At 39.1% G+C, this 144,179-nt stretch overlaps 1 protein-coding gene across 1 annotated transcript; it reads left to right on the forward strand.

Annotated features, from left to right (window-relative positions):
* The first annotated feature begins 4,457 nt into the window (after window positions 1–4,457).
* LOC149771507 (uncharacterized) lies at window positions 4,458–65,633 on the forward strand. Its single transcript, XM_089948371.1, has 10 exons — window positions 4,458–4,522; window positions 5,863–5,954; window positions 6,790–6,820; window positions 43,935–44,098; window positions 50,318–50,469; window positions 58,836–58,975; window positions 60,547–60,628; window positions 61,806–61,986; window positions 62,483–62,624; window positions 63,497–65,633. Exons 2-10 carry the CDS (start codon window positions 5,889–5,891, stop codon window positions 63,562–63,564), a joined length of 1,026 nt encoding a protein of 341 aa, XP_089804497.1. The 5' UTR covers window positions 4,458–4,522; window positions 5,863–5,888; the 3' UTR covers window positions 63,565–65,633.
* The last annotated feature ends 78,546 nt before the right edge of the window (window positions 65,634–144,179 follow it).

The raw sequence follows: 144,179 nt of genomic DNA on the forward strand, positions 1-144,179 counted from the left end.
TACCACCTTCAAGTTCACCAGGCTCATATAAATATCTGACTGTGACATCACCTAATATTTTTTGTTTTCCAGCATCTTTTCGTTGTGTTGGTATATTTATTTTTGTGACCGCGCTAATGGGTTTCATGTTGGTTGTTCGTGTGATCTCATTATTTAATGCAGCTATCACGCCTGGTAATCTTGCAACCCATTCGCGAGATCTTTTATCCTGAATAAATTCCCTCGCGTATTGATATCCAAATAACCGTTCAGCAAGTGTTCGATTAAATCGCTCAACAATTGCTTGATCACGGTGAATTGCAGTATGACCTCGTCGTATTTTGGTATTATGTTGTTTCATCAGCGATGATACTGGACCAAGAAATTCCTTACCAGGATCAACCTGTAGTAGCTGTGGCCATCGCAGACCACCTCGTGGTCCACCACCTCGTTGATAAATTCGTTCAAACGCATCGGCTACTTCAGATGATGTTTTCGCCGATAGCGGCTCTGCTTCTTTATATCTACTTGCAACATCAACTACGGTTAGCGCGTACTTGTACGTTTTTCCACGCACAGTATCATGCGGTAAAAACAGAATATCAGCTTGATGAACTTCATTAGGAACACTGACATCGAAATACGAGTACTGAATTTGTTTAGGACGTGGTAGATAAATTTGCCATATTGCTTGTTTAGATAACCACGTTTTAGCAGTAGAATGTTTAACCGCCGCTGCATCAGCGAGTTTACCAATTGCTGCTTTGCCTCTCCAGTATCCTCTCGGTGAATAATAAATTGATTCCATTATTAATTACCAGCCCCAATCGCTAATTTACCTTTCATCGAGGATCTTACTAACCAATTAGCTAATGATTCTCTAATATTTTTATTTTTTATAGAATTTAATGAATGAATTAATTTTACATCTGCAATATGCCTATCTTGTAGATTTTGACTTTTATAAGCTACATCATGAGCATGACAAGCTCGATCAATAGCATTTATTGGTTCCTCGCCTGGTTTTGGTTGATCTTGATTATCGAGCCTGATATCGAGTCGAGTACCAGGACCGCAATAATTATATCCTGGTAGATGTTTTTCTCCGCTGTATTTAGCCCATGGAGCACCTGGAAACTTTGACATCAAATTAGCAATATCACCACCGCGCTTATTAGGTAAAAACGAAAATTTCTTTCTACAGCACATAGAACATTTTCCACCGTACGCTATTTTTTATTTTTTGTTGTAACTGTAGCTAAATCAATAGTTGGAGTTTTAACTCTACAGCGTAAACAATATAAATTCATGTTATAACATATATGGATATAATTGATTTCTCAGCAACTCGGCAGCGAGAGCCAGTTAAGCATCATCCTGCGCTACCGAACTCCATCAGAATGATTATCATAGGACCATCTGGATCGGGTAAGACGCAATTATTACTTAATCTGATAATGAGATGGTTGAAATGGGATAAGTTGTATTTAGTAGCACCATCCGTTGATGATCAACGATGTTATGATGTACTTAAAGATTTCAATGAAAACGCGCGATTACTGGATGAAGATAATGATGTTATAGAGTTTATAACCGATATTGATGAAGCACCATCCGTAGATTCCATAGACGGATTTATTAATAATTTAGTTGTATACGACGATGTGATGCTAGATAAACAATCAAATCCAGCCAGAATATTTTCCCGAGGGAGACATAAAAATACAGACGTGATCTATGTTACTCAACGATATACACAAATTCCGAAGGTGATCAGAGACAACTGCAACATTTTAGTTGTGTTTAATGGCGTAGACACACACACGTTGCGAAATATTCATCAAACTTGATGTGGTGGTGACATGGATATAATTAAATTCAAAAATTTCTTCTCACGAGCGCAAGCTACCCCGCATGGATTTATAACAATAAATTTACATGATCCAAGAACAAGATATCGTGTGGGTATTGATAAAATATTTGGGTAACAGGGGGAGCAGCAGAGAGGGTACCTACCAACGTTGGTCGTCAAAAAAATAAACAAGAAATAAATAAACACGTAGAGTACTTTATTTTTTCAGATACTATTTCAAACTGAGGTTTTATTAGTACAATCGGTCATTGCAAAAATAAACATCTCAAGGAAAGTTCATTTGTAAAATCTGGACCTTTCTACGAGATGATTTATTTGTTTGTTTTATTTGTTTTGTCGGAATTCTATGGTCTGTTCACCCTCTCTGCTGCTATTCATGACAGTATCAAACACTGCAGGTGCATCAATCGGTATTGTTTTTGGAGTTATATTGATATTAACTGGTGTCTCTTGTGCTAAGAGCAAATTAATTTCGATGTTTCTGCATTCATAAGCGTGTGTCTATTTTCAATTACTTGAGGCCACACATAGCATTAGAATTATCATCAGTAAATTGTACTTGGTAGCAATCGAGGATGAAAATTTAATACGGCTGAGTTCGAGAGTGTGCTGGTGGAAACGGAAAATCACAGAAAGTTACGAGCACAAATGAAAATACAAAAATATAAATTCAAATTAAAATGAACATTATTCACGCAGTGACTACATTGATCGCTACCATATACTTGGCTGTCTGTGTATACCATTATCTGCAGACATTGTGTCGTCTAAACAATCACTGCAGACTAGAATGTCCAGAAGTACGAAACTGGGGTTTGTTCCCACTGGTCATCGTTGCAAGCATTTCCATACGGAGGAGTCTCTATCTATCATGACTGAATCAAGTGGGTGTTTGCATTTGTACAGTCAAAATAAAAGGTGAACAACATAAATTGCTCTCATACGGGCTAAATGGTTATAATCAGTAGAGAAGAGGACGGGTTAAAAGCCCACATTGTGGGCTATTGGTGCAAATCCCCAAGTTACGTGCTACTGTTTTGGTTTGCGTATTTGAATACCAGGGTCGGTATGTGCCAAATTATTTTCCAAAAGGAACAAAAATAACTACTTACTGTTAATTACAAGAAGAAAATATCATACCCGATTGTCCGGCAATTAGTATTGACTTGTGCAACATAAAGGAACTACTCTGGAATTCATAATCCTTACTGCCTGTACATTTTTGCCTGTAATACGTGTCTCTTCTCTGGAGTATGGTCCATAATCTTTTGTTAGACGTATATTAGATATGACTTTGAAACAATCAGATCCTTTATCTTATTCGTTATGCTTTCATGTTTTCCTCATCAAGTATATCGTTAAATTACACCGCGTAGAATACTGGATAATGATTCTAAGCATGCGATATTATATCTCGATTAAAATATTTATTTTCTCCTAAAATAACATTCATATAATATATCAGTTTTATAAACATGAGATAATTAATAATACATAATTAAACAGTATTTTGTTTCATTCAATAGCAATCTGCCTCTGCTTCTATGGACATGTCTTCGACTTTACAAATACAGGACAAACAATTAAATGAGGATATATTTTATATCTGACTATCCATTAGAGGGACACACTGGGACAATGTAACATATAATTGGTAAAGCGGGGGAACGACCAATCTTCTTTCTTTCACCTCTACTCACTGAAAAGCAGAACAAAATTAACATAGAGTCCGATATTTCCGTGTCCCAGTATAAAACTCTGAATTGCTTATTTGCCCAATATGATGAATTTACAATGTAAACTTAATGTAAATGACTGTGCCTAAACGATTATCTACTTGATATTTTGTAAAAGAGATTCATGTTATTCCAGCAGTGTTAATGTGACAATTAACGCACAACGTTACAATAATAAATATCAATTTAGTATTGCTTACTTCTGTTACCCTAATATACATATGTGCATTTTTAGTTTGGTTTCATGATTTATGGCACATCAACACAACTAGGCTGCCTAGTGCTGAAGCAGTATAAAGAAAGTGCCGTGCCTAAGCCTTGAGTCCGATACTCTAATTAGTTAGCCACTGGAGAGCCCTGTGGAGTAATATGTAGGTAGGTGAGCGGGTGTGAAGGTAGGCGGGGTGGCAAAGTGTATTGGTATGTGTACATTTTTTTACGTATCTGTAGAATTTGATTTTGTTTATTGAAAGCAAGCCTAACTTAAATGCAACTTAATTTTTCTGCGAAATCATTACGAAGAAGCATCTTTATGAAAATGGTTTTGTATTCTACATTTCAGTTATTTAATTAGACTTTAGAAAGGATATCAAACATATGTTATCCGTTGGTCCCAAAATTTTAATGTTGTTCAAAGGAACATAGATAGTATGAAACTGAGTCGAGGAGAAAATACTACTCCTACTTTAAATTTCTTAACCAAAATAGATAAATCTTGTTCTTGGTAGAAAGTCAACATGATGTGTGTGATTTCTGGAAAAGACAACGAAAGATTGTAACATAATCTCATTGTGATTACTGGTCATGTGCGTCTCAATATGGGCGGAGTCCAAATGTTATCAGTCCTATATAAGCCAAGCACACCTTTAGTCCCACATAAGAGTTCCTTGTTTTCGACAGATACATTCTTACCAAGGGCCTTCGGAATACTTTGGTAAGTCGACAGTCTCGTTTCAATTTGTTTCGTAAATTTCAGTTTGAAAGGTGTTTTATGGATTTTATATTTGCGTTGCTGTAATTGACGCAGAAGAGAGTCAATTGACAAATTCACTTTTTATCGTGTTCCATATTCAGCTACAGACAGGAAACATATTATAAGTTTACGCTGAGTTTGAGAGTACATTCTTTCCTTTCTACACTGTAGGAAGTGTTCATGCCAATGCGATGAAATAAAATATAACTGTGTTGCATATTCACGTCATCCTTTCCTAAAAGTAAAAACCTAACAAACCATGAAATCACTCCTTTTAAATGGCAAAAGCAAAATTTATACGAATAGTGTGGATTCGAAACATTTAAATAATACAGAAAAAGGGTATGTCTCACGCAATCATTAGAGATTGTGAACGATATTTTATTCAAACAGGATCTTAGTCGGTCTCCAAAAATAGTCTTTCGTGTAATATTACAATTATCCCTTTTCAGTTTTACAAAACTGATTAATCAAGAGACGATATCTGCGTGAGCTTCAGCAGATGTAGTTTTCAAAAGGATATTCCAGTACAATATTGAAGAAAATGGTGCCTTTGGTTGAATTACTCCAGTCCCTCTATTAACTCTAAATGTATCAATTTCGTGAAAACGAATTTTATTTTGTTGACAGAAGCATCTGAAATATCACCTAATTTTTCTTAAACCTTCAGCACACAAAAATTAACATTATAAGAATTTCGGCCTGTTTATCAGTTTTGCAAGATAACGGTTCATTGCGTGTATATGTCGGTTTCAACCTACACCTTAACTTAATATTCTGTATTGTATTATTTGTGTAAACTCCACAGTGATCTTTAAATGTGTAAGCCATCATTATCTACGTCAAACCTGGAAAGTATTACTTGTTCAGAAATATTGATTTCCTTGAATGTTGAAATTAAAGAGCACTGATTGCTGAAATTACTTTCTTATACTTACAGCTATTTTAAACTTTCTAATCACCAACGATACAAATATAAATCATATTGCCATGCCTTCTTCCTAGTTTTTAATTTATGAACAATTAGTCATTGCCTTCTTTCTCGTTCAATGTAACTGTCATGCTGTGTGAAATTTTAAGTTCTATTTATTTGTTAATTATTTTTTCTTAAATAATATCAACAAATTGTGACTGCGATGGGTTCACATTTCGAGGGTTTCAATAGTTAATCATACAGTACGCTGAAAACACAAATTTAGTCTACATGTAGATAATTGTCACTGTAATGAGGCATGTAAAATTTAATATCGACAATACTGAGATTAAACAGATTTGTTTTGTGTTTTTCATATTCGATTCAGCCTAACAAGTGCCACGCTTAACAGGAATGGAGATGCTTGTATTTCGCATCGTGCTATTATCATCTGCTTTAGCCTGTTTGGTTTCAGGAAAGGTATCTAGACTCAATCAACTATTTAACTATTTTTTTGTAAGCCTTTCATTTCTAAATTTGTGTGCTGGTGGTCATTTATCTTTCGATATTCTACACTTCAAAATCTTATTTACCATATGGTGCGTTAATATATATATATATATATATATATATATATATATATATATATATATATATATATATATATATATATATATATATATATATATATATATATATATATATATATATATATACTTTGCTTTGCTTACATCTTGAAAAAAATAAGTATTGCTCCAAAGCAGATAGATAAATGAAGCTGTGTAATAAACTCGCAAGCGAGAGAAACCCATATATCAATTAATATAACAGTCTGAAAATGTAAATTATGACAAATAAGGTTAATGATGTTATGTAACGGTAAAATAATGGTATTTATGATAATAGGGATACCCACAAATGAACGCTTTTAAATGATTATAAAAAGTCATCATACACTGTATAATTTACTCGTATTGTTTTGCATGTACTAAACCTTGCCGCTTTTGTTTCGTTTATGTTAACCGATAACGAGATAAATTTATCAGCGTTTGCAAAAACTGATCGAGGTATTGCGGTGTCAAAGAAAATTAGAGCCTGTTTGCGTACCATCCTCTACTGTGTTTCATAGAATGTGATGTAACATTAATCAAAACAATTTAGTCCGATGAAATTAATTTTAAGAGCTGAGCAACATGGATCAAATGAACATAAAAATTATATTTCTTACCTTCAACTGATATCTATGAGTCTTTATAAAAACTTATTTTATAATCTGGTGATAGTTCTACAATGCATTTAATATATTTCTTTTCAGATTTTTCTGAAGGAACCGAACTTATACTATGGTATGATATATTCCTGCTAAATCGTTATAAAAATAAATTTTCTATAAAAATGAATATACCAATTGTGTATGCGTGTCTCGTGTTCTTTAGGCAGCTTAATATTATGTATTTCAATCTCACCTCCTTTTGTGTCATTTAACATGTATTTTAAGATCCAAAGTTGATTTTATGTATCATCTGCAATTTGAATGAGATCTTATCAACATATCATATAATTATGCATATTCTAGGGCATTTTTATAGTTCCTGCAGTCCATCGTTCATAATACTCATGTTCTAATTTAACCGGAAAAGACTAATTTTATAATAAAATATTTTTTGTCTTCTTGTGTTATTTTGGAATCCTGGAATGCATTTAAAGCAATAATAACGATAAAAATTAAAACACAACTTAAAAGTTGTTATTCACAAGTTATCTGCTATTATATATCGATTCGATCACACTATTTTTAAAGCAATCATTAAACAGCCACCCATACTTGAAAGCGATATATATAGGTGTGAGTGAATATTTTCATTATTTGCAAGTTTATTTGAGTTAAATGACTGGAAAATGAACAAAAATGACTTACTGTGCAGCTATATCCCTCCTTTTCAATAAAAGAAACCCGGAGTTATATTATATTAGCCAACCAGACGTGAGTAGTGAAGGGGGATATTATAGCGTCAATGGGAATTAGCATTACAGACCCCCTTGGGAACATATAGCGTCAAGGGAAATTTAACATGGAGAAAAATCGTGGGAACATATAGCGTCAAGGGAAATTAACATGGAGAAAAATCGTGGGAACATATAGCGTCAAGGGAAATTAACATGGAGAAAAATCGTGGGACAATATAGGGTCTATGGGAATTAACATGGACAAAAATCGTGGGACAATATAGGGTCTATGGGAATTAACATGGCCTTAAACCCTGGGACAATATAGGGTCTATGTAAATTTAACATGGTCAAAAACCCCTGGGACTATATAGGGTCTATGTAAAATTGAAACAGGGAGGGACTCTATTTTCTTTTTAAAAATAAAAAATAAAATAAAAAAAGGGTAGGCAATGGAAAGGCTATCTCTTTTCGAGAAATATGGCTGGCCCTGAAAAGGGCCTTTGGGTTTCTTCTAACACTTCCACTTCTTCAACCATTTTCTCACTTTTGTCACTATTCCTGTCTTCTTTTTCTCCTTTTCCGGCATCCAGTCCGGGTGACCCATGGCTCGGAACTTGGCCTGTATTTTCATCCAGTTGTTATTCAGTTGGTCGAATTCTAATTTCTTCTTCTTATTCTGTTCTTCCTTTCTTTCTTTAGTCCACCTTTCCTTTATGTTCTCTACTTCTTGGGTCAGCACTCGTTTCATAAGTTCCTCGGCTTTTATAAGTTGGTCAACACCCCATTTCACAAAGGACCACTCACTCCATACTAATATATCTTGTAGGAAGCATCTTACTAATCTTGTATTATCCAGAGCTTCCTTTAAGCTACCCACTCTTACATAGGGAGGGTTAATGAATCCTCTTATTTTCTTCACTTCTTCTTCCAACATACCGTCAAGGAGATCCATAGCTAGTTTCAGACTCCTCACTTGTCTTGTCACAAAATCCCTTGTAACTGGATATTTCCATTCCTTTTCTACTCTTTCCACAACATATACTCCATCAACTATCCAAAAATAACTGTGTCTCAAGTTGTTGAACAGGTCAGATACAGCTACCATTTTCTTTCCGTTATTCCGTAGAATGGTGCGAACGACTAACACTGTGGGTTCTTATAGTGAAAGTGCGGACGTGATGGAAAACATCCCCCTAAAAACATAAAATTGATCTTACCTAGATCATGACCCAACAACGCGCGGACGTGAAGGAAAACATCCCCACTTTTCTCATTTCATATAATATAACCCAAACTATACTCTCCACTTACGCTAAGAAACAATAAAGAAACCCATAATCTACTATTCACACTAACTTACTTTATTAGTTACAAACACAAACACAAACACACAAACACATACACTTCCACTATTAATAAAGAGTTAGTGTTTATTTTCACACTACTCTACTTACACACATTGGCAAATTGATCGTTATTTCTTTTCTAGAGTATTGGGTAGCCCTGAAAAGGGCTGTTTTGTTTGGAACTTCATGGACACCTGGTTAATGGTGGCACCTTCCAGGCCTGGCGCCACATACACATCTTATCCCCCAGTTACTTTTTACCTTTTGGGGGGAGAGAGCAGAGGCAGGATATGTCGCTTCAGAATCCCAATTTTCGCTCTCTGGGATTTTGAAATTTCTTCTCTCCTTTTCGTCCTCCTCCTCTTCTTTGTTTCTTCTTTCCTCTTTATATCTTCTTTCTTCTTCTTCTTCTTTATATCTTCTCTCCTCCTCTTCTTTGTTTCTTCTTTCCTCCTCTCTTATCCTTCCCTCCTCGACAATGGCTTCCGCGGCCAGTTCATTTAATATGCGCCTGGCATATTCCAGATGCACATGAAGCTCCAACAGTTTCTCAAGTCTCGTGTTCATTTTTTGGTGTTGATCAATCAACAAGGGTAGCTGGACTGCCGAACGAGCTTCAATTTATACTGAAAGCGCGGACGTGAAGGAAAACATCCCCCTAATAACATAAAATTCATCTTACCTAGATCATGACCAAAAAAAAAACAACAACGCGCGGACCTAAAAGAAACACTCACTCACTTTTTATGCTACCCATTACTATTTAAAATTTTTTATAAATCACTTCAATAGACTATCCACATACTCAAATCAATCCAATCTAACCCCAAATATACACCTCAAACACTAAGAAAAGATATCATTTTAATCTACTATCCACACCAACTTATTTGAGCTCTTACTAACACAAACACACCAACACATACCCTCACATTTTTAATAGCAAGAGTTAGTGTTTATTTTCACACTACTCTACCTACACACATTGGCAAATCGATCGTTATTTCTTTTCTAGAGTATTGGGGTAGCCATGAAAAGGGCTGTTTTTTTGTTTGCTATGGCATTCTTTTTTAGTTTCTAAGAATGCGATGTCCTCTGAGGATAGATTTTCTGGCGATAGGTCTGCTTCTTCGGAAAGAGAAGAAGAACTCTTTGGTGTCGATACGACAATCGACAAAGCCTCTGTCAGCTTCAGGTTGCTGCTGCTGCTGCTGCTGCTGTTGTTGCTGTTGTTGCTGCTGTTGCTGCTGTTGCTGCTGTCTCTGAAGTCTGTACTTCTCTGTCCATTCTTCTTTCTCCCTGTTCATTTCTTCTCTGAAGAGTTCTTCTATCAGGTCTTCAGTGATTTTTAACATTCTCACATTCTCTATTTCTTCTGGCTTCGGTATCAGACTGTGTCTGACCCTATGCAAATTCACGTAGGCTTCGTTGAGCTTAGCTAGTTTGGAGCACATCTTCGTAAGAGGATGAGTCGACAATGGATGGTTAGACTGGGAACAAACCGGTTCTTAAAGTCAAAGCGCGGACGTGAAGGAAAACATCCCCCACACGGTTTTCGAGCCGCAACGTTTAGTGAGTGTCATTAGAGGGATAGTAAGAAATGAAAGAGCATCAATCCAACATTCTTATAGCTAAACAAACCACAAAGGCATTTTTTTTCAAAACACAACATTTTTTATTCAAAAATCACTTAACACTAAACAACAACAACTCTAACATTTTTAATAATAATCCAACACTATAACATCTAACAATTTTTTCAAATCACTAACATTTTTTTCTCAATAGACAATCTACTTTAAACAAGGCTGACAACGTTGTGAATGAAATCGTGATTTCCACTGTTGGAAATCATTAGGCCATTGATTGACACTACGTTTCCTAGCTTGAGACAAAAGATAAGCATAATGGTCACAAAACCATCGATCTACTTTCACATCATTTCTAGCAGAAGAACGAGGATCAAAATGAGTCACTAAATGTTCTAAGGAATAGCCCAGGCTGCGATGATGCAGAAAATACACACAGTACTGTCCACACACCAAGGAATCTGTGCCTTGTAATTTCACATTATTGAATCGGGTGGTTTGAGCATTTCTTTTCATAAAGTCGATGATATCGTCTTCCAAAGGGGGCAATCCGTACGAATCGAAATATTCCACACATCCTTCTTGAGGAAAGTAGACGGCTACCCAGTGGGTTCCTGGGAGATGACTGTCGTCTGTGTTGATCACGTAAGCTTGATGGTCTTTAGGTTTGCGATGAGGGAGTTCATCTTTAGCACAGACGACAGGATTCCAAGAAGCTGTATACGAACTGTGGTTCAAAAGGTAATAAAGTTCCCAGGTATCCATGTTTTTTTCTTCTTCACAGGTAATAATAAGTCGTCAATTCGATCCTGACTTTTTGCTTGAAAATGTCTGACGAATAAACGGTTATTCGTTCTGTTTCCTCACTCTGATTCAGGAGAGCTTCGATACGATGGATCTCTTGAGTGGTTAATGGTGGACAAGAATGTTCACGCAAGTCTTTATACCACTGGTGCAACACGTCTTTGTCTGAGATGAGACTCCAAGCGTCGTCCAGATACTCGTCCAATTTTTCTTCTTGACTTAACATCAGGCATTTGTCGTGTTGAATTTGACTGGGATGGTCGTTTTGACATCCATAGCAATTTTTCTTGATCAATTCCGTCATTTTTTCGACCAAGTGTTTGGCAAAACAGGAAACTAAATGGGCTTCTTGTTCTGGCCATCTCGACTTCATCATGATCACTTCTTCTTCTTTTTCCAGGGTCTCCTCACATTCCATGTTCAAAGTTTCTCCACTAGGTAAAGAGGGATAACAGTCTTCCATGACTTCTAGTAATCTAGAATGACTTCTCTCAAACTGTTGATTTCTATCGTATTGTCAAATTCTGCATACAGGATGACGTTCAACGTTGGATCAGCAGGGTCTCGGTTTGCAAATAGAATTTCCACACGAATCTGGCCTGATTTTATAGGGTGGAAATGTCCCTCGTCGCTGCCTTGGTCTGGAGTGAAATCGAAAGCCCACAATGCATAGCCTCCTGCATAATCGTCGTACGTAATCCCGTGACTGGTGTTGGTCCCTAACTGTCCCGTGGCTTCGTATAGGGACAAGTACGATCTCAAGTAATTGTTCTGGGCAAAGTTAGGCTCAAAGGGTCGGGTACACAAGGTCTTGCCGTCGCGACTGACTTCGATTTTGGACACGCTAGAGTGTCGAGACTCAAAAGGATTTTCGTTGTGAAGTCCATTGAAAGCTGAATTCCTGACGATACCAACGATCAAACGTTTGGGTAACTGCCCTTGGAACAGATGATCTTCGATCATGGATCGCTGTCCAACAGGAATGGTGAACGTTTTCACTTCTACGCGTCGCATCGGATACTTGGCGGTCGTTCTGCTCAACGTCTGACTGATGTCGTTACCTACTTTAGGTAACACTTCTATGCGACGCACGTAGAGCCTGGCTTCTTGAATGATGGTTTTGTAAGTGGCATCATTAGCCATGAAATGGAAAGCAGCACTACTGCGATTCAGTCTCAGGCGGATATCCACTCCGTTCAGCAAATACTTTTCTTGTAACCACATGTCCAAATGCAAACGATCCATCAGTTCTAAACTTCGCCCTTCCTTAATTTTAGTTCTACGTGTGTTAAACCCCACATTGTGAGGATTGTCATCTTCTGTCAGGGCTGTGTCGCTAAACGTGGTTGCACCGGCCGTGTCAGGTTTCCATACCACGCAAGCATCCAGATGAGTGTTCTTGGCTTCTTTTCCGGACGTCAAGAGATTTTCCAAGTAGGCACGATACGGGTAAGTATCCATGCTGCTGCTGACCAGTTTGTTATTCAAGTACAAGTCCACTTCGCTGAACAAGGAATGCATGAAATTGTTGACGGGCGCTACCCTATCATTGGCTCCAGGATTGGTGTTGTCAGTTTTGATCACTTTGACTTTCAAATACAGGTAACTGCTATTCAGATCGATGTAATCTTCGGGCTGTCCTTTGATTTCGAACTCGATAGGAGCGGAATCCGTCAAAGAGGAGACGGGATGAAATTCCACCCACTGGGATTCTTGCATCGTCATCATGGTGGGGGGCATGGCAAACATATCCAGTTCCGTCTTGGAACAAGCACATGACTCTCGGTGCATCATTTTTTTCTGTGTCTCAATAATCGAAAACGTCTAAGTCTCGAACGGTTCTTCTTTTCTTGGCTTTTCTCGCTTGAAGTCTGGTGAAAGGGTGTTTTCTTCGTCGTCTCTTTCTGCCTTGTCCTTGCTGAATGCCTGACTCGGTAGCGTGCAGGGCATTTATAGGTGTGTCTCGTCGGCCCAAAATGTCTTTGCCCGTTTGCAGCAAGACATTTTTGCCTGCCCTCATGAAGGCTTCTTTAGGGTTTTGTTTGTCGATGATGACATTTTGGAGAAATTCTTTGCCTTGCGTCAGTGCCGCATCTTTCAAGGCGTGCAATCCGCGTGTCACCATCGGTTTCAACACCGGGGCCACCGAACGAAAGGCCGATTTTAACATGTCTCCTAAACCGTGTCCTCGCTGTCGAGCAACCCCTTGGTACACTGGATACATGACTTACTTACGAGTCGTGAGAGAACCGTTTTCGAAAATGGAGTTTCACCGTGACTTTTCCTTTGGTGAATGGAATATTTTGTCCCAAATCTCCTTTTATAGTAATGTTGACCGTGTCCAAATACGACTTGCTGACAGGTAAATAGTGAGGATGGACAAATTCGCGGTGGACGTGATAAGTGTTTCCACCTTCCTCGTCAGCGTTCGCGGCAGAATCCACTTTGAAAGGAATGACACGCAGTAACGGTACGGAGGTGTGTCCCACCACGTTATACTCCACCACATCGGAGTAGACGAACATCAAATTCAGTCCTTGGTTCAGTTCTACTGGGGTACGAAATAACTTGCTAAAAGACTCGTTGTCATAAACGATGGGTAATTCGTTGTTATTGAGTATGGTCGTTCTCATGTTCATGTCTCCGCCCAACATGTCATACAATTCAGGACAAAATAAAATGGACATGATTTTACTCCGCTCAAATTTCATCGAGAAGCGACGAGCTACTTTGTGGTACTCCATGGTGACATTTTTGTTGACATGATCCAAAGCTTTCCCAAACACGCCATTAAACTTGGCAGCTATGGTGTTGACCAAATGTTGACCACTAAAATAATAACCTGGGGGAATGAAAAAGTGGTAGGTCCACTTTTGAGTTTTCTCATTATAGGTTTTATTGTCATATATGACTTTCTTATTCAACTCCTGTTGCAATGGCTCGTCATGAACTTCCACATGAAAAAAATTTTGATTGGGAAGGACATTGAGGACTTGGGTTGGGTGAATGATTTCCACTAAAGCCACTTCCCAATGGGCTTCGTGATCTAAGGGGATGGCTTGAGGTGATTTGGCCGTGTAACAGCACAACGTGTTGTGGGGAAACACCTCCATGGAACTGTCACTGGGTAAGGTTAAGTAAAATTGGTTTTGGTGACTCATAATTCCAGAGTTCTGTGGCTGTCCGAGGGGATATTACTGGACGTCAGAGGCGCGTCTCCGCCCAAAATGGGGTTCTGGTTGTGGTTGGACTGGTGACTGGCACTGGCACTGGACACGAGCTTCCCGTGGTTCCCGTTGGAAGAGAATTTCAGGGAGGGATTAGGAAGCAGGTAACCGATGCAACTGCTCAATAAAATGGTCCACAATTGTTTGTCTCCTTGTTGCAGACTCAAATTGGCAATGGCTGCCCCGATGACATAATACACCACGAAGATTTGGCAGAAAAAGACGATTTGCGTTTTAGGCACACGTTCTCCACACCACACCCACAAGGGTTGTTTTTGTAAATCTTGTACAGAAGAACTGGGTGAAGGAGGAGTGGTCGACGTAGCTGCGTCTGCTGTGTGAAAGGGCATGATGGTCACTTCTTTTTATAGTCGATGACTTGCGAAGCGTCGATCCAAGAATCGAAACTGGGTGGATATCCTTTCCAACGTACTTTGACTTCTTTGACACGTCGTTTGCCCACTTTACGGGTTCTGCGTTCGAGAATGCTTTCGATGTCGTACACGTCGTCTTCTTTTTTGGTGACACGTTGTAACTCGGGCAAATAAAACGTTCCTTTGAGCAGTTCTCCGTTCATGTCTTCCAATTTATAGACGGCAGGATGACGGCCATGCACTCGTCCAGTGACGCGAAACAATTCGGTCGTCCAGTTAGGTAAGTAACCTTTGTCGAAAGTGCGTTTGGTTTTGCCAATGCGCACCCAATCTCCTATGGTCAACTCTCCACTTTTCTTGGGGACAGCCCTCGTCGGGGACGTACCGAACAGACGCTCGAACACCAGCACTTCGTTGTCGGGAGTCACGTCTTGCGGGGCACGTCCGATGCTTCGATGGTAAGATTGGTTGTACGCTTGCACCAGGTGCGGTAAGATGTCGATGTACTTCAGAGTGTGGTGATGCGTAAAATATTTCCACATGCGTTCTTTCAAAGTGCGTTGAAAACGTTCCACGATGCTGGCTTTGGTTTCGGGATTCTCGGTGGTAAAAAAATGAATGTCACGTTTCTTTAATTCTTTTTGGAAAGCTTGGTTCAGAAATTCGGTGCCTTTGTCCGTTTGCCATCGAAGAGGGTGACGACCGCTTTGTTTCAACACCCGTTGCAGGGCTCGCACTAACTCGCTGCTCGATTTGGAAGTCAAGGGCACGACCCAGGCAAATTTGGAAAAGACGTCGATGACACAAAACAAATATTTGTAGCCACGATTGTAGCTGGCCAAATGAGAGACATCGGCTAAATCGGCTTGCCATTGATGATCGATGCCTTCCACTCGGGTGCGACTTCTGGCAAACTTGCGTCGAATGGGTTTGTGTAAAGTGTAGGTAGCTTGTTCTTGTAACCATCGTTGCACTTGAGGTAAACGGAGACTTTTCAGTCGCGTTTTGGCAGCACGATACAATTTTTGAACTCCTGCGTAACCTGCAGGATGGGAGGGATCGTAGTAAATGCTGGCTAAGACTTTTTCCATTTTTTTGTGTTGATTGGTGTCTTAATAAGGCACCCACTCTTGGAGGATGCTACTCTTTTTCTCTTGGGGTATTTTCTTGGATTGCAATGCTTTGCGTGTGCGACCGGCAATAGGTGTCGAAGAGGAGGAGGATGTCTGAGCGGGGGATATCGGTTCTTGTTTCACTTCTGTCTTCACTTTCTTTTTCTCTTGTGATGAAGAAGGGGTGGCCATCATCTTTTTAATCCATCCAATTCTGGAGGTAGGTTGTGTTGTTAACTTGCGTACTTTTTCTGGTGGAGTTTGAAACCCTTCTTCTTCTTCTTTTCTTTTTTCTGTCTTGGTCACTGGTACTGGTACTGGTACTGGTGATGGTGCTGGACTTTTCATCAAGGTCTTAAAATCTTTCAGAGTGGGTAGAGCTGTTTCAGCAGCAGTGGGGGCGAATCCGACATTTTGTCCAATCGTCATTTTGCTTTATTAATACTTTCTGCACTCAGCGGATCCGGTGTCGTCAGCGCCCGGTAAAAAAAAAACGACGTCGTCGTCGGTGGGTCGTCCAATCGTCATTTGGTTTAATACACTTTCTGCGCGCCGATACCAGCGTCGTCAGCGTCCGGTAAAAAAGCGCGACGACCGCGTCGATGTCATTGCCCCCCCTGCTGCTAAGAAGTTATTTACAATGATCTTACAAACAGAGTGATTACTAACTCCTCCTCTTGTAGATCAATTAGGTTATTTGACTGATCGGTAAGTCTAAAATTAATTCTCGTTAAAAACCGATTATGGCATCGCATATAGACCGGATTAATCGGGCTCTCAACGATTAAGAATCCGGGAGGGGCTGTTGGTGAAAATGAATAAAGGATATACCCCTGTTGAGCTTGATTTGATTGCTTGGTATCTACCTGGTAACTCCCTTCGATAACATCACACACTAGATTGATTGCTATCACCGATGCGATATTTACGTTGTATGGGGCAATATGCCTACCACCATCTCCGTTATCGTGTCTGAGGATAGTTGATGGACCGAAAAAATCATTAAGAGACTTTCTTAGTTCTGGCGCGTTGTATCCTGGAAACTTGAAATCGGGTAAATCGGCTTCTGTGATATTATACTCGGTTAGGAATTTTTGTTTATTACCATCGCTGCTATCGGATATTATTTTAACGATTCGTTCATTGATATATTCCATGTCTGATATAAGTTGATTTAACACCTCAACGTGATTTTGTGCTTTTGTTTTCCGTAGTTGTTCTAGTTGCAATCGGTAATTACGATTAATCTCGATAAAAAAACTATCTATATCATTTAAATTAACTGTTAATATTACGAACGATTCAGGAGTTTCCCTATACGGAAAATGCCATTGCATGGTATTCCTGTCTTGAAATATAAACTGGCCGTATGGTGACGTGTTTTTCATAATAGACAAATCATCTCGATACCTGGGATTAATTTCATGATACGATTGCGCATTCGTGTGAAATTCCCGCGGACTTTCATGAGGTGGATTCTCAGGCCAACCTAGTATGGTTCTTATTGAACTGTTATAAATATCAACCATATACCCCGGTGTGCTTATTTCAATCGTCGACGATAACGTCGGTTCATGAACCGTAATATCGATTTTTGATTCTTTTCCTGTGATCGATTTCATCCTGCGTTGAAATTCTTTATTGATTTGTTCTATTTGGTATGACCCAGTTGGTATTGTAACCTCCTTCCAGTCTGGGGTCCCATCGGGTTTATTTGTCCATGCAAAAGCCAGCGAGTTATTAGGTTGTTGTCCGTTAAATGCATCCGCTCGGATATTAGGCCAACTGCGATATACTCGCAATTTTGCCAGCGCTATTTCCTTCACTGGAATCGGAGAAGGGAAGTTTACACTGAATTCTGGCTTCGTTGATGTTATCGATATCATACTTGTTTGTACCGGAGTGGTGTTCTCCGCGATCCGTTGAAGTAATTGAAACCCTTCGGGGTTCAGCGACATTATTATTATTCGTCGTTTCTAGTGTTTAATTTCAACACCGAATATTAACAACCTGCTTGTTTTCAGGAGAATGTTTTAAGCCCATTGAAGTGGTTTCAGCGACGTGGTTTCCAGCTTCCAGTTGAAAATCCTCGATTTTTGACATCGCGGAGTCATACAACTGGACCATCGTGGAGAATTCAACATCGGATATAAACGAATTATCTATCGCCAACGAGATCAACCCGGATAATTTCGAGTACGCGTCGGATACTATTTGATGTTTTATTGTATACTCGTTGAGTTTTTTCTGAGAACACGATGATATCTTTCTAGTGATTGCGTTGGCGACTCCAGCAATTGTTGTCGCCGCGGAGATAGCGATTGGAACAGCGATCGGGGCCATCATGGTCACCGTGGATAAAATAACACCGGTACCGGCTACTATACCCGACACCGAGTACACGACCGCGTCGATGGTGGTTATTTTTCGGCGGTATTTTTTTATTTTTACACGGTATTGTTCGGAAAGCGTTTTCAAATTCGCGGAGAATTCTTTTACGGTATTGAATCGATATTGATGTGACGTCGGTGATACCTCTGATTCAATTACCTTGGTGGTCATTTTTATTTTAAAAGAGCTAGTGTTTTTAATTACTTAGATCCGCTACAAATTCCACATACCATGTAATGTTTGCCCTGGTTAAATTTCTATCAACGGCATAAATTGTAAACGGTTCAGTTGCGTCCTTGTCTATAATTGTTGATATTGTATTGTTAAACCCGGATGAACTCGACGATAATATATTAAACTGCATCATTGAAACCAGTGTCAATCGATAAATACCCTTAACAGTTGCGGTAATATTTACTATATTCTGTGTAAGAGTCCAAGTGAATGATCCATGCCGAATCGTGTATACTGTGTTGATGGTGTTCTCGTGAGGGATTTTTATTTTTGTCATTTCCGGTATTCTGTCTTTGATATCTGTAACATCAGCTCTGATTGTTCCTATTTCCTGTGTATGCGCGTCTATATTCCCCTTAATCGCTGCAACATTAGTTTTGATTGTTTCTATTTCCCGTGTATTCTCGGTCATACTTTTTTTGTTCGCTGCAACATCAAGTTTGATTGTTCCTATTTCATATGTATGCACGTCTATACCCTTTTTGTTCGCTGCAACATCAGTTTTGATTATTCCTATTCCCCGCCAATACGCGCCTATATTTTTTTTGTTCGTTTCAATATCAGTTTTGATTGTTCCTATTTCCTGTGTATGCGCGTCTACATTATTTATGATCGTTGTAACATCAGTTTTGATTGTTTCTATTCTCCGTCCATTCGAGTCTACATTATTTATGATCGTTGCAACATTAGCGCCGATTATTTCTATTTCCCGTTCATGCACGTCTACACTCCTTTTGTTCGTTGCAACATCAGTTTTGATTGTTTCTATTTCCTGTCTATACGCAGTGATATCATTTATAGTTATTGTAATCTCATCCAGCTTGGTATTTTTTTTACCAAAGAATTTATCAAAGTTGTTATCGATCCTGTTAAAATTTTTTCGTAACGTGTAAAATTGGCCCGACAGCGTTGTAAACTCCGAAATAGTATTTTTTATCCCTACAAGATTCGGTTCGGTCACCGTCGGGGTCCCAAAAAAACTAGCAGTAGTGAGTTGTATATCGGTGACAGACTTTTGTATCCCCTCAAACTGATTTGCTTGCGCGTTAAATTTATCATATAAATTTTTTAACGAATTCGACATGGTTATATAATTGTCGTCTAGTGTATTTATTTTTCCATTTATCGTCAAGATGGATTCACCTGATTTAAGTCGTCCGTCGCCGGTATATAGCGCGATAGTGTTCTCGGCGGCATTACGTTGTCGTATTAAAACGTCATCCAGCGACACATTACTGGATTTTAATTTACCCTGACGATCTTGAAATACAACTATTTCGCCCGGGTCAACACTGGTTAGATTTAACGTATCAGCGATTTCATCCTCGATTAGTTTTTTTATGTCATCGGTGGCGAGCGTTTCCGTGGATTCTTTCAGCGCCGAAACCGGTCGTCCCCAGATATCAATCATTATTATTGTAAAAAAACACAGTGTTTTTAATTAACCCGCCGGGCCTCTACGACCCCACTAGTGTATTCGTTTACAACCACATGAGGTGGTTTCCGCGATGATGAAATCGCCGCGAGTACGTTCAATACCTCACGGCCGCATATCGGTGGGTCACTTAATTGCTGTGTTGGCAGCGTGGAATAAAAAACCGGGGCTGAACACGCCCGGATATACCGCATGAACTCGTTTGGCGGGGCTAACCCGTATGAATCAAAATAGACGATCGCACGCGGATCAATTGCGTATGCAACCCAATGAGTTCCCGCTCCGGAGGATTTATCGAGGTTAATTATACCGGTTTCAATATTCCTTGGTTTTGTCGGTAATTGATCCCTCATAAAAACACCTCTGAAGTTTTTTATCGCTAACGCGTTTGCGGCATCTATTAAATCAAAATTAGACATAGGAGTCATTAAACGGTTCCCGGTAGTCTTAGACCCTTCCCCGAGTACCATGAATACGGGGTTCCCGGTAGTCTTAGACCCTTTCCGGCTACGGGTCGTCCTCGTTTCTTTTTTTTATAGCCTTTCCCGGTTGCCTTCTTCAATGCCATTCCCGCCGCGGTACCAACGGCTCCTAACGCCGCCGCCTTCGCCACTGCTGGGGCCGCCGCGGCAATCAACGCTGGAATCGCAGCTAACAGCGGAAATATCCCACCGGTCTTTTCCATGTCTTTGATCGCTGCGGCCGAAAAATCTATTTGAACACCCTTTTTATTCTTCATTGCATCATTGAAATGTTTTATTTGACGCGCCGTCAACGATATCTTATGATTACCACCTGCCATCTGTGACGGCTTTAACGTTATTGTGGTTCCACATTGTTTAGCCGACTTTGATCGTAATTTCTTGACTTGACCATCGGTCAACTCTACACCGACAACACTATACGACATTTTTATTGTAAACGCGTTTATGTTTTCAATTACATGTTTTCCACTGGTGCATCAACGATTCTCATTCGTCCACCAACACCTTCCAACAGCATTGATTTATCGCTGAGAATGACAGCAACCGCTCTATAATTAACACCACCCGGGGCTATACGAGCTCGGAAGTGTATATCAACGACGGACTGTCTCGTTAAATCAAGATGTTCCAGCGAAAAGTAATAAATCGGATACAGGTTTTTAAAATCAAGTTGTGATATTTGCAAACCGGTGTCAACGTTTTGATCACGACCCATATATGACAGCATCCGATGGTACACGCGAGCAATATGGTTGTTGTCGTAATTAAGCTGTATATCCTCGGATGGTTCCTGTTGTCCGTTTATTCTCAGCGAAACCTCCCTGACTCCTAATTTATCAAATATCATATGACTGCGTTCTTGATTACCCAATCGATCCCTATTCTGTAGCGCTATAAATATATGACGCGGGGCTGAAACGCCTTGTTTGGATGCCAAGTGCCATGTAAATGTATCAGCGACATTATCTTCTTTAGCATCAGTTGTTACCGCTAGCCAACTCAACAACGATTTTCCCCCCTGTTCCATAAATGATAACAATCGTGCTTCCGTGGTAACTGATGGAGTCAACACCGGCATCCACAATGCTATTTTAGTTAAAATGACTTTACCGTTATCGACGCCAGCAGCACGCCATATTGCATTGTTATCATCGCCCCTTCGCGATAGCGCAATTGTATGCTTAGCCCCATAGATAACTTTTCTGACATTTCTACAAAATCCGAATATGTGATGGAGTGGAATCGCGCATGAAAACTGTCGGCGTTGTCCTTGCAACATCCCTAATCGTGTTGCAAACCCTAGATTAAAATTATCGTTAGTACTTTTTATAACAGTGAAATCAGCGCCTGGTTTTGGTCTGCGGTCTGGATTGGCTGCTTCAGCTTGATTATCAACTACGGTATTTTCTTTCATCAGCACGTTAATGTACTGAATATGATCAGCGTTATTAGTGGTATCCTTTGCGAACATCATAGATGGGCCCGCCGATCTTGTATAATCATCAGAATATCTTGCTAGCCCAATTATCGTCGTTGCAACATCAACATCGTTTTCTACTGATTCAATTTCTCGCCCGTCAATGAGATATCTAGCACTCTCAAATAACGCCATGATGCCGTTGTTGACAAAGCCAACTCGAACACGACCGTCATTTGCGTATGGTGCATTATCGGCAGCATTTGTTACAAGTTCTCCCTCAATTTCGATAAACGCTTCACACGGCAAAAAGTATTTACTGGTATCTTGGACTTGAAGTTCAATTCGCGATCGTAGGTTGGCTTGTGGTGGTTGATAGGAATAAAATTGATAATCACGGACAGAATCATCCCTGCGCACTGGGGCGTCCATATCAAACGCGGGATCAGCGGTTCGCGCAAACATTTTATTATTTATCATGTTGATGTTTTCAATTGCAATTCATCAACGTCGTTTTCGTCGTAAATTCTTTAAGCCACTTCCCGCTATCGGGTTCATGAGCGCGTTGGTTGTTGCATCGGTGGATGGCTTTGCCAGAGCCGCCAACGACTCTAGTTTTTCTTCCACGGCGTTATTTATTACTTTACTGACATTTGCAGGCATCACTGTCGTTGATGGCATCACCGGTGGTTTCTGTTTTCTTTTTCTCACCAACGATGCTAGTTTATCTCGTGCGGCAGAAAACGCCCTTCCGGCGACATCACCAATAGCACTAATACCCCTATCACGAATAACATCAATAGCCTTCATTCCTAATTGTTTGGCTAACGGCGCCACTTTTGGAGCCATTCTTGTAAATAACCCCGCAATGGTGCTACCGAGACCGTCTCCGTACCACGCGCGGTATACAGGCAATCGTGAGTTTACCACGTAGACGCTGACTGGTTTATCATGGTTGTAGTGTATAATCATCTTTATTATAAAAACACCAGTGTTTTCCAATTAGTGATTGATCACCAGTGTTTTCCAATTAGTGGTTGGTCAATCGCTGTAATGACCGTGGTCCACGAGTTCGTCTATGAGCGTTCGATATACATTTATGTCCATGATACCACCGGCAAACAACCGCCTGCAAATATCAGCGGCCTCATTGATTATTTCCGGAGAGTTATTTCCGGCTCGTTTTCCTCCGATTAGTACTTCCAGCCGTGATATATCACTGAGAACACTACCAGGACAAGTAACGCTAGCGTTGAAACCAGAAGAGTTTACAACGGAGTATCCTTTTCCGTGCTTTGGTCTTTCACTTTTTACTTTATTGTGGAATATTATATAATTATTATCACGCGGTGGTAATACTTTTTTATGTTTACTTGCCAAATACACTATTCTTGTCCAGTCCTTTAACGACTTTATATTTTTCTCGTAATCGCTATTGATATGTATCTCTCGTAAATCCTTATCAAAATTTATGGCAGTAAAATTAACTAATCCTTCGTAGTCAAGATTTCTAATTGTGTCTATTGTGCTCTTTGTAAGTACTTTAGAGGGTATATTCTCCTTTATCTCTATTTCTTCCGGTATTTCTTCCGGTATTTCTTCCGGTATTTCTTCTTCTGGTTCTCTTGCGGTGGCGCCTAGTTCTTCTTCATCGGCCATTGTAACATAAGGTTCTTGTGGGTCCGTTATAGCGAGTGGTGGCGGCCTCTCCCTCCGTTGGTGTGTTGTAGCAACCGCTATTTTCGCAGGAAGTGTTTCTAAAGACCTTTTTGTTTGTTCGGTCTGAGCCGCTATCTTTTCAAGCGCACCGAGGACGGGCACAGTTGCCGCCGTAACATCTTTGGTCGCTTTAGTTACCGGGGCAAAGAGTTGTTCACTTCCAACAGCAAAATCAGTTTGTAGTTGTTGCCTCGTTTGAAGTTGTTTTCGGACCCTGTCTCGTAACGGTATGAACTTTTTAAGCGCTGCTAGCCGCTCTCTGGCTAGCCGAGTAGTAAGTGATTCGCCTACCATTTATTATAAATTGCTCCGTAATTTCTCATTTCCCTGTGGCAGCGTCAGACGCACGTTACCACGACCTATCGTGGGAAAAAAAATGTATACAACGTAAAAATTCACTTCCGTACGCTACATGCCATTAAATTGGGGGCTCCACGGAGTTTTCGTCTATAATCCTTCTAATGTTTTTAATTTTATTAGAGATTTCTCGACGCCGTTCAAAAGCCTGTCCGAGTTTTTTTCGTACTGTCTCAACGGCAGTAAATAGTCCAATAAATGCATTTACGTCATTGCCATACAGGTTTTCATTGATCGTATATTGTAATCGCTTTATAAAAGAATACTCGCGTGGCAAGGTATATCGACCTTTCTTTCATTGCTCGTTAATAACTTCATAATCGGACAATATTTTTTGGTTATCAAGCTTATCAGATAATTCAATTCCTTGATTTTTTAATTTTGAAATCTCGGTTAATATATTATTGATGTCTTCGATATTCATATTCTTATAAAACATCTTATTTCTAAATAAAAAAAAAATTATTTTACAAAATGAACCCTGCGTATCAATCCCGAGGTGTGTGAAGTATTTCATCATGGCGACTTCGTCATGGCGACTTCGTCACGGTGACAAGAATTTATTTATATATGAAAATCGAATTCTGTGACCCATCTTTTTTGAGATCGCTGTTTTAGTTATATTCTCTGCAACAAATCGTACTGATTTACTACAAATATCGAAGTACCTACCAGCCGCATTCATAGAGTGAAATATTTTTTCTTCGTGCGTTGATGCATCAAACGATTTGACACCCCTTCCTTTTTTGCGTGTTTCCCTGTTTTACCTTTTTTACTATTTTCACTCTGAGAGATAGCTTGCAAGTTTATAAGAGAATTATTTTGAGGACATCCATCAATATGATCAATAACGAGACCGTCCTCGATTGGCCCCTTAAACGTTTCATATACCACCCTGTGAACAAGATAAATTTTCCCCCCGGCACTAAATATCAAATACCCCTGATTATTTTTCCATCCAACTGGTTTTTTTAGTCTACAATTTCTAACAACGCCGTCGCGAGATGCCTCGTAATTAACGAGCACAGGATGCGGCTGAAATTCTTGGTTCATTTGTATAATAATACTACTTGTCTAATTCATTATTTGGTTTAATTATAAACCTTGCAATGTAGTCCTGAGGAGTTTTAATGATTTTGTCCTTGACTGAGTCAGCGGTGGGGTCAATGACGGTGTTTTTTATTCGCTTGTCTTAATAACGTTTTAACTCTCTGTATCGCTTTCCGCCACAATTGATACACAACTGTGATTTTCCTCTTACACCAACGTGGCAAACCAAGCACGGTAGGGGGCCAAGAGAACCATTACGAACGCTTTGTAAATGATACCCGCAGAATTCACCTCTACATGATTTATTGCACGGGGTTGTCGACCCAATCATCAACCATTTGCAGTGATTCATTATACTATATTCTTTCATTTAAATACTTGTTTTAATTATATGGAGGAGTTTGAGAGATTAGCAGCAATTAAGCCCTGGAAAAATATTAAGTTTAATCTCGATAGAGTCCTCAAGGACGCACCAAAAGCGTTAATAAACGATAGAACCCTGTTGAATAAAATACGCGACTGTATCAATGAATTGAAGCGTGATGGTGCATCTCATAGTTGGTCAACATTTCGAATTGATGGTGTTGTTGATGCTACCATGAACGACAACCGCGCGGCAACGATAATATCACAACTTGACGGTAAAAAGTATTTCTTCAGAGTAAAATTCATTGTCCGGGTGGAATCAGGTAATTGGATCATACGTGATAAATTTGAACCGGTTCTCAGCGACAAGAAAACAGTTATTGTTAGCCGCGACTCCAAGCCAGGGCTGTTAACCGGAATTGACAGACCATACTATGAATGAGCGTATCCTGAAACAGCAGTTGTCTCTGGAATATACCCGTTAAATAAGAAACCTGACATCGGAAAACTAGCGCCGATGAAACAGTCAACGGGGATAAATTGTGTAGCAGAACGAGTAATAGAGCATTTTACAAATGCGTGTCGAGGAAATAAACTGACCGATTTACGACGTAGCAAAATAAACCAATGGGAGGAGACAGTGCGCGAGCGAGGAGCAACCATCAGCGACATAGCGAAATTAGAAACGTCGCTGAGATTTCCAATAACCGTTACAACGATAACCGGTGAAGTATTATATGAATCAAAGTATAAATCAAATGGAGCCCCAATCAAAATTATTGATCATAACGAACACGCGTGGACGCCCGCGGTCACAATATTTCCACGGGATAGAACAGTAAGGTATATCCCCGGCGAATTCCTGGGAGAGGATGGTTTTCTCGCGGAGAGGAAACTATTTGATGCTATTGCTTGTTTGTGTAAAAACGACCCTGTGTCAGTGTGGTTACTTCGCAGCGCTGAAAACGATGTGGATACCTTTGATCAGTTTGTAAGACCAAACGGTGAATTATATCGCACTGAAGCGTTTCACAACAAGATGAAAAAAACCGCCATGGAATTTGAAGAGCATGATGAACAACTGCTAACAAATTGTTTCACGATTCCATCGGTTGCGGCTCATGTTGCAGCAAGGAAAAATGCGTGGAGACCAACGCGCAAGGAATTTCTACCGGATGTACAATCCAGTTGTTTGGAATACTATCACGGTGGACTATGGAACACTGAATACAACCGCGACGCTATGATTTCCGTTGATATGGTTGCCTGTTATCCAGCGAGTTTTCTCGGGTATGGATCCGCCGCTGAGTACTTTAAACGATTTGGACACCCCAGACATGAAATGACTCGTGTTGCTATTAATGGACCACTGCCTAATTTTGATTTAACCGGATTCGCTCGCATAGTATCATTTGAATTCGCGGCAGGACTTCATCGCTGTTGTTATATTTGGATCGGTAGACACATGGCTGAAAAGAAGTGGCTGCCAATAGCGCTGCTACGGTTTATGATTGATTGTAGCATGCTTGTATCGTTGATTGTCAGTGACGCGATTATATCATACCGGGCGCAGACTGAAGTCTGGTTACCAGAACCAGAGCGTCTAGATAGCATAATTGACGAGTCCAGAAAACACATTGATGCCAACGAGGAATATATCATCGAATGGTCCAAAAAGATATTCAACCAACGAAACCGCGAGGCAAAAGATCTCGGTAGAAGAATAATCGGTAAGTTCACACAAGGTGGAAAAAACTGCGACTACAAACGATATTGCTCACGGCTGATTATAGATGACGCAGAATATGATTTCGTAATCAAGGACGCAGTGGCAAAAAATAGATACGTGAACTGCAAAACAGCTTTCTTGTCCAATGGAACAAAGTTGGGTACAGCTGTTACCTACTTCGATGGAGACAGCCCGGCATATCCACATTTGAGGGCGTCTATGCTGGGTTACGCCGCTATCAATTTATTCTCGATGATAAATAGATTTCCCGACACCGCGGTTAGAGTAGCCGTTGATTCATTTTACATAGACGTAAAGTATAAGGGAAACATAGCCGAGTTTACTAGTCCGGACGAGAGTTGGTGTATATGGAGAATTAAAAATGAAATACGACGCGATTATTCCCCGTCAGCAGATGTCACCGTTGAAAATAATTACTTACGCGGTGATAATCTATCAGAATGGTCTAATGCACCACCGTGTTCTGATCCAATTTGTAGATATAAAACAGTTTATTTAAGCGGCTGTGGCGGGTCGGGAAAAACGACTCGTGCAATTGAATTATTTCGAACGCGGGCAAGTATAATCGTGCTTACACCGACCCATAGACTAGCGCGAGAGATAAAACAACGAAATGTTGACGCCGTTACTTATCACAGCTTTTTTCGATACAGCGGCGGTGAGTGGACTCCTGATCGAATGGGGGAAAAATTTATTCCTGAGGTTATCATCTGGGATGAGATATGTACTGTTTCATTAGATACTTTACAAATGTTTCTTGAGTGGTTGCTGCGCGCGAATACAGCGGTGATAATGTGCGGAGATCATGGCCAACCACCACCATTTGTCGGTGAGGGTCCACATGATTGGTTAAAGGGTTTTGTGGACTATTATGAAGAAATCGATACTGATTACCGAGCACTTGATGAACAACTGCGCGAGGTTAAAAAATTAATCAGATTACAGCCGGATAGAGTTCAATGTGAAATAATCCGCGAGGTGATTCCGGAAACGCCGTTAAATGAATTCTGGGAAACATGGAGACCAAACGATTTGATTGTAGCGAGTAGAAAGATAGTCAGAGACACACTTCAGCGGAAGTTGTTTGCGTTGCATAAGGAAAAGTTTCCAACGCGCCCAGTGCCATTATGTTATAGACCCGCGAACACACGGCGGCAGAACATTGAAGTTGAAATCCCGGGCCCGACAGCGTCAGGGACAAAAAAAACAAATTCTTGTGCTGAATGATATTGTGCTCGTTGATATCAGCGTCGTCGAGGACGCGCTACGTGCTGATAAATCCCCTTGGACGCTAGGATACGCAACGACAATACATTCCTCGCAAGGATTGACTATCACGGATACAATTGTTTGGATGGTTGATAATCGCATCGAATGGTCAAATCTAGTCTATCTTGCAGTGTCCAGAGTACGGAGAATGAATCAGCTTCGAAGAATTGTTATTGACGAAGCCAGTGACAACGATGACATTATTGATGCTAGCGTCATTGATAGAAAACTCTCGGGTTACCGCCAACAGGATAAAAAAAACAGCGGCGTTTTGATATTGATGCCGAATTAATAATTGCGTTACGACAACAACAGAATAATCACTGCGCGAGTTGCAATTGTGTAATGCGCTGGCGTTATTCGGATAAAGACGCTCGCCAATTTACCGTGGACAGGATCGATAACAGTCTCGGTCATATCCGTGGTAATGTGAGGTTAACTTGTCTTGAGTGCAATAGACGCAACGGCGCTAGTTAAGACCACGCGGGGGCAATTGAGTATCGTCAGGTATCACTTGTAGTTGCTCGCGTGTAAACCCCCGCTGTGGGGCAGTTGAATCCAGTCTATAGATCGGTGGTCTACCAGTTGATCGTGTTATCGTTGATATGTTATGCGTGGTAACACTCCAAATAGGATCAGTAGCTCTTGCTCTGCCGCCTTCAAGTTCTCCTGGTTCATACAGATATCTAACAGTGACATCGCCGAGAATCGGCTTGGAAACGCTATCTATTTTTGATCTTCCGGGTATATACTTTTTTTTAATCGCGTCGCTGGGCTTCATGTTGATTGCTCGGGTAATCTCGTTATTTAACGCTGCAATTACGCCTGGCAACCTTTTGACCCATTCACGAGATCGTTTTACTTGGATGAATTCCTTCGCGTATTGATACCCAAATAACCGTTCAGCAAGAGTCCGATTGAATCGTTCAACAATTGCCTGATCACGATGTAGCGCAGTATGACCTCGTCGTATCGCGACGCTATGATGTTTCAGCGTTGATAAAACAGCACCGCGAAATTCACTACCAGGATCAACTTGTAATAGATTTGGCCAGCGCAGAGGACCCCTTCGGTAAATCCGCTCAAACGCATCGGCTACTTCAGTTGCTGACTTTGTTTTTAACGGCTCCGCTTGTTTGTATCGACTCGCAACATCAACTACGGTTAGCGCGTATTTGTAACCGTTGTCATGCGGCAGAAATAGTATATCAGCCTGATGAACTTCATTAGGTACGCTGACATCAAAGCGCGAAAAGTTGATTTGTTTAGGCGGTGGTAGATAAATTTGCCATATAGCCTGTTTGGATAACCAATTAGCCGCAGTGGCCTTTGTTACTTTTGCAGCGCTTGCGAGTTTACCAATTGCGGCCTTCCCCTTCCAGTATCCTCTCGGAGAATAATAGATGGATTCCATGTTGTTATTATAAACGCTAGCGTTTTCAATTACCAGCGCGAGAAGCTCCGCTTCCAATCATTAATTTACCTTTCATAGCCGATTTTACCAACCATGAAGCCAATTTTTCTTTAAATGATTTATCAGGAATAGCATTTAACGCGTCAATTAATTTTACATCCGCGATATGACGCTGTTGCAGATCGCTACTTTTGTAGTAAGCAACATCATGAGCATGACACGCCTTATCGATAGCGTTTATTGGATACTCACCGGGTTTGGGCTGATTTTGATCATCGAGTCTGATATCTAATCGTGTTCCGGGGCCACAGTAGCTATATCCTGGGAGGTGCTTTTCTCCTGGATACTTTGCCCACGGTGTTCCGGGGAGTTTTGATAACTTGGCTGCAATATCACCTCCTCGCTTTTTTTTCAAGCATCCCCGGGTCTAATAGAAATAAATCTAAATTTCTTTGTACCACATCGTGCACACTTACCAGTAAGTGCCGATCTGTTATTTCTTGTTGTAACGGTTGTCATATCATTTGTACCAGTACGCACTCTACACTTTACACAATATAAATCCATAATTTATGTATAGAGATATGAATATAATTGATTTTTCGGCGACTAAAACAAGAGAACCAGTTAAGCATGTTGCAGCGTTACCAAACTCGATCCGGATGATTATCATCGGACCATCTGGATCCGGCAAGACGCAATTGTTACTCAATTTAATAATGAGATGGATGAAGTGGGATAAGTTGTATTTAATCGCCCCTAGCGTTGATGATCAACGATGCTACGAGGTGTTGAAAGATTTTAACGAGAATGCATCAGCGATCGCTGAAAAAAATGTTATTGAGTTTATTACAGATATAAATGATGCACCAGGTATTGATGATATTGATGGCGACGTTAACAATCTAGTCGTGTACGATGATGTTATGTTAGACAATCAAAAAAACCCAGCTAGGATATTTTCCAGAGGCAGGCATAAAAACACCGACGTGATATATGTCACTCAACGATACACTCAGATTCCAAAAGTAATCAGAGACAACTGTAATATTCTTGCTGTATTCAACGGCGTTGATACACACACGCTACGAAATATTTGGCAGACATGGTGCGGCGGTAACATGGACTTTAATGGTTTTCGAAACTTTTTTAGTCATGCTCAGTCGACCCCACATGGATTTGTAACGATAAATTTACATGATCCTCGGACACGATATCGTATCGGACTTGACCAAATATTCGGTTAGTTGTAAATAATTTTCATTGTAAATAGCCCCTTAGCAGCAGGGGGGGCAATGACATCAACGCGGTCGTCGCGCTTTTTTACCGGACGCTGACGACGCTGGGATCGGCGCGCAGAAAGTGTATTAAACCAAATGACGATTGGACGACCCACCGACGACGACGTCGTTTTTTTTTTACCGGGCGCTGACGACACCGGATCCGCTGAGTGCAGAAAGTATTAATAAAGCAAAATGACGATTGGACAAAATGTCGGATTCGCCCCCTCCCCCCCCCGCTGCTGTTTCGTCTAAAGCTTTCTGGTGAAAGAGTTGCAGTCGTTGCAAGAGTTGACCGTACTTTTGCGATTTTTCTGTTTCGGACAAATCTTGGCGATCCATCAAGGACTGCAATTCGTGTTGTAACTGGGACATTTCGCTCAAATTGGGATTGGGAGGTAAATGCAGGGTGCGTTGTTCTTGCCACCGATGGTATTCCATCCATCGTTTGTAAGGCACTAAAGCTAGTTTTCGTCCTTCCATGGGGTTGTCAGGGGTCGATTCTGAGATCTTGGGATTTTCGAAGGTCTTTTTATCTTGCTCCCACCAGTCCTCCCAACATGGTTCCCAAGACTCCTTTCAGTATGGGGCCTAACAAGAGAGGCAAAATGCCTCCACGTTGGACCAACATCTTCTTATTTTGACGAATGGGAATTTTCTTTTGAACCATTTGGCGAAGAACGTGACGATGTTTGCTTAAGCATTGTTTCTGGTGTTTGGACAAAGGGATCGTGCCTTTCAAAACGTTCAAACAACATTCGCACACGGTATCGATGACCTCTTTGGAGGCTGTTTGAATGAGTTTTTCTCGTAGGGGTGGAGAAGCTTTGGACAGGACAGATAACAGGTCCCCATGTTTGGCTAAACGTGGTGGCAGTCCTTTCCTTTTCTTTCCTTGGGGTTTTCTGGAGGGTGACATCTTTGAGTCTTTAGGAGTACCAAAAGAACACTGATACCCTACTTGGTCACAGGCCTTTTTTATACTGGAACGCGTCGCCACTGATTGTCTTTACGGCGTATCAACTTCATGACAGGCATGACACGTCGTGCAGGGGTACGTAACGGACTAAATCGAGTCAGTTCTTGCTTGGACAAATCCAGTAAACTTTGTAACATGCCCGATCTTTCATGGACTTTGATTTTGGGAGAAGGTACTTTGTGAGCAGCAGCCACTGCCACTAAATTGGAGGGTCCTGCCACTGGGGAAGTTCTTTTGGGGGTCATCAACGGAGAAGTTCTTGGTGTGATTAACGTCTCCAAGCACTCTTCAGTTACTGGTGACATCAACGGAGAAGTGGATAAACGTGAGGCTGTCGGAGACACAGTCACCTCTGTGGCAGGTCGTGGTTTGCGAGTGTAAGGCTGCGTCCTGGCCGCAGTGCCTCTCTTGCGACTAGTTTTCTTTTGTGGACTTTTCTTTTTCTGGGGACTTTTTCTCTGTTTCTTTTTCTTGGGGCTTCTTTTCTTTTTCCGGGGTGGTGTCTGGTAAGAGGAGGGTCCCGCCACTGGAGAAGTTCTTCTCTTTGGGGACCTGGTCTTTTTCTTTTTCTTCTTGGGGCTTCCTTGGACTTTTGTCTTAGGGATAACTTTGGGGGCATTAGGATCCCATCTTAAGAGTGAGCGAATGATGACCCCTCCTAGAGTACCGCTCCCTCCAGGTTTCAAAATGATTTGTTTTTTGGTTTGAGTGTCGATGCGGAGATCGGCCAGTTGGACCAAAGCGACTTTGTTTCGATCGAAAAAGCGTTTGGTTTGATGAGGAATCTGAATGATTCCTTGGAGTAATTGACGTGCCATCACCGTGAACCATCGTAAGACTTCTTTGAGACTAGCTTCTAAGACACGAGCTCGTGTTTGTGGATCTTTTTCTCGACTGATGCCATACAAGGCACGAATCAATTTGACGGGAAGATGCGACTGCAGGGACGTCATGTTCGCACTGAGAGTGAGATAGACGAAAAAGGGTCTGAGGTTTTTATAGATTTTTTTATGGGGAGTGAAATGAAGTCGAGGACGGAGACGTGTACAGGACAGGCCCTCCGTCTTGGCACCAGTGGTGAAACAAGTGGGTACGAAATCTCAAATCCTCAGGAGTGGTAGGTTTCAAATCGACGAGTAAATAGGCGTGTGGCGTTTGAGTGGCATCGTCGTACGCCTGAGTCAACCAAGGCGTTCCTAACTGTTTGGCTAAGACTTGCACTTGCGATTTATCTCGAGGGCTTTTAAACAAGACCACGTAATGTGCATTGAGACTGATGGTGCGATGGGCTTTACTTTGTTGAAACAAATTTTGGGTGATGTAAACGACACTGGCATTACGGTGATGCCCTTTGCGCGTGAACCACAATTTAATTTCTTCTTCGTCTTCTCCTAACATGTCGTCGAAAATGACCAAATGGGTTAGACGGGAGTCAGAGACGATGCCGTCGTCTTCTTTAGGAATTCCTTCCACAAACACGATGGAATCGCCTTGACTTTCTCGCAAGAGGCTGTACACCGATTGCCACTCTTTGTAACACCACACGATTCGTTGAGGGGGCCGATCGATCAAATGATGTTTATGTTCGATCAAACGTTTGACGAATTCGGTTTTGCCTGAACCGCTAGGTCCAGCAATGAGCATGTTAAAGGGATGGCGAAGATACAAAGCCTCCCAACTGGCACGATCTAAGTGTTCGTCGATGACTTTGACAGTAGAGGAAGAGGGAGCAGAGACAGCAGAGGTAGTCATGGTGTGAGAAATGTCACTTGTGACACGAAAAACAAACAAGACAAGAGTTTATATACTTTTTCAGAACACGTTTATTGAATGTTTTTTTCAAACACGAATACGAAAGACAAAAATACATAAAAGCCAAAGGCTTAAGTACAAGGATAAAAGGCACATGATAACTATGAACGTGGAATAAACACAAGTGTCTGTACAACATGTTTTGGGTAATGTTCTAACCAGTTCTATAGTAGGGGGTAAGGTCACACAAGTGTCCTCCCGAAAGGGTCTTTCAGGCCTGTCCACGACAGTCCTGTCCTGGGTGACGGGTTCTTCTGGCACCGTCACTAACACGGGTTGAAAAGTAACTTTTTTCCTTGAACAACTCTCGTGCATACTGGGCCACTTCTTGGGTCCAAGCCTCAAAACCCCATTCTTTCCAGGCACGGACATCTGTCCAATGGGGATGTAAGTCACAAGCTACACACACATCGTCATACACGTCTTGGGTAGCTAAAAGTTGACGAATCTTTTTTTCCTGTTGAGGTCGAGAAGTATCCAGATGAAACCGCAAGGCTTTGAGCAAAAGAAGTTTTTCGTGACCATTTAAGGCCATGGAGGTGGTAAGTACTGATCGTAAAGAGTCCACAAAGAATCGGCTGGTAAACGAAATCCCAGAAAACAAGTCACTAAGACACACACCACTTGTCGTCCCAAATTGAATGGATACAGTTCTTGTAATAATTGATGGTAATGATCCACGGTTTGAATATGGTCATTGAGTTCCTTCCACGGAATCTGTTGGATGACATGTGACATAAACCGTGGCATGGCAGCCTGTTTTTATATTCTCTTTTTTTCGGATGCAATACACGCACTTTCTAGCCAGAGATCTTCGTTCTCCAGTAGCGAATCTAAATCTTGCATACTGTAACCGAAACGTCAGAGTTCGTTTAGGTGTTTCATCTTCCTCTAAGTAGATTCCACGTAACAAATGTTTGTAATCCTTTAACTTGTCTTCCTCAATGCGTTGCACTAGGTGAATCTCGAAGTAACCATAATCATGAACATGTCGATCATTAGCGACCTCAAAGTTTTGAACAATGTCTGACCATTGAAAGAATTTCTGACGAATCAGTTCTCTTATACCATTCAGGTACCAGTGGTTAAAGATCTGGTGACGTATCGGATGCAATTGTTCTTTACGTTTCACTTGTATTTTGACCAGCTCTCGGTAAATCCTTTCTCTCAACTCCACAGGCAAAGCACGAATGTTCTCTTGTAAAGTATTCATGAATAGGTCAGTCCGTACAATTCACAAAAGTAATCCACATAGTGAGTAATTTCTGACCACTGCCATTCAGGGTAACGTCCAAGAATGTCACTGAACTCTTTTGATGTAAACGGTCTAAAGCGATACAATAGGAGGAATGCACCCTTGACCCAAAGAAATCTAACACACTGGTTGACTTTTTTCACTTTCCTCTTATGAATTTCTCGACACAAAAGTTCTACAGTGACCCACTGAGATTTCACTCTGGCAAACCCCTGCCAAACTTCCTTGTAAATCTTCTCTTGTAGTTCTTTAGGTAATGATTCAGTATCGTTTTTGAAATGAAGTTTAAATACTGGTCTCGGTGATGTCCAACATTTGACTCCTAGCCAATCTGGTTTCTTCTTCGTCAACGACATGGTAAGTTACTTCAATGTCTCGGTCCCACTAAGGGTAAGTAATGACAATTCGGTGACCATCGAGCATGTTCTACGTAGGCCGAATCTTGCGGTTCCCAGTGGTGAAGTGACACACCGCAACTGAAGCACTTGGCTTTATCTCCTTCACCCAAGTAGAAAAATCCGGCTCTGGCTAATTCTTCGGGGGTCGGTCCTCCCAGATACTTTGGCCATTTTCCTTTGAACGATTGAAGACGATTTTCAAAGTCGCAGTATTCCGACAAACGCACAGGAAACGAATATTCGTCTTTCACAGGTTCGTTTCGATGAGGGTTGGGTGACATGAACAGGAGTTTGCTCAGGGCTGGATGACATCCGTAGGGGGGTAGACGTGAAGGTGAACATTCCCCTTTAAAACGAAACCCAGTAAAATGTCCAAGAGGACGAGCGGCATCACTTTCGCATCCCTCAGGTTTGACACGCACAGCATCCCTTTCCATGATAGGGGTAGTGACACTAAAGTTCCCATGATGCTTTACGGCATCGCTCGGGTCACAACGCACAGCATCGTACCCATCGCAAGGCTCACAATCGCATTCCACTTCAGAAGCCTCACACTTGAATTGTGCCTTTCTAAACAACTTGTTTTGTGTTTCTCTGAAAGTATTCATCTTGTTTGCTCGGTCTTGGTAGTCACAATGAACTATCGATCTTGACCATAGCCCCTTTTTTATACTAGTCGCAATGCAGTCTCCAGCTTGTACATCTTTCCTTTTTTACGTTTTTTATGTCCTGTTCTGGAAGGTACCGTCTCTAAGGTACCGTCAACATTGTACCGTAGTGTGATGGGTGGAAAGGCCATAGAAAGGTAAGGGCAGTGCGGAGACCATCGAGTATGTTCCAGAATAGCTGAATCTTTATAGATACATAGATCCATTCGTAACTTCAGTCCACAAGCGAAACACTGTACCTCGTATCCCAATCCTGACTCAGGTCCCAAGTAGACAAATCCTGTTCTAGCTAAAACATGCGAAGAAGGTAATACTTCCCTATCCGTAGGCCATTTCTGAAACGTGTCCAATCGACGGGCACAATCACAATAGTCAGGTAAGAAGACTGGAAAATGGTAGGGTTTGAACTTGGAGTTCTCATCGGGTTTCTCACTCGATTCTTGCTGTGGCGAAGTCATCTTTCTGGTGGGTGACTATCCTCTTACAACCAATGTTTTATACCAACGTGTCCATACGGTAAGGTGAAATGATTGGGAAGTCGCACTCGCTTCTGGTACACGATTTGATAGACTTTTTCCAGGGGTCGACTGACGATGTGGTGAGTGGGCAAACGTACAATCTTGTTGGGTTGATAGGTGGTCACTTTAAAGTTTCCATCCTCTCCCGATTGCAAGGCTTCTTTCAATACCCCAAAGTTGACCACTTGACTGGTACGAAATTCAGAGTCAGTCCTTTCACTTTGCACGTCGTGTGCACTTCTCCTTGTTCGTCCCGGTATTCGTAGCCGTAATTTTTGGGACCGCCACTGACGAAACTTAGAATCTTGTCATTGGAATGCTCGTCTGTCCAGGCTCCTAAACGGTCTCCTTCGATGTTAGGGTGATGTTGAATCGGGTGATGGATGTAAATGCAACTGTCCGTGTCAAAGTACAGGACGCGTTCTTCTAACAGTTCTAAAGCTTCGTACAATTTTAAGCGAGCATGGGCTGTCACGTAAGCCGCAATGATGACATTTCCAAAAGGGTCGTCTTGTACAAAGTCCAGATCTTCTTCGTAATTGACCAAGATCAAATTCTCTCGAACGACGTCCACGTGTTTCATGTATTTGGTTATGTCGTGAATCATCTGGAAGTAGCGGGAAGGTTCTGTCAAATATTCCGTCTTGGGTAAACACGGTCGTTGTGCCATTTTACCCCACAAGCAATTTAACATCACTTTGGCAAACGATCGCCTGCCTTCGTTTTTCTCGATGTGGTCTAAAGTGATGCCTTCTTGTTCGTAGTATTTCTCTTTGAATTTTATTTGGTCTTCGGGAGTGTGACACCAGGACGGATAGCCGCTGGCTTCTTGCTTCAGTTTCAAAAAGGCATCCACGTAGTCGGCGAAAATGCCTTTCTGACTGGGATCACCCTTGCGGTACTGTTGTGTCTTGGGAAAGTGGCAAATTTCGTACACTTCTAACAGTTGGTATCCCATGTCCAGAGCTTTGAACAATTCTACGCTGACCCAGGTTCCCGTCAAGGCCCGTTCTTCCTGGCTGTGATGGCAAGGTTGGTCTTGGTTGCACGTTTCGGCACAAGTACGGCACAAGGGAAACATCAGTTTGCCTTGACCATGGTGAGGTAAGACGGGATGGTATAGGTTCGTGGGAGGCAAAACTTTACACTTCATCAAGCCTTCGTATTGTCGAATGTTTTTCAGGTCGATGTGTTCCGTCAGCAATTGCGGGTGCCCTGAAGGAAAGTGACAATATTTGCACACGTAGGGATACAGCGAACACACATCCAAGTATTTGATTTCTTCTCCTTTCTCTTCGTCGGCTTGGTACAGCAAACAGGTGGCATTGGTCCTTCCTCCGTACAAACTATCCCTCGGGTTCAGGGGGTCCATCAGCTTGTAACTTTCCACGATGCGTTTAAACTCGGGATCGGTTTTCATACGGTGATCGTACTCGTGTTCCCACATTTCCACCACTTGGTATCCTTCCTGTTCTAACTTTAGGCGACGCTGACAAGTGTCCTGGTACAAGTCTTCCATGGTTCGTTGCAAAAACTGATTTTTGGTGCCACGGTCAGGGTAACAGACGGGACATCCGTGAAATAAGCAACCGTTAAACTCGTACACGATCTTGGGGTTTTCTAAGTCCCAGCCATCTACCGAATACGTTCCGATGGTCTTTTCGCCCCCTCCGTTGCGGGCATGCTGAATCCACTTGTCTTCCTTGTCGCACAAGTAATGTAACCAACGTAGGGCTTTGACCGAGTATTGACGTTTGACATAGTGGGTCGTTTGAGGACTGATGACAGCCACGGTGTTTTCAGGCATGAATCGTTGTCGGTACACTAAGGAACACGCTTTGGCAATGGTGCAAGCTTCTTTCAAAGGATCGACCCCTCCGTGTTCCATGAACAGTTCTCGAAATTTTCCACAGCAACGCCGTAAAATGTCCACGTCGGAACGACAATACTTTAGCATTTCTTCCTGAAAGTCGAAAGGGTCCGAGGCGTGAGCCTGGTACCAAGCGTAGAAAGCTTCTCGTTGTTCGGTACGCATGTTGTCGGGGTCGTAATAGTGAGCCTCAGGTAAATGGGGTAGAAGGGCATGTTGATTGGCTTCCGTATTGAAAAAGTGTGAAAAGTACCCTTTAGCCATTTCTGTCATTCCAAACGTTTTAGGCATTCGACTCAAAGGCATGGCCAAGTAACTCAGCGAATCTTTAAACTGTACTTGTCCCACTTGCATGAAAATGATTTTGGCTCCGTTCAAAGTCACTTTAGGACGCTCGGTGCCTTGTTCCGTATAGTATCTGAGAAGAAACTGTCCATCGTATCCGGAGAAATTGTGAGCCATCACTGTGGCATGACGATGACAATCTCGGTAACGTTCGATGTCCTCTTGGCTCCACGTCTTGTCGACGGGGTCTAAGACCCATTGGGCAAAATCGGCTAACGTGTTCGGTCCCCGAAAGATTTTTTCACGTCCTCCAGGAATCTTGCTGCAGTGAGGGCAATGACTGAAGATAGGTTCTTGAATGCACTTCTCGCACGCTCGATGAGCCACGCAGAAATTAGGAATGTGAATGCCAGTCTCTTGCATGCATTCGAAATCGAAAAAGATGAAATTGCCTTTCTTCTTGTGACCGTCCTCTTTCTCTGGTGGGGGTTGGTATTTTTGCACGTAACATTGGTGTTCCAAGTCCACGATGTGGTGACAAATGTGATATTTTTTCTTTCCTGAACATACGTGTGCCTTGGTATTATTGGTACGTATGACTTGTTCACACGTAGAGCACAATCTCAGCAGTTGACAAGCGCATTTCTTCTGTGAACCTTGCGTCTTCAAATGTTGTTGGTAACAGGTAGGGCTGACAAACGTGCGCAGACAAGTTGAACAAGGCACTGGTTCTTCGCTCAGACAGGGTGAAGAGGCCAAACATCCTGTGCATTTCGATCCACAATGCTTGTGTTGCTCTCGATTATTATAACCATGGTCACATTTCTCACAGTAATAACCGTATCCCAGGAATCCGGTGATACTGGTAATGGTATCGAAATGGTCATCGTGATGATAAACGTGAATGTATTTTCCGTCCTTAAAATCTTGCCCTCGAAACAACAGAGACCCGCTCACTTCTTGACGATGCACTTTCAAGGTGTAGCGTGGAGCTAGAACATCTTGCAATTTTTGCATTTCAGGAATGCCACAGGGTGTGTCTTTGGACAGGCCAGCTTGTTGCAACAGGAGTTCTGCTTCGTTTCGTTGTTTGGCTCGGTCCGATTGTTGAATAGTTTTCCAGGCTCTTTTCCATTCTGTCGTGTCGTTCTTGTTGGCATAGGTTCGTCCCACCACGATGGCACGGGCTAAACACATCTGGTCATGAGGATTGTGAATTTGGACAAGGCTACGCTTAATGCTGCGAAGGTCGTTCACCAATAACATCTTTTTGCGTCCGGTCCCTTGAGGAGGAGAGACGTGGGTCATGTCCAATGTGGCTTTTCCATCGGTGATGTCAAACTGGTCATTAGATTGTTGCACGTGTTGAATCTTGTCCATGACTTTGGAAGCGGTCAATTCTGCAGGGGTGCTAAACTCGATCCAAACAGGGGATTTCAAACCGTCGTGTTGTATGGAAAGTCTCAAGCGATCGTCTTCTTTGGGTTGACATTGTCGCTTGAGTGCAGTGAGCAGAGAATCCCACACTCCGGTGATGAACCCTTCTGCTTTCTCTAACGGTACTTCGGACTTGAAATCTTTAAACTTCACCGTGTATTTGTAAGCCGTGGTTCTAAATTTTCTAGAGGAGCGCTTTTCCGTCTCTCGAATGGAATAGTATTTTTCAGGGCTGACTAAGGGTGGTGAACTTGGTTTAGAGGTTTCAAATTCTGGTTCACTCATGTCCTCTTCAAAATCACTGGCATGAATTTGTGCCAAGATTTCAGCCCTGGTTCGAGGCGATAGATCACGTTTCTGCCTCTTACTTTCTTATTCTTTCTTCTCGAATGAATTAGATCGTTTCATCTTCAAAGCAAAAAGTCAAATGACTCAAGTTCAAACACCATGAGCTTCTTTATAGTCATAGCAGACCAGCGTATATAAAAGGGTGTGTGTCTTATCCTTTCACTATTCATTTCACTCTCAAGCCGAGCACAACGATGGAAGAGACTAACCAGATGGAACGTTTCGTCAGAGCTTTGCGAGGGGTCATTAGAAAATTCTCTTCAGACCAGCCTACGGACTACTCTCCTTCCTTTAGAGATAAAAGTCAAGATACTTGCTATATCTGTCAGAAGAAAGGGCATTGGTCTTCAGAGTGTCCAGACCGTCAAAAAAGAACAAAAACAGGGACTAAAAAAGACAAAAGTCAAGATACCTGTTATTATTGTAAAGAAAAAGGACATTGGTCTCCAGATTGCCCAAAAAAGAAACAAGAGGAGTCAGAAGAAAAAAAGGATTCTTCAGAAGAAGAGAGGGATTCTTCGGAAGAAGAGAGGGATTCTTCAGAGGAAAAAGAGGAAGAAAGAAGACAATTCTCTTTACAAGAGGCAAAGAAACAGGAGAAGAAAAGAAGAAGGGAAGAAAATGAGGAAAAGACGGTGAAGAAATTCAAAAAACAGAGAGACTAAACAAGGAGAAAGAAGAAGTCAATGAACTTTTTATTAAAGTGTTGTGTTGTGAATTGTGAATTGGATTGTAAAAAATGGATAAAAGAATAAATTAATGATATAAGGTAAGTGTCTTTGAGTTTTGATTTTAAAATAAGAACGTACACTCACGCACTCATACACAGACACGTACTATAAGGTAAAATGGGTGGGTTATTTTTTGAGTTATTGGCAAATTGAAATTGTATTTCTTTTCGAGAAATGTGGGTGGCCCTGAAAAGGGCCTTTTTTCTTCATGGTGAAGGGGTGAGTTTAAGCAATCAACTTTAACTGCCTTATGCCTTTGCCACGGCCAAGGCCTACTTCTGGACTGCGTAATGTTGATGATGATGATAATGATTGGGTTGAAATCACTAAGGGTGGTACGGTAGGCTTAGTCACAGGGTTGACGTGTTTAGCTTGGGAAGGTCGTATTCTCTTCGGTCGTGATAAAGAAGTCTGATACATTTGTTTCAGACTTCTTAACTCCGCTAAAATGTCCAACAGTACCGTGACCGTTTGATTCTCACCCTCTTGTTTCTTTGCTGCTACTTCTTCTTGCTGTTGCTGCTGTTGTTTTTTTCTTACCTCTTCTTCTTGTTGCTGTTGCTGTAGGAGAAAAGCCTGTTCCGCTTCCTTTTGTCGTTGTATAAATTTCTCCAATTCTTCTTTCTGTCTCTGTCTAAAATTCTCCACTTGCGGTAATGAAGAAGGTAACGAAGGTTCCGGAACAAATTCTTGCGAGGAGAGAAAATCCACAAAATCCCAATTCACCTCTTCTGAAAGTAAGTCCGGGTTCCCTTGGGCGGTCTCCCGTGCTGGTGCACCCCATTGGATCGTTTTCTGAGTTTCCGTCATGTTGAATCACTGTCGCATAGATTGACTGCACACAAGCGCTAGCAGATCTATATTGACTACGTGACGTCACAGACTGCTCTCTTCGGATTGGATGCGGCTGGCTGAATTTTGTAACGCGTGTTCGGATTGGTGAATGAACTCAATCCGTTTCAATCCTGCCTGTACCTATAAATAAGCGCCGTTGACTGCATTGATTCACCTGTTCTCGTCGCTTCAAGATGTGGACCACAGTTGAGTCATCCACCCTTGTGTCTTCCATGATGTTTCGGACAGACTTGCTCATGTATGTCCGATCGAAGTGGACCGTTGTCCACAGGACAAACACCAGCCTGTGGGTACGTAGGATCTACGTTGAAAGACAAGGATGCCTAAAAAGAGTGCTGATTTACGGACCAACAGTGAGACGTAGCCTAAGGACAAGAAGAAGACCAATGCGGTGCCATTTATGTTAATGAATAGATTAACATAAAACCCAAAGGCCCTTTTCAGGGCCAGCCATATTTCTCGAAAAGAGATAGCCTTTCCATTGCCTACCCTTTTTTTATTTTATTTTTTATTTTAAAAAAAAAAATAGAGTCCCTCCCTGTTTCAATTTTATATAGACCCTATATAGTCCCAGGGGTTTTTGACCATGTTAAATTTACATAGACCCTATATTGTCCCAGGGTTTATGGCCATGTTAATTCCCATAGACCCTATATTGTCCCACGATTTTTGTCCATGTTAATTCCCATAGACCCTATATTGTCCCACGATTTTTCTCCATGTTAATTTCCCTTGACGCTATATGTTCCCACGATTTTTCTCCATGTTAATTTCCCTTGACGCTATATGTTCCCACGATTTTTCTCCATGTTAAATTTCCCTTGACGCTATATGTTCCCAAGGGGGTCTGTAATGCTAATTCCCATTGACGCTATAATATCCCCCTTCACTACTGACGTGCAAGAACATCACCTCCTCTACCGTTCAAACTAACGACTTGAAATTTAGTGATATAATAAGAGATGGTCCGCAAATGAACAGAACTGATTAATAGTTTTGATTCTTCTCAAAGGGTTACCGTCAGGTTGATATTAGAGATATGGGGTACTGATGCATCCAATAGGTGTAGTACATTTTGAGCTTGTACGTCCAATTCATGTTCCCATATCGTTTAAAACAGAGCCCGAACGCTTTTTTATGTAGGTGAGCATTGCCTCTAAATGTGTAGACTTTTCAACCAAACCTTTGATGGCTGCTCTTTTCTGTTAGCAAAGGCTTATATATATATATATATATATATATATATATATATATATATATATATATATATATATATATATATATATATATATATATATATATATATATATATATATATATATATATATATAAGTGCATAAGTATCGAGAAGAGAAGAGTGATGGGAGCGGGATCAAAATGATGTTTCGCAATGCTAACATTTACCCAAAGGTGGTGACAATAAGTGAGCACTGTTCTCTGATATTTAGCAAACAACGAAATGCTCACTATCGAAAAACATTATCATGTTGGGCTCCTATAATTGTATCATTTATTTCATAATGGCACACTACCCCATATATATATATATATATATATATATATATATATATATATATATATATATATATATATATATATATATATATATATATATATATATATATATATATATATATATATATATATATATATATATATATCCGTCCTTACCTCAATTTCTTCAATGCATACATATATAGATATTTGCGATTTCATTTAAATTTTTTGTATTCAGAATGCGAGAACACCAACACAATTGTCATTACTGGAACAAACGGGTCTTTTGGATCAGTTCATGCAGTGGGAACACCAACCAGTGACGTTAACTCAACGTGCACAGTGAAAAAAAGCGAAAACAATAAACCGAATGTAACATTTACAATAACAAACTGCAGAGTGGTGAGTATTCTCATTGAAAATATTAGAATCCGAAAACTGAATCAACTACGGAACACATGCTATTCGGGTATAATTGTAAAGTGCTGATTGAACACATATATTGTAAGAAAAGATAAATGTAATTGCAGTTCTAATTTTGTTCTATACACTAGAGTATGACTGATGAATTGGGCTAAAGTAAAGTGAATTTTGCGTTGTCGTCATTGTCATCATACTTGCTTCATATTGTGATCCCGATTGGAGAGTTTTAACTTTCATTTTTAATCAAAGTTCTCTATACTATCCCCACTGTACAGCAGCCTCATTGTGTTGTCCCAACGGTATCAGGCTTTGAAAAGTCATGTTGTTCTTGTTGTTGTCGACCTAGCAGAGAGAGAGAGAGAGAGAGAGAGAGAGAGAGAGAGAGAGAGAGAGAGAGAGAGAGGGAGAGAGAGAGGGAGGGAGGGAGGGAAACAGAACGAGGGCTGGGGGGGGGGGGGTCTAACCTGCAGCAATATAACACAAGCGAAGAATGAATAAGCACCCCTTGGTACCTCCAACCGTGCTTGTTCATCCTAATTTCGTCTGGTAATGTACCACTTAAACCAGTCATAACCAAGAGTAGTTCAATTTTTAAAACAGCTGGACACACTTCTTTCATTTTGTGACATGTTAGAGAAAATACAACAATTGTTCACCAATTTTGACGCCTGGACAAGAACAGACAAGGAAGCACCGTTGAATTCGGATAGTCATGGATTTCACCACTAACCGATGGGTAAGAGGTTGATCGGATTTACCTTTCGGTCAGTGGTCAAATCCAAGACTGAATGTAGTAGCTGACCCTGTCCAAAGTCAGTGACAGTTTTGGTAACCAATTTTGTTTGTTCCGATCGTTATCTTAAGCTGTATCAGATACATGGTATATTTCTATAACGCGACTACGTGATGATTGTCATATTCTTGACAGTGATTGTGATGATGCACTTTCTAATTATAACTTCAATCCTTCTGGAACAATTTACTTTTGACAAGAATCTCGGGTCTCATTTTACGTCTTAGTTTAAAATATAAATCTGGCTTTTTTCAATTTGTCATTCGTTCTTTAACATCTTAGCAGAATAAATTGTATTATTGCTGTGTACAGAATTTCAACTGGGCTGGAATTACAAAATGTTCTTCAAAACTAACATTCTTGGGAGTACAGACTTGAAATAATATGTGAATTTTAAATAAGGATTTAATTATTGGATTGTATTAGAGGAAACCAATTAAAGACGTTTTGTACATCAACACGACAAGGGACAACAGAGTTAAACCAATACCTTTAGAGTTGGATTTTAATTTGGATTTATACTAAAGTTTAGTTAGAACGTTAATTGTTAGGATTTGTGTCTGTGATTACATGATTATTAGGGATTTATTTCTCAATACCATAAGTTCTTTCTTATGTTTTCACTTTGTATTATAGTAAAATATATTATTTGTTGAATTTTGTAAAGCTAGTTTGTTCTAACTCTTGTCTATAGCTTAATTTATGACCTTAGAGACGAAACAGAATTTTTGAGGCTCTCCATGAAATACGATTTTATTTAAAATATTTTATGAAATTCTGTTCTTGAAATTTAAATTCACATTTGTTTTGGAAATAAAGGGGCCGAAATAGGAAATAGAGAGAACAAGAAATGCAGGTTGAGAGAGAAAGTGAAAATGAATAAATGGAATTTCAATTTTTATTAAAATAATTAGAGCAGGGAAGTCAAAAGCACATCCCACTATACACACAAATTCATGTTTAGATGTTATTAAGAATATTCAGTTAGTATCCCTTTTAACGAAAAATAATCAGATAAATATTTTTCTCATTTTGAATAAAATGCTGAAATTCTAAAATGTCGAAGAGAGCAGTGTACTCTGTTATTACAAAGTGCACTGTTTTGCAAAATCGTGACAGTTACATTTCCCTGTCAATAGAGCAGAGTTCTGATTTTCATCTGGTTACGAAGTGCTTCTTGATGGATTATGAGTTGGTACCTCAAATTGATCGAAAAAAGTTGTGGAACTATGAAACTCATGTCGAAGTTGCAAGCGGACAGGAGCAGTTATACGACAGGTGGTGCTTCGCCAAGAAAGTGGTTAAGGTTACAAAATGCACAGTAAACTCAAATTAGTTGAAGTGTTCAAGAACAGCATCCATTGTGACGTTAATAACTACCTTGATGAGCATAAGGTCGAAACATTAGTACAAAAGTCTGCTCGTTCTACTGAAGAGTATGCCTTAACTCGCAAAGTGTCTTTTATCAGGAAGTTTACAACTCACTCTTCTAAGCCTCAGCTTAGCACAACGTTAAGAAATCAAGTTTCTGATAAGACGGATCAGAAGGCATTATCTCTTACTATGTACACACCTATTGCATGAATAAAGGACGCGATATTTCTGATTCCTACATATTGAATAATAAGCAACATAATCAATACAGATCCATTCCAAATGCTCTTGTTTATGAGAACACAAAGTCAGGGTCATGTATTGAAAGCAAATAAACGTAAGTCTGATTTTGTTTATAGAGAATTTCGTACCATTCATATCGCTGGGTTCTATATCACTCATTATTGACTCTGCCTGTAGTTTCCATAATAAAAGTTTAAGGGACACAGAGACTCTGTCTTTTCTTATCAAAAACTCTGCATTTTTCTGAGAAATCTTCTTCTAATGAAAGTGTTCTTAGTAATGGAGTAAAGTGCTGTTTTGTCAAAGTTCCTCGTGTGTAAATTTGTCATCACACATAGTCTCATGACCCGTGACAGTAGAAACAGTATTAGCCCATCGATGGTGTTGTATTATTACTAGGCAATGGCCTAGTTGGAGATATGGTTGTGGTTAATCCACTTGGAACTAACAAGCCTTGTTCGGATAAGAAAGTCAATCATAGTAAAATGTAAATCCAAGTTTAATATCCAGCTTGTGCAGTTACTAAATCTGTGAAAGAATGATGATGATCGGTAAATTATTCATTTAGTTGGCACGTATATTGGTAAGTCTTTAAAAGAGGAAAACTTTACTCCTCGTTTAGATCAATCAAAGCGTATTGATCACAGTACTCCTCTTTTAACTACTCATTCTCTTTCTTTTTATCACGGTGACAAATGACAATCCTTGTCAAACAGAATAAAAGATCCTGAACTTTAATGTTTGTTTCAGAGGCTAAGAGCAAAACTGAAGCCACAAACGTACCTGTTAGTTATTTTGACTAAACTAGGGTCCTTAAGAGAAAATGAAGACCACCTGTGATATCTGCTGGTGATGAGTGATTGGTGAACTACCAACTTGTAGTTCCAATGTCGTACGGATAGAATATTCTTAGTTTAGCCTATAAAACTCCTTTGGCTGGTCATATAGGGATCATAAAGACTTGTCACAAGTTCTTGATATTGTCCACAAATTAAAAGTGATGTTAGTAAATACTGTAGATAGCAAGAAAGCCCAATCAGAAGATACCTAAGGCTCATGTACAACCTATTCCTGCATTTCACAATCCTTTTGCAGAATAATGTGTCGGTCTCCTACCTAAGACCTATCGAGGGAACCAATACTTAAAATGTGTGTCTACAAAATTCTCAGAGGTACTTCCTTGTAGGAATATTTAAATTAAAACAATTGTAAAAGCTTTGTTACAGATTTTTACTCAGATTTCCATTCTCATATCTGTCCAATTAAACCATGTCTCTAATTTAATGTCTGGAATTTCCCAGCAAGTTATGCATGAATTATGAATACAATTAAGGTTAGACAAAACAACTGTAGAGAGAACCTTGAAACCTAGTGATGTTTTGCTAGGTTAGAAAGAAAATGAGTGAGCTAATTTACAATATTAGTACTTCTGGGATGCAAATATAGTAATGGGGAACCGGTACTTTAATAGAGTTATCCAGGAAAAAATTATATGGTCAGTTTTGTCATACCTGTCCCACGAATTGAGGATTGAATCAATGGAATGCAATCGGTCTGTAGTGAACTTGGAGTAACAAATCTTCAGAACTCAGATATTATTAATAATCTGAATCAGAAATATTCACATCTGCAGCAACAAGAACACAATGAACAAAATCAGCTATTAATTGAATATGAGCAGTTATATCCAGGTATTCCAACACGAATATTTAAAATGTATTTCTTGCTTTCATTGGCAAGAGAAAAAGAAGAAAATCAGAGATTATTTCGGTAGAATTTGATTTTTTTCTCGTACTTTTTTTAGTAACATCCATCCATCCATCTATCCATATGTAACGGTGACAATTCTTCACAAAACCTAATAGGACTTTCTTCGCTTGATGGGAAAAGGTGTAGGGGGTGCTGATGTACACCAGCAAAGTTAGTGGACAATCGGACGGAGTGAAGCCTTGAACTAGTCCACACGTATTTCATTTATTTTTAACCCATATTCGTTTCTAATAAAAGGGTATTCGGTGATACAATTTAGTTATTGGAGAGAGAGAGAGAGAGAGAGAGAGGGAAGTTCTAAAAGTAGTACGACAGAGGGAAGAAAGACAGCTCATTTCATTAAAGTGAAATTGTTTTTTACTCAAATCAAGAAGCAAAGAGGAAATTCCAATGAAAAAAATAAGGTTTATTTAATGTAAATAATTAGTTAAATAAGCAGTTACAAATGAAGGAAATTTTTTAGGTGGATGGAGACTAAACGTAGGAAGGAAATTAGGGAAGTATAAAATAATCTGATAAATGGTGTAATTAATGGGTTCAAGCTGAATTTCTTACCATCTTGTACGCCAAAGCAAACTAGACGATTGTATCGTCTCGAATAGTAACTGTAACCAGATAAGACTGCTCAAACGCCAAGCAATGTGCACTGTACTATCTTCAACAACAGTAAACAGCGATTCCGCCCGACCCGTAGCTGGACCGGTCGAAAAGCATATTTAAAATGAAATGTATACACGCGCCGCAACGGGATGCGCAGAGTGGGACGCGTGCTCCGACTGGTAAATATGGTCCGACATAAAAAGAGCTAAAGTAAACACTCCATGTAAAATGGAAAGGGGGTAACTTTAAATTTCAGCGCAAATAAGTCCGAAATTAGCCAAATCGTATATTAAAGAACTGATTAAAGTAAATTACACATTAAATTTCCATCCACCATCACACATACATACATACATACATACATGCATACATACATACATACATACATACATACATACAAGTCAGTTGGAGTGGTTCATGACAATATTTTCAATACTTTGACTTGTAATGTTTCTCCTTAAACGTAGGCGTTAAGTCTTCAAAATTCGCTTTGAATTGTAGAAAAATAATTTACTTGTTGAATGTTACAAAATGTCCTGCTTCTCGATAGTTGTAAAAAATCTAAGCAAAGATACAGTTCGGTGATGACAAATCAATCCGCAAGTCGAAAGCGAAGTATTACATTTCATCTTATGTCATTTTCAATCACTGGATACATGGAAGAAAATGACAGTCGTCGTTTTAAGTTGTTGTTGTAGGGTTTAACGCCATTTTTCAGCACAAGATAGGCTATACATGGCGGCCAGTATAATTGGTGGAGGAAGAACCCTGGAAAACCCCGGGAAGAACCACCGACCCACGATAAGCTACTGGCAGGCTTTCTCACGTACCAACGTTAGCCGAGGCTGAGACTCGAACTCACGCAGACAGAGGTGAGATGGCAGTGATCCGTAACGGTGAGCGCTTTAGACCACTCGGCCACTCGGGGCCCCCGTCGTTTTAAGGAGCTCTTGATATAATGAAGATAATTATAAGTGACTTTCATCGTTTTTAAAATAGTGAGAGAGAAGCTTACAATGTTACAGAAACCTCAGCAGAATTAATGCCTCCTATAATAATCACTGATCATCCCTTAATTATCAACCAGCTTCCCTTGACGTTTCTGTCCCTGTAAAGACACTCTGGTTTAATATTACTCTGTCATTTGTATGCGTCATTACTAATTTAAATTGTAATCATTCTAAAATTTAGTAGATTTTGTATTAATCTGAACCTTTTTATTCTTCATATTTGCCGTAAATGTACAATATGGAGAAGTTCTCCTAATCCTATTCCTTATTATACCTTCTGAATATATCAGCTTCCATTATTCTAATATTGTCAATTCCACCATGAAACGTTTGGTACATTTCTTTAGTTGGTTGATTATATCGGTATATATCTATCAATACTATCATTATTATGCAACATTTTTACAGACATCGACAATAAAAGTATACGTGATGGAAGAAAAACAAGGAACAGACAATATTGTATTGGGTGGCAAGGGCCTGGCCGTCTATGAATTGAAGTGTAGCGGTATTCAGAAGGGAGGGACAAATATAACCAAAGTTTTCAATTTGACAGAAGGGTAAGCATTTATTGTATATTCAAGATGTGAATTCATATTGCTACATTTATTATCATTTTTTTTCAGCGGCAAATTATGTCATTCATACGACTCGTATAATGTATACATGCATGCATACATAAAATGAAGATCAAATCTCTCTTGTTAGGAAATGTTTTCAATAATTCAACCAGCATTATCTGTAAAATAAGATTTATGTCTCACCAATAGATTACCATGCGATAGAGCTATTCGCTCTTCATCTTATATTTTCATTTTTTATGTTTTATTACGTATCCTTTCGTTGTGTGGGAGATACTCAGACTTGAATCCCATACATGTTTTGTTCATTTTTACCGATTATACTCACTTACTGGATTTTAGATTGTTTGACTGTGGTGACGACATGAAACTATAAAGTTACGGTATTCTCGCAAGGGATACAAATTTAAGAATTTCTTATATTTACAAAACATATTGTTCAAAGAACAGATATGAATTTATAACAAGTGTAAAGTTCAGTTTATGTATATGAATTCATCAAAATATACCGTTCAAAAACTTATTTTTTAAGTTTTAAATTTTAGTTATTATAATCTATGAATCTATATCGAACATGAAGCCTCTTTCACTATAATAATGCTAAATATAAAGGATGATCCATTATAATGTAATCCTCTCAGTCTGTAACATAACCTTCACTTTCGCTCAGATAAATACTGTAATATAACACGATAATCCATCATACGTACGGCCGGGTCACACATGACTTGATACAGCCAACACGACTGATTTCAAAATCTATATTTATGGCTCGTACCAGGAAAATCAGCTGGAAACAAGCACTGCTGAGTAATCAGCTAGAACCACCTTTCGTGTATCTTTGAACAAACTTGCCCTCTTTATTTTATGCAGGTATGCACAAGAAAAGGTCTCAGTAAACATTACAAATAATCAACAATATAAGAAAGACTATTTTATGAGCCACACCGGACTTCTATCAGTGTATAATTGTCTGTGGTATTCTCATGACCTTGTTTCTTATGTGCACATGCAGGTGAAAATGGTAGAATTGTGTGAACTAACTTTCATTCATGTTTGAGTGCTTATGCATCGAATAGACGTAGGTTGATTACAAATTGACTACCTAATTTTTAACTCGAAGCCCTTAAACGCGTTCATAGTTGGGTATTACGGAAAGGGTTGTGGTGGGAGACCAAAAAGATGTTAATAATGATTTCCAAAAGAGTGCGAACTTTGCGGTTATGCTGCCAATGTCTAGTTAGTTCATAGATGTCACTTAATATTAAACATTACATATTTTCAAGTATAAAGTTTTTTTTTCAATTTGACAGACACGTAAACATTGAGAGTTAATTTATAATAATTGTACCTACCTACTTACCTACCTACCTACCTACTTACCTATCTACCCACCTACATACACCTACATACATACATACATACATACATACATACACGCTGAGCCGTGTCACATACAATTTCATACAGCCAACACTACAGATTTCACCACCAATATTACGGGAGCATATCCGAAAAATCAAATGGAAATAAAAAAAAAGCTGAACAATGAGCAACAAATGTTTACGTGTTTTGGGAAACCTTCATCTATATGTGTCATGTATGAATAGAGAATAAAAACACCTGGTTACGCATTAAAACTGCGGTACAGGAAGCACGACTGTTATGGAATTAAATACTAAGTAAGATCACTCTACATCAAGCACATTCGTTTAGATACAATATGAAGTTAAAACGTATCTGTTCGTTTGCTATATACAACACCTTCATAATTTAACTCAGCTAAATTGACTCAGTGTGCGAACTTCTGATACACGGACAACTGTATCCTGAAAAAGATACTATTAAACCTGATCGCACTTATGAGATGTGAATCTTTTGTACCTATTTGCAATTTAGGAAAGATTCCGAATTACATCTCGAGCAAAACTAACTGTCGAATACACATGAAAAATAGAAAAGGTATCTAAACCATTGAAAAGAATATTACATACTGAAATAAGATCACCATAAAGGAGACATCATCATGCCAATCTACAATGCAGTATAGCTATGCTGAAAATCAGATTTTTTGTTTTAAATAATACGAAGCGGAATCCAAGGACATACGAGATAATGGAGCGTCTAGCACCAGCACTTTTGTACTTAAAACAATGGAAAGTTAAATTAGGATGAACAACATCAAACAAAATTAAAATCTATGCGAATATCACAGAGAGCTAATACATACTCTGATGTTATAAGGGCATTCATAAGCTTGCAATATATCATGTAATTTGACTCTGTTAAAAAAGTAGACCTTGACATAATTCGTGGCGTTTTACAAGTGAGGAAATCATGAGATAAGCGATTTCTCCTTTCGAATAAGTTCCCCAGTTACATTGTGTTAAGAACAGTAGCCTGCTCCGTCGCGAATCCAGTCCTTCTGAAAGACGAAAATCGTTTTTCCCTGTCTATATGGGTAGATAAAGGGCAATAACTCTTGCTCATTACCTCCCCTGGCAACGCTAGTTTTTAACTTTATTTGTTGCATATACCATACGTTGTACAAGTTATCATCCGACAATCCAGCCGTCTTTTTGTCTTCCAATGGGTCCATCTGACGTTCATTTTGGATTTTTTATGCAGATACATCGGTCTACTGCAAGCTGTATGCATTATTGTAACATTTCTCCACTTTTTTTTAATTGATTTTTGTCACCTTTCCGAACTTTGTCTTTATAGATCACCGTCCCACCACGCTATCCTAGACCTAATACAAATTCATTACGAGTTAGCGTGCCCTTAATGTTTTGCGTTAACTCCGTCAGTTACGGAGCTATTATTAGCGAAATTATGTAGTAGTTCTTGATATTTATGCATCGTTTATTCGTAATAGCCTCTGTTTTGACAGAATTATCGTTTAATTATTAATTAAGTATCGTCCATAAGTTCATAACTGCCATAGGCTTCGGATACGAAACTGTAACTGCTTTGCTAGTTTCCACAATGTTTAGCGACTTAGTAATTTCAATACGTTGCTAGTTACCGATTTTATTTGTGCTTTTGTGTTATCTCAGCAAAATGTCAATTTAAATGATTTAAATGCAACTGAAGAGAATGGAGGTTCTTATAATATGCAGCGACTTTAATACGTAGTCAGTGGGGGTCTGTGCTTTTGTTTTAGCTAATGAGTCATTTACTGATTTGGCGATAGCGATTCATTGGGGAGTATTCCCCAGGTTTAGGAAGCTCACGTGGCATAAGTATACCAACATGTCAAAGCATGGCCTTCGTGCCTGTATGTCAGGTCACATGGGAATCATGCGTGATCCGTTGGATCCAACTTTTGATACTGCATTACCGTCGCCGGCTTTCCCGACATCGCCAAACGTCCAGCCAACACCAGCAGTCCAGCCGACACTGGCAGTCTTGCCGTCCCAAAATGGGTACATTTTCTTTGAAATGGTGCAGCTGATACCTCATATAGGGATCTTTGGGAAATATCCACCCGTCTAGCCGCGTCATTAGCATCTTATCATTAGTAAACGGGAGATTTCATTGAAAAATCTGTCCGTTGAGTTAGGCGTTAGGTGCGACCGTGCCAGTAATTGCCTGACCATCAACATACCGCCAGTATCCGGGCCAAACACACGACGTTTACACTGGATTGATCAGATCTAATGCATAGTAAAACCACACCAACGCCGTAAACATGGGACGTTTTCGTCAAATCGGTCAAGCCAAGTATGATTTAGGGGAACTTAGTGAGAAAGCGTCCATCCAACCGTACCATCGGCTACATGCTCTTTCTACGACGAAGACTTCAGTGACAAGTCTATCTGCCCAGTCATTCCTTTGAAGCTGCCGGTATTGGTGATAGCTGGACCGTCTTCTATACCGTCAGCATTCAGGCCCACCATTCGCCGAGCAAACTTGGCGGCAGTGCCGAACTACCATATGTTTACTGCTTGTCCATAAGAGAGAGCTAATGACGTTTGCATAGGGATGGAATTGAGTCTTCATACAATCATGTATTTTTTTCTCTAGCTGCCAGTAAACCCAGCTGGGCCTCGACGTACTGTGAGTACAAGGAAACTCATTCAAATCCACCATCCTTCACATCTTACTCAGATCCGACCATGGAACGGACTGAAGTTTACCTTTCAAGCCGCTGTCGTATACATTTTAGGGTGTTGAATACTCCACAATGCCCTCCACACCTGTCGCTGCACTAATGAATTTATAGATCTTGATGAGGAGGAAGATACATACTTATGTATGTATGACATACTCCATCGGTACTGATCTACCGGCACTTGACAAGAATATAGTAGCTGTTCATATTTACAGTAGTTTGTTGTGTAAGGCGGACAAATATGATCCTTGCCCATCATAGGTAGTTTGAAATGTCGTTTCAGACACCCGGTAATAGCCACACTGAGAGGCGAGGGCAAGGATTACTACGGTCAATACCCAGGGCTGTTGACCATACCATGGCCAATACTTTGACGGGTTTGGCCAATCTACTCTTTTCACAAAATGTCGCATGTCTGTGATGCACATCTATCCAACCTTATCATACCCTCCCTTTTCTTTGGAGAACGAATAATGGAAGTTTGGAGGATGACAGCTGAGGTATTTCCGCTCCATCTCGCCGTGCAACCCACACGAGCGTTTGTAACCAATCAGATACGTGACAGTGAAAGGACATAAAGCGGCCTCTGACAGGCGATTGTTTCAGCCACATGTACACCAACATTGATCCCTAAGAAGCAATCGTATAATGTCGTTTAAAAAAACGACTTTTAGAGTTCACAGCACATCCCCATTTCCTCAAAAAGCGGTGCGGCGCGGTAAACCTGGCCATTTGGAAGGGCTTAATGTTTCGTTCATAAACAATCCCCATCTCCTCCTAATGTCCCCTCTTCACGAATACACCTTCGTATCTGGAGTATGTGGCTTTTCTACAACAGGAGATACAGTTGCTTCTAAAAAAAAGCAGTGACGCGTGTGCATGGACCAAAATAGACCACAATCTCCAGGATTTTACTCAAGGCTTTCCCAAGACTTTAGCAACACAATAGCACCACCTTGTATTGTCCCATTGATCAAATGGTTTTGATCACACCTGAGATTCGATCATTCCTGCTTCATTCGGGCAACGCAGGTAGCTTATCGTAGCAATCACGCTGGAGAAGCCCCAAGCAGAAATATCAGTAGGTACTAATGGCTGTACGCACGGATGGGGTGCCCACCTTTTGCCGGCCTCAACTACCATAAGCGACACGTTGGAGCCAAGGGAAAGGCCTTTATGCTCGAGTAGTGATAATATGTAACCCAAACAATAATGATTCCCAAAAAGTTACTAATAAATATGTTCAACACAATTAGCAAACACTTCCGCACATACGGAACAAAGAGGACATTCGCTGAAACAGCGAAAATGATGTTAACACTAAAAAAAAAACGACAAAAATGTTCGCTCAAATAGCGATAACGGCGTTAGCAATAATAACTATAATGAAAGTGTTCCTGGTCTTATAGCAATGATGGTGGATTTATGCTCTAATAGTGATAATGATATGTAATCCAAAGGTGAATGATAATCTGTGAAGTTCCGATGACAAAAGCATGACATCTTTAGTCCAACCACTGCTGAATGGTCGAGGAGCCACCATGAATGGCCAGCCTCTCCCAGCCTGCCCAAGAATACCTTAGACCCTGCAGGCCCGTTAGTCTCGGACCACTGATTCTTCAACACAAGATAACCACAATCACCTTCAGAACCAACATCACCAACGACAGCAGCACACTAAGTACATGTCAAATCACAACGAACACCCCACAGCTAACACAGATAGTATCAACAGCTCTACAGTGACCCAAATGCTCACACAGACAGTCGCTGGCTTCCACATCAGCTCCATCAAACCACATCACAGACAGACATCTTGGTAACAAAGACGGACATCATCGACGGCTCCACAGCTACCACACGGTTCAACACATGCAGCTTGAACAGACCGGGTTGACTTTGACAAACACATCACGATTACCTACAATCTAAACGATGACTGCCCCAACACAAAAACACAAACAGCTGAAAATATAAATACCAAAGCCGTGTAATATATGTGACACTGTAATGTGTAAAATAGAATGACATAAGTTACGCATGCGCGTATGTGGAGTTAATCACTTCACAGTAAATTGTTTCAACGCAACTACTGTACAGGAGTATCACAATAATCAGGTTCATTATGCGAATCTGCATCCGACAGTTCGAATCTTACAGAACTTAAAGTTACATTCTCTCATCCCTCAATACATCCACAAGTTATGTGCATGCAATCGTTCTGTCCAGTTACATACTGCTAAACTAGAAGAAAAGACTATGATAAATCTAACATTGCATTACATAGTTCGTAGCTATCTAAAATACACAATACATGTTAGAACCACAAAACAAAACAATTATATCCTATAACATAGTTAGAAAAACCGATTCACATACCTCTACAGATGGAGATATGCGCCATGAGGTGGACGCTTATTGACAAGGCTTCTCGTAATATGTAGTTGCTATCTATCACGAGCTGACAAACAGATTATGTTGCAATGCACAGCATGTGCGCTCATATTATATCGATTTTCCCATCGTAAGCACTTCGCTCTTGCAGCATGGAGTGAACCGAATTCACTACATCGCAATAATATATACTATAAATATACATGAATCACCCTCAAGTAACGATGTACGCAGAAACGAAACCAGAATGCATTTTATTCCAAATACACGTAAACAATAAATATAAACAATCCCGTGACACCTAACGTAATGTGATTACGGAACAAATTCGAAGGAAATTTTTAAGTAAATAATGTTTCTCCGAGAATACTTATCCAATCACATTATTTAAAAAGCCTTCCAACCACCCCGCCATAAGAGTATCTCGCTCAGCTAAAAACGTGTGACACCTGGTGGTGCCAAGGGAAGGTAATAGGTAAGAGTTATATTCCTTGATATAGACAGGGAAAGCCGATTTTCGTCTTTTAGTAATAATAATAATAATAATGAGGAATTTGGATAGCGCCTAATCTTTAGAAGCTCTAAGCGCTTTGCAACATTAGACAACACATATAAGATAAAAAACATATAATGATATGATTACAAAAACAAACACCATGAAATTAGAAATCATTAAAAAACATGCTGAGAATAGTTAAGGTAGGAAACATTATTAGGTCTTTAAGTTTGTTCTTGCAGTCGAAATAAGAGAGTTTTGAGAGCCCTGTGTCTGTGTGTCTAAGTTCAGTGGGCAATTCATTCCACGTTGCTGGGCCCTGGTATGCAAAAGAACGCTGTCCATATGACTTTGTTTTCATAGTGGGAATAAGGAGTATACGATTGTCAGAAGAGGAGCGTAAGTATCTTGCTGGTGTGTACACATGGGTGAGGTCGGATAGGTATGTTGAACTAGAGTCCGACAGTGAAACGTAGCACAGTGAATACAGTTTGTTTTTGATTCTGGATCGAATGGATAGCCAGTGTAGGGTACAGAGCAGCGGGGAGGTGTGCTCTGATCGTGGTACTCTTAAGTATGATCCGAGCAGCTGTGTTTTGAACTTTTTGAAGTTTCTGGAGCATATATTGAGATGAACCAGACAGAATTGTGTTACAATAGTCCAGTCTTGAAAGAACTAATGAACACACAATTGTTTTAGTGGCATCAACTGAAAGATATTTGCGATTTGAGCTGATGCGTCTCAGTTCAAGATATGCAGCCTTGCATATGTTCATGACATGTTGGTGCAATCTGAGAGTACTCTCCAGTAGTAGGGCTGACTATGCGTGGTAGTAGGACAATAGTCCTAAAGTAATGTAAGTAGACTCTGAGAAACATAATTTACGTAAAAATTAACTATCCTACCGCCAACGTTTTGCACGTGGCGCTGTAAGTCAGACCATAAGGTGAGTAACACTGTATATGTTACAATCGTCGAACATCTTTTAAAGCATACACACGGATAATGTAAGCGGCAACAGGACAGACGATATATTTATTTAAAAAAAAGTTGCTACTTTGTGCACTCCCTAACCTTTATCATAGTTTTGTTGATTAAATATAGTACACTCATTGTAGTGAAATGTCAGAAATATGAGAGTCTATTCCATGCTATTGTCCTTGTAGTTTCCTTTTTGTCGTATTTAAATACGCATATAAGAAAAAACAACAAGACAAAATATTCATTCTTGTTAACCTATTTCTACAGAAAAGATAACTATTTGTCAAAAATAAATGAGATTACGGTAACTTTAATTCCACGTCTAGTTGCCTCGTTTACCATTAATTTGACAATAGGGACAACGTTACTGTTCACCCGCATCCGCAACTGGAAGTCAACTTATCAATGGAGGTAACAGACACGAATAGCAAGTCACTGAACTCCAGTTCAGTCGTCTGGATTGGTGACGAGCTCCACCTGATCATCTCTGGGAATAGTAAGTGTATCAGTAAAACCTACAGCTTGAAATGCATGCACGCATGTATTAAAGGTTTTAAACAATTATGTTATTGGTTTAAGTAAACAATACAATCTTTGGTTATTATATACATGAAGAGTGGTTTGTGTACATGAGCCGTCTAGCATTCTGAAAGAATTGAATGAATATATTGTGTGTATTATTGCCTTTTCCATGATTTAAATTCAGCAGGAGCTCTGAAAATTAAAGAATTATCTAATGCACATTTAACCTTGTTGACACGAAGTCTTGAACCATATATTATGAGATATACATAAATAATGAATTGGATCGTTATATAATTGAATCTTTCTCACATGCACATTTAAGCTTGTTGACGTGAAGTCTTCATTTGTAAATTATACGATAGTCGCAAGTGATGCATTCGATCGTTATCAAAATATATCTCTTTCCATCCAGTTATTTTCGTGAAAAAACTGTTGCTAAGTATTTATCATCTACGTCGTTTGCTTCCTTTGATTACAAACATGTTAAAATGTCTCCAGTAAAATGACTCATTATTAGTAATGTAACAGGATATGAACATTGTTGTTTGTCCTTGCGAAGGAGATTAATCCCCAGAAGTTATTTAAGGGCTAAAATGCAAATTGACTATTGACATATTGCGAAAGCAATTTCGTTTAGTTAACATTCGACGTCACTCACCCAAAATTGTTTATTGTTTATGTTATACCAGGCTTGGTTTCCAATATATGTATTAAAGATTTGCATATTCCACAAGAATCGTTAGTGAACCTATTTATACAGTACGTACGACAAGGGAAAAACAATTTGACCGTAGCAAACAAGCGGGAATATGACATTCGTATATTTTTGTTCTTGACTCAATGAGATCTTTCAGGAAGGAGACAAGTCTGATAGTATATCATTATTACTAAGACCTAGAAGGGGAGACAATGTATACTCACTTCCTATTAGTAATTATTCGAGTGTGAGCCTGTGTTTCCCACAGTCTTTGGTTGGTTCCCGAATCAGTTGATGCAATGGTGAAGATTGCAAGAGACCAGCTATTAAGCAGATCCTTAATGGTCAATCCAGGTTGTTGTAGAGTTCTCCTGTATTTCGTACGGAACGAGTCATAATTATATACAGCGGTTTCATCGACTCAGCGATGATAAGTGGCTACGTTCTTCTTCCCGACTTTTATGTGTGTATACAGCTGAGAATGCATAATTAGATAAACTGTTGGAACATGTATTATAGTCCTCGGAGAACTATGTTCTTAATTAATGTGACAAAATGTAAAGCAAATGAACTGAGAAATAAGTATTTATAACATTCACAAAATAAGCAGATATAATATAAAATATTTACATGTTTCCATATTAAAAACAATATTCATATGTTGAAGACTCCAAAGATCAACAATGTTCATTAATTTTGCATGCTTGATGTGTATTTTACTATATTGTCTCCGCAAACATATCCTCCAAAATTTATTTCAAACGTTTAAAATGAACACAGTTACTGCATTTAAAATAAATTATACAATAATGCTATTATAAAGTTCTGGAAGTTTCTTCCTGCAGATGGATTCAGGTTTGCAGCACAGAGCTGCAAAGCTGCCGAGGCCATTAATTCACAACATGAAAAGAATTTAACTCACAATGGGTATGTACGATCTTCATACTTTATTACAATATTTTTTCAGAAATAATGCATTAAATAGAGGATGATGGCTCCCAATAACTATGACGTGACTTGTATTTACAAATTAATATGCATGCTGCACACCTGGTGATATTAAAGACCTCTACGAAAATGAAAATATTTGAATCTATTTTATCATCACCGTTTCTGTAATTATTGTGATGGTCATATTTTTTTAACCCAGTAAATCGTAATGAATAATGGATAAATGTATAGCAACAGCGAAAATGGGAATATGAGGCTTTTAAGTACATCGTGGTCCCATATTCTCCAGTATTTCTGGTATCACATACAAAATTCGCAGGTGCCTAATGCTTGCGAGAGACCCTATTCACTAACAAAGTTGTGTGATATTGATTTTGATAATTCATCATCAAGAGAGAACATTGTTTAGTTATGCAAGTGGTCGGTATATTTGCTTAATTTGCCCATCGTGTCATTCAGCTGTTTTGGCATATACAGTTGTTTGAAAACTCTGTATATACGTGTTTAAGCTATATACCCCATATGTTTTGGACATGGTGCTGTCAAGTAGTGCATCACGTAAATGTAATAAACTTTTAGATATGACAGTCAGAAAGTCTGACATTTCATATAATAACGTAGGTTCTGTCATAATGCACCGGTTTAGTGTCCCAAACATTCGCTTGTGTCTTTGGCTAAGTGACATTCATCTTTATAAACGAAATAAACCTTCGCTTGGTTATGCTTCAACTGTACAATCTAAGCAGTTGCGGCTGCATTATCATATCACGTTTTAAACATGTGATCTCAAGGGCAAGAACAATGGAAGCAACAAAGATTGTTGACAATATTCAAAAACCCGCTACACCAGTGTCTAGAAACATAGCCGTCAGTTAGGTGCCAGATATATATATATATATATATATATATATATATATATATATATATATATATATATATATATATAAAGTGTGTGTCTTTGTGTGTTTGTGTGTCTTGTAACAGCGCTTGTGTGGACAGGCAGATGATAGGTAGACAGAACATCCTTCAAACGGTTATATCTACCTATATAATTTATAACTGCTGTCACTTCAGTTCACTGTTTATTAATGTGAATGAAAACTGGTTTCTCTTCCTTGAAATGTAGCTCTTACAGTTTTCTCCTTTTTTACAGGATGACATATGATCCGTTTGTAATATCTAACTTTACTGGTCTGCAGAACAGTTCAGGTCAACTTAACAGGGTCGAAATTAGAGCTAGTTTGTATGCATTTCACTTCGTCGGATCGGACAGTATTGTGATCACCTGCACCATTACAGTGTGTGAATCTAATGATGACACATGTCTGATTAAGGTATCATCAAGAATGTATTCGCTGTTAAATATATTTTTCTTTGCTTCCATTAGGAATGAAAAGTCGATCAATTTAGGTTTGTAATAGAACTTGCAGAATAGGTAAACAAATTTGTATTAATCTATTTTTGTTACGTACGTCTGCAAAGAATATTGAATAAATATAAGATTAAGCAGTCAACGTTCTTACATGTACTTTCACGTATACTGCCATTAAGCAAGTTCATTGCTACCATAGAAAAAACAACATTTAAGTAAATGTGTCATTTTTATGTGCATTGTAGAACTGGTTTCTGTAGTTTGATTCTTTGAATAAAATATTTATTAAAATAAACACTCTTTTGTTCATCACAATGGCCACATAATTCATCGATATTTTCTATAACAACCTAAATCTTTTAGACAATCGACGTGTAATAGACAGTCTAATTCAGCGTAATGTCAGAATTGTGCAGCAGCCTGTGTTGAATTGTTTCTGATATATTTTAACTTCATAGAAACCAGGGAATGGGAGACGTCGGAGAGCTACTGGTGTTAAGCCTTACACGCAGTCCCTACAGACAACCCTTAGAGTTGTTGATATGGACCGCAAGGTGGTAACTACAAATGAAGGATCAAAGGCGTCCGGAGCATCGATTGGTAAGAAATCATATATTTTAGTAAATGTTAAATGAGTTAATGCTGAGGGAACTGATTAATTTAAGTTCAGGAGAAAGGAACGATTTTTTTATGTCATAACGCACATATATAATGTCCAAAGTTTCATTGTATTTAATTCACTCACCTTCGTCAATCCGATTTTTTGTAAACGCAAAAAATGTGTTCAATATTTGATTAAAATTACTAGACGTTAATACCTTAATTCCCCGGTCAATGCCAACATCACTATCACGTTTACCCTTGTTAACTGACTGGTTTTGCTTTTGCTAAAACCGAGCTCCTAATATTTCTTTAGAAAGACACGTTTCGTATCTTGCAAGTGTAAACAGAATAATTATAATCAGTTCGGATTGTTCCATAAAACGTTCTTTTTTCGTTTTATAAACATAGCATTAAGTAACTTCACTTACGCACCCATCTCTTCGTCAGAAATTGAATCATAGGTTTCATTTCGAAGACTCATTTTGACATGCATACGTTCTTCACAACTTGTAATTGGAAATTGAAAATAAATTGCTATCTTATTAATTACTGGTAGTATGTTCGATTTGCTTGAAAAATCACCCACTGACTATTTTAATACAGGCGGAGGAAAAACTTTTTACTTTTCTTACTAAAAGTAGTGATGGTTATAAAACCAAAGGCTGATATCGTTGCTTTTTGATGATTACTTAGATATATTGCATCTGCGGAAGACAGGTAAACTAACTAGCTAAATAACTAACTGACTAGCTAACTAACTATATATGTATGCTATGGCTGTAAAAGAAAATGTATCATCACTCAGAAAAACAATTATGTCATGCAGATATGTATTTAACAGGTATATGAATTGATATTTACCGTTCCAGGATCAACCTTGTGGCTTGTTCCGATGATTTCCTGCGTACTATCCGGCATCTGCCAATTCCGTGCCTAAAGCCGATGTCACAGAGGCTTATGGGTCCAACGTATTGCATATTCATTATGTTATTGCAATATAAAATATTTCATTCAATAACTGAATTTTTTTTCTTCTCTGTTTTTTTTTTAAAGTTTATATTTCTCAAGCAAATATACCTTAGAACGTTCATCATATAAACATTGCATCTTTAATATTGAATGATCATGGAATATATCATTACACGCAGCACGAACGTCTTGTAAATGGATCTCGAATGTGGCAAATGAAGGACTTCTCGTCTTTCAAATTTACTAACCGAAGTACATGGATGATTCGCTTACATGGATTATTCGCTTACGTGTCGTTGTATTATTTCAAATTGTTACGTAATTGTGAAACTTTCTATCAATTTAACTGTGGAATTGATAAACATTGCCATATACATTGGTATATAATTAAGAACTATACACGTAAGCAATGTGTAGGAAAGTATTTCGATTTTGCCCTAAGTTTGTTTTCATTCAGAAACTCCGGATATACCTTTTTCTCTTTTGCTAATTTAGCCTTGTCTTTTCATCTCTCAATTTTCTTTTTTGTAGTTTTAATTTGTTCTTAATGTAGATATGTTTCAGTTTCTGGTAATAGCACGAAATGGCTAAAAACATTGGTACATGAAACAATTTTTTTATTGAAACGCAGTAACTGCTATGTATCAAGAAGAGGAGGGATCTAATTTAGAAATAGGGCCCGATTTGGGTTTTATTCCCAGAATTTCAAAAAGGCCCTAACTTCCTCTAAAGGGCACCAAAACAAACGTCAGTGTGCATATGTACTCAAAGTGTACATCATACCCAATAAACGTGCACAAGAACACAATGATGGTCAAATTTCAAGTAACTAGTTACTGTACGTTGGTGTGCGTTTGTAAGGATATTTTTTTGCGAGGGTGGGGGTGGTATAGCCCTGAAAAACAGATTTAAGCCATTATGAGGCAACTTTATCCAAAATATAATTTTGAAAGGACACAGTTTTGGCATAAGTGACACAGTGGTATTATTTCAATTCTGTGTTGGCTTGGCATGCAGGATATTTTTATAACAGTTTCAGTTCACTATTTAACGCGCAGGTGGTGCAAACTTCAATTGTCATATATGTATTTTTACACACCAATAAATAATGGATGATGGAAGGCATATTTATGAGTATGTAGCCTTCTGCTTTTAATCTGCGTATGTTTAACAATTCATAATGCGATTAAATTCACAGAATCCGAATTTTAATAATTTTAGACACTCAGTAGTCGTGATACAACAAGAATGTCATTTTCAACAGGCGTCTAAGGGAGGCGACCTGTGCAAGCAATAGTATGTTAGGTCACTGTTTTGTCAAAATAGTGCGTTCAGTCTTTGCTAGCATATACAATATTTAAAAAAAAAAAACAAAAAAAAAAAACCGTTTTTTTTTCAGAATATATTCTTGTACCTTAGCTTAATATTTTTTGCATGAAATCAGAAACCTTGTTCTAAAAGAAGCATTCAGGATGGAACAGTTTCATGTAGACTACGAAATATTGTTTTAATTACCAAATAAAATAGGAACAAAAAGTACTCGAGATGTAATTACAAAAGTAAAGTTTTAATTATCAATTAGGTTCTGCTAGAAGTAGGGGGTTCAGCTAGATCACAGGTATCAGTTTTAAAAATAGTACTGTCACTGGATTATTATCTACGGCAACATGATAGAAATATGTCTTTTGCAGAACCCTTATTTTATAAGTATTTTATATTGCTTGATTACGGCTGCTCCTGCGATGTATTTAATTTTGCGGAACTGCGTTAACTATGACTGTACATTTTTTTAAGGAACATATTCTACATAATACACCAAACTAGTTAGGATAAAATTCTACATATACTTTGCTACATACAAAATTGTGCCTTTCGCAAAATAGCGTCATTATTATATTCCTTTACTGTATGTTATTCGTGATATTTAATTACAAACACATGTATTGCGCAACCAATACCAGTAATGTCCTAAGCACATATGATAAATATGTTATAAGTTGATATTAATGCAACTGAAAATAAAAGATACAAATTTAATGCACATCTTAACAAGAATAGTGTGCTTGTATCACTTTATATATATATATATATATATATATATATATATATATATATATATATATATATATATATATATATATATATATATATATATATATATATATATATATATATATATATATATATATTTATATATATAGTCTCCCAATTATTAAATATTTTCAAGCCAGCTTGCCAAGAAAATGCTGACATAAAAATGTGAACCTGCCTATCAATTCCTGCATTTTGTTAGCGCACGTACCTTTTATTCATACAAGTGAGTAGAGTACGAGTTCAATGTCGATGGCCAGGACGAGCGACAAGCAAACACAATTGTCTGTGTTTTAATATATTCTTTTAAGAATAAAATTAACATTTATTTACATTTATTCAAAAACAAATATAATGTCATGTAATTCAGTTGCTTTAGTCTTAAACCATGTTAATCAAGTTAAATGAGCACATTTGTATTACTCTCTTTTGATACAGAATAAACAATTTAATGTATATGCAGCAATTGTATTTCTTCTGTGTTAGAATTATTCATCAGGATACGATATCATAGATTGTGCGTAAACCGCCATTTCCTAACGATCATTTAGGAATATTAAAAAAGTAAGTTAAGTATTCCACTTATTATAAATTAAAAGGGTTCTCTCCAATATATATCCATTCACGTTTCATTCCTTTTCAGATAATTTTTCTTGAATCTTTGTATATGTCAGTAGCCTAAACGTTTACTGTACCATTTCCTATGTCATTACTTCTGTTGTTGGGAGTCGCTACGCCATATATATATATATATATATATATATATATATATATATATATATATATATATATATATCGATACATACATACATAAGTAAAAACACCAAATACACGTATACATCCCGACGAATCTACTATGCCCAAATATGCTCATTGCAGAGAACACATACTCAAATAAACATCTTTAATAGCTCATTGCAGTCTACAGCCAGTGACCAAACGTCTCACACACAATGCGTATATACCTACAATATTTTCATTGTTGCTCTTCGAGTAAGAATCTGGTAGTTACTAATGTAATGTTGTAATCGTTATTCTGAAATTAGTGTTCTGCGTGTTACAGATAAATCAGTTGACATTCTGAAACCTATTTATTCCATTAGAACTAACCTTTCATTAAGTTGGTGTCAACTGAATTTAGGACATATCATCCGTAATTCTGAAACTTCGGAATTTATTTATATACATCAGCTTGAAACATGCATATATTCGGAGATGATTATTTTGAAACATCATTTTGTACCATAATATTCTCTTTTACATCGTGGCCCATGGCAGATATAGGTTATTATTTGAGTGATAAATGGTAAAATGTTGTCACCACGTATTATCTCTTTTCTGTTAATTTGTGTGTTGTCATTACATGAGTACATTTTCTTTTCGTGTACTACGCTAATACTCAAATACATTATGTAGTCATTGGATACAAAAAGAGATATGCTTAACTCCCTATATCAATTATATCCCTAATTCAATATGAGTGATCATTGAACGAACATGTTTCTCTTCAAATATCCCACTTTACAAGATTTAACCGCTCTATTTCGTTAATTTCTGTGAGTTAGTCTGGCAAACATGCTGTTCGCATAGATAGCATACTGCATTTGTACATCATACCCTTCAGGAGACACAGCTCTTTTTTCAGCTGGAAACGTTGACATAGTAAGTTGAGCTTTGCTGTTTTATAGTTATTCTTGTAAGCCAGAATTTCAAGTTATAAAATCGTCCTCTGAGCAAGATTGTCAATTGTACTAATAACGATAAACATGTCAATTTTCTTCAAACACTTTACCCACTTATCTGAAATAGATAACGATAGACTGAGTAGCACTCTAGTCATACAGAAACAAAAAAGATGCTGGACGTTTCCGCTCCACAAAACTGACTTCAAACAATTACAAAACTCGAGAAATCAAAACATAATTATTTTCATTTCTCATTTTGAATAAATTCTTGAAGGATACATATAAATGTCTGAATCTATCTAAGGTGACAGTCATGATAATTGTGCTCACAAGATTTCCAAAATTGTAGCATATTGTTTACAGATAACACATTAGTGATTTTGCGTAGGTGTAATAATAACAACTGTATGATATCAAATATGCGTAAACAATAAGATGACTCTTTGAAAATATGACTCTATTTGGCAGAGGAGTCACTAGGGTTGGTGTCACCTAGTGCCGTAACTCATGGTGTCACCTGCCCCCATGGACCTCCTTTCTGCACAAAAATTCAAAATTTTATAGACAGCCATTTTGGTGTCACCCGCTCTGATGGTGTCACCCAGTGCGGTCTGCACCCCTTTCATTGACGCCAATGCTATACAGAATGAGAGTCTTTAAAAAGAAGGTCAGATACATGTATAAAATCGAGTAGAAGCGGCTTTGGGTCACACTAAACGTACCTGAAGTATAATGTTCGCCATCTATTAAGTTTTAAGATGGGTATTGGTTTGGAGCTGTGGAGATATATAATCGGATGTTTCTTCCAGCCCAACAAATCTGTGAGATATAAATACGATATAACAATGTAAATCAGCAGCTTATCTCTTGCAATAAAATGTGTAGTGTTTTTATTGTTATTTGTGCATGGTAGGGAGACTAATCCAGCTCCTGGACCTAGGGGAGACCTCGGGGGCCCCGAATGCCCGAGTGGTCTAAAGCGCTGTCCGTTACGCATCACTGCCATCTCACCTCTGTCTGCGTGGGTTCGAATCTTGGATACGGCCAATGTTGGTATGTGAGAAAGCTTGCAAGTAGCTTTTCGTGGGTCGGTGGTTCCTTCTGGGGTTTTTACGGGTTCTTCTTTCACCATTAATACTTGCTGCCATGTTTAGCCTATCGTGTGCTGAAAAATGGCGTTAAACCCCACAACAACAACAACAACAACAGCTAGGGGAGAACTGATAAACCAGCCAAGGAGGCAGAAATTATCTACAAACGATATATAGACCTATCAATAATATCAGACCCGAGAACCTGACGGACAAAGCTATTGTAAACACGAATGAAGGGGAAGGAATAAATGCTTGAGCAACAAGAGGCGTTTTCCCGTGGAGAGAATATAATGTTCTATGGTGTGCTTGAAATCCGCAAAGAGAAGTGGGAGCATACAGAAGCTTGAACAAGGTGTACATGAGGGATGCACTTGGTTTAGATTCAGAGAGGATACGTGTTGAAAAAATCCATCGGTTGAGATGAAAATAAAGCCCAAGAACCGTGACTGTCAAATTTTTTGCCAACAAAGAAGACAAAAATATTTGTTTAAGCTGAATATGGTTCTTGAATTAGCTCACATATTATTCCACTGAAGATCTTACAGTAATTAGAGCGCCTGCCTCGGATGCTGGAGGAAGCGGGTGTAAACCCCGACCGAGTCATACCAAAGACTTATGCAACAGTACTAACAGCTGCATCTCTTGGCCCTCCGCTTTAGCTGATTAATGTTATGACTAGTTGGCCTGTTGTCAGGATAATGTCACTTGTGTTACATGATGCTACATGTCTGTGTCATGATGCCTCAGTGCTGGACATCACAGCAGATATCGTAGCGATATGACTGAAAACTTGTTAAGGCAACGTTAAAAATCCAAATCACACACACACACACACACACACACACACACGATCTTACTATCATCATCATCATCATCATCAGTCTCATGACCTAGTGTGGTCGTTGAGGCACTGTGCTGCTGAACATCTGACCAGTTCCCTCTAATTGTCTCGATCATGTGCCAATGCCTGTGTCTCCGCAAAACATTTCCTGGTCCATTCTGTGATGTTGTAAGTCCACTTTTTTCTCTGTCTACCTCTCCTTTTGCCACCCTGGACGCTGCCCTGCAGGACTGTTGTGGATAGACTGTTGGCTCTAGTGACATGGCCATACCATTTCAGCTTTCTCTTTTTGACGGTGGTGAGGAGGTCCTCATATAGGCCTACTTCGCGCCTGATGGTGTTACGCACTTCTTCATTTGTGATGTGGTCCATGTAAGAGATGCCAAGGATGGTTCTGTAGCATTTCATTTCAAGTGACTGGATTCTTCGTTGTAATTCTGCTGTCAGGGTCCATGCCTCACGTGAGTACAAAAAGACTGAGATGACTAGAGCTCGTAATAGTCTGATTTTAGTTTTCAGACAGATATTCTTGTCTCTCCAGATGGGTCTTAGCTTTGACATAGCTGCCATTGTATGTGCCATTGATCTTACTATAAATGTTTCAAAACACACGATACCAATATCTCTTAATGCAACATGAATACACCAGAAATTATGAAAGACATTCATTTCATGCATGAACAAATATATTTAGTTTACAAATATTTCGTTCAATCGATTTAAATTTTCATATCAATATGAACAATAGTACAGGCGGACATCAAAGAAGCGACCATAAGGGAGATAACTTTTCACGGCTGTAAAGCGTAACTGCTGTGACTCTTATTTAATGGTTTCTCGGACTTTTCCTGCATGTTGTTCAAGCGCTTTAAATTCAGATAAAAATATTTTCTTTTAAAATTTTAAGTTCTATGCAGATGAGAAGAGATGATTGGAATTTGTTCTGGCTGCTTCAGCGATAAAGCATACCGATGGAAATCACTAACAATGCACGAAAATAGGAACAGTACGTTTGCTATATGTACTTCAGTGATAGATTTGGGAAAAAAGGATAAATTGCTTGCACTTATGGGCTGGAGGCGTTTTCTTATCCATGTTAATTTTAAGTAAATAAACCATTAACCATGAAGCCTCAGGAAATTGTATTATTTCTCAATTAATATATATTCAGATATATTGCAGTAGGCTTGTCTCTTACAAAGCGTTTTATTGTAATTCACTGGGTGTGCCTGAGGAAAGTTCAGTTATATGCCATTTTGAGCCGCTTTCTGCCGAAAAGAAACTGTTATTTTACGGCCTACGATCAAACAATTGGGATCAGATATCGGCCCAAATATAGTATAATAGCAACGAGGTAAGGGCGATCTCAAATGTGCGTGAGTCCCCAGCAGTCGCGGGTGCAGAAAAAGACACACTGAGTTCTGTATTTGTGGATGAGATGGTGGTCACAAGCACCATCTTAACCGTTTCAGAATTTATCATCGATGTTGTAAATTTCAATAACATCCTAAACAAGTTCTTACATCGGAGACGAGCTTGTTCGGTATTTGTATGCGCTTGAAGAATAGGAAGGTAGGCCACTAATCCGGTAAGAAAACTAACACGTTATCGAATGGTGGAGCAAGACCTCCTAGTCGTGCATTTTGGTGAGAGAAATATCAAGTTGTTTCAGCAAACACAGAACTGCCACCAGAACTTGTGTTGACACGCCGTTAGCCAGTGTCCTTTTTCCACTGTGAGATGACCCAACACGTAAGCTCCATGCGATGGTCCTTAGACCGGATCATGTTGGCAGTGCGTGCGAACTAAGGACGGTCTCGAAGACATTCCAAGTACAGCGTGTTTTCGAGGTAATTCTGCACAATTACTTTGAACACATTTAGCCTTTTTATTGTACATTTTGGCCCTCAGTCTCACATACTCTTCAATTGGCTTGCTCGAACATTAGTCTTTGAACTTGTCCACCACAATGTTGTTCTTGGGGAAGTACAGCTGATATACTTTCCGTTACTCGGCTGTATCAAATTCGTAGGCATGTATTGACTGGACCCTGTTCGGGGCACAGCATATGGATTCTATCCTGGTAAAACTGTTGGGTCTTCTCGTACAACTCATACAGGAGCAGGTTGTACAATTCCAGGACTGACGACTCCACAAAGTTTGGTTTCGTTAGCTCGAATATTGATTTTCTACCGTGGATGGCCACATTCCCACCATCAAAAATTGTGTTGTGTTAAGGATGTTCTATCCTCCAATGTGCATTCGGAGTCTGTCCACCTCGCTCGACGCGGATTATTTTTTCCGCACATTTTATATGGTCTTCTCAAACATGATGTTAATGTGTTTCAAATGTCGTTGGCGGCCCTGGTGTGCATGTCTGGTTATATCTGAAGGTACTGGGCCATCCAAGTTTCTGGTAAAATTTGAGTAATCGGTCGATATGATCACGAGCCTTACCAGTCTCAAGTACAGCTGCCGATTTTAGACGTGACGTATGTAGTCTCGCTTTGTCCGGAGACTTGTAAAGAACTTTGTGCATTCGGTGTGCTTCCGGCCGGACTGGTTCACGATAGAGCACTGACATGGGTTACATGGGGTAGCCACGACTATTCCTCTGACAATTTTTTCTGGGGCTAGCGACACGTGTTTAGTAAGGAGAGGGAGATGTGTTTCTCTAACAGGAACATTTTGTCAAAGGCTAGTTTTAATTTACCAGGATCAGAAACTACATTTGCTTCAATCCTGGTGATTATTTTTTTCTATTTATATTGTTCCTATATTATCTGTTTGCGTTTGTGCTTGGACAGCCTCAGCTGTATGTGGTTTTTATTACTGTGTACACACTCTATAGTACTCCCAAACAGATCCACAAGTCTGGTAAAGGTTGATTCCGTGATTTGTCTCCAATGCCACGTTTCAGGCAATAGTGTGCCCCTAATCCATCACGTAATGTTTACGTGTGTGTTATGCATTACTCGTAAATGCATAGTCTACCACAGGGTGCATATTTTCCAAGGCAGATTGTTATGCATTTGTTTTGTCGAAATACCAGGGGAAATCTACGTTCCATTGCCATTGGAATTCCTGTATACATACTTGTGAGCGTTTAGTAGTTGATAGAAATGTACTCATGGTCTATGTGCATGGTTTTGCAACCATCGTGAGTATGGCTACCACCCATTTTAGTTTTATGTCTTGCTCTTCATCAGGTGGTACTCTGATTATAGGCTATGTGGAAAGCAAGTCAAACAGGTTTTTTTCACCCAACCTTTTTGGTAACTCGAAATTTCATATAAGTCTTTTTTTTAAGAAAAGGCGCATTTATTTTGGAGTTCAATTGCGTAAGTTCATCTGCACACACGGTCTAGCGTCAACCCAAATGACGTCAAATGACTTGTCATTGAGTCCTGAGTCAACTCGGAAACGATCCTAAAGCGTCTGTCTAATGTTCTTACTCTGATACATCTTCGTCGCTGACCACATCAATAACGTCACTCGCTTAAGACGTAGTGGGGCAGTTAATTATACATAGCATACGCCTAAAGAGTAGCATCTATTGTATGTATGGAAAATAACCATGCTATTATTGTTTTTTTCTTTTTAATTAGAATTGAGCTAACAGCAGAAGTACATCATTATATGTTAGCTAATCTGTCCATGGAGATAAGAAAAAGATAACGGGACCCAAATTACTTCGTCTTTTACAACTCAAATTGGCGAACAAGTTAGTATATTCATATCCGCCAATAGGGTATATGTGCTTGCGACATTCCGCATATTACATATTGTACATACACTTAAAATGGACTTTGTAATTATACGAATATTATAATAAGTGAAATGTAAATAAATTTGTAAGTATTGATATATGCAACGCCATTTCGTTAAACACAGCCAATTCACGTTTACATTTACTAAACCACGTAAGGTTTAATTCTAAGCAACATAATCAATTCGCAGCTATCATTCTCTTTTCTTTCCTTAAAACTATATTGCTGTAGTATACGTTAATTATGTCAAACCAAGACAAAACTATATCTATGTAGGCATTTTTCCGAGATACCTGCATGGCTGAATCAGACAAGTAATTATTAATTAATCAGGATACATATCACGAATTTTGGATCGCGGTAGTGGATATAATACCAGATTTGAAGTTACCTTTTTTAATTTTCAGAGAGTTTACTAGAACTTTAAACTTCTACATAGATTCTATCCGTGAATGTCCACTATTTCTGCTTTTTTTTCGGTTGACTAGAATTATTGTGCCAAATGGTGATTCAGGTAACTCATCCTTAGACCTTGTTGGAAAGATTTATCTCCAAACGAATCAGCAAAGCACGTATTCTTATAGTTTGTACAGTTTGCGCTTGCTTACCTGCGTTGAGTACTGTATCATCTAGAGTACAACTAGTATTGTGTTCACTATGTTAACATTTGTGTTTAATGAACTTGGACTGGTCACTAACTTGTACGTTGTCATTTTAGTACATGAAAGATTATACTGAAATAATTATGTAACCACTTAGTTATTAATATCAACGTAGTCGAATCTAGATATCATATTGAACTATTGAAATGATGCAAATTATCGGGTATTGTATTCTTTATTTATTACCATGCTATCAAAGTAAATATTGTGTCTTCTTTTTTCTCTCTTCTAATCATCGTGTTATGCGATTATGTTTTTGATCTATTCTTTATATATTGAAAGGAAGAACGTATTTTCCTCAGCACAGATTTTCCTGTTATAACGTATTATGTGCAGTAATTTTTCATACAACTTATGCTGTAAGATTGTTAACAGTTAAACAGTGTGTGCTGCAAGCTAAGAGAGAGGATGCTCTATTATACTTTGCGACCTAACATAACAGTACAGAATATGCAGTTATTTGCAATGCAGACTGTTGACAGCATATCATATTTGTGTATGTTGCAAATACCTTTATCACAAGTAAAAATGTTCATACTCTAAGTCCTCATTTTCGCCAGACTATTTACAAATGATAAGGTATATATAAATACTGAATTAATAAATCTTATTTTTGGTTGTCAAATGTGGACCATGTGAAAAACAAAAACATGTAAGTGTGCAAAGTATGGAAGATTTAATTCCTTCCATGTTTACAATGATAGTAGCAGAGAGGGTGAACGATTTAATCCAACACTTGCTGAGCGGGTATTGGGATATCAATATTCGAAGGAAATAATTCAGAAAGATATGAGATCTCACGAAATGGTTGCAAGATTACCAAGCGTGATAGCTGTGTTAAATAATGAAATTACTCGAACAACTTCTATGAAACCCATTAATGCAGTTACAAAACAATCACATACCAATACAACGACATGACTTTTCCACAAAAAAACCAGCACTAGGTAATGTGACTATAAGATATGTATATAAACCTGGTGAACTTGAAGGCGGTAAAAAAAGAGCGAATGATCATATTTGGAGTATTACGACACATTCAATTTCTAGCGTAGTAAAATCCACGGGTAGACCTCCAATCTACAAACTAGATTCCACTGCCCATCAACGTGGATTTGTACTTGAACAATTATGAGTAATTCCCGAAGACACACAATTACCACCGCATTCACTTTTGAAACTAGCACCTCGACATCAATTACATTCGAGACAGATCAGCATCACATTTTCACGTGTATAACGAAAATTACTATTAATTCTATAGTTGGATTATTTTTTGAATATCGCCACAACATTACTGTGTTACAGCTCGCACAATTATTATTCTGTTGTTGTTTTAATGGCACGATAAATACAGCATCGAGCTCAAAGTCGCACCTATTTTTTTGTCACACTAGTTCTAACTAACTAATTTGTTCTTACCATATCATTGCTATTGCATCAATGGTTTCCTAAATTTGATCATTATTTTCTGTGAAGTCTTTGATAACCCTCCGCAACTGAGATATTCTTCTAACTCGAGACACTCAGAGACTAAATTTGACCATTCCATACGATCATCTACGATCCAAACATTTGTATCCGAAATGGTTAATTCTTTGATAAATTAATTGTCATTGCGTATCCTAGCGTCCATGGAGTTTTGTCCATAGTTAACGCGCTATCAACAACTCTGACAGGAACTAAAACAACATCATTTAATACAAGATTATGTTTTTCTGACGATCCTGGTATATCATCGTCGATATCCTGCTGGTCGATAATACAATGGTACGGGTAAATTTAAAAAAGTATTTATTTAACATAAATAATTTTTGTTGAAGTGCATCACGTACTATCTTTCTACTTGCAACTATCAAATCATTTGGTCTCCATAAATTCCAAAATTTGTTTATAGGAGTTTCTGAAATTATTTTATGGATTATTTCACATTGGATTTTATTTGGTTGTAGTCTATTTAATTTCTTTAACTCTTTCAATTCTGGATTAAGTGATATATAGTCATCAGTTATTCCTTCATAATTCTCTATACAATTCCTCAGTCATTTATGTGGAGACAATCCAAGAAAAGGTGGTGGTTGGCCATGATTGCCAGGCATTATTACAGCAGATATTTGTTTCAATAACCAATCAATAAATATGTTTAACTTTTCTAATGAAACGGTGCATATTTCATCCCAAACAATAATCCTTGGACTACATTTCTCTCCCATTCGATCAGGTGTCCATTTATCTCACTTCCTAGCGATATGTGCATGATTTAATATTTTTCTTTCATTTCTCTTGCGTGTCTGTGTGAAGGTGTCAATACAGCTATATTGAACAATTGTTCAAGAATAATTTAATAACACGAGTTGTTTTACCACAACCTCTAAGCTCACTGAGATAAAATGTTTTATGTCAAGCTACAGGATCATATACTGATGGTGCTGATGACAATTTTGATATTTGATTTTTTGGTAATAAATATCTTTAATTTCAACGTCGGCGGATTCAGAATAATCAAGCATATTTTCTTGTTTTACTCTCCATTCGCCCCATGATGCATAAGTGCCAATAGGTAATTGGTCTTGCAATTCTGGATTTTTGTATTTATATTTAAAGAATCCGTAGCGACTCTGAAAGCAAACTCAGACACTCTATTTATCATCAACAATAGATTTGTTGAAACGTATGCGAGCAATGAAGATCTTACATAAGTAAGTTAGGTGACTCACAATCAATATAATTCACAATTGTACCTAATTTAGTTCCGTCTGATAAGTTAATATTACTTCGACTTATAAACGTATTTCAATTATTTGCATCAGCAGTTATAAAATGTAGTTCAGCATCATCAATAATTAATCTTGTACTATGTATTTTATGATCATATAATCCTCTTTGGGTAAATTTACCTATTATTTTCCTGCCAAGATCTTTTGCTATCTTTTTCTCAAAATCAGTTATAACAGGACTTTCGTCATCAGAATATTTATTTTGTTGTGGTAATCAAACTTTCTGAGGACAATAAGATAGAGTTGCTTCACTTAAAATCAACGATAACATTATTTTACACAAAAAATATATTGTAATAATACTGTTGGTGTCAAAATTTGTTCTGTAAAATATTTGCCAAACCAGACATAACAAATCGGATGAAAATCTGTGGCAAATTTAAATGATTCGATACAGTCGAATCCAGTCAAATCAGAATCTGATAATGGTCCATTTATCGATACTCTGGTCATCTTGTGTTTGGTTGTTAAAATCGCTCAAAATATTAAGAACACTCCCCCATAAGAAGACAACGTCTCTGATAACATGCAGCCATAACATCCGTATAATTTTATTTAGTATTCCACAATACACAGTGCTCCTACTTGACACAACTGCCTTGTATTTCTTCAATAAAATCCAATCGTGTTGTTTTCCGCGACGTTTTCTCTCTAGGAGTAAAATGAACAGTAACTGACGGAACGGTAAAACAATTACTCATCAGTTGTTCAGCATCGTCAGGGTTATATTTCAACGCAAGATTCTTCATTTCTTCATGGAGAGATTCAATGCAGTAAATATCTCCATTAGGCAGGAAAAACGTATCATAGTTTCCATTTCTGATCAATGTTCAGCGTTTTAGATATAACCAAGCACGTGAATGGCTAACAACAAAACAATATCGTTGAAGAATATACAGTAAAAGTAAAAATATATCGCAGACGTGTAGTTGTTGTTGACATAATTGTATATTCGGCGTCTGCAGATATTGCTGGAACCTGCGTACTATTATCAACAATAACACCATCGTTTGTGGTGGCACCAGCATTTGTAACAAATTGTATTTCAGTCGGTAATTGTTTTATGTCGGAGTGTTTAATATCGATGGCTGGAGATTTTTCAAGTAACTCATCAATAATTCCAGTTATTCTTTTGCCATAATTCAAAAATGTGTTCATATGGGTCAGATCCGAATGATGATATTTCATTATTAACTGAAACTAACGAGTTCATCATTGGAAAGATGTATTGTTTCGTTATAGCTTCATTGTCTGAGTATGGTTCTCTAAAATCAGTAATTGTATTATTAGACATATTGAGAGAAACATTTTATCACCTTTTTTTTTACTCGACCACGACTTCTCTTTTGTATCGTTGACATTATAACATTGGGTTTAATCTTTCAATCATTGTTAAACACAGTTATGCTATTTTCAGTTACTTCATTTATTTTAACTATAATATCTATCAATAAAAGATTGCTTGGTTTTAATTTTCATTGCTTACCTTAAATACTACCAATTCATTTGCAAGATTTAATAATTCAAATTTTTCATCGCTAATCTGTTTACTTATATTTTCATGAGTTATTCCGTCGGTAATTTGTTTTTTGAGATGAAGATTTCCCATAAATATCTACTATTATAATTTAAGATCTGTTTGAAACGACGCGTCTTCTTGCATACTCGTGAACGAATTCATGAGGTGGTAATGTTGATGATGACAGCGTCGACTACAGAAATTACTTCACGGACACATATTGGCGGATTGGTTATTATGTTGGTAACGTTGAATACCAGACTGGAGTTTTTATTGTGTTTACGTAATATATAAATCCTTTTGGTGGAGCCAAACCGTACGAATCAAAATAAATAATTCCACGTGGAACAATTGCGCTTGACATCAATGAGTACCAGGACCAGAACTATTATCGAGATTATTAATACCAGTTTCAATGTTGTTTGGTTGTTTTGGTAATTGATCACGCATATAAAAACCTCTGAATTTGTTTTATATTTAGTTTTTAGCAGCATCAAGTAAATCAGAATTTGATATAGGAAAGATTAACGAAGTTTTTCTAGAAGTCTCAGACCATTCCGTATCGATAAGGAATTCCTGGTAATCTTAGACCATTCCACATTTTTCATCGTTCTCCTGTTGTTTTCTTTAATGCCATCACAGCAGCATTTCCAACAGCAATAAGTGTAGTTGCTTTTGTAACAGCTGGGGCTGCAGCGGCTATTAACGCTGGCTTTTTTCACCACCTGTGATCTGATATTTTTAGTAAAATTTTTATTCCACAGTTGTTCACTGAATTTGATTGAAGCTTTTTAAGATGACCAGCTGACACTAACATGCATATATGACATTATAAATATCGTAAGCGATATAAATAAACGTTCAGCATTGTGTATAATCAATTTTTAAAATTACATGTTCATCAATTAATTGTTTTCAGTTGCTGTAAAACTTACCAACAATATCATTAATGACAGAATGATATTTATCTATAACACGGCCTATAAATAATCTTCAACAAATATCAGATATTTCATTAATAATTTCTGGAGAATTATTTCCTGCACGTTTTCCTCCAATCAGAACTTTTAATATGTCAACATTGTCAAGAAATTTGTCAGGACAAATTCATATTTCACTTCCGGTGCTTGGTTCAGGTTTTCGAAACAGTTGAGTATAAACATTTTCATCTTCTTCTACTTGTTTCAACTGTTCTTTTCTTTCATCACCTATATATTTTTTAACTAAATCTACAATTTTTTTCAAAATATTCAATTTTACAAAGTGTCTCTTGAAACCGGCTTATTAGCATATTCAGATTTTAAAAATCTGTCTTTATAACTTTAACTCACAGCAGCAAATGAAGCTAAATCTGCTGCTGTTTTGTTGCTGTTTTTCTTATTTCCGTAAAAGCATTTTCAGTAAATTTATCAAGCATTTTAATATTTTTTTTCGTTTCTTCTCAAACACCGCCTTCAACTTGTTATTCAAGCTGAGTAGGTGGAGGTAGAGCATCAACTATATCTGGAAGATGTCTTAAAATCTGTTTTGTCTGTTTGGTTCTTCTAGCTATTTTTTCAGTTTGCTCAGCATCACGTTGTAATGCCGGAAGAAGACTCTAAGCAACTTTTACAACTTTCTCAGTAACCTTTGTAACAGGTTTAAAAAATTTTCTTTTTTCTACATGTGCAACTTTTACTCCTCGCTCATGCAGCTTTTGTTTCAGAGAGTCACGAACAGGAATATATTTTCTAATTGCTTCTAATCTTCTCGAGCGAATCAGCTAGTATACGATTCAATTATTGATATAATAATGATCTAATTACTCACATATTTATAGCAGAAGAGAGGGTGCGACCACAAATAAGTGTCCCCACAAGCAAAAAAATGTTTTGAAAACACAAACGACAAAGATGAAGTAACCCAATTTGAGAAAATCTCGGTAAGTTAGAGGCTTCGCTTTGCCGTTATTGACCTTATTTTTTTTGTTTTCTTAGGAAGCTTTCTTATTCAAAACTGGACATTTCAGCAAGTGGTCTGTTCACCCTTTCTGTTGCTATAATCATATATTAAAGACATTAGATAATTTGGACATTAAGCATTCTCTTATGAAAGGAGAAACGCATAAATATTAAAGTTTATCACTGAAAACATCTCCAGACATACGTTAAGTATATGTTGTTGTTGTTGTTGTAGGGTTTAACGCCATTTTTCAGCACACGATAGGCTATACAAGGCGGCCAGGGAAAACCCTGGAAAGAACCATCGACCTACGAGAAGTTACTGGCAAGCTTTCTCACATACCCACATTGGCTGAGTCCGAGACTCGAACCCACGCAGACAGAGGTGAGATGGCAATGATCCGTAACGGAGAGCGCTTTAGACCACTCGACCACTTGGGGCCCCGTTAAGTATATGTGTTAACTCAGAATTAAAACAGAACCAACGTGTACATTCAAGCAATCTTAATAGTTTAAACATTCTTTTTATTGTTTCCATACTATATGACTGTGGTCCAAGTCCATTAAAATATATCTTGATTTAACAATCCGTGAAGATCATATTGATGCTGGTGACGGTATCTCAGACTCTCGTATTGCATTTAGTTCCCAAGCTGCGGTCGTTCGAATAACTCAACAAGACCTACTTGTTGCCCTCTTTATATATATATATATATATATATATATATATATATATATATATATATATATATATATATATATATATATATATATATATATATATATATATATATATATATATATATATATATATATGTATATATATATATATAATGATGTTTCGTTAATATATCTAACATAAAAGAAATATGTTGCCTATCTTTATTTGAATTATTTTCCTTTGTTCCTTTAGCTCCATGTTTGCATTTTTTTATGAAGAACTAATTTGTGTACAGAAAACAGAATATATAATATGCAGCAATAGAGAATGTTTTGCATGCACAAAATGAAAACTACTTTTGCTTCTAATTTCACCATGAGGCTAACTGAGAAGTTGACTAATATTGTTTTTCATTTCATCACATGACAAAATTATATGTATGTATGTATGTATGTATGTATGTATGTATGTATGTATGTGTGTATGTGTGTATGTATGTATATATGTATGTGTGTATGTGTGTACGTATGCATGCATGTATGTATGTATGTATGTATGTATGTATGTATGTATGTATGTATGTATGTATGTACGTAATTATGTATGTTTGAAGGTACACTCCAAAAGTATAAAAGACAAGGGATTTAGCGGAACATTATAAAACAGAGAGATACAAAAGGAACAAGCAGCTCCCAATCAAAAAATCTCTTTACGCAAATAATGTTGCTGACTTGTTCGTGAATTTATACTTTATATCAAATTTTAGGGATATGTGTTGATTATAAATGCATTAAAAATTCATTTGAATTTCGTTAGCATGAATGAATAATAAGGTAGTGCATGCATATAACTATTATGTCAAACACAAAAAGCGGAGAAACACTGGATAAACACAGATTTTAGATTCCCAATACCGTTTTAGCCAGAATTGCGTCTGATCGCTTTCATACATACACTGCATAAACAAAAGGGATAAAAACGAGTGCAATTTCGGTTGTTTTTTATCTTTAGCACATCCTTGTTTCCTAATTTAAATCAGTTGTCCATAAAAAAGTTGTTAATACTCATTACATAAATCTGCCAAAAAAGAAAATACTCAGAATAAAAAAAGAAATTAAAACACTAGCTTTAAAAATAAAAATAAAATTGGCAATTGTGTTTCAAAAGCAAAATGCTTACTGGGCCTCTCTTTCTCGAATCTATCTAAAACACGGTTTGGTTCACAATATAGATGTTATACATTTAAACTCATTATTATATGCTCATTTTTTTCCCGCTAACTTTACATTGTCGGAATCGTTCAGTATTCCCCGATACTGAACGCGCGCGAGAATACACATATAGCATTCACGTAAATAAAGGAACTACTTTCTATTGTAAACAAACAATGACGCAGACACCAGCACTTTTGATTTGTAAACAAATCATATACACTCGCGTAAGAGGCTCTTTACGTTGTGGTTATTTATATTTGTTTCTGAATCAACTAAAACATGTTTCGTGGACTGCAAAAAAAACCCCCCAAAAAACCCAGCTGTTTTGGCACATTCTGCGTTGATACAATGTTACTGATTTAGGCTAGCTACATTATATAAAAGACGGACGATTATGTCCTTACAAATAACATACAAGTGACAAGGAATATACAGTATTCTTTATCTGGTGATAAGAATGGCAAAATAAAATATACTTACAGTTTTACATCCTGAATTTCCTCAAAATGTTTTTTCTTAATTCTGCAAATCCGAATTACATGAGCCATGCCATAGGTTTTCAATCTGGATTACTCATTTCGAAAGTGTGCTGTAATTTCGATGATAAGTGCAATTGCATCCTCCTTACTGCACTCAAAATGAAATACACATTAAATTCCATAGCGTCTTTTAGAAAATTTCAATTGAAAGACTTCATATTTTTCCCACGTTATGATTTCAAACATTCAATGACAGAAACAGAAACACATGTGCAGACGTAAACAAGCTTCTCCCGCGCCACTTCAATCCGATGTATTTCATGTATAATTTGCACAGATGAATCCAGTCCAAAATCATAAACTTTCGTCGAATCGAAACAAAATGCCAAAATATATTCACTCCAGATCAAATGGAAAAGTCGTTGCAATGCGCATTCATTCACAATATGACTGCAAATTTCAATTTTAATTAGACACGCCATTTTCTTTCGAAAGTTATGTCGACCGCGCGACTAAGTTCAAATTTATCTGGGCGGAGCTATTTGCGCATTAATAATGATGCCAAATCTGCGCTTGTGTATTTAGTTTGGAATACGGCATTCATTCATTTACGTTGTTTCTTGTAGTGTATTGTGTTTATATAATTAAACCTTAGGTAGAATAAAAAAAATGAGCATATAATTAAAAGGTTACTGCATTTGTATGGGAAAATATGAACTCGTTTTGTCGGAAGGATATACTGCACTCACAAGTTCGTGCAGTATTCATTCCGAACACTCGTTCATATTTTCCATACAAATTCAGTAACCTATAACTACAATACATGCTTATGTACTATATCATCATATATATAACAGCCAGTAGGAAAAACATACCAAACATAACTTGATATCACTTTTACAGCCTCCTCTTTGACATTGTAATCATGTTCAGATTAAGAAAGATTTTACAGTTTCAAGACTATTAATTATAAATAAGATAAAACCTACATTCTAGGAGTATACATTCAGGTATTCACTACGCCAGATTCCTGCATTATAATGAACACTAACAATACAATTCTGTTCTTCATTTTGCTTGCATGCGACCCAATAATAGAGAATTGGAGAAATAGTGTGAGTTAGTGTTTATTAAGTCGTGATATACATCGGAGCCCCGTCTATTGTTTTCAGTATTAAGATTGGTAGTATTCAGTCAATATAGCAATTAATGATTAATACTGAGTTTGATCATTGTAAATCTACAGTTTGTGAATAAAGCAGAATTTAGGGTCATTACCTGAGTCGATATTTTATTGTTTCAGCAACTTAAGACTATCAGGAAAAGGTAAGAGAACATGAAAACGTACGAATTCAATTCCAGTCCTCTTTGTCGTCTCCAAAACGCATAGTCGTATAAAGTGATTGCCCTTTTGACGGCCAGATGCGGAAACATATACAGACGACAATGACGTAAAAGTACAGAAACAGTAGTAATATATAAATATGGGTTAGCAGGTAATATCATACCTTCGACCGAGAATGTTTCAGAGGCAGACTAAACAGATTTCACTCTTCAACAAATATGCTGGGCAAATCAATAAACCTGTTGATGAAAAAGAAGCAGAAGCAAGAATACTAGAGCAGGTGCTAACCAAAGTTTAATAATGGACCCTACAGTCCTTCAATTTCTTGTTTTGTGGAAAACCGTTCAAGTAGGTAGAGCTGTTTAGAAAAAATGTAAAATGCAGGTCTTCGGAATATTCCTCCACAACGTTACTGCTGGAAAAGAAATTGACCTCCATTTGAACTCACAAATTTTGTTTGGAATCATAATTGTGCAAGAATTCTCGTTGTTCTAAACACGTCATCGAAATACCATTAAGGCAATCAAATTAATGTAAAGAGGATAGAGAATATCTACAAGTTTGACCTCACTCGTTTCTCTAATACAAACTACTCTCATAATGTGTGTCATTTAACATTTTTATTTTGTAAAAATGTGTATTGCTGGTGAATTAGAAACTGTATGCAGTAAGCAGATCTCCAGAGCTGCGTTTACTATTTAGGAATGCAATGTCTTACAAAATTGATGTAATATGCAAATATTTTGCAGCTATAAGATTGGCTGGGGTGTAAATATCTTGCGCGACTATTATGCGACCTTCAAAGGACGACATTATTCATATACTTTTCATGTATTGTTAGGAGTGTATGCTCTTAAAATGTGTAACAGAAAGAGTGAAAAACAACAAATAACACTTGAATCAAACAATTTGAAGAAACAAGTGTCCAGCAAAATAAATTATATATTTGACGCATCATATAATACAAATTGAAAGTGCTAGATCTGAAAAATCATATCGGGAGTTACAAGATTATATAGTTCTGTACTTGATCTCAGATCACAATTAGCATTTTCTAAAAACAAAAATATTACTTAATGGAAAATAGCCTTCTATAATAATCATTGTATTTTTAAAATAAAAACCAGAACCTCGATTTGGTAAAATGCACTAAGAAAATTCCATAATCTGGACCTAAACCTAAATAAACATATTTGCTTATAATATTAAAATTATTTATTTTGAACCAATACAGATTGAGAATAATTTAGCACTGCTTTAGTTGCTTACAGAATGAAGTCAATTCAGGTCTATCAGATGACAAGATTAAGTCCAACATACAATGTCGCATTTCAATAGCATGTAACGAAATAGCAATAATTTATAATAAAAATTACAAGCAAACAAATGAAATTGAATATGCATAATACTTTCCCTCATAAATAGAAAGAAATATTTAAGCAATAAAGCTTTCGTTTTGCTATTAGTCACATATACATGTGTTTAAAGAAATTGCATAATATGAAATCCTATGAATGACACATAGTATACATGAAACAATATATTTTTTTACACGTGAACGTGCATCTGCTATTGAATTGTCTTTTCCCCTGACGCGCCTGATGTAAATATTATATTTATGCAACATCAACTTTACCATAATAATCTCTGATTAATTTTTGTCATCTTGCCATTGAAACTAAGGAAGTTGTGATCACTAAACAGAAGAATCGGGCAAGGAGCTAAAGTAATAAAGATTTCAATATGTTGTAATGCCAACGTCAAAGCCAAGTTTTCATCTCGGTTGTATACTAATTTCTCTGGTGCTTATTTGGTTTATTCGAAAAACAGCACACTTAATGATATACATCATTTCTGTCTTCTTGAATCCATACCAGCCCCAACAGTACTTGTATCAATAGACAAATGGAATGATTGTAAATTGTATCTGACAGACCTGGTGCACTCTTAAGTATGGTCTTTAACGGATCAAATGTCCTCTGAGAACAAAGAAACTGTTTTTTGGCTCAATAAATTTGTCAGGGGTTTAGCAATTCAGATGAAGGGGAACAAACTTTCAGATAGTATTCAGCTATAGTTGATGACATCGTCGATGTCGCATCACAATTATCTAGAAAATATGTAATCATGTTCAGTAGCGTTAAAAAGTACTAGGTGAAACTTTCATCCCTAACTTCATCACTATATTCTGATAAATTCCATCTAGGTCACGACTGAAGAATTTCCCTTTGCCCCTTCCGTCTGTGGAATTTGCCAAACGCCTTTCAGAAGGACAAATTTGGTACCATACTTTGCATTTCGTTTCGTGTCAGTGTTGTCATAGATTCTTAGTAATGGAAATGAATCTGTTTTAGTCACAGTATTCATCTTTCTAACGCCAGAGCACTTGCGGAAAGTATTATCTGGTTCGTAACAAGTATACATGGTGAACTACAGTCACTTTTACTCGGTTCTTTGAAATCATTCTCCAGTAAATACTTGGCTTTTTTTCAACCATTCCTGTTTGAGAGCGTTTATCTTGTTTCGCATGTGTGGGATTTACAAGTTCAACCTAATGCTATATTTTTTTGTTCTTCTAGGAACAGCTGAAAATAAGCGCCCATATTCAAGTAATAATTGTTTTAGTTCATTCTTATCTTAATGCTGCAAATAGGAAAGTGTCTCGTCCAAATTATTATTAGTTTCTGAATTTCGAAGATTTGTTACCTCAAAGTAAAAAATTCCGATTGCATTCCATCGTTCAAGACCTCTGTGTGTGTTACATGTAAAAGTAAATTAATTGCATGATGAGCTATAATATCTGTATTACAATAACGGTACTTCTTTAATATAGTTACATTCCGGGAGTACTTTTATTATAATTTAACTTACTTATTTTCTTCTTAACTTTGTAATTCCCATAATGCATAATTTGACGAATATTTTGAACATTGATTATTTTTGTTTTTTTTTCTTCAGATTATTGTTAAAAAGAAATTTGATCATTTTAAAATCTGGTTTTTCATCAGGCTATTAGATCAGATAGTCAAATCAGTTTCAAAACGTTTGTTTTAAAACAATCATAAAGTAAGCTAAATAAGTTCAAAAATATATTTGCAAATATATTCGAATAATTAATCTTGCAATCCTTTTGAGGGACTTTTCAATCATGATGATTCTAGCTTGTCAGTCTGTTCATCATTACTGTTCTCATAGAATATGTTGTTGTTGGATCTTGGCTATCGTTTTAATGGTACACTTCAAGAATGCATTTCATAAAAGTTTAATATGAGAGATACATTACCTTGTTCAGGAGGTAATATATACATATTACGACGAAAGCCTGTTTACTCCTAATAAAGACAAAGCACAATAGATCCGGAATATAGTATTTGCTTGCCTATTCATGCAATAGAGAGCTATAAAATTTGGTAAGATTATGTCGATACGGCTGAAAGTAAGACAGCACCTGTCAAACTTTAACCAATGTCATTGCTTAAATTTGCTATGCGCTAGGTATTCTTGCCAATAATAATTTGAATGATAATGCGAAGATTTACATTTTGGACAAAATTGGTAATACTGCCAAAAATTACGGACATAATAATCAAATGTCAAGTCTTGCCCGACCCCCCCCACCATCAGATTAGCCTTTCTTTTCGGACTTTATGTTATAAAAATTATTGCCTTCCTTGTCTAAAGCTAAAATAAATGTCATATGAAAAGTAAGATTATGTTATTTAAGTATTGCATTTTTATATAATGTGATCCACAATCGTTCTCTCAATATATAATTTGACACAGTAGTGAAAGTTATTAAAACATATTGTGAACCTCTTTAAATTTACTCTTCTTTCATTCATTGAAACAATTGATATGCCACAAGCATACGAATATTATTTTATGACGGCAATAGAAATATATTATTTTTCTTCTGAGATATGATGTTCAGATCCATATAAAGAATTGTGGTAATCTCAGAGACCAAATGTACAAATGTTGTGCCTAATTATAGATCAAATCAACGCTTTCGATAGACAGTGATTCTTTCGGTTGCGAGTTTGCTATTTAATATAACGTATTATCTGATATCTTTCAGGCTACTATTTGAAATTTCTTTTATTAAAATATGTCAGATTCATATTTTACAGGGTTATGTCCGGCAAGTACCTAAGGCTGCAAAAGCTGAAACGTCATTTAAGACCCACTTACTTATATAGATATTATTGTTTTGCAAGATTTTAATTTAAGTTCTTTATCAGCTGACAGAATTATTGTAATCGTTTATGGATAATTACCTAGCCCTTCATTAAAATTTTTTGTTTGAGTTTTATATCTATGAAAAGTTATAGTTTCTGTCAGAGACTTTGTATCAGATAAGAAAAATGCATTTCTTTATCGTTCTGGATTTGTATTTGTCAATGAATTAACTGGCAAAAAGGCATTAAAGATTCCCATTCTTCCCATTTATATTCACGTCCCGTGAAAGACTACCTATAAATGCGTGACTTCAGTCGTAAATATCAATAATTCTCCCAAAGTAATTTATTTTTTTGGTTGGCTCCAAAAGGTATAAAACATATTAGACTCAATTTACATCGTTTCCCACAGCATATTTTACCTGGTGGTGTTCCGAGGTATTTATATCCTATATCCATTTAATGTTTGTTTAGCTGTATGGAGATGAGGAGATATGTTTAGTTTCTGATAGAAGAGGAGGAGAAATTCTTATATCATTCACTAATTTACTAGCATTTTCCGTATTAATAACAATCTATAAACGAATTAAATTCAGTCTCAGAGGTCAGATATTATTTTTAAAAATATAACCTTGAATGCTAGATACTACAGATGGAATTGTTAGGTGAATATACAAATTTAATCACTTGGAGCAAGCTTACTTTTGTCTTTTATGTTGCCTCCTGTGGATCATGAAAATACCCGGTTTTACACATTTAAACAACAAAATTACCCTAGGTGCATATTGAGTATAAACAACGAAGTTGCTTTATATCTGCATTTGAAAGAAACCCAGCTTTTACGTAATTTATTCATTACCATTATCATACATTTTACGTAGAAAAATCATTTTGTCAACTATCTTTGACATTCCGGTTATTTTTGCTCTCCTACCTACTGAGAAATATCGCTTGTATTTTTTCAAAATCTGTATTCTGAAGCTGTGTGCAGAGGTATTAATTATGCGTTATCTAATTTGCTAAAATCTAGCAGAGTCGGGAAAGTCATGGCGGTTCGTGAACTTGTATGGGAGACTTAGTTGTTTTTTTTTCATACATCCAAAATAAAATGCATTTATTTGATTATGTCTATGTTCCTATACGCTTGAATTGCCTGTATAACATAGCCTTAATATAGGATTTTTCGTTTAATTTTACTTATAACTATTACGTTTTTTATGAGTAGCAAAACGGCGTAAGCATAAGTTGACATATAGAGGGTCAGTAAAGTGTAAACTAACACTGCGGGCTTTCGTTTATGAACGGCTTTGTCCACGGTATGTCTTCATATCTTGCGCTCACTGTATCAGGCTAAAATAAACTTGAATCATGTCCATGTTATTCTATGTGACGACTCAAGTCAATAATGTTTTATATAAAATGGTGAAAGTAAACTGGATTCTGAGGAGAAGTGAACGCAATGATTGTCATCGTTTTAGTTGAAAAATAAGCATAGTATGCAACTTCGTAACTCTTTTGGAAGAGCGTCAGAATCGTATTCAAAGTAACACGGGTTCGATACACTCCCTGGCCAGGGAAGGTCAGCTGGGTCAGTGGATCAATTTCAATGGCAGTTATAGGGATAATATAACCAATAAGGTGTGAAAAGTTTCGCTAAGCAAATATAAACAAGATTATAATGATGACGATAGCTATTATTATTATAATTATTATTAGTTCCGTTTTTTAATTATGTATTAAGTATTTGCTTATGTTAATGACGATTCATTTGGAATTTAATGCTGTTTTCCATCTTAAACAAGCTGCAAAAAAGGAAAACATTATTTTTATAGACTATATAATATTGTTTAATTGAGAATTCCATGATTACATCAAGGTGCAAAATTTAGATTATTTTGTTTCCCCATGTAAATATTGAGGGATGTTTCTGCATTTACAAGTCCATGAAATTTGGTTTTATTTATCTTCCAGGAAAAATGAAGATCCATTTCTTATATAGAACTTCAACTCTATGAGACACTGTTAGGATTAGGCAGACAAGAGATGAATAAATGCCACCCTGCGTGCCTTTAACTTTGAAGGCTTAAAAAAACCCATCTCAATAGGATGTACCACTACTATGCGAGGATGATGATGATACCTGTTATATTCAGGTATCGTCTACAAAACTTTCATCAAGAATTAAATTTAAGCAAATTAGCTATTATACAAATGTCTAGATCAAAATTAAAATGGAGTATAGCATTGTGGAGGGAAATCAAACTACTACTCGTTGAGCTTATTATGTCGGTCATTTAATATAGCTATTTCAATAAATAGGCACCGATTTATCAATGTATTTTCTTGAGAACTGTATCCGATTTAATACAAAAGCAAATGGATGAGAGACATATTGCAACGATGTAATAAAATATGATGTTAAAAGCCAGAGTATTAGCTTGACCGTGCGGTGTCTAACACTGGCGCGATTCCGCTAAAAGCCATAAGTTTACCTAAAATTTCCAAAGACTTCCATACAATTTCGGTTGTAAATTAGAAAGCCAGATGTGTCCATTCTATACCTAAATTTTACTCATCAACGCAAAACAACAAATCTCACAACTTTCCAATTGTCTGTCAACCGTACATCTGCATTGTTTCTCTTCATCAACTTTCTGTACCGTCATCAGTTCAAGCCAGCTGCAGAGAGGGCGAACCGGCTCTAAATGGTTCACCCGTATTTTCGCAAAATAAGACTTCCTGGGAAATCGCAAAAAATCGCGATTTTTCTAAGTATCCGCGTTGAGACGGTGTTGTTCAACGAACTTAATAGACTCCAACCCCACTGACTGATTATCGCGATTACCAGCTATATATACATCGAAGGAAAATACGCGATTGTATCGGTGACAGTTTGTAGGCGCGCCCCCTCTGCTGCTATAAATTAAATCATCATTATATCAATAATGGCAAAAATCGGAGAAGCATATACCACTAGATTAGCTCGAGAGCGACTACAGGCAATACAGAAATTTCTTCCCGTACGAGAAAGTGTCAGACAAAAATTGCAAGCGCGTCAAGAATCTCAGGTTGAATTTAGAGAGGGTACAGACCAATTATTTAAACCAATTGTTGAACCAACCAAAAAGAAAGCTGAGGCTACAACAGCATCACAGCAAGTTATCGCGGAATTACCAAAACAAATCAAAGAAGCAATGGAGTCTGCTGATAAAACACGTGCTGAAATCGGAGATGTTAAAAATATTGTCGAGGATTTTTATAAACCAAAACTAAAAGCTAAATATTTTACTCAGGACGCCTATATGCAAGTTAGGGCCGATCCTGTTAGTGTTGCTGTAAGCGTGTATCAAATACGGCATCAGCTTCTAAAGCCAGAATTTTATAACACTCCAGAATACAAGTGGACTGCTAAAGTATTTCTTGAGTATAAGGATATTTCATAAATCAGTAAAAAATATAAGCGCGAATATGATGATTTTGTTGAAAAAGTTAATGAAATAAAAGGGGGTGTTTCAACGCCAATAAAGCAGCGATTTCGACCACGGAGACAACCATCACCTGATCCGGGTGTAACCAGAAGTGGTTTGGGAAGATGTCTTATTGCTTGTCCTATCAATATCCTCGATGACGTGCAACGCTTGGAAGTTCTCATAGAAGGAAAACGAGCTGGGAATAACTCACCAGAAATGAAGCAGCTGATATCTGTCGACGATTATTTCAAGGCGGTATCATGGACATTAATGTTTACCGAGAACTTATTGATGAAATCGTTGATGACTATCACAGTGACTAGTTGTTAGATAAATGAATAATTAAATAAAAATGATCGTACACAATTCTCATCGTAGACCAGTCATGGTCAGGGTGGTAAATTCACGAGTACCAGTATACAGGATGACTTACGGAAATGGATTCGGTGATGTTGTTCGGGGTTTATTCACGAGGATGGCCCCTAAAGCAATGCCAATTGGAAAACAATTATCGATGAAAGCAATGGATATTATTCGTGATAAAGCTCCTAGTGCTATTGGTAACGTTGCAAGTAAAGAGTTGTTGTCAATCAAGGACAGACTAGCACGATTAATACGCAGACCGGCACCACCACCAACAGTGAAATTACCCAGTACTGAAGTGATGACCGCGAATGTCAGTAAAGTAATAAATCAAGCCGCAAATCAAAAACTTGCAGCGCTGATAAATCAAGGAGCCGAACAAATAAATACTAGTCTGGCATCAGGAAGCGGTCTTCGTTTTAGACTATAACAAATTATAATAAAATGTTTAAATGTGTATCAGACCCAGCGTTTGACATAGACGAACCGGTTCTTAAAAATGAATCAGTGCGTGATTTTCAATATGTTTCTTATAACGCACGAGATCCAAATCGGCGAGGACAAATTGAATTGCAGATTGAAGATACAAGTAGACATTTCTTACCCGCTGAAGCATTCATTGAAGTAGCAGGTGAAATTATAAAAACAGATAATACAGAATACGGGGATGGCGTTAGAGTTGGTTTTGTCAATAACGGAATTATGGCCTTGTTTGAAAGTGCTATGTATATGATTGACGGAACAAAAATCGAGTCAGTTGAGAATAATGTTGATGTGGCTACAACAATAATAGGCTGGCAAGATATTCCGAAGATTATACAAAATCAGCTGGTCCATCAATGATGTTTGCTAAGGACACTTCTGATTTTCCTAACGATGATCAGTACAATATTAGACGACCAAGAAATAATGCCAACAACGCTGACGCTGATGTACAGGCGGTGGTTCTTGGTACTAATACAGAGCTTAATTTAGGATTTGCAACGCGTAAATTAATGTTGGGTGGTAATCGTAGAAATTTTTCTTGTGTAATTCCGCTATCTCATATATTTGGATTTTGTAGAGAGGTTAGAAAAGTAATTTTTGGAGCAAAACATACGGTTGCGCTTTTTAGAAAGCCTGATGACAATGATGCTTTTCGGCGACCCATAGACGACGCTGATAAAGTAGTGCTAGCAAAACTTTCGTTGTGGATGCCGGTGATGACTCCGGCAATTGCTGAAGAACAGCGACTACTTTCTTTTTTGGATCAAGGTGGTAAATCGTTGTTATCATGACTTACAGTAACCACAGATAGTATTTCAGAGTAATGTTAATGGTTTATTTACGTGGCCTATAGCATCACAGCAGGGGGTTTCTACACCGCGACATATTTTCATTGCTCTTTAAGATGTTACACGAACAAACTCACAAACATGGAGTCATATGATATTTGATAAACTCTGTGTTTCTGAAGTTTCCTTAAAAATAAATGGACATCAAGAACCATCTGAAAATATAGTTAGATTTTACTAATAATCATGTTGCACGTGTATATCATCGTTTGACGAAATATCTAGCGCGTGATAAAAAATATCTATACTGGCTTGCAAATATCACAATTGGATTTTATGACATATTATCCAATCAATTACTTTTCACTGGAGCATCTTGATTTAACTAGACAGTCTGTCGTTGATGTGCACTTTCGAGCTAATGTGACAAAAGGAACTATAGCTGATTACAGAGCAATTGCTGTTATACTCAGTGACAAAGCAATGCTACTTGAAGGTGTTGGCGGACGAATGAGAGTTATTGATGCGCCTGTGGAAAACATGTAGACAATTAGACCAACCGCGTTTATTATAAAAATGTCGTATAGTCACGTTAATGTCACTCTGACTCCTGGTCAGGCGAAAAAATTACAATCAAAAAGCGCGAGCGCAACCGGGACAACGATAACACTAGCGCGGGATCAGATTGTTAGTGGTGGTCCAAACAAGTTATCGTTGACTAAAACTCAACTAAAACATTTCAATAAAGTGTAGCAAGCAAAAACCGGTGTTCAACTTGATTTCGCTCCAAGAGCTATCAGCGACATGATTAAAACCGGTGGTATATTTCCACTCCTCGCTGAAATACCAGCGCTGATAGCTGCTGCTGCCCCAGCTGTCGCAAAAGCAGCTGCATTAGGTGCTCTTGGAACAGCTGCTGAAATGGCATTAAAGAAAGCAACTGGAAAAGGATACAAAAAATGGGACGATCCGTTCACGGATACGGCCTAAGACTTCCAGGAACTCCGCCCTCATGATACCCCAAACGCGGTTAACGCTGATGTCAACTTCTGATTTACTCGATGCCGCTAAACAATTAAATATAAAAAAATTCAGAGGTGTTTTCATGTGAGATCAGTTACCGAACCAACCAAATAATCCAGAGACTGGAATTATTAATCTCGATGCCAGGGAACGCCCTGGAACTCACTGGGTTGCTTACGCGATACATCCACGTAGAATTGTTTATTTCAATTCGTATGGGTTAGTACCGCCAGTTGAATTTCTAAAATACGTACAAAGTGTTTCCATTCCAGTCTGGTATTCAACGCTACCAACACAAACATTAACCGATCCACCAATATGCGGCCGTGAAGTAATTAATGTACTTGACGCGTTATAAAAATCAACCACACCACCTCACAAAGTCGTGCACGAGATTACCGCTGCAAAATTTAATATTTTAGACAATCACTAAAGAATAATGGTTGATATTTACGGAAGATCTCTCAGCTACATAAAGAGCAAAAAACGCGACGACGTAGATTTATCAAAATATGCGACAAAAGATGACATCGACAATCTTTTAACGTTGCCTGGAATAGACCCAGATGAGGTTGTTATTTTTCAGGACCTGCATGGCAAACTAAAAACCAGCAATATCAAATGGAATGACATAGTTAGACGTGTTCTTGGTGCGGTCACGGATAACATCCCTGTGTTTACTATCAGTGAAAGCATCAGAGACGTAAGTATGTCAATTGCCGGCATCAAAAATGAAATTGAAAAAAAAGTCGAAGATCGCTTAAAAAAAAACGGTGACTCAGTAACAGGTGAACTCAACATGAACGGAAACGAAATAGTGGTTTTAAGAGATCCAACATCTGACGAAGATGCCGCAACGTTAAAATATGTTGACGTTAACTACAGCACCATAGACACTAAATTATCCACGTTGCGGGCCGAGTATGACGTTCACGTAAATGCGTTTGCAAATCTCCGTAGAAACTTTAGAACAATTAATGAAACCGCAGAGGAATTCTTTGGTACTTCGCTTACCGCTGATATGAAACTTTCTGATAGCAAAAGTAACATTGACACAACCAAAAAAACCCACTAGAAGATGTCATCAGTGGAATTCCTGAGATCGTTAGCAAACTTAGTCTGATTAAAGTCCCACCTGGAGTAACCCCCGGGCATATTACCAATATCGTATTCACAGTATCATCTGGATTCGCAACATGGTGAAAACAAAATAATACTATGAAATATACCGCAACAGTCACTGGTGTATATAGACTGTCTGTGTTCAGTGCTTCAAAATTGGAAATATTTACAACATGTCGTTGGCGGCATTCCACCGACAAGTTTTCCTGGGTTGTGATTGTCATATTAAATAGCGGAACCGAAGAAACATTTATACATTTATACTGGAAGCCGCCAAAAAGAAATTAACCACAACATCTTACTGGTGGTGTTTGGAATTTGTAGCTGAAACACCTCAATTGATCACTGCGTAAAATAAAAAATGACCACCTTAACGGAGTTAAGGACGACGGAATCAACCACCACATTAACGCAACAGTATTGATATGATCAAGTGCGTGAATGGCAATCAGAGTAAAAAAATACTGTCCGCGCATATACAACAAAAGCAGAACAATGCAAACGGCGAGCAGTCATCATCGATGTTGCAGTATACTCGGTATCCGCGTTAGTTGCGTCCACCGGAGTAATATTATCAGCGCTGACCCGGTAACAGTCGCAATCGCGATAACAATTACCGTATCAACATCAGCGGCCGTAGCTGGAGTTTTTAATATCATCGCGGAAAAATATCAGCTTGCACGAGCACACAATTACAGAATTATATCACGCGGCCAAACACAGGCACGCCGCATATTCTAAATTATCCTCGTTGATATCATCAAGCCTCAGCGATGAAAACGTATCAGATTCCGAATTTGCGCAAATGGCAAGGATATACGAAGACTACAAACAGTCCGAGTCCCACTATTTGAAACAAGAGGAAATAAATAATGTCGGAATCACTTCAGTATCGAGCTTTGCTCGACATAGTCGCAAATACAACTCCAGCAAAGAGCACGATGATAACAGTAAGCTCAACCAAACCTGAATTCAGTATTAATTTTCCAACTGCGATTCCGGTAAGTGAGATCGCGCTAGCACAGTTGCGAGTATATTACTGCTGGCCCAATATCAGATCAAAATCGTTTGGTGGGTTGCCAGCAAATAATTCGTTTGTGTTTGCAAATAAAAATAAACCAGGTGGCACCCCCGACTGGAACGTTGTTGGAATACCAACCGGGTCTTATCAAATCGAATAAATCAATGAGGAATTGCAGCGTAGAATAAAAAATATCACCGGGAAAGAATCCAAAATAGAAATGACAACTCATGAACCAACACTGTCTTCTGCAATTGAGATAAACTCGCCCTACTACGCCGTTGACATATATCAATCTTCGATCAGAACAGTGTTAGGATGGCCTGAAATTCCGCCTCCGCCGCTACCGATACTGCCAGAACCTAAAACGTCTGACTATGTCACGGACAAACAATCATATCACGATGTTACCCCATCGTACAAAGATCATTTACTTAAGATAAAAGATGCAATGTTAGGTAGCTCTATTGATAATTTCTATCATAAAGACGACGGATACACTTGGAATTTTTGTAAACAATTCCTCTCCCCTGAAAGCATAGGTATCTATGGGCGTGAAAATCCTGCTAGTACGAGAATCAATGAACATGAAATTTCTGAATATTTTAAAATCGTTAATCGAGAACACAAAAGACAACTAGAACAACTGAGGCAGCGCTTCCAAGAACATCTTTTCGATTTAGCTTCACGCGGAGAAATCATCAAACACATATAAATATTAAATCAGCTTGTATCCGACATGGAATATATTAATCAGCGAGTAGTTCAGGCAACAATAGATCATGAGGATAACTCTAATCTTCGGAATAAGCAATATTTTCTCGCTTTCCATAAAATAACAGAAGCTGATATACCGAATATTACGCAACCGAGCTAAGAAAATCCACCAACAAAATCATCGATGAATTCTTCGCTGATATACTTGCAAAGTACAAAAAAAAAAACACTGCCCGTGGCAACTATTCTCCGGCACAACAATGACCCACAAGGTGAAGGCCGACATGTATCTCCGGAAATCGTAAATATAACCCAACTGGTAGCGGTCAATCTTGTGTGTGATGTAATCGATGGCAGCTATAGCACGGACACGATAGTATCAAATCAAGCTCAGTAGGGGTTTATTATTTATTCGTTCACCCCGAAAGAAACACGACCTGGATTTTTGATTGTGCAGGAGCCGATCAATCCGGTCTATCTACGATACCATAATCCACTGTTATCAGGAATAAATTTCAAACATACAGACCAGTCCGGCCACTTATTGGATTTGAGGAATAAGACGTTACATATTAATTTGCTTGTGAAATCCTAAGGATTTTCGATCCTAAGGATCTCATCCTGAAACTGTTAATAGATTCAAGAAAACAGTAAAATAAAAAATAATTCTCCTGACAGTCAAGGTGGATGTTTTTTTTACTGTCGCTCAGAATTATAAGAAATTTATTTTTTACTGAAAACCTGACAATGCTGTTAATTCGGAAAGTAATAAGGTTGTTAAATTCATACAAATCGTCGAATTTCTCAATTCGGAAAGTATTTACTAGTAAAAAAAAGTGTAAATCGACTGATATAATATTTTACTGTAATCAGAAAGTTATTTTTTACTTTCGATTTCATTTACACGTACTTGATTTCCACGTACGTGATAAAATCAACTTTTATTTTCGATCGCTTCATAATCTGACACATTTTTTCCTAATTGTTTTACTCGAGTATTAATTACTTTCTTTGCTTCATATTCAAGAGATAATTCCGACCTAATGTTTTCAATTGCACGAGACAACGAAACAAAATTCTTTATTCGCTTTTCTTCTACTGTGGCTAGTGATGGATACATAGCCGTCTGAATTTTCTTTATAAATCTATATTGTGATGGCAGAATATACCGCCCTTCATGTTTAGCCTCTTGCAGTGTTTCAAAGTCAGAAATGATTTTTTTCAGGATTTAGTTCATCAGATGTATTTATGCCGTCATGTTCTAATTTTTTAATAGCAACAATTACATCATTGATGTTTTCTTAGCTATGATGAGCGGTTATCAGTCATGGGTCCCTGCACCTGGCCTGTGTGTCTTTCATGGGGGTTCCTTTGTTTGAGACTTTTGTCTATGTTTGAGACTTTTGTCTCTGTTTGAGACCTCTGTCTTTGTTTGAGATCTTCTCGGCAGCCCCATGACCGTTCCTTTTTAGCCACATTCTTTCTGAATGTTTTTTTTGTGGGGTACCCATGTGACTTAGAGCTTATGCATCCACGCTACTGTTTATTTTTGGGGGCGCCACCAGCGAAACGAAATGCTAGAATATTTAGAAGGTTGTCTGTGCACTTCAATTTATTTACACCTCCCCCAGGATCAAACCCCGAGGAAAGTAAAACGTACTCATCACAATGTTTGACGTGATGGGAGATATACATGGGGCTACTGCTGGCGCCACAGTTATATAGAAAAATCCTGTAAATCGTTACCGTCGACAATATGCCCGTTACGAGATTCGAACCCTTGACTCTTAAAGGACATGAATCAGCTGCGCTACCAATGCGCCATGGCTCTAATCTACTGATATAGGATTTAAAAATTTGTATGTAGTTACCCACATATCGGTGTCTGAACACACTGTAAATATATATATTTCTGCACTCAAGATAGATATAACAGCTATTACTGAACAAAATATATAATAGCGTGTTCTGCCTTGATAACATTGGGTCTGAAATACATGTATCTCGTAGCTTATCTAAAAATGACTCACTGGTGTGCAATGTGCAACCGTAGTTATTTTTCTATTTGTGAGTTAGAAACCATAAACATCTCTGTGTTACATTACTGATATTAATTACGACCTAATTAATTACGACATAGATAGTTAATTAATTAATTACGACGTAGATAGTTAATTACGACTATAATAAGGAGAAAGTTATATTACAGAATTATCTCCCTTGTTTCAGGTCGAAAAAGAAGTAGTATGTAAATACGATTTTCTGATTAAAAAAAATAAAAATATGTAGTTAGTGAATACTACATCTTAGCTCTCTCTTAATGATATTTGAAAATAATTTTTGGTTATATTTCTTTGAGAATGCGGATTTGTATATATTTTCTACGACTTTTCGTACTGAAGGTATGCAAATGTCAAAATATTTGCCAGCTGCCTACATCGATTGAAATATTATTTCTTCTTCCGTATCTAAATTTATGGATACAATTTATGGCGCTATGATCACTACAGCCATTATTTCCAGACTTACAATTCTGGCTTTGCGTGACAGCTCTCAGATTGGATAAAGAATTTTCGGTTGTTTTATTGTTGATCGATCACAAGACCGTCTTTGATCACTCCAAAGAAGCATTCGAATACATAAACGATGACATAAATATTTTTTCTTCCCAACAGTAAATTTAAGATATCCAGTATTATTAACCACACCAACTAGTTTCTTCAGCCTACAGACATTGTATATATAATATTTTTTATTTAAATGTTTATCTTAATTATATATTAATGAGTTTGAGAGATTATCCAAAATCAAGCCCTGGAAAACTTCTAGATTCGATCTTGACAGACTAACCCCTGACTCGCGGAGGCTAGCTCTGACTGATCTGATTGATATTATCAGGGATGCCAAAAAAGAATTTCGTGATGATGGAGCATCTAACGTGTCGTCTACATTCAAAATTATACGCGACGACTCTGTCATTGATGCTGCAATGAACGATACACGAGCGAAAGCGAGTATCGATTACCTTGATATTCATCAAGGCGATCAGAAATATCTTTTCAGAATAAAGATTACTGTGCAAGCAGATTCCGATACGTGGATTATCCGTGACAAACGTGATCCTGTCCTTGCTAATGGAAAAACCGCTGTGTTAAGTAAAGATTCCAAACCAGGAATGTTAACTGGGATTGACAGACCACATTACGCTCGAGCGTATCCTGTGACCGACGTCATCTATGGAATTTATCAATTAAATGATAAACCTAACATTAATGATCTTGCCCCGATGAGATTCTCAAAGCTGAATTTTGTAGACGAGCGAGTAATGGAATATTTTACAAAAGCGAAGCGTGGAAATGGTTTAACCGATCTGCGACGTTAAAAAATAGCGAAGTGGGCTGAATCGGTTAAGGATACAGGAGCATCAATAAACGATGTCGCTGAGTTATCAAGTAAATTAAAATTTCCAATGGTATTGAAAACGTTAACCGTAGAGGTCCTATATGAAGTCGATGGGGACACCAATTGAAATTATTGATCATAACGCTTACGCTTGGACTAACCCAGTAACAATATTTCCACGAGATCGTGTTGTGAGATATTACCCGTCAGAGAACTCTGGGGGTGGAATGTTCGATGCTATCAACCGGATAAGTAGAAACGATCCCGTGTTAGTGTGGTTGTTTAAAAGTTCCGAAGATGGCCAATATGATCAATTTGTAAGACCTAACGGCGATTTATATGGTAAGGAATCACTACACGATGAAATGAGAAAACTCGCACAGAGATATTCAGAAAATGCTGAGCAATTAATAACTAATTGTTTTAGAGTCCCGTCATTTGCTGCCCAAGCCGCGATAGAGAGAAATTCATGGAGACCAACACGCGCTGAGTCACTCGAAGATGTTCAATTAAGTTGCATTGAATATGGACATGGCGATTTGTGGAATACCGAATATAACCACAAGGATGTCATTTCCGTGTACATGGTCGCGTGTTATCCTGACGTTTTCTCGGGATGGGCGAGTGTAACGAATACTTTAAAAGATTTGGTCATCCTTGCTATGAGATGGTAAGAGTATCAATTAATGGCCCATTACCTAATTTTCCCCTGACAGGATTTGCTCGTGTAGTGTCGTTTGAATTCGCTATGAATCTTCATCCGTGCTGGTATGTTTGGTTTGGCAGACACTTCTCGGAGAAACGTTGGGCGCCAATAGTGTTATTACGATCTATGATCGACAATCAAATATTGATATCGTTGAAGGTCAGTGAAGCAATTATATCATATCGGAAGCAGACTTCGGTTTGGTTACCAACACCAGAGCGTATCAGTGTAGATGAGGTCATCGAAGAATATAAGAGGGAATGTCCAAATACTCCTGTTGATGTCATCGTTGATGATGCTCCTAATATTCTGAGGATTAAACTCAGCAACAGTGAAAAAACAGCAAAGGCTCTCGGTAGAAAAATAATCGGTAAATTTACTCAAGGTGGTGCATGTGATCATAAACGGCATCACGCACAATTGATTATGGACGATGTTGAATTAGATTCTATAATTGCTGATGCCGCTGCGAGAACTATATTTTGTGATCCGGAAGACGCTTACTTATCCGACGTGAAAAAGTTAGGCACAATTGTTAGTTACATTGATGGAAAATCACCTCAGTACACACATCTAAGATCTTCAATGCTTGCTTATGCTTCTATAAATTTGCTATCGATGATAAATATATTTCCTGACATTGCAGTTAGAGTTGCTACGGATTCATTTTATATCGATAAAAGATATTCAGAATTACTGTCATGTTTTACAAACACTAATGAATCATGGAGTTCGTGGAGAATAAAACAAGAAATGTTACATCGTTATTGTGAATCCATTGATGTTGCGGTTAAAATTAGTTATTGCAAATCAGAATGATGAGAATTGTCGTTGGCGCCGTCTGTGTATGATCCAGTATCCAGACACAAAACCGTTTATTTGAAAGGGCCGGGAGGGTCTGGTAAGACGACTCGAGTGATTGAATTATTTCGACAGAATTCAGATATGATTGTGCTAACACCAACACACAGACTGGCCATGGAGATGAAACAACGAGGAGTCAATTGTTGTACTTATCACAGCTTTTTCAAATACAGCGGTGGTGTGTGGACTCCTGATCGAATGGGAGAGAAATGTTTTCCAAAGATCATTATTTGGGATGAAGTGTGCACAGTGCCGTTAGAAACATTAAAAACATTTCTTGATTGGCTATTAACAAAAAATACTGCGGTCAACCACCTCCGTTTGTTAGACCATCTCCACATGATTGGTTGAAACATTTTGTTGATTATTATTCGGAGATAACTGATGATCACAGATCTCTTGATGCAGAATTAAAGGAATTAAAAAATTAATCACACTACAATCGAATAAAATTCAGTGTGAAATAATGTGCAAGGTGATTTCAGAAACTTCCATGAATGTCTTTTGGGAAACGTGGAAACCAAACAATTTGATAGTGGCAAGTAGAAAGATAGTCAGAGATACACTTCAATAGCAGTTATTTCAGTTACACAAGAAAACATTTCCGACGTTGCCAGTGCCGTTGTGTTATAGACCAGCTGATACGCGACAAGAGTATAGTTGATATACCAGGACAGACCGAGTCAAGGAAACATAATCTTGTGTTGAATGATATTGTCGCAGTTGATGTCAATGTTGTTGAAGATGCGCTACACGCTCACCAATCTCCGTGGACGCTAGGATACGCGATGCCGATTCACTCATCTCAGGGGTTAACTACTACTGATACAGTCGTTTGGATTGTTGATGATCGCATCGAATGGACGAACTTGGTCTATCTCGCAGTGTCCAGAGTCAGAAGAATATCTCAACTGCGCAGGATCGTCATGGACGAGTCAGTGATTAATGATGACAGCGATAAATATCAAGTCGATATAATAAGAAAAAAATTGTTTGGTTATACACAAAGTGACGAAAAAAAAATAATCGCGACTTTGATCTTGACGTTGAATTTATTAAAGCGCTGAAACAACAGCAGAATAATCGCTGTGCGAGCTGTAATTGTGTAATGTTGTGGCAGTACTCGAGTAATAATCCAAGAAAATTTACCGTAGACAGAAAAGATAATAGTCGCGGCCATACATGAGAAAATGTGATGCTGACCTGTCTTGAATGTAATCGACGTCGGGGTGCTAGTTAAGTGATCTAGGCGGTAATTGTGTGTCTTCGGGAATTACTTGGAATTGCTCACGTGTAAATCCGCGCTAAGGAGCAGTTGAATCCAGTCTGTAGATTGCTGGTCTACCAGTAGATCTAGTTATGCTAGATATCTTGTGTGTAGTGATGCTCCAAATAGGATCAGTCGCTCTTTTTTTACCACCTATATAAATATCTCACAGTGTCATTACCCAGCACTGACTGTTTTGAAAAATCACGTCGTTGTACGGGTATATTTTTTGGGGTAATTGCATTAATAGGTTTCATGTTGGTTGTTCGAGTTATTTCATTATTTAATGCAATTATCACGCTTGGTAATCTTGCAACCCATTAACTAGATCTCTTGTCTTTAATGAATTCCTTCGCATATTGATATCCAAATAACCGCTCAGCAAGTGTTCGATTAAATCGTTCAACAATTGCCTGATCACGGTGAATTGCAGTATGGCATCGTCTGATGGTGACGTTATGTTGTTTCAGCAGCGATGATACTGAACCCTGAAAGTCCTTGCCAGGATCAACCTGCAACAGCTTTGGCCATTGCAGACCACCTCGTTGATAAATTCGTTTAAACGCAGAAGCAGCCTCAGCAGCTGTCTTTGTTTACAACGATTCGGCATCTTTGTATCTACTTGCAACATCAACTACAGTTAACGAGTACTTGTATGTCATTTGACGTCTTTGGATTTTAACGGTATCATGTGGTGAAAATAATATATCAGCCTGATGAACTTCATTAGGAACACTAACATCAAAATGTGCAAAGTGAATTTATTTAGGGGGTGGTTGATAAATTTGCCATATTGCCTGTCGGGATAACCATTTTTTAGCAGTGTCACTTGTAACCTTTGCTGCTTCAGCGAGTTAACTAATCGCTGCGGTACCCTTCCAGTATCCTCTTGGGGAATAATAAATCGATTCCACTGATAAATTACCAGCACCGAGCGCTAATTTACCTTTCATTGCGGATTTTATTAACCAACTAGCCAACCTTTCCTTGAAAGATTTATCATTGATGGAATTTAGCGCATGAATTAATATTACATCTGTGAGACTTCGCAGCTGCAGATCCTTACTTTTATAAGCTATATCATGAGCATGACACGCTTTATCAATAGCGTTTATTGGTTCCTCGCCTGGTTTTGGTTGGTCTTGGTTTTCAAGTCTGATATCAAGTCGGGTTCCAGAGTCGCAGTAACTATATCCTGGAAGATGTTTTTCTCCTGGATATTTAGCCCACGGAGTTCTGGGCAATTTTCCTAATTTTGCTGAAATATCATCTCCTCGTTTTATTAAAAATCTGACTGCACTGACTTGTCAGCGGGAATAAATTTAAATTTTTTTTTGTGCCGCATCGTTCACACTTACCCGTAACCGCTGATCTGTTATTTTTTGTTGCAATGGTTGTTACATCACCTATTGGGGTAGGTGTCCTGCATTTCACACAATATAAATCCATATTCTTTTTATATACCACGAATGTAATTGATTTTTCTGCAACAAGAAAACAAGAACCGGTCAAGCATCACGCTGCGCTGACAAATTCTGTCCGTATGATCATAATTGGACCATCTGGAAGTGGTAAGACGCAATTGTTACTTAATTTAATAATGAGGTGGTTAAACTGGGATAAGTTGTATTTGGTAGCTCCGTCTGTAGATGACCAGCGGTGCTATGATGTACTAAAGGATTTTAATGAAAATGCAAAATCGTTAAATGAGAACGGAGACGATGTTGTTGAATTTATCACTGATATCGATGAAGCGCCAAGTACTGATGATATTGATGGGTTTATTAACAATTTAGTCGTGTATGATGATGAAATGCTGGATAGGCAATCAAATCCTGTTAGATTATTTTCCAAAGGCAGACACAAAAACGCAGATGTGATTTATGTAACCCAGCGGTATACACAAATACCAAAAGTAATCAGAGATAAATGTAATATTCTTGCTGTGTTTAATGGAGTTGACACTCACACGTTACGAAATATTCATCAGACCTGGTGTAGTGGTGATATGGACATAATTAAGTTTAGAAATTTATTTAGTCAGGCTCAGTCAACCCCGCATGGATTTATAACAATAAATTTACATGATCCTCGAACACGATATCGAGTCGGTCTTGATACGATTTTTGGATAATAGCAGCGGAGGGGCGCGCCTCCAAACTGTCATCGACACAATCGCCTATTTTCCTTCGATGTATCGCTGGTAATCGCGTTAACCAGTAAGTGGGGTTTGAGTCTATTAAGTTCGTTGAATAACACCTCTCAACGCGGATACTTAGAAAAATCGCGATCTTTTTGCGATTTCCCAGGAAGTCTTATTTTGCGAAAATACGGGTGAACCATTTAGAACCGGTTGGCCCTCTCTGCTGTATAAAGTATACAAATATACAACTATTCCTTAATATACGGAACTATTTTTACTTCGCCACCTTTGGTCAATCGAATCATGGTTCCGAACCACATTCCGCTCTTAAAACTGCATCACAATTGCCACCATGGCGACATAAACGGCATCTTTCCAGTCCATTCTTGTTTATTCCTTTGTGTAATTTAACAGTATCATACCGCAAATACTGCAACTGCAGTCACACAACCAAGGTACACAACAATATTTTAATAGGGACATTGGAACGACAGGGACACACATGCGGTTCTGACCTAATTCATCAAACGTAAACCATGGCATCATGGAACCTCACTAACACTTCACTCTATGACGTTAGCGCCGATTAATCGACTAATTGTTTTCGAGATACGGAATATTTCCATTGGAACTAGTTCTAATAATCAAATAAGTGATCACAAAAGAGTAAGAATTCCTTAAAACGGGGCGCTATAAAAAATGCGCATATTGCAACTTTTTTACAATATAATGTTAAATATTCTCATCCGATATGAATACAAGGCCATACAAAGGAGTTCAGTTTCTATCACACTACGATGTGTCTTTACAGAATAACATATTTCAAAATCCAAGCCTGGAACCGCAAAATAACTTAAAACATTTTAACCTAATTAGTACGTGTTGAATGTGAATACTGTATCTGAAAATGAAAGAGAAAAAAATAAAGTTAAAATTAAATGAATTTTAAATCACTGATCAATCAAAAGGGAGACCCATTTACAGAAAAACCTTGCAATCAACATTTAGAATTCTTGACTTCAAGAGAAATGATGACGGATTGGAGACATCTAGTGCATTTACAGGTAAGGAATCTAAAAGATACGAGAACAAATAGTATTTGAATCACAGACATGAGGATAACAAGTGTTGTAAATTTCAGACGTTCAATAAAATGTGCTTATGTGAAATATCCGAATTATCTTTGAAAGTGTGATTAATTGCATTTACTTTTATATCCGATTTGGAAGAAATGTTGCCAATAATTTTAAACCTTCATGAACGTTGAAGATACTTAAGTAGTGTTATACCATTGATTTATCTTGTTGTACCAGTCAGACGTTGATGTATGTATGTATGTATGCATGTATGTATGTATGTATGTATGTATGTGTATATATATATATATATATATATATATATATATATATATATATATATATATATATATATATATATATATATATATATATATATATATATATATATATATATATATATATATATATATATATATATATATATATATATTAGGTCTGTAGTATTTAATGTACTAATATTCCAATGGTCTGAGCTGTAATTTTGTGCCATCAATCTTGTGTTTTATCAACGTAACGTACGCTAAAGAGAACCTTTATGGGATAGAGGCGACTGCGCTTGATTTAGCAGAATTAACGTTTGATATCTGTCGCTGCTTCTTATTCAAATTATTGCCTTTCATTTGATTCATCGTTGCATATAGACTTCATAGGGATATTCCATCAATATTTATAGGTCGATATGCATGCGATGGACAGTTGTAGTATTTTAAATGTGTATGGAGGGAGATACGAGTTATCAAACAACATTTTAAGCAAACACTGAACCCAAGATCAAAGTTCACATCTCCACCTCCGGAAACAATAGTCACATGGTTGCTGGTTTTAAATTCAGATAGCATTCTGAACAAACGTTGTAGAAACCTCGTTTCTCAGTCTGAAGCGAAGAGGATAAACGACCGGTGATCTAAAGAAAGAAAGGAGAATGAAAATAGAAAGAAAAAAGAGGAGTTTGACAGACTAAATGAGAACTGGATGAAGGTGCAGGAGAAATTTAGATTGATAGACCATCTTATCTGGATGCCAGAGAAAGAAAAAAGAAGAAGAAAGGAATGATTAAGAAAGTGAGGAAATGATGGAAGAACTGGATAAAATAGAAAAGATTTGCTTTCTTGCCTAACAATTATCTAGTTAATTGTATTGTTGTTTGTATGCTAGTTGTATAGTTGTTTGTATGTTGTTTGTTGTCTGTGTTATCTCTGTCTCAGTCCTGAGAGTCCCGTTCCCGCCGAGCGTTCTAGTTCTCCCCCGCCCCCGCTGTTTGGTCAACTGAGATCGGCTCCTTGCAACATTGCTGATAATCGTCAGTACCGTGAGGTTACCTTACCTGTTCCACTCATAGTGTCCCTACACAGTCCCAATACATTTTTGTTGCTCTATAGTCCCACCCATGTTAAAATTTCCCATGCAAAATTCCCCTTTTACCTAAACGTTCGCAGCGTGTTTTTCCTTATATGTTCTCATTTGCCCTAAGGTATCCCCCTTCACTACTTGTGAGCATTAGCGCCCCGGGTTGAGCCTACCAGATTACGGAGTAGGTTGTTTCGAGTGCTAAGTTTTGCTTCATCCTTCTTCGGGTGATTATAGATTGTCAGTGATCTGTACAAGTTCAAACCAAGGTAGGTTTTTTTCGGTCGTGTTTTATGTGCTGTCCATTAAGAATGAAGGAAAACTCAAGGTCCGCACCTGTATTGTTAAGACAGAAGAAGCTAGAGATTGTATTTGTTGTGTTTGGTTGTAGGCGCCATTTCATGAAAAGTCCGTCCTTTCCTTCAGGTCCTTGTATAGTACCTTATTAATAATCTTGCTTATCTAACACATATTCATTTATGTTGTAAAATCTTGAAGCAAAATCATTTGTGTTTGATGAAACAGTATTTTGTCTGTCAATAATGGTATTCAAATCAGTTGCTGACAACAATTTTTTATTTTTAAATTGTATTCATGGTACACGTGAGAAGTGATAAGATTTCTGACTGTTTCAACGACGAAGCTTAGCAATCAAAATCAGCAACAACATCGGTATGAGAATACAAAAGATATGTGTGCATTACGTACTTCACTTATAGATTAGGAAATAAAAATGATAAATTATTTGCTGTTTTGGTCTGGAGACGTTTTTATGTTCACGTTTTTCTAAGTCGATGAACCATTATTTCGAAGTCTTAGTTAGACTGTATTTATGTGCCTGTGATGATCTATTGAAAGGGGTGTGTAGAAGAGGAGAACAAGGAGTGGGTGAGGCGTAGTCATAGTAATCAACGTCCGGAGCAGCGATACAATCAGCAATATTACATCATAAATAAGTTGTAGCGTTTTTATTTGTCAGAGCCACAGCGAGATGAGTTTTATTACTGGTTGAATAAGGTGACTCGTGTTCAGTTTGTAGGTCGTGCAAAATTCATAAAATCTGAGTATGTGCTCAAGCGTATCCTTGAGAAGATGGGTCTTCACGAACATGCTGAGAAACGAAAGACAGTCTCTGGAAAGAACTTGATGGAGGAGTATGATGCAATTATTTCGGAGGCGCTATCATAGTCTAGTAGGCTGTGGGAATCCATGAGTTAAATTGTTCAGGATAGCCAAACCACTTGACGAGCGATTGTTTCACTTCGGGAGAGGTCGCTTTTTTAACTCTGCAGATGATGTGCTTGGTGTTTTGTAATTCCTGCTCGTAATAATACCCTTGGATGGGTTCTCCCGAGGAATTTTTGAGTGTGCTGGAATGGTTTTCTGAATAGTATCGATGATAAAGACTTCTTCAGTCCAGTTAGGAATCTATCCTTTTTCGAAGGTAGTTTTTTGTCTGCTTATAAGGAAGCAGGTACACATCTTCATCACGCTTCTGTATGCTTCGATGTTCAGACGAAGACAATTGGTAATGAATCTCGAATACATGCTACTATGCTATAAGTCTGTCATAAACTAACACTATTATAACAAAATCACCTTAATCTTTTTAAAATATATCCAGACATGATGTCATCCACGGAGTGACTTTGTACCTTACTATCCAGATCACGTACAGGTGAGAGGTGATTCTCTCGTTATTTCCAGACTGATCGATCAACCACATGGTGATTTCCGAGATCGTGTTCAGGGTGGGATAGCAAGTGAAAAGAGTAGGATGAATGTCATGAGTGAGCCTGTAGGAATGCTAATCGACGTGGAATAAATCACATTGGAGGCTGCACTCACTGAGGATAACGATCCCTGTGCGATCGAGCAGTTGATGGAAAGGATATTGACATGAAGATCCTGATGGACAGATCTCCTTCGTAAACTTAATTTTGTGATAAAACAGTCCCTGTAATATAACCCAGGAGAGGTCCAATTGAGTTGGCGCTATCAAATCGTACAATGTAAGTTCCAGATATTGCAATTATGGTACGAAGCGTAATGTAGTTGGGTTTGATTTTAAAATTGGCAGAGACGTCTGCATTAGCTGTGATCAGTCGGGAGGTTTCCGTAGCGATCTCAGTAATGTTGTATCCACCAGTGGAAATCATGATCTCATTTTGCTGAAGCTCGACCACATTCGAAAACCGATTGTTGTTCACGGTAACGTTAAAGAAGCTATTCCCGATTTCGATGAAGATCAACGCGATTTCGTACGGCGATTGCTGGTCTAATTCCTGTGGAGGATTATACCTCACCGTGTAAGTGACCGATCGCAAAGAGGACAACAGCATAGTATCAATGAGAGCCATTTGGAAAACTCTGTATCAAGTCATCGTACAAAATGCGATATTGATCTGAGGTTAACATCTTTTCATCCAGATCATTGACGATCTCTATCATTTCGTTTTCAATTTCACAACGACATTTCCCGCTTGTTTAGAAGTGATCAGTAACTTGAGTCATGAGACAATTTCAGCGGAAGTGCGAAAGTAGCAGGTGCTTCCTCTAGAACGTCTTCCAAGTCTCTCTTCTTCTGTGCTACCAGAAGAATCTGTGTCTACTGTTTGCGTTTCTCTTCTCTTCGTTTTCTTATCCGTTCTTGCTCCAGTTGTCTCTCCATATACTACTTACGCATTCGTTTTATTTTTCCTTACTACCGCTCTTGAAAAGTGGCAATTCATGTGGCGTTAGCTTGATTTTTCCACTTATTTTTTTCGAAAGATTTAGCTTTGAGTTCCCCCTTTTCCTTCTCTGTTAGTCTCTTGGGTGGCTCTTGCAATGATCTCGCACGCTTTTGGACCATTGCAGGAGGAGCTTGTTCTTCTGATTTTTCTTTTTTGGAGGGGGATGAGGACTCTCTGTCGTCGCTTGCTCTTTGAATCGAGAAGACTCGAATCCTGAAACGAATAGATGGTGCGTCAAAGATGTTTTTTTTTTCTTCTTGATAGTGATTTTATTTTGTTTGTTTTCTTCCACCGCATGTGATTTATTGTACTCTGTAATCTTTGTGAAGAGATTCATCATATGCTCTTTTTCAGCTTCGTCCATTTTCATCCTAGCAGAAGTACCGTAGCTTTGGGTGACTTTGCTCAGAATCTTAGGTGCCTTTCTGAGAGTCAGGCACACACTAGTCATAGATTTAGTGGGTCTTTTAAACTTCTGGATTATGGAAAGATTATCGTTCACCAATTTTTCGAGTCATTGTGGATTGGGTTTTACAGGATTATCTCTAAACATAACCCTTTCCGCTAGGAGTCCATAGGCATCGTTCTCCTTTTCAGTCTTATACTGACGCATTTTTTTTTCTCTTTTAAAATCACTTTCACATATTCTCTGTCTCCTGCCTCTAATTCTCTTCTCATCTCCGATAAATCTTTAGTCGTACTTTGTTCTACCTGCTTGAATTTTCGCAGTTTGTCCTTTTTATAGTTCAGCTTGTTCCATCATCAAGGACACTTCGCTTTCAGGAGTTGCTCTTGCTAACTCCTTCAGCAATTCTTGCTACTGTTGATGAGTCGATTTCTGCTCATTTAACAGCTGATCTTGCTTAACATTGTACGACGTTTTGGCCTCGTCGATCTTCGTCAAAAAAGTGGCTTGAACAATTATTCAGCCACATAACTCTGAAAGGACTGATGACCTACTTTTTCCTGACGTAAGGCGGTTCGTTTATCGATTAACGTTTTGAAAACGTCATTACGCTGACGACAACTGGTGACTTTTTCCAACAACATGGCTACGATTACTCAAGAAAGTAAAATTCGTCAAAGCCTTTTCGGTAAAGTTCTGGAATCGTTTACCAATCGCGATGAAAGTCATAAAATCATGCATGGAGGACGACGTCGCTGCATACTGCAGTATTTAAATTGTTTGGCGGTGATGCCACTGCAGTGGTCTCTCGCGATTGCGTCGATGTCCCGGTTATCGAGTCCTGAAAACAGCACAAAGGATCTGGTGTTCCGACGACTTATTTAGGCACCTAATAGTACGACTGACTAAGATAGAGGCTCTTGCATCGCTTGTATTTTGATAAAGAAATATATCCGCAGATTTTATTCATGAGGTCGATTTTAACGTCGTCAGACACGATGGGCTTTTGCATGTCTGAATCCAGCTCTTCCACAGCCTGGATCTCGTCTGGATCCGCCATCTTGAAAACATCAGAAAATCCAACTCGTGAAGCATGTTGTTTTTGTCCTGATGAGGATGGAGTTTACAAATTATCACTCGATCGTACTTGTGCATGTTATTCAGGAGTACATTCGTGAGGAGAATGGTTTCTCCACGACCGGTCGGATCCAGGATCATGTATTGACAATCCGGCTTCGTGAAATTATGCGGATTCTGTTTTGGTTTTTCTTTGGTGTCGAAGTTCATGATGTTCTTTTTTTATATAATCCACCTTGTCGTACACATCTGTTGCTACAATGATTGGGTTGAGAAGTTCGGTAAATCGAGATGAGAAAGTCAGCAGTTCCGGAGATTCCATGCAGGGCCATCTCAACATAGAGGTCAGAGTCTCAGCAATCTCGAAGATATGAGTTATCCTCCTACAGATGCCAATACTGAGCGATGGCCTAGCGTGAATATACCCGCGTATGCTAAATTGTTATTGGCCGGTGGAACGATTGCTGGAAATCTCAACATGGGTGGAATGAGTTGATATAGCTTACCTTCAGCAACGACGAGGTTTTATCAACCCGTAAGAGCCTCCGATCTCGAGGGATCTCTGGCTGAAAAATAGGATAAAATGTGTGGGTCCATCTCCGGAAATGTGCACTTGGCTGGCCCATTCTATGTGCCTATTCAAGTCACGAGCGATCTGGTAATAATCTATTTAACGTGTGAAACCACGTCTCAGAATCCACGACGTGTGTGCGTGTACATCTTTCGCAACACGACACACACCACTGTCTATCATTTTGGAACTTCAGATCGTTCCATCTGGATCGATAAAGAGGCTAATGGAAATTACAGTTCAAACGGTAGATGGATTTCGCATCAAGAACTACAGTTATACAATTTAATAGATATAAATTATCCTGTACAGAACGACAACTGTGCAAAACCAGAGGCTGTACGGACTTCCTACCACGTGGATGATCACCGATAACACTCAAGCGATCTCGTATTCCCGGATTAACTCGTTTGGAAATACTAAATTATCCACAACAGGAGGGACCCTAACAGGTGAAATCACTTTGTCGGGAAACGCTATTAAAGGTCGTCCCATGACTACTCTGTCGAGCGACGATACCGCAACCAAATATGGAAATGTGAAGAATTATGCCCAGGCATGCATTGGTGGGTCCAAGACGGGTGATCTCAGCATGTGCTACAACAAAACTTTCATACAACCTACGCCTTCCAACGAAATCGACGTCGTCATCACGCGTTAAGTTAAAAAAAAACAACAACTCAGGATTGGATCCACCGCTGTTTGGAAATACAAATAACTGAAATGGCATCACCGTCTCCGCACCGTCGGAATACTCTGCGCATCACAAAGCCTATTTCGTCTTTTCTTCACATGTGGCTTTGGCTAGTTCCGCAAATCAATGGACTATGAGTGTGGTCACCTCTAATTTCTGGATGCATGTCCAACTTTCTTTCGCCGTGTCGATATGGAAATTTCAGCTCCGAGGACGTACGTGAGGCACGAACAGAACGATCACCTGGAGGCTTGATGATACTAAAACTGATGACACCACTGTGGTACTGTATGGCAGCTCCGTCGTTCTCTGAGTACCTCTGGCTGAATTTTACGTGTCAACCACGACTACGAAGTATTCTACGTTTAAACAGGTAGCACTGACGGCAGAACCCAGCAATTTAGGCTCGAGTTATTTTTAGATATTTACTTTGGATGATCTAACATAGATCAGAGCGGGAATCGTAAGCATCTCTACGGAGCTGTTACTAGTTGCTGTTCGGCGATTCTCACAGACAGGATACTTTGTACCCTGACAACGACCAGAACGTGCTGAAGCACAGTACGGGAATACACAATGTGTCGAGCGATGTGAGAAACGCGGACAAATCATCACTCGAAGAGGCGTGCGAGCGATGAAAGCACCATGATATGAAACGGTCTCATCTGTATGTGGGAAAAATGCTTCAGGAACAGCTCAGAGAGGCGATCGACCGATACTAGTATGTGTTTAAAGTTTTTAACAATAGGCAGCCAGCAAGGTTAGTCAAAAACATCGTGGATATCATCCATGATATCATTCAAGAATTATTTCCAGACTTCATGGACGCCTGCGTGAGTACAAGCTATGTCAAACGATGACGAATCGGTCGAAAGGAAGATGTCGAATCCCACAAAAAAGATCATGACTACATGGACAAAGTGGTGACACGAAAACGCTTTCGCATTAATCGAACATTGCTTAACGCTATCGACAAACGTTTTTTCAGCAAGACGTGGACGCGATCCTGGTTCTGATGGCGCTCGACGTACGTTGTTCTGGCTGAGTGAGCGACGATGATGTACCTAAACCTTTCGAGTTTGATCATCTACAATACTTGAAGACTCTGTTCTACATACATGTGTACCATTACTGTGGCAAGATCGAGGTAGACCGTCGCGCGTCAGCGGATCATTATCTCGAAAGTATCATCCAACCTGAAATTGAGCTGCAACTTGACAAAACTTATATCTTACTACCTATCCGTTAGCGGAAGTTCATCTCAAAGACCGGACCGTGAGCAAACAACTCGACATGTCAGATTATGTGCAAATGAGGTGGCCAAACTCTCAGGAGTGTTTCGAATAGTTTAATGCTGCTATGATAGATTATTAAAAAGTAAACCTCAACTGTCATAAGATTACTCTTGCTTTATATAACCTATTTAGATATCATCATGGACTCGATGCTGAAGTAAATGGGATCAAAACGGTTGCCTCTCACCTCTATCTGGAAAGAATCCATATTAAGGAGCTCACTCATCTCGTAAGGATTAGTCAGATCACTCAAATAAATATCGATTTAGATTTAAGTGCTGCAGGCAAAACAATAATCTCAAAGATGCTCGAGCATGTGATTGCTTGGAGGTTTGGCGTCGAAAAGCACACCACCTTCTTAGATGAGTACCTGACTGTCATCGAGTCAACATTGAAGCTGAAACATGACAATGCAACCTATCATCTACTTTCACCACATCGACGAAAACTTGTGGGTAGATCGGCGCGGTGAACTAGAATCGAATTACTGCTCTTACCATAAGAGAGTCATTGTGCTAAAACATGCATACGAACGCATATTAAGCGTCATTTCGACGATACCTCTCGCTGTGACTGCCATTGGAGTCATCTTTACGGGTGCGATGGCTAATCCGATAATATTGATTTTATCTGGAGCTCGACTGGCTATGCACACCATGATGAAACGTCTCGAACCATGATTAGAAGCCAAAAATAAAAAATCACGAAGCAGGCTATGCTGTCCTATCATAAAATGCCCAACAAAATCAGATCGCACTTGCGTAGAGCTCCATTTGACATGTCCTTATTGATTCACAAGATGAGTACTGTCGACGATCGCAACGTGGACATGGTATGAAGTCAGTGTGGTATGACGCAACGATTCGAAAATACGTATAACCGAAAATATGAGGCCCAATTCTATGAAAGATGTTTTTCTACAGCAACGATGCTGATGGCGAGGTCTTTGTCACCGATGTGATCTTGCATCATCCCGAAGAGCACGTTGAAGCAATCACGACGGTTTTACGAAATAGCATTTCTGTAACGCTCGAGTTTGCGCTGACTTAAACAAAAGGAGCAGCGCGTGGACAGGCTTTACTCACGCGAGATCAACAAGTGGAGTTATCCTGAGACAGCGTCGTGAAGATCTTCTACGATGAAAATATGATCAAGAAGCACTGCATGCGATGTCTGTGTGAAAACACGTTAAAAATTATCTTAAAATTAGTATGGAATACATGGAGACGGCCGACGCCGTATTTCACAATGAGGTAGATCACAGCGTTGATGTCAACGTGAACCAGACGAGATATCTGGCGTATGCCATCGTGGAAAATCGAAAGGATCTCGAGGATGCTATCGTGAACTCTTTTCATCTCAACATCGTTACAGCGTGGCTCTCTCTATCATCAATGTGGTTGGTATAGTAGGAAACGATCTCGTGTTGCTCACGGCTGCACAATACAAAAATCTCTACGACAATGGCATGCTCAACATCGTCTACGATAAAGATCGCATTTTCAAACACTTTATCTCTTGCATGCATCGAGAGGATCTCCCCAAGCTGATGTACAGATTAGTAGAATAACACAAAAAAATTGTTAAAATGTTGGTTTTGAAATATTTTTTGCTATTCGTCAGGTCTTATATCTAAGTTCCCCAGTCGATTATCCTATGAATCTCAGTTGAGATGAAAGTCTACTCCACGATGAGCCTCAAACACAAAACGATGACGGTTCATCGTGACACTAACTCCATAGACAAACACATAAAAGATGCAATAGCCAGAAGTGCTAAACCTCACCATTTGTCTGATGTTAGTGCGTACGCTACGCACCTCTCCTTCCGTGCTAGCCTCGTAACGACTAAACACGGGATGCACTTTCCACATCATGCTTAATCTTAGTCAGAAGCTTGTTGAACAACGCTGAATGGTTTATGAGTTTCTGGACAGTTCTTGCTTTCTCGTAGTAATATTTAATCGCCATGATATTTGGACCACCACAGCGCTGACATCCCAGACAGCGTTTCATTCCTGGACTTCTACACCTCCAACTACAAGCCTTATTGTGATACCAGCTGCACTACCGTCATCACCTTTCGAGCATCTGTCAAGGACATTCGTAATTGAAAACGATCAACGAGGGACTCTCCATCAACTTGTTTGTACTCGATGACAAGAAAGCGGGCGATAAGCAGTTCGTTGTCTATCGCACACTGATCTCCGCCACAGCTTCACAATGCAGTCTCAGTTTACTGTATAACTAAAGCCATTTCGCGTATATCAAAGATTTCAGCCGATTATGCTGATCTAAGTTCATGCAGCATAAGAATCACGTCTATTTCTGCTATCGCTGCATGAAATGCTTTCTTCAATAACAGCGACTACACGATCACGTCTCTTCAGGATATTGCCAATAACTATAGACATATGCCACCTCTCCGATTCATCGATTCGTTTCAGTTTTTGTCGACGTTGCTAGAAGAATACGCCAAACACTGTCCTCAATATTTACTCATCTGAAAAAATAAATTGTTTACAAAACTGTCTTGCTCAAACAAAAAGGAGCTTATCCCTATGAAAACATCGATGCGTGGTCGAGATTCGGCGACACATCCTTGCCACCTCAAGACGCCTATTATTCCTAACTACATCTCTTCCACACCACAAACGATGTACTATCAGTATGAGTGTAAGATATATAAAGAGTTGGATTGCCACACTCTCTGCAATTATCACGATATGTACCTGAAAACGAACATATTTCTGCTCACAGATGTGTTTGCAAATTTCAAACGCACATGTCGAGACCATTAAAAACTCGATCAATTGTTGCATTTATCCTCACCAGTACTCTCCTGGGACGCTCTCCTAAAAAGTCCAGAGTAACCGTAGAACTCTACACCGATGCAGAGATCTTTATGTTCACCGAGCAGATGGCGCAATGAGGCAACTCCATCATCAGCAAAAATCATGCTGTCTCCAAACATAAATGCATGAAGCACAGCGATCCCACCCAACCCTCTGTACCAAGATTGAAACCGAATGGATTGAATGATAACGCAACACAATATGAGGGTATGAAAGTTTATGAAACAAACATAAAATAAATAAATACATAAATAAACAAATAAATGTTCACTACAACACATATGCAAATTGACTCGCACACCCACTTACTACATATAATAGACTTTTTCGATACTGAACATGTTACATATACACATATGTATAACAAGAATATGGTTATGGTACTCATATTCACAGTGTACACAATAAAAAGAATATGATTTTCGGAATCATAGGAGACAAATGAACAGACAAGAGTACGATTCGCATAATTGTCTGATGCAAAATAAACTAAGTATGGTTCGCAAGTAGTTAAGTGGGATACTATACGTACAATGGGAATTAGCATTACGGAGACCCCTGGGACAATATACGTACAATGGAAATTTAACATGGCGAAACATCGTGGGTCAATATACGTACAAGGGGATTTAACATGGAGAAAAATCGTGGGACAATATACGTACAATGGAAATTTAACATGGAGAAAAACGCTGGGCCACTTTAGGGACAATGGGAATTTAACATAGAGTTTGGGTCTGTCTAGGGACAAGGGAAATTAACATGGGGAAAAGAGTTTGGGCTTTTGGGATTTTTTTTTTTTTTTAAAAAGTTTTTTTAAATTTAAATTTAAATTTAAATTTAAATTTAAAAAAAGGGGTAGGCAATGGAAAGGCTATCTCTTTTCGAGAAATATGGCTGGCCCTGAAAAGGGCCTTTGGGTTTTCTTCTGCTTCTAGTTTCTTCTTTTTCTCCACCAAGTTCTTATTTTATCTCCAACACTCTTTCTCTTCTTTCTTTCTTTTTTTTCTCCTGCTCTTCTTTCTTCTTCTCTTCCTCCTCTTCTTTCTTCCTCTTCTCATTTTCTTCTTCTTTTTCAATCTTTTCGTTCCATTTGCTTATTCTTATTCTTTCCTCTTCATCCTCCTTCTCCTCCTTTATCTCTTTCATGACACCACTAATTTTGTCCTTTACCTTTTTTAAGTTATTAATTTCCATCTTTACACGATGGGGACTATAGGAATAATGGTCTTCAACCAGTCTTATCAACATCTGCTCCATCATTCCTAAGTTGTCTAAAACGTCTTGTAATGTTTGTATTTTGTCCATCTGGTTAGAAGCCATCTTCTTTTTTATTCTTTGCAGAATGGTTTGAACGACGAATACTGTGGGTTCTTATACTTAAAGCGCGTACGTGAAGGAAAACATTCCCTACTTTTTCATTTCATATAATAAAACCCAAACTATACTCTCCACATACGCTAAGAAACAATAAACAAATCCATAATCTACTATCCACACAATCGTACGTGAGCGGGTACAAACACAAACACACAAACACAAACACACAAACACATACGCTAAGAAACAATAAACAAATCCATAATCTACTATCCACACAATCGTACGTGAGCGGGTACAAACACAAACACACAAACACAAACACACAAACACATACGCTAAGAAACAATAAACAAAATCCATAATCTACTATCCTCACAATCGTACGTGAGCGCTTACAAAACCCAAACTATACTCTTCACATACGCTAAGAAACAATAAACAAATCCATAATCTACTATCCACACAATCGTACGTGAGCGGTTACAAAACCCAAACTATACTCTCCACATACGCTAAGAAACAATAAACAAAATCCATAATCTACTATCCACACAATCGTACGTGAGCGGTTACAAAACCCAAACTATACTCTCCACATACGCTAAGAAACAATAAAGAAACCCATAATCTACTATTCACACAAACATACCTTAGCTCTTACAAGCACCAACACACAAACACATACCCTCACACTATCTTAGAAAAGTGTTAGTGTTTATATTCACACTACTCTACCTACACATTGGCAAATTGATGGTTATTTCTTTTCTAGAGTATTGGGTAGCCCTGAAAAGGGCTGTTTTTTTGGAACTTCATGGACACCTGGTTAATGGTGGCACCTTCCAGGCCTGGCGCCACATACACATCTTATCCCCCAGTTACTTTTTACTTTTTTGGGGGAGAGAGCAGAGGCAGGATATGTCGCTTCAGAATCCCAATTTTCGCTCTCTGGGATTCTGAAATTTATTCTTCTTCTCTTCTTTTCCTTCTCCTCCTCCTCTTCTTTGTTTCTTCTCTCCTCCTCTTTGTATCTTCTTTCCTCTTCTTCTTCTTCTTTATATCTTCTCTCCTCCTCTTCTTTTTTTCTTCTTTCCTCCTCCTCTCTTATCCTTCCCTCCTCCACAATGGCTTCCGCGGCCAGTTCATTCAACAGGCGCCTGGCATATTCCAGATGCACATGAAGTTCCAACAGTTTAGACAGTCTCGTGTTCATTTTTGGTGTTGGTCAATCAACAAGGGTAGCTAGACTGCCCAGCGAGTTTTAATTTATAGTGAAAGTGCGGACGTGAACTAAAACATCCCCCTAAAAAGCATAAAATTGATGTTACCTACATCATGACCAAAAACAACAACGCGCGGACCTAAAAGAAACACTCACTCACTTTTTTATGCTACCCATCACTATTTTAAAATTTTTTATAAATCACTTCATTAGACTATCCACATACGCAAAGCAATCCAATCTAACTCCAAATATACACCAAAAACACCAAAAAAACCCATGATTTTAATCTACTATTCATACCAACTTACTTAAGCACTTACTAACACACAAACACATACCCTCACATTATTTAAAAAAGAGTTAGTGTTTATTTTCACACTACTCTACCTACACACATTGGCAAATCGATCGTTATTTCTTTTCTAAAGTATTGGGGTAGCCCTGAAAAGGGCTGTTTTTTTTTTGTTTGCTGTGGCATTCTTTTTTTAGTTTCTAAGAATGCGATGTCCTCTGAGGATAGACTTTCTGGCGATAGGTCTGCTTCTTCGGAAAGAAAAGAAGAACTCTTTGGTGTCGATACGGCAATCGACAAAGCCTCTGTCAGGTTCAGGTTGCTGCTGCTGCTGCTCTTGTTGTTGTTGTTGCTGCTGTCTCTGAAGTCTGTACTTCTCTGTCCATTCTTCTTTTTCCCTGTTCATTTCTTCTCTGAAGAGCTCTTCTATCAGGTCTTCAGTGATTTTTAACATTCTCACATTCTCTATTTCTTCTGGCTTCGGTATCAGACTGTGTCTGACCCTATGCAAATTCACGTAGGCTTCGTTGAGTTTAGCTAGTTTGGAGCACATCTTCTTAGGAGGATGAGTCGACAATGGATGGTTAGACTGGAAACAACCCGGTTCTTAAAGTCAAAGCGCGGACGTGAAGGAAAACATCCCCCACACGGTTTTTGAGTCGCAACGTTTAGTGAGTGTCATGAGAGGGATAGTAAGAAATGAAAGAGCATCAATCCAACATTCTTATAGCTAAACAAAAGACAAAGGCATTTTTTTCAAAACACAACATTTTTTATTCAAAAATCACTTAACACTAAACAACAAGAACTCTAACATTTTTTAACAATAATCCAATCGCTGCCTTGGTCTGGAGTGAAATCGAAAGCCCACAAAGCGTAGCCTCCTGCATAATCCTCGTACGTAATACCGTGACTGGTATTGGTTCCTAACTGTCCGGTGGCTTCGTACAGGGACAAGTACGATCTCAAGTAATTCTTCTTGGTAAAGTCAGGTTCGAAAGGTCGGGTACACAAGGTCTTGCCATCGCGACTGACTTTGATTTTGGACACGCCAAAGTGTTGAAAGTAGAAAGGATTTTTTTCGGCAGCTCCGTTGAAGGCTGTATTCTCGACGATACCAACGATCAAACGTTTGGGTAACTGTCCTTGGAACAGATGATCTTCGATCATGGATCGCTGTCCCTTGGGAATGGTGAAGGTTTTCACTTCCACGCGTCGTATGGGATACTTGGCAGTCGTTCTGCTCAACGTCTGACTGATGTCGTTTCCCACTTTAGGTAACACTTCCACACGGCGTACGTAGAGTCTGGCTTCTAGGATTTTGGTTTTGTAACCGTCACTATCAGCCATCAAATGGAAAGCGGCACTGCTACGATTCAGTCTCAGGCGGACAACCACCCCGTTCAGCAAATACTTTTCTTGCAACCACATGTCCAAATGCAAACGATCCATCAGTTCTAAACTTGTGTCGGCTCCCGTGATTCTCTTTCTTCGTTCTACAAATCCATCATTGTTGTCTTTCTTTTCATCAGTTTCCAATATTTCAAACTTGGTAGGTTCGTCAGCTTCCCATACCACACAGGCATTGAGATGAGTGTTCTTGGCATCTATTCCGTACGTCAAGAGATTTTCCAAGTAGGCACGATAAGGGTAAGTATCCATGCTGCTACTGACCAGTTTGTTATTCAAGTACAAGTCCACTCCACTGAACAAGGAATGCATGAAATTGTTGACGGGAGCTACTGCTTCATCGTCTATAGCACCTCCAGTCTTATCTAGAATTTTGACTTTCAGGTACAAGTAACTGCTATTCAGATCGATGTAATCTTCGGGCTGTCCTTTGATTTCAAACTCGATGGGAGCGGAATCGGTCAGTGAGGAGACGGGGTGAAATTCCACCCACTGGGATTCTTGCATGGTCATCATGGTAGGGGGCATGGCAAACAGATCCAGTTCCGTCTTGGAACAAGCGCAAGATTCTCGGTGCATCATTTTTTTGTCTCTTTTCTCAATAATCGAAAACGTCTAAGTCTCGAACGGTTCTTCTTTTCTTGGCCTTTCTCGCTTGAAGTCTGGTGGAAGGGTGTGTTCTTCGTCGTCTCTTTCTGCCTTGTCCTTGCTGAATGCCTGACTCGGTAGCGTGCAGGGCATTTATAGGTGTTTCTCGTTGGCCTAAAATGTCTTTGCCCGTTTTCAGCAAGACATTTTTGCCTGCCCTCATGAAGGCTTCTTTAGGGTTTTGTTTGTCGATGATGACATTTTGGAGAAATTCTTTGCCTTGCGTCAGTGCCGCATCTTTCAAGGCGTGCAATCCGCGTGTCACCATCGGTTTCAACACCGGGGCCACCGAACGAAAGGCCGATTTTAACATGTCTCCTAAACCGTGTCCTCGCTGTCGAGCAACCCCTCGGTACACTGGATACATGACTTACTTACGAGTCGTGAGAGAACCGTTTTCGAAAATGGAGTTTCACCGTGACTTTTCCTTTGGTGAATGGAATATTTTGTCCCAGATCTCCTTTTATAGCAATGTTGACCGTGTCCAAATCCGACTTACTGACCGGCAAATAGTGAGGATGGACAAATTCGCGGTGGACGTGGTAAGTGTTTCCACCTTCCTCGTCAGTGTTCGTGGCAGAATCCACTTTGAAAGGAATGACACGCAGTAACGGTACGGAGGTGTGTCCCACCACGTTGTACTCCACCACATCGGAATACACGAACATCAAATTCAGTCCTTGGTTCAGTTCTACCGGGGCACGAAATAACTTGCTAAAAGACTCGTTGTCGTAAACGATGGGTAATTCGTTTTTCTTGAGCATGGCCTTTCTCATGTCCATGTCTCCGCCCAACATGTCAAACAATTCAGGACAAAATAAAATGGACACGATTTTACTTCGTTCAGATTTCATCAAGAAGCGACGAGCTGCTTTGTGGTACTCCATGGTGACATTTTTGTTGACATGCTCCAAAGCTTTCAGAAACACGACATTAAACCTGGAGGCTATGGTGCTGACCAAATGTTGACCACTAAAATAATAGCCTGGGGGAATGAACAAGTGAAAGGTGGTGTACTTTTGTGTACGGGTTTTCTTGTCATATTTGACATTGCTATCCATCCACTGTTGCATTTGCTTGTCATGAACTTCCACATCAAAAAAATTTTGATTGGGAAGGACATTGAGGACTTGGGTCGGGTGAATCATTTCTACTAAAGCCACTTCCCAATGGGCTTCGTGATCTAACTGGATGGCCTGAGGTAATTTGGCCGTGTAACAGCACAACGTGTTCTTGGGAAACGCCTCCATGGAACTGTCACTGGGTAAAGTTAAGTAAAATTGGTTTTGGTGACTCATAATTCCAGAGTTCGGTGGCTGTCCGAGGGGTTACTGGACGTGAGAGGCGTGTCTCCGTCTAAAATGGGGTTCTGGTTGTGATTGAAGTGGTGACTGGCACTGGCACTGGACACAAGGTTCCCGGGGTTCCCGTTCGAGGTGAATTTCAGGGAGGGATTAGGAAGCAGGTAACCGATGCAACTGCTCAATAAAATGGTCCACAATTGTTTGTCTCCTTGTTGCAAACTCAAATTGGCGATGGCTGCCCCGATGACACAATACACCACGAAGATTTGGCAGAAAAAGACGATTTGCGTTTTAGGCACACGTTCTCCACACCACACCCACAAGGGTTGTTTTTGTAAATCTTGTACAGAAGAACTAGGGGAAGGAGGAGTGGTCGACGTAGCTGCGTCTGCTGTGTGAAAAGACATGATGGTCACTTCTTTTTATAGTCGATGACTTGCGAAGCGTCGATCCAAGAATCAAAACTGGGCGGATATCCTTTCCAACGTACTTTGACTTCTTTGACACGTCGTTTGCCCACTTTACGGGTTCTGCGTTCGAGAATGCTTTCGATGTCGCACACGTCGTCTTCTTTTTTGGTCACACGTTGTAACTCGGGCAAATAAAACGTTCCTTTGAGCACTTCTCCGCTCATGTCTTCCAATTTATAGACGGCAGGATGACGGCCATGCACTCGTCCAGTGACGCGAAACAATTCGGTCGTCCAGTTAGGTAAGTAACCTTTGTCGAAAGTGCGTTTGGTTTTGCCAATGCGCACCCAATCTCCTACGGCCAACTCTCCACTTTTCTTGGGGACAGCCCTCGTCGGGGACGTACCAAACAGGCGCTCAAACACCAACACTTCGTTCTCGGGAGTCACGTCTTGCGGGGCACGTCCGATGCTTCGGTGGTAAGATTGGTTGTACGCTTGCACCAGGTGCGGTAAGATGTCGATGTACTTCAGAGTGTGGTGATGCGTAAAATATTTCCACATGCGTTCTTTCAAAGTGCGTTGAAAGCGTTCCACGATGCTGGCTTTGGTTTCGGGATTCTCGGTGGTAAAAAAATGAATGTCACGTTTCTTTAATTCTTTTTGGAAAGCTTGGTTCAGAAATTCGGTACCTTTGTCCGTTTGCCATCGAAGAGGGTGACGACCGCTTTGTTTCAACACTCGTTGCAGGGCTCGCACTAACTCGCTGCTCGATTTGGAAGTCAAGGGCACGACCCAGGCAAATTTGGAAAAGACGTGATGACACAAAACAAATATTTGTAGCCACGATTGTAGCTGGCCAAATGAGAGACATCGGCTAAATCGGCTTGCCATTGATGATCGATGCCTTCCACTCGGGTGCGACTTCTGGCAAACTTGCGTCGAATGGGTTTGTGTAAAGTGTAGGTAGCTTGTTCTTGTAACCATCGTTGCACTTGAGGTAAACGGAGACTTTTCAGTCGCGTTTTGGCAGCACGATACAATTTTTGAACTCCTGCGTAACCTGCAGGATGCGAGGGATCGTAGTAAATGCTGGCTAAGACTTTTTCCATTTTTTTTGTGTTGGTTGGTGTGTTAATAAGACACCCACTCTTGGAGGATGCTACTCTTTTTCTCTTGGGGTATTTTCTTGGATTGCAATGCTTTGCGTGTGCGGCCAGCAATAGGCGTCGAAGAGGAGAAGGATGTCTGAGCGGGGGATATCGGTTCTTGTTTCACTTCTGTCTTCACTTCTGTCTTCACTTTCTTTTTCTCTTGTGAGGAAGAAGGGGTGGCCATCATCTTTTTAATCCATCCAATTCTGGAGGTAGGTGGTGTTGTTAACTTGCGTACTTTTTCTGGTGGAGTTTGAAACCCTTCCTCTTCTTCTCCTTTTTCTGTCTTGGTCACGGGTACTGGTGGTACTGGTACTGGTACTGGTACTGGTGATGGTGCTGGACTTTTCATCAAGGTCTTAAAATCTTTCAGAGTGGGTAGAGCTGTTTCGTCTAAAGCTTTCTGGTGAAAGAGTTGCAGTCGTTGCAAGAGTTGACCGTACTTTTGCGATTTTTCTGTTTCGGACAAATCTTGGCGATCCATCAAGGACTGCAATTCGTGTTGTAACTGGGACATCTCGCTCAAATGGGGATTGGGAGGTAAATGCGGGGTGCGTTGTTCTTGCCACCGATGGTATTCCATCCATCGTTTGTAAGGCACTAAAGCTAGTTTTCGTCCTTCCATGGGGTTGTCAGGGGTCGATTCTGAGATCTTGGGACTTCCGAAGGCCTTTTTATCTTGCTCCCACCAGTCCTCCCAACATGGTTCCCAAGACTCCTTTCAGTATGGGGCCTAACAAGAGAGGTAAAATACCTCCACGTTGCACTAACATCTTCTTTTTTTGACGAATGGGAATTTTCTTTCGAACCATTTGGCGAAGAACGTGACGATGTTTGCTTAAGCATTGTTTCTGGTGTTTGGACAAAGGGATCGTGCCTTTCAAAACGTTCAAACAACATTCGCACACGGTATCGATGACCTCTTTGGAGGCCGTTTGAATGAGTTTTTTTCGTAGGGGTGGAGAAGCTTTGGACAGGACAGATAACATGTCCCCATGTTTGGCTAAACGTGGTGGCAGTCCTTTCCTTTTCTTTCCTTGGGGTTTTCTGGAGGGTGACATCTTTGAATCTTCAGGAGCACCGAAAAAACCCGACTTGGTCACAGGCCTTTTTTATACTGGAACGCGTCGCCACTGATTGTCTTTACGTCGTATCAGTTTGAGGACAGGCATGACACGTCGTGCAGGGGTACGCAACGGACTAAATCGAGCCAGTTCTTGCTTGGACAAATCCAGTAAACTTTGTAACATGCTCGATCTTTCTTGAACTTTGATTTTGGGAGAAGGTACTTTGTGAGCAGCAGCCACTGCCACTAAATTGGAAGGTCCTGCCACTGGGGAAGTTCTTTTGGGGGTCATCAACGGAGAAGTTCTTGGTGTGATCAACGTCTCCAAGTACTCTTCAGTTCTGGGTGTCATTAACGGAGAAGTGGACAAACGTGTAGCTGCCGGAGACGAAGTCACCGCTGTGGCAGGTCGTGGTTTGCGAGTGTAAGGTTGCGTCCTGGCCGAAGTGCCTCTCTTGCGACTAGTTTTCTGTGGACTTTTCTTTTTCTGGGGGCTTCTTTTCTTTTTCCGGGGTGGTGTCTGGTCAGAGGAGGGTCCTGCCACTGGAGAAGTTCTCCTTGGGGACCTGGTCTTTTTCTTCTTGGGGCTTCGTTGGACTTTTGTCTTGGGTATAACTTTGGGGGCATTAGGATCCCATCTTAAGAGTGAGCGAATGATGACCCCTCCTAGAGTACCGCTCCCTCCAGGTTTCAAAATGATTTGTTTTTTGGTTTGAGTGTCGATGCGGGGATCGGCCAGTTGGACCAAAGCGACTTTGTTTCGATCGAAAAAGCGTTTGGTTTGATGAGGAATCTGAATGATTCCTTGGAGTAATTGACGTGCCGTCACCGTGAACCATCGTAAGACTTCTTTGAGACTAGCTTCTAAGACACGAGCTCGTGTTTGTGGATCTTTTTCTCGACTGATGCCATACAAGGTACGAATCAATTTGACGGGAAGATGCGACTGAAGGGACGTCATGTTCGCACTGAGAGTGAGACAGACGAAAAAGGGTCTGAGGTTTTTATAGATTTTTTTTATGGGGAGTGAAATGAAGTCGAGGACGGAGACGTGTACAGGACAGGCCCTCCGTCTTGGCACCAGTGGTGAAACAAGTGGGTACGAAATCGCAAATCCTCGGGAGTCGTAGGTTTCAAATCGACGAGTAAATAGGCGTGTGGAGTTTGAGTGGCATCGTCGTACGCCTGAGTCAGCCAAGGCGTTCCTAACTGTTTGGCTAAGACTTGCACTTGCGATTTATCTCGAGGGCTTTTAAACAAGACCACGTAATGTGCATTGAGACTGATGGTGCGATGGGCTTTACTTTGTTGAAACAAATTTTGGGTGATGTAAACGACACTGGCATTACGGTGATGCCCTTTGCGCGTGAACCACAGTTTAATTTCTTCTTCGTCTTCTCCTAACATGTCGTCGAAAATGACCAAATGGGTTTGACGGGAGTCAGAGACGATGCCGTCGTCTTCTTTAGGAATGCCTTCCACAAACACGATGGAATCGCCTTGACTTTCTCGCAAGAGGCTGTACGCCGATTGCCACTCTTTGTAACACCACACGATCCGTTGAGGGGGTCGATCGATCAAATGATGTTTATGTTCGATCAAACGTTTGACGAATTCGGTTTTGCCTGAACCGCTAGGTCCAGCAATGAGCATGTTAAAGGGATGGCGAAGATACAAAGCCTCCCAACTGGCACGATCTAAGTGTTCGTCGATGACTTTGACAGTAGAGGAAGAGGGAGCAGAGACAGCAGAGGTAGCCATGGTGTGAGAAATGTCACTTGTGACACGAAAAAACAAACAAGACAAGAGTTTATATACTTTTTCAGAACACGTTTATTGAATGTTTCAAACATGAATACGAAAGACAAAAATGCATAAAAGCCAAAGGCTTAAGTACAAGAATAAAAGGCACATGATAACCATGAACGTGGAATAAACACAAGTGTCTGTACAACATGTTTTGGGTAAAGTTCTAACCAGTTCTATAGTAGGGGTAAGGTCACACAAGTGTCCTCCCGAAAGGGTCTTTCAGGCCTGTCCACGACAGTCCTGTCCTGTGTGACGGGTTCTTCTGGCACCGTCACTAACACAGGTTGAAAAGTAACTTTTTTCCTTGAATAACTCTCGTGCATACTGGGCCACCTCTTGTGTCCAAGCCTCAAAACCCTGGTCTCGGTGATGTCCAACATTTGACTCCTAACCAATCTGGTTTCTTCTTCGTCAACGACATGGTAAGTTACTTCAATGAACAATGAACTATCGATCTTGCCTAGGGTTCCTTTTCATATACAGACCAATACCGACGTGACCGTACGTCAACGTAAAGTGATTGGGAAGTCGCACTCGCTTCTGGTATACAATTTGATAGACTTTTTCCAAGGGTCGACTGACGATGTGGTGAGTGGGTAAACGTACAATCTTGTTCGGTTGATAGGTGGTCACTTTAAAGTTTCCATCCTCTCCCGATTGCAAGGCTTCTTTCAATACCCCAAAGTTGACCACTCGACTGGTACGATGATTCAGAGTCAGTCCTTTCACTTTGCACGTCGTGTGCACTTCTCCTTGTTTGTCCCGGTATTCGTAGCCGTAATTTTTGGGACCGCCACTGACGAAACTTAGAATCTTGTCGTCGGGATGCTCGTCTGTCCAGGCTCCTAAACGGTCTCCTTTGATGTCAGGGTGCTGTTGAATCGGGTGATGGATGAAATGCAACTGTCCGTGTCAAAGTACAGGACGCGTTCTTCTAACAGTTCTAAAGCTTCGTACAATTTTAAGCGAGCATGAGCTGTCACGTAAGCCGCAATGATGACATTTCCAAAAGGGTCGTCTTGTACAAAGTCCAGATCTTCTTCGTAATTGACCAAGATCAAATCCTCTCGAACGACGTCCACGTGTTTCATGTATTGGTTTTGTCGTGAATCATCTGGAAGTAGCGGGAAGGTTCTGTCAAATATTCCGTCTTGGGTAAACACGGTCGTTGTACCATTTTACCCCACTAGCAATTTAACATCACTTTGGCAAACGATCGCCTGCCTTCGTTTTTTTCGATGTGGTCTAAAGAGATGCCTTCTTGTGCGTAGTATTTCTCTTTGAATTGCCTTTGGTCTTCGGGAGTGTGACACCAGGAAGGATAGCCGCTGGCTTCTTGTTTCAGTTTCAAAAAGGCATCCACGTAGTCGGCGAAAATGCCTTTCTGAGTAGGGTCACCCTTGTGGTACTGTTGTGTCTTGGGAAAATGGCAAATTTCGTACACTTCTAACAGTTGGTATCCCATGTCCAGAGCTTTGAACAATTCCACGCTGACCCAGGTTCCCGTCAAGGCACGTTCTTCCTGGCTGTGATGGCAAGGTTGGTCCTGGTTGCACGTTTCGGCACAAGTACGGCACAAGGGAAACATCAGTTTGCCTTGACAATGGTGAGGTAAGACGGGATGGTATAGGTTCGTGGGAGGCAAAACTTTACACTTGATCAAGCCTTCGTATTGTCGAATGTTTTTCAGGTCGATGTGTTCCGTGAACAATTGCGGGTGCCCTACAGGAAAGCGACAATATTTGCACACGTAGGGATACAGCGAACACACGTCCAAGTATTTGATTTCTTCTCCTTTCTCTTCGTCGGCTTGGTACAGCAAACAGGTGGCATTGGTCCTTCCTCCGTACAAACTATCCCTAGGGTTCAGCGGGTCCATGAACTGGTAACTTTCCACGAGGCGTTTAAACTCGGGATCGGTTTTCAAACGGTGATCGTACTCGTGTTCCCACATTTCCACCACTTGGTATCCTTGCTGTTCTAACTTTAGGCGTCGCTGACAAGTGTCCTGGTACAAGTCTTCCATGGTTCGTTGCAAAAACTGATTTTTAGTGTCACGGTCAGGGTAACAGACTGGACATCCGTGAAATAAGCAACCGTTAAACTCGTACACGATCTTGGGGTTTTCTAAGTCCCAGCCATCGACCGAATACGTTCCGATGGTCTTTTCGCCTCCTCCGTTGCGGGCATGCTGAATCCATTTGTCTTCCCTGTCGCACAAGTAATGTAACCAAAGTAGGGCTTTGACCGAGTATTGACGCTTGACATAGTGGGTCGTTTGAGGACTGATGACAGCCACGGTCTTTTCAGGCATGAATCGTTGGCGGTACACTAAGGAACACGCTTTGGCAATGGTGCAAGCTTCTTTCAAAGGATCGACCCCTCCGTGTTCCATGAACAGTTCTCGAAATTTTCCACAGCAACGCCGTAAAATGTCCACGTCGGAACGACAATACTTTAACATTTCTTCCTGAAAGTCGAAAGGGTCCGAGGCGTGAGCTTGGTGCCAAGCGTAGAAAGCTTCTCGTTGTTCGGTACGCATGTTGTCGGGGTCGTAATAGTGAGCCTCAGGCAAATGGGGTAGAACGGCATGTTGATTGGCTTCCGTATTGAAAAAGTATGGAAAGTACCCTTTAGCCAGTTCTGTCATTCCAAACGTTTTAGGCATTCGGCTCAAAGGCATGGCCAAGTAACTCATCGAATCTTTAAACTGTACTTGTCCCACTTGCATGAAAATGATTTTGGCTCCGTTCAAAGTGACTTTAGGACGTTCGGTGCCATGTTCCGTATAGTACCTCAAAAGAAACTGTCCATCGTATCCGGAGAAATTGTGAGCCATCACCGTGGCATGACGATGACAATCTCCGTAACGTTCGATGTCCTCTTGGCTCCACGTCTTGTCGATGGGGTCTAAGACCCATTGGGCAAAATCGGCTAACGTGTTTGGTCCCCGAAAAATTTTTTCACGTCCTCCAGGAATCTTGCTGCAGTGAGGGCAATGACTGAAGATAGGTTCTTGAATGCACTTCTCGCACGCTCGATGAGCCACGCAGAAATTAGGGATGTGAATGCCAGTCTCTTGCATGCATTCGAAATCGAAAAAGATGAAATTGCCTTTCTTCTTGTGACCGTCCTCTTTCTCTGGTGGGGGTTGGTATTTTTGCACGTAACATTCGTGTTCCAAGTCCACGATGTGGTGACAAATGTGACATTTTTTCTTTCCTCGACATACGTGTGCCTTGGCATTGTTGGTAAGTATGCCTTGTCCACACGTAGGGCACAATCTCAGGAGTTGACAAGCACATTTCTTCTGTGAACCTTGTGTTTTCAAATGTTGCTGGTAACAGGCAGGGCTGACAAACGTGCGCAGACAAGTCGAACAAGGCACTGGTTCTTCGCTCAGACAGGGTGGAGAGGCCAAACATCCTGGGCATTTCAATCCACAATGCTTGTGTTGCTCTCGATTGTTATAACCATAATCACATTTCTCACAATAATAACCGTATCCCAGGAATCCGGTGATACTGGTAATGGTATCGAAATGGTCATCGTGATGATAAACATGAATGTATTTTCCGTCCTTAAAATCCTGGCCTCGAAACAACAGAGACCCGCGCATTTCTTGAGGGTGCACTTTCAAGGTGTAGCGTGGATCAAGGGCATCTTGCAATTTTTGCATCTCAGGAATGCCACAGGGTGTGTCTTTGGACAGGCCAGCTTGTTGCAACAGGAGTTCTGCTTCGTTTCGTTGTTTGGCTCGATGGGATCGTTGAATAGTGTTCCAGGTTCTTTTCCATTCTGTCGTGTCGTTCTTGTTGGCATAGGTTCGTCCCACCACGATGGCACGGGCTAAACATATCTGGTCATGAGGATTGTGAATTTGGACAAGACTACGCTTAATGCTGCGAAGCTCGTTCACCAATAACATCTTTTTGCGTCCTGTCCCTAGAGGAAGAGAGACGTGGGCCATTTTCAGTGTGGCTTTACCATCGGTGATGTCAAACTGGTCATTAGATTGTTGTACGTGTTGAATCTTGTCCATGATTTTGGAAGGGGTTAGTTCTGCAGGTCTGCTAAACTCGATCCAAACAGGGGATTTCAAACCGTCGTGATCTATGGATAGTGTCAAGCGATCGTCTTCATTGGGTTGACATTGTCGCTTGAGTGCGGTGAGCAAAGAATCCCACATCTCGGTGATGAACCCTTCTGCTTTCTCCAAGGGTACATCGGCCTTGAAATCTTTAAACTTCACCGTGTAGGTGTAAGCCGTGGTTCTAAATTTTCTAGAGGAGCGCTTTTCCGTCTCTCGAATGGAATAGTATTTTTCAGGGTTGACTAAGGGTGACGAATTTGGTTTAGAGGTTTCAAATTCTGGTTCACTCATGTCCTCTTCAAAATCACTGGCATGAATCTGTGCCAAGATTTCAGCCCTGGTACGAGGCGATAGATCACGTTTCTGCCTCTTACTTTCTTCTTCTTCTTTCTTCTCGAATGAATGGGATCGTTTCATCTTGAGTGCAAAACGTCAAATGACTCAAGTTTAAACACCATAGACTAATTTATAGTCTTGGCAAACCAGCGTATATAAAAAGGGTGCGTGTCTTGTCCTTTCACTATTCATTTCACTCTCAAGCTGAGCACAACGATGGAAGAGACTACCCAGATGGAACGTTTCGTCAGAGCATTGCGAGGGGTCATTAGAAAATTCTCTTCAGACCAGCCGACAGACTACTCTCCTTCCTTTCGAGATAAAAGTCAAGATACTTGCTATATCTGTCAGAAGAAAGGGCATTGGTCTTCAGAGTGTCCAGACCGTCAAAAAAGAACAAAAACAGGGGCTAAAAAAGACAAAAGTCAAGATACCTGTTATTATTGTAAAGAAAAAGGACATTGGTCTCCAGATTGCCCAAAAAAGAAACAAGAGGAGTCAGAAGAAAAGAAGGATTCTTCAAAAGAAGAGAGGGATTCTTCGGAAGAAGAGAGGGATTCTTCAGAGGAAGAAGAGGAAGAAAGAAGACAATTCTATTTAAAAGAGGCAAAGAAACAGGAGAAGAAAAGAAGATGGGAAGAAAATGAGGAAAAAGCGGTGAAGAAATTCAAAAAACAGAGAGACTAAATAATGAGAAAGAAGAAGTGTACGAACTTTTTAAAGTGTTCTGTGGTGAATTGTGAATTGGATTGTAAAAAAAATGGATAAAAGAATACATGAATGATATAAGGTAAGTGTCTTTGAGTTTTGATTTTAAAATAAGAAGCTACACTCACGCACTCATACACAGACACGTACTATAAGGGTAAAATGGGTGGGTTTATTTTTGAGTTATTGGCAAATTGAAATTGTATTTCTTTTCGAGAAATGTGGGTGGCCCTGAAAAGGGCCTTTTTTCTTTATGGTGTAGGAGTGAGTTTAACCAATCAACTTTAACTGCCTTAAGCCTTTGCCACGGCCAAGGCCTACTTCTGATGATTGGGTTGAAATCACTAAGGGTGGTACGACAGGCTTAGTCACAGGGTTGGCGTGTTTAGCTCGGGAAGGTCGTATTCTCTTCGGTCGTGATAAAGAAGTCTGATACATTTGTTTCAGACTTCTTAACTCCGCTAAAATGTCCAACAGTACCGTAGCCGTTTGATTTTCACCCTCTTGTTTCTTTGCTGCTACTTCTTCTTGCTGTTGTTGCTGTTGTTTTTTTCTTACCTCTTCTTGCTGCTGTTGCTGTTGCTGTAGGAGAAAAGCTTGTTCCGCTTCCTTTTGTCGTTGCATAAATTTCTCCAATTCTTCTTTCTGTCTCTGTCTAAAATTCTCCACTTGCGGTAATGAAGAAGGTAACTAAGGTTCCGGAACAAATTCTTGCGAGGTAAGAAAATCCACAAAATCCCAATGTACCTCTTCTGAAAGTAAGTCCGGGTTCCCTTGGGCAGTCTCCCCTGCTGGTGCACCCCAATGGATCGTTTTGTGAGTTTCCGTCATGTTGAATCACTGTCGCAGAGATTGACTGCACACAAGCGCTCGCGAATCTATATAGACCAACTGACGTCACAGACTACTCTCTTCGGATTGGATGCGGGCTGACTGAATTTTGTAACGCGTGTTTGGATTGGTGAATGAACTCAATCCGTTTCAATCCTGCCTCTACCTATAAATAAGCGCAGTTCAGTGCATTGATTCACCTGTTCTCGTCGCTTCAAGATGTGGACCGATGTGCAATCTTCTACGCTTGTGTCTTCCATGATGGTCCGGACGGACATACCCATGTATGTCCGATCCAAGTGGGCCGTTGTCCACAGGACAAACACCAGCCTGTGGATACGTAGGATCTACGTAGAAAGACAAGGATGCCTGAAAAGAGTGCTGATTTACGGACCAACAGTGAGACGTAGCCTAAGGACAAGAAGAAGACCAATGCGGTACCATTTATGTTAATGAATACATTAACATAAACCCAAAGGCCCTTTTCAGGGCCAGCCATATTTATCGAAAAGAGATAGCCTTTCCATTGCCTACCCCTTTTTTTAAATTTAAATTTAAATTTAAATTTAAATTTAAAAAAACTTTTTAAAAAAAAAAATCACAAAAGCCCAAACTCTTTTCCCCATGTCAATTTCCCTTGTCCCTAGACAGACCCAAACTCTATGTTAAATTCCCATTGTCCCTAAAGTGGCCCAGCGTTTTTCTCCATGTTAAATTTCCATTGTACGTATATTGTCCCACGATTTTTCTCCATGTTAAATCCCTTTGTACGTATATTGACCCATGATTTTTCGCCATGTTAAATTTCCATTTTACGTATATTGTCCCAGGGGTCTCCGTAATGCTAATTCCCATTGTACGTATAGTATCCCACTTAACTACTTTCGCACAACCATAAACTACCAATAAAAATAGGTGGTTCACACAACTATATGATAAAAATAGAAAATATGTATGGTTCACACAACCAAATGCCACAAAGTAAATTAAGTATGGTTCAAATAACCACATATTAAATATGGTTAATTACCACCTGTCCTGGTATACGTTGCACAACGTAATGGTCTTAATCCAAGAGTTGAGAATTTATGTCATAATTCCGCGTCCTTCTCCCGAATTATACGTCCCTATTCAACAATTCCCACCATGAAACACTTACACTGTCAGTTGACATGGCTTTACTGCCACACTATGGATAATAGCGTCACCATCCTGGTCCTTCAAGCCGATCTATTCGTCTATCCATCCATCCATACATACACACAGCTATAAATAAATCAAGTTGATCATAACAAGGACGAAAACATAATACAGAAGAGAAAAACATAAATATATTATGCAAATACCAATGATATATAGTTGCAATAGGGTGCCAAAACTTGTAGGGAACAATTTCGGGTTAGGAGGACGACACATCCTGTAATCTATTTAATGCTTTGCTTGTTTTTATTTTTGTACTTCCTATTTTATAAAACGTATTAACAATATTTCGAAAATAGATTATTTAATATTAAAATGTCAGAATGCTTCTCTATTCACTTCAAGTCTCTCTCTCTCTCTCTCTCTCTCTCTCTCTCTCTCAGTTAGTTGATAATGCAGCAGGCCAATCGACGAATAAAGAAACTTAGGGATGGGCTATGAATAAATGCGTTCATTTTAAGTCCTTCCAACCCCACAAACACACTTCCCTCTCCGTCTCCCCTCTCTTTCTTGCTGTATGGTCTGGCAGGTTATGTACTACCATAGTCTCTCTCTCTCTCTCTCTCTCTCTGATACAAAGTTACGTGCTAACTTCTGTGAAATAAAGTACGGTAGTAATGTTAATAGCCTTATATCAAAGTCTTATATCAATTTCAATAAATATATATATACATACAAGCTAAAATAATATAGGCAACTATAAAATATCGTTTTGACACCTCAATGTAAAATAATTTTCCTTCATCTATCTAAAGTTCGATATTTTAAAAGAGCACAGGTGTCAAACAATTGCAACTGCGCAACACATACATTGACGTAATCTTCTAAGAGATAGAAGGGTCACATCGAGTCAGGCACATTATCATCTGAGAGATAGTAGTGCCTCATCGGGTCAGGAAAATGCATATACGTCTTATTAACACCCATGTGGCTGAATATGGGACATTATACATTTTGTCTGAGGAAAGTGAATTTGTTCTAGTCTAACAGACGGATAAGAGCACTTAAGTAAAATTTAAAATTTGATCTAAAATTATAGCAACTTATATGTCTTTCGTGACCACGTGTGTCTTGCCAAATCTTAGCATGAACGTCAGTTATCGATTTGAATGAACAAAGAAAGAAAAGTTCAAACTGACTTTAGGATAACGAATGTTGAGAAGGAAAACTAACGGAAATACAAAACACGTGTTGAAACTTATTATGATTATTATTATTATTTGTTTCTCAATTGTCTTGGATGGAATATACGTAATATACACTGTGATGCTAGGGTTGCAAAACTTCCAGTAGTAATATATCTAGGCTTATTTCCTTTAGATTCTGGTTATCTCTCTGAGTAGTGCCCTTTTCGAGCAGCAGTTTGGGTTTGAGCGATATATCCATTATCCTTAGACTGTTTTAGGGTTAATGAGATATTACGTGCAGTACATCAATAATCATTGGTACCTATGTTGTGCAGACCTCCGCACCTTGCTAGCAGAGTATTTCATTATCTTTTCCTACTTGTGCCCTCAACGGAAGAGTATCTTGATAGCGACATGCCGATTTTGATCGTCGTATTATCATCTTTGTCAGCCAATTAAAGGCATACAACCTAAGATTTTCGACTTTTTCTGTTCTTGCAAATGAATGATATTATGAAACGTATCGTACGTGTAATGAGTAATTACACATCATTCAGCTTCATAAAGTGTACAACTGTCAGTTTAATCAATGAAAATGTGATGATTTTCTAGTCAGGTATATACGGATTGCTAATTAATTTGGCGGAAACGCAACTTACCGATATTACCCGAAGTCGGTGTCATTCGACGCGCGTCAACAAATAATGAAGTCGAGGTAGACATGTGTTATCTTTTGATGTAATTATTGCTTTATTCTTCACATTTCTTCGTCTGTCCTTCTCCTTAGTTCTTTATAGTCACGCGCAATATATGTATTGATTATAGATTTCTCAATGTATATAATAAATTACAAGAAGTAGGCAAAAAAGGCAATATGATGGAGTATCATGACAATAAGGGGTTCATTCAAGGGGCAATTCTTAAAATTCCCATTAGTAGTGAATGAGGACGATTCAGGGATTAGGGCAAGTACTATGGAAAAAGTGCATATTGCATATAGGGACTATGTAAATTAACATTAGGCAAATAACATTAGTTTTCCATAGTCCCTGAGAATTTTTCCTATAAGGCATAGGCATTATAGGGACAAGGGGAATTTAACATGGGAAAAGAACATTAGTTTTCCCATTGTCCCTATAACTGGACAAACATGACAAACATCATGGGCATTATAGGGGTAGGCATGAAAGTCAAGGTCTTTTCGAGGCATATGAAGGGGTCCTGAAAAGGGCCTTTGGGTTTCTTCTTCTTCTGCTTCTATTTCCTCCAAATTTTCCACCATCCCCTTATCTTTCCCAAAATTCCTTTCTTCTTCCTCTTTTCAGTCTCTGTCATCCAGTCTGGATGATCCATCGTTCTGAATTTCTGTTGGATCTTCATCCAGTTGTTATTCAATCTTTTAAATTCTAATTTCTTCTTATTCTCTTTTTCATTTCTCTCTTTACTCCATTTTTCTTTTATCTTCATCACTTCTACTTTCATTACCTCTCTAATTAGTTCTTCTGTTTTTATCAACTGGTTAAACCCCCACCAGTTAGTCCAATAAAAGCTATTTTCTAGGAAGCTCCTGACTTCTATGACATGATCTAAGGCTTCCTTTAAACTATCTACTCTCACGCAAGGTGGGTCAATGAATTCTCTGATTCTTTCTACTTCTTTCTACTTCTTCCTTAATCATTCCCACTATCAGGTCTTTTGCTACTCCAAGACTCTTCACATTGTTCAGGCTACCTTCAAATCTTCCTTCCTTATCAATCTTTCTACTACATAAGTCCCATCCATGATCCAAAAATAGCTATGTCTCAAATCGTTAAATAAACTTGTCACTGTTGCCATGTTCTTCTTTCCGTTATTCCGTGGAATGGTGCGAACGACGAACACTATGATTTCTTATATGAAAAGCGCGGACGTGAAGGGAAACATCCCCATCTTTTCTCATCCCATATTATCTACTATCCACACAAAGTTGATTAGCCATATAATCTAACCTCATTATATACTATCCACACACACACACACACACACACACACACACACACACACGCGCGCGCGCAAAGCAGCCAAATCAAACCCTAACTATACTTTCCACACACGCCAAGCAACAAAAACATATCCATAATCTACTATCCACACAAACTTACTTTAACACTTACAAAACCCAATAATCTACTATCCACACAAACGTACGTGAGCGCTTACAAACACAAACACATACACGCACACTAGGAATAAAGAGTCAGTGTTTATATTCACACTACCCCACATACACACATTGGCAAATCGATTACTATTTCTTTTCTAGAGTATGGATAACCCTGAAAAGGGCTGTTTTTTTTAAACTCCAGGGCACCTGGTTAATGGTTACACCTCTACGGTCTGGCACCACAGACACATCTAAACCTCCAATCTTTCTCCCAGATTACTCTTTTGACTGGGAGCGCAGAGTGAGGATGATTGGCTTCAGCACCCCAATCCTCTGTCTCTGGAATGTTGTACGACATCCTCTCTCCTATTTTCTTTTCCTCCTCTTCTTTTATCCTTTTTTGCTTCTCTTCCTCTTTTATTCTCCCTTCTTCAACAATGGCCTCCGCAGCCAGCTCATTCACTATACGCCTGGCGTATTCCAGGTGCATCTGGAGTTCTAGAAGTTTTACAATCCTTGCATTCATTGCCTTGTTGCTAACGAGTCAAGGATGGTAGCCCGACTGACGACTAGTTTCTTATTTATAGAAAAAGCGCGGACGTGAAGGAAAATATCACCTAAAACCCAAAACTTATATTACCTTCAGTATGGTCTAAAACGCGCGGACCTAAAAGAAACACTCACTCACTTTTTTACTACCCATTACTAATTTAAAAATTTTCATTAATGACTTAAAGAAATAATATACTATCCACATAAATCAGTCAAATCTACTATACCCACACTTCAAACAACAAAAAAACATTATCATAATCTACTATCCACACAAACGTACGTGAGCGCTTACAATCACACACACACACACAAACACACACACACACATAAACTTATACAATCACACCAGAAAAGAGTGATTCTTTATATTTACACTACTCTACATTTACACATTGGCAAATTCATAATTATTTCTTTTCTAGAGGTTGGGGTAGCCCTGAAAAGGGTTGTTTTTTATGTGTGAACTTGAAGCTGTGTCCATCTTTTAGGTTCTAAGATTGCGGCCTCCTCTGACGATAGGCTTTCTCCCAGGATAAGGTCTGCTTCTTCGGAAAGAGAAGAAGAACTCTTTGGTATCGATACGACAGTCAACAAAGCCTCTGTCAGATTCAAGTTGCTGCTGTTGTTGTTGCTGTTGCTGCTCTCTCTGCTGTTTCTGAAGTCTGTACTTCTCGGTCCATTCTTCTTTCTCCCTGTTAATTTCTTCTCTGAAGAACTCTTCTATCAGGTCTTCAGTGACGTTTAACATTCTCACATTCTTTATCTCTTCTGGCTTCGGTATCAGACTGTACTGTGTCTGACCCTATGCAAATTCACGTAGGCTTCGTTTAGCTTAGCTAGTCTGGAGCACATCTTCGTAGGAGGATGAGTCGATAATAGATGGTTAGACTGCAAACTACCCCGGTTTTATGGTCAAAGCGCGGACGTGAAGGAAAACATCCCTACACGGTTTTCGAGTCGGAACGTTCAATGAGTGTCATGGGCGGGATAGAGAGAAGTCAAAGAGCATGAATCAGGATACCTATAGCAAAACAAACCACAAAGAAATTTTTTCAAAACACAACATTTCTTTTATTCAAAATCACTTAACACTAACAAGTAAAAATAACATTTTAACATCAAACATTTTTTTCAATAACAAATATTTTTTCTCCAATAACACTCTATTTTGGACAGGGTTGACAACGTTGTGAATGAAATTGTGATTTCCACTGTTGGAAGTCATTAGGCCATTGATGGACGCTACGTTTCCTAGCTTGAGACAAAAGATAAGTATAATGGTCACAAAACCATCGATCTACTTTCACATCGTTTCTAGAAGAACTAGGATCAAAATGAGTCACTAAATGTTCTAAGGAATACCCCAGGCTGCTATGATGCAGAAAATACACACAATATTGTCCACACACCAAGGAATATGTGCCTTGTAATTTCACATTATTGAATAGTGTGGTCTGAGCATTTCTTCTCATAAAGTCAATGATATCGTCTTCCAAAGGAGGCAATCCATACGAATCGAAATATGCCACACATCCTTCTTGAGGAAAGTAGACGGCTACCCAGTGGGTTCCTGGGAGATGACTGGCGTCCGTGTTGATCACATAAGCTTGATGGTCTTGAGGTTTGCGATGAGGGAGTTCATCTTTAGCACATACGACAGGAATCCAAGAAGCAGTGTACGAGCTGTGGTTCAAAAGATAATAAGGTTCCCAGGTATCCATGTTTTTTTTTGTTGTTTTTTTTGTTTTTTTCTTCTTCACAGGTAATGCTAAGTGATCAATTCGATCCTGATTTTCTCTTGGAAAATGTCTGACAAGTAAAAGGCGTTTAGCTCTGACTTCGGACCCTGGTTCACGAGAGTTTCTATGCGACGCATCTCCAGAGGCGTTGACGGAGGACGAGAATGTTCACGCAAGTCTTTATACCACTGATGCAACACGACTTCTTTCGAGATGAGAACCCAAGCTTCGTCCAGATACTCGTCCAATTTTTCTTCTTGACTCAGCATCAGACATTTATCGTGTTGAATTTGACTGGGATGATCGTTTTGACATCCATAACAATCTTCCTTGATTAATTCCTTCATTTTTCTGCCAGGACTGTAGCAAAACAGCAGACTAAATGCGCTTCTTGTTCTGGGCATCTCGACTTCATCATAACTTCGACGTCTTGGTCTTGAGATTCTTCTTCCACGGTCTCCTCACATTCCATGTCCAAAGTTTCTCCACTAGGTAAAGAGGGATAACAGTCTTCCATGACTTCTAATAATCTAGAATGACTTCTCTCAAACTGTTGATTTCTATCGTATTGTAAAATTCAGCATACAGGATGACGTTCACCGAATCTGGCCGGATTTTATAGGGTGGAAATGTCCCTCATCGCTGCCTTGGTCTGGAGTGAAATCAAAAGCCCACAAAGCGTAGCCTCCTGCATAATCGTCGTACGTAATGCCATGACTGGTGTTGGTTCCTAACTGTCCGGTAGCTTCGTACAGGGACAAGTACGATCTCAAATAATTCTTCGCGGCACCAAAGTTAGGCTCAAAGGGTCGGGTACTGAAGGTCTTACCGTCGCGACTGACTTCGATCTTGGACACGCCAAAGTGTTGAAACTGGAACGGATTTTCATTGTAGGCTCCGTTGAAAGCTGCATTGCTTACGATACCAATGATCAAACGCTTGGGTAACTGTCCATTGGAACAGATGATCTTCGATCATAGATCGCTGTCCAGTGGGAATCGTGAACGTTTTCACTTCTACGCGTCGTATCGGATACTTGGAGGTCGTTCTGCTCAACGTGTGACTGACGTCGTTTCCCACTTTCGGTAACACTTCCACACGACGCATGTAGAGTCTGGCTTCTTGGATGATAGTTTTGTGTTCGTTGGCATGGGCCATCAAATGGAAAGCGGCACTGCTACGATTCAGTCTCAGGCGGACATCTACTCCGTTTAGCAAATACTTTTCTTATAACCACATGTCCAAATGCAAACGATCCATCATTTCTAAACTTCGTCCTTGCAGAATTTTATTTTTACGTGTGTTAAACCCCACATTGTGAGGATCGTCATCTGCTGTCAGGGCTGTGTTATTAAACGTGTTCTCAACCGCTGTGTCAGGTTTCCATACCACGCAAGCATCCAAATGAGTATTCTTGGCTTCTTTTCCGTACGTCAAGAGATTTTCCAGGTAGGCACGATAAGGGTAAGTATCCATGCTGCTGCTGACCAGTTTGTTATTCAAGTACAAGTCCACTTCGCTGAACAAGGAATGCATGAAATTGTTGACAGGAGCTACTCTAGCATGGCTCCTGGATTGGTGTTGTCCGTTTTGATTACTTTGACTTTCAAATACAGGTAACTGCTATTCAGATTGATGTAATCTTCGGGCTGACCTTTGATATCAAACTCGATGGGAGCAGAATCCATCAAAGAGGAGACGGGATGAAATTCCACCCATTGTGATTCTTGCATCGTCATCATGGTGGGTGGCATGGCAAACAGATCCAGTTCCGACTTGGAACAAGCTCAAGACTCTCGCTGCATCATTTTTTTCTGTGTCTCAATACTTTAGTAATCGAAAACGTCTAAGTCTCGAACGGTTCTTCTTTTCTTTGTCTTTCTAGCTTGAGAAGTGTGAAGTCTAGTAAAAGGGTGTTTTCTTCTTCCTCTCTTTCTGCCTTGTCCTTACTGTCTCGTCAGGGAAGTTGGAATACCTGACTCAGTAGGGTTCAGGGTATTTATAGGAGTTTCTCGTCGACCCAAAAGGTCTTTGCCTGTTTGCAACAAGACATTTTTGCCTGCTCTCAAAAAAGCTTCTTTGGGGTTTTGTTTCTCGATGATGTCATTTTGGAGAAATTCTTTGCCGTGTGTCAATGCCGTATCTTTCAAGGCGTGCAATCCACGTGTCACCATCGGTTTTAACACCGGAGCCACCGAACGAAAAGCCGATTTTAACATATCTCCTAAACCGTGTACTCGCTGTCGCGCTACCCCTCGGTACACTGGATACATGACTTACAACTCGTGAGAGAACCCTTTTCGAAAATGGAGTTTCACCGTGACTTTTCCTTTGGTAAATGGAATATTTTGTCCCAGATCTCCTTTTATAGCAATGTTGACCGTGTCCAAATACGACTTGCTGACAGGCAAATAGTGAGGATGCATAGTGACCGTGGCAGAATCCACTTTGAACGGAATGACACGCATTATCGATACGGAGTTGTGTCCCACCACGTTGTACTCCACCACATCGGATTACACAAAAATCAAATTCAGTCCTTGGTTCAGTTCTACCAGGGAACGAAATCACTTGGTAAAAGAATCGTTGTCGGAAATGACTGATAATTCGTTTTTCCTGATCATGGCCATTCTCATATCCATGTCCCCGCCCAACATGTCAAACAATTCAGGACAAAATAAAATAGACATGATTTTACCCCCGTCAAATTTCATAAGGAAGCGACGAGCTGCTTTGTGGTACTCCATGGTGACACTTTTTCTGAAACTTTCCAAAACTTTAAGAAACACGACATTAAATCTGGAGGTGATGGTGCTGACCAAATGTTGACCACTAAAATAATAGCCTGGGGGAATGAACAAGTGGTAGGTCCACTTTTGAGTTTTGTCATCATAGGTTTTATTGTCATATTTTAAACTATTCAACTATTTAGGAAGGACATTGAGGACTTGGGTCGGGTAAATGATTTCTACCAAAGCCACTTCCCAATGGCCTTCGTGATCTAATTGGATGGTCTGAGGTAATTTGGCCGTGTAACTGCACAACGTGTTCTTGGGAAACACCTCCATGTAACTGTCACTGGGTAAGGTTAAGTAAAATTGGTTGTTATTGCTCTTAATTCCAGAGTTCTGTGGCTGTCCGAGGGGTTACTGGACGTCAGAGGCGTGTCTCCGCCCAAAATGGGATTGTTGTTGTTTGAGTGGTGACTGGCACTGGCACTGGACACAAGGTTCCCGTTGTTCCCGTTGGAAGAGAATTTCAGGGAGGGATTGGGAAGCAGGCAACCGATGGAACTGCTTAATAAAATCGTCCACAATTGTTTGTCTCCTTGTTGCAAAGTCAAATTGGCGATGGCTGCCCCGATGACACAATACACCACGAAGATTTGGCAGAACAAGACGATTTGCGTTTTAGGCACACGTTCTCCACACCACACCCACAAGGGTTGTTTCTGAAAATCTTGCAGAGAAGAACTGCGTGAAGGAGTGGTCGCCGTAGCTGCGTCTGTGTCAAAAGGCATGATGG

This window comes from Sinohyriopsis cumingii, unplaced genomic scaffold, assembly GCF_028554795.1.
Source record: "Sinohyriopsis cumingii isolate HCF-2022 unplaced genomic scaffold, ASM2855479v2 utg001792l, whole genome shotgun sequence".
NCBI lineage: Eukaryota > Metazoa > Mollusca > Bivalvia > Unionida > Unionidae > Sinohyriopsis > Sinohyriopsis cumingii.

Excerpts from the sequence above, each read along its gene's own strand:
- LOC149771507 (XM_089948371.1), top strand. The coding sequence starts at position 5,889 with ATGGAGATGCTTGTATTTCGCATCGTGCTATTATCATCTGCTTTAGCC. Across the intron at positions 44,099-50,317 it reads CAATAACAAACTGCAGAGTG|ACATCGACAATAAAAGTATA; the intron begins GTGAGTATTCTC and ends ACATTTTTACAG. Across the intron at positions 61,987-62,482 it reads ATGACACATGTCTGATTAAG|AAACCAGGGAATGGGAGACG; the intron begins GTATCATCAAGA and ends TTAACTTCATAG.